At 43.1% G+C, this 117,613-nt stretch overlaps 5 protein-coding genes across 5 annotated transcripts; 3 read left to right on the top strand and 2 right to left on the bottom strand.

Annotated features, from left to right (window-relative positions):
* The first annotated feature begins 60 nt into the window (after positions 1 to 60).
* On the top strand, positions 61 to 2,923 carry LOC121849388 (collagen alpha-3(VI) chain-like). The gene is made up of 3 exons (XM_042336218.1): positions 61 to 816; positions 2,000 to 2,167; positions 2,748 to 2,923. The coding sequence occupies exons 1-3, from the start codon at positions 555 to 557 to the stop codon at positions 2,921 to 2,923; spliced, it is 606 nt and encodes a 201-aa protein (XP_042192152.1). The 5' UTR covers positions 61 to 554.
* A 70-nt stretch (positions 2,924 to 2,993) lies between these two features.
* LOC121849417 (collagen alpha-3(VI) chain-like) lies at positions 2,994 to 5,392 on the top strand. The gene is made up of 2 exons (XM_042336520.1): positions 2,994 to 3,329; positions 5,241 to 5,392. Exons 1-2 carry the CDS (start codon positions 3,020 to 3,022, stop codon positions 5,252 to 5,254), a joined length of 324 nt encoding a protein of 107 aa, XP_042192454.1. The 5' UTR covers positions 2,994 to 3,019; the 3' UTR covers positions 5,255 to 5,392.
* Positions 5,393 to 6,720: 1,328 nt separating this feature from the next.
* On the bottom strand, positions 6,721 to 11,785 carry LOC103186698 (collagen alpha-3(VI) chain-like). The gene is made up of 4 exons (XM_007905882.2): positions 11,674 to 11,785; positions 10,324 to 10,911; positions 9,156 to 9,740; positions 6,721 to 7,227 (listed from the first exon to the last, which is right to left on the bottom strand). The coding sequence occupies exons 1-4, from the start codon at positions 11,783 to 11,785 to the stop codon at positions 7,214 to 7,216; spliced, it is 1,299 nt and encodes a 432-aa protein (XP_007904073.2). The 3' UTR covers positions 6,721 to 7,213.
* On the bottom strand, positions 11,785 to 30,858 carry LOC103186707 (collagen alpha-3(VI) chain). The gene is made up of 10 exons (XM_042336217.1): positions 30,562 to 30,858; positions 27,735 to 28,364; positions 24,242 to 24,292; positions 23,068 to 23,718; positions 20,726 to 21,376; positions 18,995 to 19,597; positions 18,087 to 18,737; positions 15,745 to 16,395; positions 13,403 to 14,053; positions 11,785 to 12,275 (listed from the first exon to the last, which is right to left on the bottom strand). Exons 1-10 carry the CDS (start codon positions 30,620 to 30,622, stop codon positions 11,785 to 11,787), a joined length of 5,091 nt encoding a protein of 1,696 aa, XP_042192151.1. The 5' UTR covers positions 30,623 to 30,858.
* A 24,240-nt stretch (positions 30,859 to 55,098) lies between these two features.
* On the top strand, positions 55,099 to 114,473 carry LOC103186699 (melanophilin). Its single transcript, XM_007905884.1, has 17 exons — positions 55,099 to 55,157; positions 67,212 to 67,367; positions 79,064 to 79,285; positions 81,894 to 82,030; positions 87,646 to 87,699; positions 92,880 to 92,965; positions 93,463 to 93,591; positions 96,347 to 96,560; positions 98,550 to 98,785; positions 100,002 to 100,082; positions 102,819 to 103,052; positions 106,809 to 107,021; positions 109,311 to 109,481; positions 110,068 to 110,160; positions 112,279 to 112,330; positions 112,653 to 112,747; positions 114,337 to 114,473. Exons 2-17 carry the CDS (start codon positions 67,258 to 67,260, stop codon positions 114,400 to 114,402), a joined length of 2,193 nt encoding a protein of 730 aa, XP_007904075.1. The 5' UTR covers positions 55,099 to 55,157; positions 67,212 to 67,257; the 3' UTR covers positions 114,403 to 114,473.
* The last annotated feature ends 3,140 nt before the right edge of the window (positions 114,474 to 117,613 follow it).

Genomic DNA, 117,613 nt, shown 5'->3' with positions numbered 1-117,613 from the left:
CTCTTTGTATTTGATGAACGACAATTTTTTATCCCAGTATAATCCTCGTAAATCTCTATTCCTCTGTTCACTATGGTTGAAAAGTGTGTCACTGTTCCCTGGTTTTGTCCAATCATAAGAAAGCATGGTCAGCAGAAATATTCACTGAGCCTTTGTGAGTCCTGGTTATTTTCACAACTTAAAACTGCAAAACTAACAGTTGTTTCTTCATTAGATGTCATGAAAGCCCAGGGAAGAGACATTGTGTTCTTAATTGACGGTTCTACCAAAGTGGAAGCTTCATTTCCTTCCATACTGAAGTTTCTTCAGAGTATAACTCAGGAGCTCAACATCGGCAGGAACGCTGACCAGGTTGGAGTGGTGCAATACAGCGATGACCCCAAGGTTGAATTCTTCATGAATACGTACTCCAATAAGGAAGACATTTTGACTGCAGTTCAGAGGATGAGATTCATGGGTGGGAGAGCACTCAATACTGGTAAGGCTTTGGACTATGTCATGAGGCATATCTTCACTAAGCCGCTGGGAGCAGACTTGATGCAGGTGTTGCACAAATGCTGGTGCTTCTGACTTCCGGGAAGTCTAGAGATGATGTGAAGCAGGCGGGAGAGGCACTGAAGCGAGCTGCAATTGTGACATTTGTAATTGGAGGTATGGAGGCAGATGGCCATGAATTACAGGAGATCGCATATTCTCCCAACCTGATGTTTGCTGTGGAAGATTTCCAGTCCCTCCCTGACATCAAAAATCAGTTGCTGAGACCTTTGAAAACATTAACTGTCGAAATTGTTAAACTGCCCACCACTGTCACTGAAGGTTTGTATTTAAAACTTTTTAAAGTTCTTTTTAATATCACTACCACTCTTTATGCATGTGCTCATCTCTCAAATGAACAACACTTTCCACTCCATACTTGAAAAAGTTTAAACATTAGTGTAGGTTAACAGCCTCCCTCTCTTTCTGATGAGAGATCAGAGAGAGAGACTGTTAGTAGTAGTTAGCGTGAATACTTTGCAAGCTAGAGGACCTGGGTTCAATTCCCGGGCAGGTCGAAACCTCAGAAATTTCACTTCTGCACACACCTTTGCTGACTGAGCAGTAAGTAGGCACCTGGTTGTTAGATGATTGGTAGATTGCTTTCTGGGGATAATAATCCCCACCACCCCCCCGTCACTCCACGACTATTTGTGGGACACTGCCGTGTGAAATTGGCTGCCAAGTTTAGCCCACAAAATACACTTTACAATATATTCTGTGAAGCGCTTTGAGACATTTCAATGACGTGATAAGGCGCTATATCAAATGCAGGGATTATTATTATCATCATCACATTCCTGCCCTTTGGGACCCGTTCTATGCCCCAAATTCTAACTTCCTGTGTCTCCAGTCATCCCCTCCAAACATGAAGCGAATGACCAAATTTTTATCTGCAGGACTGTTGGGATCTCTAATGCCAACCTGAGCAGGCAGGACCTTTTCGGTTAAAACATTTTGCGCAAAGGATGCAAAACCTCTGACACTGCACTGCACTATTATTTATTAATTAAAACAATAGATTTCTACATTTTTTTACTGTAGGCAACAAGAGAGATGTTGTGTTTCTAATTGACGGCACTTCCAAGGTGGGGACAAATTTTTATCGAATCCGTGATTTTATTTACAATCTCATTCAAAATTTTGATGTTGGAGAGGACAAGGATCGGATTGGTGTGGTACAATACAGTGACGATGCAAGGGTTGAATTTCCATTGAATGCTTACTCAAATTTCATGACACTGCTGGATGCAGTGAGGAGGCTTGGACTCAAGGGCGGTAGAACGCTGAACACTGGCTCGGCCCTGGACTTTATTATGAAGAATGTCTTGACAAAATCTGCTGGGAGCAGGCGAGATTTGGGTATCACACAAATTCTGGTGCTGATCACAACTGGAAAGTCTCAAGATGAAGTCAGGTTGCCTTCAGAGATTCTAAAACGAGCTGGTGTTGTTACGTTCACAAGTTGGAATAAATGAAGCAGATAACAGTGAGCTCCATCAGATCGCATACTCCCCCAAACTAATTTTTCAAGTCAATGATTACTGGGATCTTTCGGATTTGGACTTGCAGCTCCTCACTGTTCCTAATCCACAGATGGGTGAAAGCGTTGAAATACCATCCGCCACAACAGGTAAACCAAGTATTGTCCTTCAACATTTAACCAATTAGTATGGCACCAAGGCAAACCTTGTTGTGTTTGGTTTCAGGTTCAATTAGACCAACACTCAACGGTATTTAATTGGATTGGATCTACAGTAGCGAGACTATTACCACATTAATTGAATACAAAATATATTTGTGGAGTTAGTGAGTGAGCGAGAGTGAGAGGAGAAATATATATAGAGAGAGAAGTAATATTTGTGTTACTTGTATGTGAACGAGTGACTGTGAGAAATGAGGAAATGGGTAAGGGAGAGAGTACGTCCAGCTCCCTTATTACCAATTAGTGGATCGCTTTCCGGGGGTAAAAATCCTCAAAAAAAATTTGGTCACTCAATACACAACTGTTTGTTGGTCACTACTTTGTGCAATTGGTTGCCGTGTTTCACCTGCAAAATAAGCAATCAATCCACTTTACAGTATATTATTGTATAGATTACTGTCCACCTGCTGTTACAAAGGAAATCTTCCTAGTAACCTGGTGAACTTCAGGAGAAACCACAAATGAATGTGAAATGATTTTTTGCCTAAATTTTTTCTAAATTTTACAGAAGTTGATAAAAGGGATATTGTTTTCCTAATCGATGGATCTGCCAACATTGGGAAAGGTTTTCCCATAGTTCGTGAATTTCTGTCCAGAATGATTGGAAACTTTGATGCTGGTGAGGAGAAGGTCCGATTTGGGGTGACCCAATTCAGTGAGAATCCGAGAACTGAGTTCTTCTGAAACTTATTCCACTAAGAATGAAATGCTGTCTGCCGTGAAGAAGCTTAAACTCAAGCGAGGAAGAAACTCAATATCGGTGCAGCCCTCGATCACGTGATGAAGAATGCCTTTGCTGCCTCTGCCGGAAGCAGGCTGAAGAGCAGTGTTCCGCAAATCCTACTGCTCCTCACTTCTGAAAAGTCAAGGGATGATATTTCACAGCAGGCAGCCAAGCTACGAGAAATGGGCATTGTGACATTTACGGTTGGGGTGAAGAAGGCTAATCAAGCACAACTGGAGCAGATAGCATATGCTCCCAAGTTGGCTTTCTCCATGAGCAGCATCCGGGGTTTGTTTGACATCGAACACCAGCTTCAGACCATCATGAAGTCAGTGGTCGTTGAAGTAGTTGAAATACCCTTGAAAGGTATTCCTTGATCTTTTCCAATTCCATTAGAATGTCTGTGCAATTACTTAGTTATAAATAATAATAATCCTTGCATTTGATATAATGCTTTTTCACGTCTTCTAGCCATCTCAAAGTGCTTCACAGAATAGACTGTAAAGTGAATTGACTGTATATTTGTGGGCAAAATGCGGCAGCCAATCGCACATAGTAGTGTCCCACAAACAGTCATGGGTTGAAGTGACCAATTTTTTTTTGAAGGATTATTATCAGGTGTGTGGAGTAAGGAATCTTGCCCAAGGTTTCGTCCTGCCAGGAATTGAACCCAGGTCTCTCGCTTGCGAGGCGACTACTCTGACCACTGAGCTACACTTGGACATAAGGGGCATGTCCCAGGAATTCTGGGTATTTAGCATTTTGGGGAAAAAATAAGGCAGAGCAAAAGATAGTCAAGATAATAATAATAATAATCTTGCATTTGATATAGCGCTTTTCACGTCTTCTAGACGTCCCAAAGTGCTTCACAGAATATACTGTAAAGTGAATTCACTGTATATTTGTGGGCGAACGCGGCAGCCAATTGCACACAGCAGTGTGCCACAACAGTCGTAGATTAAAAATGACCAATTTATTATTGTTTGTTTTTTTGGCGGGATTATTATTAGGCGTGTGGAGTAAGGAACCTTGCCCAAGGTTTCGCCCTGCCTGGAATTGAACCAGGTCTCTCGCTTGCAAAGCGAGTGCTCTAACCTTGAGCTACAGGACTCCAAGATAGTTAGGTGAGCTCGGATTTCATCTTAGTATGGATGTGGGAAGGAGGAAGAGGATGCAGGTTGCTGCACTAGAAGCTTCATAGGTAAGATAAGAGGAGAAATGACTATAGAAGTATTGATACAATGGAGAAAGATGAGTTAGGCTGTAAGCAAGAAAGAAAGAAAGATGGAGGCTTGAAGTAAGAGAAGTTTTGCTTACGAGACAAGAAGCTTTTTCAAATATCCTATCCCGTAGTGTGAAAGATAAGTTACTTAGAGTGTTCTTGAGGGGACCAAAATGTTTGGCACAAAAAAGGAAACAGCTTCTTTTGAAGCAGTCTTAGAAAAGGAAGAATGTGATTTGAGATCACAGAAGATAATGAGCCCAAGGACTTCAATATAATTGATGAAGATTAAATTATGCCAGAAATGCAACATGATCTTGGTAGCGTCCTAATGCTTATGGTTGGTGGTAAACATGAAACTCTAATTATATAATAACACTAGATGCTAATTAATGCCTGTGTAAGGCCCACATTGGAGTGACAGTGTTGTGGATGTGCTCCATTATTGGCATTGAGGTGCCATCCTTCAGATAAAACATTAACCGTGGTCCTGTCAAGCTTTTCAGGTATATTGGATACCCTTAAGAAATAAGGACCATTAACTAGCACCAATGAAAGGGGATCAGGAGTAGAAAAAGCAGGAAGCCAAGAAGAACTGACTAGGTAGTTTTGTTGGATTTGTAACTTGTGAGCTGAGAATAAAATAGTTTCTACACATTGAGTGTTGAGAGCATAACAAGGTAGACAGTAAAAATCCCATGGTACTATTTGAAAAAGAAAGATTTTTTCCTGCCAATCATAAGCCCCCAGATAAAATTGGTCATTCACATCATGGCTATTTGTGGCCATTGCTGCGTGCACATTATCAGCCAAGTTCACTTACAAATTACAATATAAATTTATATAGCACCTTTCACGTCAGGAGGATGTCCAAAAACTTGAACAGTCCAGGGTTTGAACCCAAACTGCGTGGGGGCAGGTAGGTAGGTTGTTGCTTTTATAGTAAATCCTATGAAACATTTTGAGATGTTTCAAGATCTTGATACTATATCAAATGTAAGGAGTATTATAATTTGTAAATGAGCTAAGTGTGCTTTACTTTCTTTTTTCTGCAGATCAGTCTCACTAAATAACATGCCAGACTACTGCAATGAAGATGCATGACATTCAGCCTCTTCACAATACGCCTTGGTGCCTACAAAGAATGAACAACTCACATTCCAAAGAAATTGCATTTCACCCACCAGCACTTACTTTTCCACTCACAATAATTTCTGCTAATATACTTTATCAATACAAGGCTGTCTTGTTTTCTGAAGTATTTTATTAAATACTGCAGCTTGTAGTTAATGAAGATACATACAAAGCATTTACATGGTAATGAAACTATACACTGCATTGGAGTGCTGGATTTGATAGTTTCATACTACAGTTTTATGTCAAACAAACTAACAAGGTAATTACAAGCTATACTCATGAATGTAGAAATAAAGTCTGAGGTACTCTGTTTGGAGGACTCACCACCAACTTATCTTCCTCTCGGAGCAAAGCTCACCACCAGCTTAGGTTGAGTCTCACACAAGGAGCTTTTATTAAAATCATTCATAAAGACAAAGGTTTGTATTTTGAATTTCTTTTTACATCTATTGTTTCCGAATACTCTGAATGTGTATTGCAGAGAATTGAAACTCACAGTGGCCAGGAGCAGATTTAAAATACATGGTTGGAAGTGACACAGTCCACTGAATACTGCCCTTACATTTCTGACATTCAGGCTTGAATCAATAATAATAATCCTAGCATTTGATACAGCACTTTATCACGTCATTGAGATGTCTCAAAAGTGCTTCACCGGAGTGTAGTGACTGTGTATTTTATGGGTGAAATGCGGCATTCAATTATACACAGCAATGTTGCACAACAGCCATGGAGTGAGTGACCAATTTTATTTGGGAATGGTTGGTCAGGACCACTGGGAGAGAAAAACTCTTTTGCTCTTTTTGATATGCCATGGATCTTAACATTCACCTGAACAGGCAGGCGGACTCGGTTTAACATCTCATTCATCTAGGTTGGATTCATAGTCTAAGGTGACATTCCAATGTGTGCTTGCATTGTTGGAGATGCCGTCCTGCGGATGAGATGTTAAACCGAGATCCCGCCTGCCTGTTCAGGTGAATGTTAAAGATTCCATGGCACTATTCAAAAAGAGCAAAAAGAGTTTTTCTCTCCCAGTGTCCTGACCAACCATTCCCCAAATAAAATTGGTCACTCACTCCATGGCTGTTTGTGCAACATTGCTGTGTATAATTGAATGCCGCATTTCACCCATAAAATACACAGTCACTACACTCCGGTGAAGCACTTTTGAGACATCTCAATGACGTGATAAAGTGCTGTATCAAATGCTAGGATTATTATTATTGATTCAAGCCTGAATGTCAGAAATGTAAGGGCAGTATTCAGTGGACTGTGTCACTTCCAACCATGTATTTTAAATCTGCTCCTGGCCACTGTGAGTTTCAATTCTCTGCAATACACAATTCAGAGTACTTCGGAAACAATAGATGTAAAAAGAAATTCAAAATACAAACCTTTGTCTTTATGAATGATTTTAATAAAAGCTCCTTGTGTTGAGACTCAACCTAAGCTGGTGGTGAGCTTTGCTCCGAGAGGAAGATAAGTCTGGTGGGAGTCCTCCAAACAGAGTACCTCAGACTTTATTTCTACATTCATGAGTATAGCTTGTAATTACCTTGTTAGTTTGTTGTGACATAAAACTGTAGTAATGAAACTATCAAATCCAGCACTCAATGCAGTGTATTAGTTTCATTACCATGTTAAATGCTTTGTATGTTATCTTCATTAACTACAAGCTGCAGGTATTTAATAAAATACTTCAGAAACACAGACAGCCTTGTATTGATAAAGTATATTAGCAGGAAATTATTGTGAGTGGAAAAGTAAGTGCTGGTGGGTGAAATGCAATTTCTTTGGAATGTGAGTTGTTCATTCTTTGTAGGCACCAAGGCGTATTGTGAAGAGGCTGAATGTCATGCATCTTCATTGCAGTAGTCTGGCATGTTATTTAGTGAGACTGATCTGCAGAAAAAAGAAAAGTAAAGCACACTTAGCTCATTTACAAATTATAATACTCCTTACATTTGATATAGTATCAAGATCTTGAAACATCTCAAAATGTTTCATAGGATTTACTATAAAAGGCAACAACCTACCTACCTGCCCCCACCGCAGTTTGGGTTCAAACCCTGGACTGTTCAAGTTTTTGGACATCCTCCTGACGTGAAAGGTGCTATATAAATTTATATTGTAATTTGTAAGTGAACTTGGCTGATAATGTGCACGCAGCAATGGCCCACAAATAGCCATGATGTGAATGACCAATTTTATCTGGGGGCTTATGATGGCAGGAAAAAATCTTTTCTTTTTCAAATAGTACCATGGGATTTTTACTGTCTACCTTGTTATGCTCTCAACACTCAATGTGTAGAAAACTATTTTATTCTCAGCTCACAAGTTACAAATCCAACAAAACTACCTAGTCAGTTCTTCTTGCTTCCTGCTTTTTCTACCTCCTGATCCCCTTTCATTGGTGCTAGTTAATTGGTCCTTATTTTCTTAAAGGGTATCCAATATACCTGAAAAGCTTGACAGGACCACGGTTAATGTTTTATCTGAAGGATGGCACCTCAATGCCAATAATGGAGCACATCCACAACACTGTCACTCCAATGTGGGCCTTACACAGGCATTAATTAGCATCTAGTGTTATTATAGTAATTAGAGTTTCATGTTTACCACCAACCATAAGCATTAAGGACGCTACCAAGATCATGTTGCATTTCCTGGCATAAATTTAATCTTCATCAATTATATTGAAGTCCTTGGGCTCATTATCTTCTGTGATCTCAAATCACATTCTTCCTTTTCTCAGACTGCTTCAAAAGAAGCTGTTTCCTTTTTTTGTGCCAAACATTTTGGTCCCCTCAAGAACACTCTAAGTAACTTATCTTTCACACTACGGGATAGGATATTTGAAAAAGCTTCTTGTCTCGTAAGCAAAACTTCTCTTACTTCAAGCCTCCATCTTTCTTTCTTTCTTGCTTACAGCCTAACTCATCTTTCTCCATTGTATCAATACTTCTATAGTCATTTCTCCTCTTATCTTACCTATGAAGCTTCTAGTGCAGCAACCTGCATCCTCTTCCTCCTTCCCACATCCATACTAAGATGAAATCCGAGCTCACCTAACTATCTTGGAGTCCTGTAGCTCAACGGTTAGAGCACTCGCTTTGCAAGCGAGAGACCTGAGTTCAATTCCAGGCAGGGCGAAACCTTGGGCAAGGTTCCTTACTCCACACGCCTAATAATAATCCCGCCAAAAAAACAAAACAATAATAAATTGGTCATTTTTAATCTACGACTGTTTGTGGCACACTGCTGTGTGCAATTGGCTGCCGCGTTCGCCCACAAATATACAGTGAATTCACTTTACAGTATATTCTGTGAAGCACTTTGGGACGTCTAGAAGACGTGAAAAGCGCTATATCAAATGCAAGGATTATTATTATTATTATCTTGACTATCTTTTGCTCTGCCTTATTTTTTCCCCAAAATGCTAAATACCCAGAATTCCTGGGACATGCCCCTTATGTCCAAGTGTAGCTCAGTGGTTAGAGTAGTCGCCTCGCAAGCGAGAGACCTGGGTTCAATTCCTGGCAGGACGAAACCTTGGGCAAGATTCCTTACTCCACACACCTGATAATAATCCTTCAAAAAAAAATTGGTCACTTCAACCCATGACTGTTTGTGGGACACTACTATGTGCGATTGGCTGCCGCATTTTGCCCACAAATATACAGTCAATTCACTTTACAGTCTATTCTGTGAAGCACTTTGAGATGGCTAGAAGACGTGAAAAAGCATTATATCAAATGCAAGGATTATTATTATTTATAACTAAGTAATTGCACAGACATTCTAATGGAATTGGAAAGATCAAGGAATACCTTTCAAGGGTATTTCAACTACTTCAACGACCACTGACTTCATGATGGTCTGAAGCTGGTGTTCGATGTCAAACAAACCCCGGATGCTGCTCATGGAGAAAGCCAACTTGGGAGCATATGCTATCTGCTCCAGTTGTGCTTGATTAGCCTTCTTCACCCCAACCGTAAATGTCACAATGCCCATTTCTCGTAGCTTGGCTGCCTGCTGTGAAATATCATCCCTTGACTTTTCAGAAGTGAGGAGCAGTAGGATTTGCGGAACACTGCTCTTCAGCCTGCTTCCGGCAGAGGCAGCAAAGGCATTCTTCATCACGTGATCGAGGGCTGCACCGATATTGAGTTTCTTCCCTCGCTTGAGTTTAAGCTTCTTCACGGCAGACAGCATTTCATTCTTAGTGGAATAAGTGTTCAGAAGGAACTCAGTTCTCGGATTCTCACTGAATTGGGTCACCCCAAATCGGACCTTCTCCTCACCAGCATCAAAGTTTCCAATCATTCTGGACAGAAATTCACGAACTATGGGAAAACCTTTCCCAATGTTGGCAGATCCATCGATTAGGAAAACAATATCCCTTTTATCAACTTCTGTAAAATTTAGAAAAAATTTAGGCAAAAAATCATTTCACATTCATTTGTGGTTTCTCCTGAAGTTCACCAGGTTACTAGGAAGATTTCCTTTGTAACAGCAGGTGGACAGTAATCTATACAATAATATACTGTAAAGTGGATTGATTGCTTATTTTGCAGGTGAAACACGGCAACCAATTGCACAAAGTAGTGACCAACAAACAGTTGTGTATTGAGTGACCAAATTTTTTTTGAGGAATTTTTACCCCCGGAAAGCGATCCACTAATTGGTAATAAGGGAGCTGGACGTACTCTCTCCCTTACCCATTTCCTCATTTCTCACAGTCACTCGTTCACATACAAGTAACACAAATATTACTTCTCTCTCTATATATATTTCTCCTCTCACTCTCGCTCACTCACTAACTCCACAAATATATTTTGTATTCAATTAATGTGGGTAATAGTCTCGCTACTGTAGATCCAATCCAATTAAATACCCGTTGAGTGTTGGTCTAATTGAACCTGAAACCAAACACAACAAGGTTTGCCTTGGTGCCATACTAATTGGTTAAATGTTGAAGGACAATACTTGGTTTACCTGTTGTGGCGGATGGTATTTCAACGCTTTCACCCATCTGTGGATTAGGAACAGTGAGGAGCTGCAAGTCCAAATCCGAAAGATCCCAGTAATCATTGACTTGAAAAATTAGTTTGGGGGAGTATGCGATCTGATGGAGCTCACTGTTATCTGCTTCATTTATTCCAACTGTGAACGTAACAACACCAGCTCGTTTTAGAATCTCTGAAGGCAACCTGACTTCATCTTGAGACTTTCCAGTTGTGATCAGCACCAGAATTTGTGTGATACCCAAATCTCGCCTGCTCCCAGCAGATTTTGTCAAGACATTCTTCATAATAAAGTCCAGGGCCGAGCCAGTGTTCAGCGTTCTACCGCCCTTGAGTCCAAGCCTCCTCACTGCATCCAGCAGTGTCATGAAATTTGAGTAAGCATTCAATGGAAATTCAACCCTTGCATCGTCACTGTATTGTACCACACCAATCCGATCCTTGTCCTCTCCAACATCAAAATTTTGAATGAGATTGTAAATAAAATCACGGATTCGATAAAAATTTGTCCCCACCTTGGAAGTGCCGTCAATTAGAAACACAACATCTCTCTTGTTGCCTACAGTAAAAAAATGTAGAAATCTATTGTTTTAATTAATAAATAATAGTGCAGTGCAGTGTCAGAGGTTTTGCATCCTTTGCGCAAAATGTTTTAACCGAAAAAGGTCCTGCCTGCTCAGGTTGGCATTAGAGATCCCAACAGTCCTGCAGATAAAAATTTGGTCATTCGCTTCATGTTTGGAGGGGATGACTGGAGACACAGGAAGTTAGAATTTGGGGCATAGAACGGGTCCCAAAGGGCAAGGAATGTGATGATGATAATAATAATCCCTGCATTTGATATAGCGCCTTATCACGTCATTGAAATGTCTCAAAGCGCTTCACAGAATATATTGTAAAGTGTATTTTGTGGGCTAAACTTGGCAGCCAATTTCACAGCAGTGTCCCACAAATAGTCGTGGAGTGACGGGGGGGTGGGGGGGATTATTATCCCCAGAAAGCAATCTACCAATCATCTAACAACCAGGTGCCTACTTACTGCTCAGTCAGCAAAGGTGTGTGCAGAAGTGAAATTTCTGAGGTTTCGACCTGCCCGGGAATTGAACCCAGGTCCTCCAGCTTGCAAGGTATTCACGCTAACTACTACTAACAGTCTCTCTCTCTGATCTCTCATCAGAAAGAGAGGGAGGCTGTTAACCTACACTAATGTTTAAACTTTTTCAAGTATGGAGTGGAAAGTGTTGTTCATTTGAGAGATGAGCACATGCATAAAGAGTGGTAGTGATATTAAAAAGAACTTTAAAAAGTTTTAAATACAAACCTTCAGTGACAGTGGTGGGCAGTTTAACAATTTCGACAGTTAATGTTTTCAAAGGTCTCAGCAACTGATTTTTGATGTCAGGGAGGGACTGGAAATCTTCCACAGCAAACATCAGGTTGGAGAATATGCGATCTCCTGTAATTCATGGCCATCTGCCTCCATACCTCCAATTACAAATGTCACAATTGCAGCTCGCTTCAGTGCCTCTCCCGCCTGCTTCACATCATCTCTAGACTTCCCGGAAGTCAGAAGCACCAGCATTTGTGCAACACCTGCATCAAGTCTGCTCCCAGCGGGCTTAGTGAAGATATGCCTCATGACATAGTCCAAAGCCTTACCAGTATTGAGTGCTCTCCCACCCATGAATCTCATCCTCTGAACTGCAGTCAAAATGTCTTCCTTATTGGAGTACGTATTCATGAAGAATTCAACCTTGGGGTCATCGCTGTATTGCACCACTCCAACCTGGTCAGCGTTCCTGCCGATGTTGAGCTCCTGAGTTATACTCTGAAGAAACTTCAGTATGGAAGGAAATGAAGCTTCCACTTTGGTAGAACCGTCAATTAAGAACACAATGTCTCTTCCCTGGGCTTTCATGACATCTAATGAAGAAACAACTGTTAGTTTTGCAGTTTTAAGTTGTGAAAATAACCAGGACTCACAAAGGCTCAGTGAATATTTCTGCTGACCATGCTTTCTTATGATTGGACAAAACCAGGGAACAGTGACACACTTTTCAACCATAGTGAACAGAGGAATAGAGATTTACGAGGATTATACTGGGATAAAAAATTGTCGTTCATCAAATACAAAGAGGTTAAGGTAAAAAAGACCCTTGAGCCAATTTACTCTCATTCTTCGAGAATACCCTCTGCCATTTTCCTACTACAATACCAAACTGCTTCTCAAATGAGTCCAGTGCCCTGGTTCAACCAGCCTTCTTTTCACTCCATTCCAATATTAGGTAAAAAAATATTTTCCTAGTGTGCTAAGATTTTTCTTTGAAACTCTAAATCTATGTCTTTTTGTTCTGTTGTCTTGGCAGGTCCAAAGTATTATTCTGTATTTGCAATCTCAATCCGTTTTAAAATCTTACACCTCTATAAATTCACCTCTGAGATATCTCTTCAAGGCTGAAAAATCAGCTTGTCAAATTGTTGCTCATAGCTCATTCCTCTAATGTTGGAAGCTTATCAGAATAAGGAATGCTTTACCATATATGATAGTTAAAGCTCAGTTCAGAATAGCATTTGAAAATGTATTGTGTAAATACTCAAACACAACTAATATCAAGGTTTTCAGTAAAGTTAAGGGAATGACTTTGGAGAAGGAATATTTCATGGGGTGTTGGGGGTTCAGGGGGTCAGGGGCTCCAAGATGATGCGCCTGGCAATAGATTATCAAAATTGAGTCAATCCTCTGCGGTCCGGTTGCTGAGTCAAGTAGGTCTGCGGTACTATTGATGACAGATCAGCCTGCTTGGCTCATCAGCAGAATCTGAAGGGGGAAGAACAGTCACTGGAGACAGGGATTGTAACAACTTGGATACTGGTAAGCCTTATCAGTGGCTCCTAGATGTTCTTGAGGTTCAATCTTCAATTCTAGATCAGGATTTAAGCCTGTAATTTTCTGGTATGTGTGGCTCAGTATTCACAGGGCATTGGAACAGCTCTCTTCACCTTGCATTATTTTGATAGCCAATGTCTTACCTTTGATTTTTGAGCATTACCTGTAAAGGCCTCCTCTCGGCTTGTTGGCACCATCTCTTTGATGCTGGGAACCGTTGGCAGCTCAGAAACAACTTTAAAACCAGTCAGAGTTGAGAGTGGTAGCAACACTTTTTGCACTATATCTGGTAAGGACCGGAACTCCTTCACATAGAAAACCAAACTAGGATCTAAAGCAATCTCTGAAAGCCTCTGTTGGTCTGCATTGCCGACTCCAACAGCTAAAGCCATCACACCAGTTCTGAGCAGTGCATCTGATGATTGTTTGGTATCATCTATCGAGCTGCCGCCAGCGACGTGTACTAAAAACTGGGGCACTCCTTCCTCTCTCCTGCCTCCTGCAGATTTGGTAAAAAGGTACCTGGAGACATAGTCCAGAGCTGCTCCAGTTTTCAGAGTTCTACCCCCTTTAGGCCTGAGTTGTTTCATTTTAGACAGAAGTTGAGCTTTCGTTGTGTAGGTTTTCAGATAGAACTCAGTTTTTGCATCGTCACTGTACTGTACCAGTCCTACTCGTACTCTATCGCTTCCAATGTCCTGTGCTCCAATTATTCTTGCGACAAAGCCACGGATGGCGGCAAAATTTTTATGGCTGAAGTTCAATGTTCCATCCACGAGGAACACAATGTCTCTCCTGTCTGCCTTGGTGGTACCTGGGAGGGAGGGAGGAGTTAGGTTGGTGGGAAGGGGAGAACAATGAAAGAAACACCAAGGCAGCAGACTGTACATAACACATAAGACTTTCCAAGTTCTAGAAAGGAGTCACACAATTTGCCTTTAACAATAGATTTGCTAAGTGGATGGATAATGCCCCAGACCATACCCTGTTGTTGAGAGTCTATCACAAAAATTGATTGCTGAAATCCTCACTATCTTCTTATTTTAAAACTTTACACCACTACAAGGTCGCCTCTGAGACTTGTCTTTTCAAGGCTGAAGAGCCCCACCTTGTCAACTTGTTACTCTTAGATTATTCCTCTAACATTGGAAAGTTAATAACAGTAATGATCCTTGCATCTGATATAATGCCTTATTACATCATCAAGATGTCTTAAAAGACTTCAAAGCGTATGCTATAAAGTGGATTGACTGTGTATTTTGCGGTGAAACGTTGTTAGAATACGCAATGTTTTACCACATATATAAGATAAACCTGAGTCCAGAGGAGCATTTAAATAGGAATTGTGTAAATATTCAAACCAAAATTATTTCAGAGGGTTTGGAGAAAAAACAAGAGATTGGCTTTTGGTGAGGGAGGGAAAGTAAACAGCGTCTCCTTCAGGCTGAATTGGCACCCAGGAGAGGTGTTTGGTGATTAAATATCAGAATTGAGTCAATCCAGTACAGTCCAGTTCCAGAGGCAGCCAGGTCTGCAGTCGTGGTGATGACAGACCCGCTTGTCTGCTCATCAGCAGAACATGGAGGGGGAGAACCGACACTGCGGACAATGGATTCTTCCAACTCAACTCCCATTAACCATTATCAATGGGCTCTAAATGTTCCTGAGGTTCAATCTGATGATACAGGCCAAACTATTTTTCTAAGGTAATAACAGTATCTTGCATCTAAATAGCACCCTGCACTCAGGAAAATATGTCAGATAAGATGTATATTACAATGATATAACATTGGTGGGTTCAGAAAAACCTCTGACCTTGTTGATTTAGCAAACCTGAACACAACAACAACAACAATAAAATTACATTCGTAAAGCGCCTTTCACATCAGGAGGACGTCCCAAGGTGCTAAACAGTCAGGAATCCGGACCTGAACGTGGAGCACAGAGGTGGGATGAGGGAGGGCAGAGGGGGTAGGAGGGCGGCTGAAGGCGCGGTCAAAGAGGAGGGTTTTGAGTCATGCCGTGTAGGAGGCGAGAGAGGGAGCAAGGCAAAGGGATTGATTGTGGGATGGAGTTCCAAAGAGTGGGGCATTAAAGCTGAAAGTTCGAACGCCGATGGTAAGTCGGGTCAAGCTGGAGTCTGCTGAGCGGAATGAGTGGACAGGTTGATAGAGGGTTAGCAGTACATAGTAGGCAAAGCCGTGGAGGGCCTTGAAAGTGAGTGTGAGGATTTTGAATTCTATCCTCTGAGTGTTGGGGAGACAGTGGAACCGGGCAAAATGTCTATGGACAGTTGTCAGCAACCGGAAACCTGGCTGATTTTCCTCTCTTTAACCATTCCCTAACTTATCACCGCTTCCTAACACAGGCCACTGGCATACCCGAACTCCTGTCTTGGGGGAGATCTGTTCTGCCTGGCTCAGCATCCACAGGGCATCAGGGCGGCTTTTTTCACTTTCTTTTATTTTGTTAACCCACATCTTACCTTTGATTTTTGAGCATTACCTGTAAAGACCTCCCCTCCTCTTGTTGGCACCATCTCTTTGATGCTGGGAACAGTTGGCAGCTCAGAAACAACTTTAAAACCAGTCAGCGTTGAGAGTTGTAGCAACACTTTCTGCTCTATATCTGGTAAGGACCGGAACTCCTTCACATAGAAACCCAAACTAGGATCTAAAGCAATCTCTGAAAGCCTCTGTTGGTCTGCATTGCCGACTCCAACAGCTAAAGTCATCACACCAGCTCTGAGCAGTGCATCTGATGATTGTTTGGTATCATCTATCGAGCTGTCACCAGCGACGTGTACTAAAAACTGGGGCACTCCTTCCTCTCTCCTGCCTCCTGCAGATTTGGTAAAAAGGTACCTGGAGACATAGTCCAGAGCTGCTCCAGTTTTCAGAGTCCTACCCCCTTTAGGCCTGAGTTGTTTTATTTTAGACAGAAGTTGAGCTTTCGTTGAGTTGGTGTTCAGGTAGAACTCAGTTTCTGCATCGTCACTGTACTGTACCAGTCCTATTCGCACTCTATCACTTCCAATGTCCTGTGCTCCAATTATTCTTGCGACAAAGCCACGGATAGAAGCAAAATTTTTATGGCCGAAGTTCAATGATCCATCCACGAGGAACACAATGTCTCTCCTGTCTGCCTTGGTGGTACCTGGGAGGGAGGGAGGAGTTAGGTTGGTGGGAGGGGGAGAGCAATGAAAGAAACACCAAGGCAGCAGACTGTACATAACACATAAGACATTCCAAGTTCTAGAAAGGAGTCACACAATTTGCCTTTAACAATAGATTTGCTAAGTGGATGGATAATGCCCCAGACCAAACCCTGTTCTTGAGAGTCTATCACAAAAATTGATTGCTGAAATCCTCACTATCTTCTTATTTTAAAATTTTACACCACTACAAGGCCGCCTCTGAGACTTGTCTTTTCAAGGCTGAAGAGCCCCACCTTGTCAACTTGTTACTCTTAGATTATTCCTCTAACATTGGAAAGTTAATAACAGTAATGATCCTTGCATCTGATATAATGCCTTATTACATCATCAAGATGTCTTAAAAGACTTCAAAGCGTATGCTATAAAGTGGATTGACTGTGTATTTTGCGGTGAAACGTTGTTAGAATACGCAATGTTTTACCAAATATATTAGATAAACCTGAGTCCAGAAGAGCATTTAAATAGGAATTGTGTAAATACTCAAACCAAAATTATTTTAGAGGGTTTGGAGAAAATACAAGGGATTGGCTTTTGGTGAGGGAGGGGAAAGTAAACGGGTTCTCCTTCAGGCTGAATTGGCACCCAGGAGAGGTGTTTGGTGATTAAATATCAGAATTGAGTCAATCCAGTACAGTCCAGTTCCAGAGGCAGCCAGGTCTGCAGTCGTGGTGATGACAGACCCGCTTGTCTGCTCATCAGCAGAACTTGGAGGGGGAGAACCGACACTGCGGACAAGGATTCTTCCAACTCAACTCCCATTAACCATTATCAATGGGCTCTAAATGTTCCTGAGGTTCAATCTGATGATACAGGCCAAACTATTTTTCTAAGGTTATAACAGTATCTTGCATCTAAATAGCACCCTGCACTCAGGAAAATATGTCAGATAAGATGTATGTTACAATGATATAACATTGGTGGGTTCAGAAAAACCTCTGACCTTGTTGATTTAGCAAACCTGAACACAACAACAACAACAATAAAATTACATTCGTAAAGCGCCTTTCACATCAGGAGGACGTCCCAAGGCGCTAAACAGTCAGGAATCCGGACCCGAACGTGGAGCACAGAGTTGGGATGAGGGAGGGCACAGGGGGTGGGAGGGCGGCTGAAGGCGCGGTCAAAGAGGAGAGATTTGAGTCGTGCCGTGTAGGAGGCGAGAGAGGGAGCAAGGCAAAGGGATTGATTGTGGGATGGAGTTCCAAAGAGTGGGGCATTAAAGCTGAAAGTTCGAACGCTGATGGTAAGTCGGGTCAAGCTGGAGTCTGCTGAGCGGAGTGAGTGGACAGGTTGATAGAGGGTTAGCAGTACAGAGTAGGCAAAGCCGTGGAGGGCCTTGAAAGTGAGGGTGAGGATTTTGAATTCTATCCTCTGAGTGTTGGGGAGCCAGTGGAACCGGGCAAAATGTCTATGGATAGTTGTCAGCAACCGGAAACCTGGCTGATTTTCCTCTCTTTAACCATTCCCTAACTTATCACCGCTTCCTAACACAGGCCACTGGCATACCCGAACTCCTGTCTTGGGGGAGATCTGATCTACCTGGCTCAGCATTCACAGGGCATCAGGGCGGCTTTTTTCACTTTCTTTTATTTTGTTAACCCACATCTTACCTTTGATTTTTGAGCATTACCTGTAAAGACCTCCCCTCCTCTTGTTGGCACTATCTCTTTGATGCTTGGAACAGTTGGCAGCTCAGAAACAACTTTAAAACCAGTCAGCGTTGAGAGTGGTAGCAACACTTTTTGCTCTATATCTGGTAAGGACTGGAACTCCTTCACATAGAAACCCAAACTAGGATCTGAAGCAATCTCTGAAAGCCTCTGTTGGTCTGCATTGCCGACTCCAACAGCTAAAGTCATCACACCAGCTCTGAGCAGTGCATCTGATGATTGTTTGGTATCATCTATCGAGCTGCCACCAGCGACGTGTACTAAAAACTGGGGCACTCCTTCCTCTCTCCTGCCTCCTGCAGATTTGGTAAAAAGGTACCTGGAGACATAGTCCAGAGCTGCTCCAGTTTTCAGAGTCCTACCCCCTTTTGGCCTGAGTTGTTTTATTTTAGACAGAAGTTGAGCTTTCGTTGAGTAGGTGTTCAGATAGAACTCAGCTTCTGCATCGTCACTGTACTGTACCAGTCCTACTCGCACTCTATCACTTCCAATGTCCTGTGCTCCAATTATTCTTGCGACAAAGCCACGGATGGAAGCAAAATTTTTATGGCCGAAGTTCAATGATCCATCCACGAGGAAAACAATGTCTCTCCTGTCTGCCTTGGTGGTACCTGGGAGGGAGGGGTTGGGTTGGAGGGAGGGGGAGAGCAATGAAAGAAACACTAGCTTGCAAGGTATTCATGCTAACTACTACTAATGGTCTCTCTCTCCTATCACTCATCAGAAAGAGAGGGAGGCTGTTAACCTACACTAATGTTTAAACTTTTTCAAGTATGGAGTGGAAAGTGTTGTTCATTTGAGAGATGAGCACATGCATAAAGAGTGGTAGTGATATTAAAAAGAACTTTAAAAAGTTTTAAATACAAACCTTCAGTGACAGTGGTGGGCAGTTTAACAATTTCGACAGTTAATGTTTTCAAAGGTCTCAGCAACTGATTTTTGATGTCAGGGAGGGACTGGAAATCTTCCACAGCAAACATCAGGTTGGAAGAATATGCGATCTCCTGTAATTCATGGCCATCTGCCTCCATACCTCCAATTACAAATGTCACAATTGCAGCTCGCTTCAGTGCCTCTCCCGCCTGCTTCACATCATCTCTAGACTTCCCGGAAGTCAGAAGCACCAGCATTTGTGCAACACCTGCATCAAGTCTGCTCCCAGCGGGCTTAGTGAAGATATGCCTCATGACATAGTCCAAAGCCTTACCAGTATTGAGTGCTCTCCCACCCATGAATCTCATCCTCTGAACTGCAGTCAAAATGTCTTCCTTATTGGAGTACGTATTCATGAAGAATTCAACCTTGGGGTCATCGCTGTATTGCACCACTCCAACCTGGTCAGCGTTCCTGCCGATGTTGAGCTCCTGAGTTATACTCTGAAGAAACTTCAGTATGGAAGGAAATGAAGCTTCCACTTTGGTAGAACCGTCAATTAAGAACACAATGTCTCTTCCCTGGGCTTTCATGACATCTAATGAAGAAACAACTGTTAGTTTTGCAGTTTTAAGTTGTGAAAATAACCAGGACTCACAAAGGCTCAGTGAATATTTCTGCTGACCATGCTTTCTTATGATTGGACAAAACCAGGGAACAGTGACACACTTTTCAACCATAGTGAACAGAGGAATAGAGATTTACGAGGATTATACTGGGATAAAAAATTGTCGTTCATCAAATACAAAGAGGTTAAGGTAAAAAAGACCCTTGAGCCAATTTACTCTCATTCTTCGAGAATACCCTCTGCCATTTTCCTACTACAATACCAAACTGCTTCTCAAATGAGTCCAGTGCCCTGGTTCAACCAGCCTTCTTTTCACTCCATTCCAATATTAGGTAAAAAAATATTTTCCTAGTGTGCTAAGATTTTTCTTTGAAACTCTAAATCTATGTCTTTTTGTTCTGTTGTCTTGGCAGGTCCAAAGTATTATTCTGTATTTGCAATCTCAATCCGTTTTAAAATCTTACACCTCTATAAATTCACCTCTGAGATATCTCTTCAAGGCTGAAAAATCAGCTTGTCAAATTGTTGCTCATAGCTCATTCCTCTAATGTTGGAAGCTTATCAGAATAAGGAATGCTTTACCATATATGATAGTTAAAGCTCAGTTCAGAATAGCATTTGAAAATGTATTGTGTAAATACTCAAACACAACTAATATCAAGGTTTTCAGTAAAGTTAAGGGAATGACTTTGGAGAAGGAATATTTCATGGGGTGTTGGGGGTTCAGGGGGGTCAGGGGCTCCAAGATGATGCGCCTGGCAATAGATTATCAAAATTGAGTCAATCCTCTGCGGTCCGGTTGCTGAGTCAAGTAGGTCTGCGGTACTATTGATGACAGATCAGCCTGCTTGGCTCATCAGCAGAATCTGAAGGGGGAAGAACAGTCACTGGAGACAGGGATTGTAACAACTTGGATACTGGTAAGCCTTATCAGTGGCTCCTAGATGTTCTTGAGGTTCAATCTTCAATTCTAGATCAGGATTTAAGCCTGTAATTTTCTGGTATGTGTGGCTCAGTATTCACAGGGCATTGGAACAGCTCTCTTCACCTTGCATTATTTTGATAGCCAATGTCTTACCTTTGATTTTTGAGCATTACCTGTAAAGGCCTCCTCTCGGCTTGTTGGCACCATCTCTTTGATGCTGGGAACCGTTGGCAGCTCAGAAACAACTTTAAAACCAGTCAGAGTTGAGAGTGGTAGCAACACTTTTTGCACTATATCTGGTAAGGACCGGAACTCCTTCACATAGAAAACCAAACTAGGATCTAAAGCAATCTCTGAAAGCCTCTGTTGGTCTGCATTGCCGACTCCAACAGCTAAAGCCATCACACCAGTTCTGAGCAGTGCATCTGATGATTGTTTGGTATCATCTATCGAGCTGCCGCCAGCGACGTGTACTAAAAACTGGGGCACTCCTTCCTCTCTCCTGCCTCCTGCAGATTTGGTAAAAAGGTACCTGGAGACATAGTCCAGAGCTGCTCCAGTTTTCAGAGTTCTACCCCCTTTAGGCCTGAGTTGTTTCATTTTAGACAGAAGTTGAGCTTTCGTTGTGTAGGTTTTCAGATAGAACTCAGTTTTTGCATCGTCACTGTACTGTACCAGTCCTACTCGTACTCTATCGCTTCCAATGTCCTGTGCTCCAATTATTCTTGCGACAAAGCCACGGATGGCGGCAAAATTTTTATGGCTGAAGTTCAATGTTCCATCCACGAGGAACACAATGTCTCTCCTGTCTGCCTTGGTGGTACCTGGGAGGGAGGGAGGAGTTAGGTTGGTGGGAAGGGGAGAACAATGAAAGAAACACCAAGGCAGCAGACTGTACATAACACATAAGACTTTCCAAGTTCTAGAAAGGAGTCACACAATTTGCCTTTAACAATAGATTTGCTAAGTGGATGGATAATGCCCCAGACCATACCCTGTTGTTGAGAGTCTATCACAAAAATTGATTGCTGAAATCCTCACTATCTTCTTATTTTAAAACTTTACACCACTACAAGGTCGCCTCTGAGACTTGTCTTTTCAAGGCTGAAGAGCCCCACCTTGTCAACTTGTTACTCTTAGATTATTCCTCTAACATTGGAAAGTTAATAACAGTAATGATCCTTGCATCTGATATAATGCCTTATTACATCATCAAGATGTCTTAAAAGACTTCAAAGCGTATGCTATAAAGTGGATTGACTGTGTATTTTGCGGTGAAACGTTGTTAGAATACGCAATGTTTTACCACATATATAAGATAAACCTGAGTCCAGAGGAGCATTTAAATAGGAATTGTGTAAATATTCAAACCAAAATTATTTCAGAGGGTTTGGAGAAAAAACAAGAGATTGGCTTTTGGTGAGGGAAGGGAAAGTAAACGGGTTCTCCTTCAGGCTGAATTGGCACCCAGGAGAGGTGTTTGGTGATTAAATATCAGAATTGAGTCAATCCAGTACAGTCCAGTTCCAGAGGCAGCCAGGTCTGCAGTCGTGGTGATGACAGACCCGCTTGTCTGCTCATCAGCAGAACTTGGAGGGGGAGAACCGACACTGCGGACAAGGATTCTTCCAACTCGACTCCTATTAACCATTATCAATGGGCTCTAAATGTTCCTGAGGTTCAATCTGATGATACAGGCCAAACTATTTTTCTAAAATTATAACAGTATCTTGCATCTAAATAGCACCCTGCACTCAGGAAAATATGTCAGATAAGATGTATATTACAATGATATAACATTGGTGGGTTCAGAAAAACCTCTGACCTTGTTGATTTAGCAAACCTGAACACAACAACAACAACAATAAAATTACATTCGTAAAGCGCCTTTCACATCAGGAGGACGTCCCAAGGTGCTAAACAGTCAGGAATCCGGACCTGAACGTGGAGCACAGAGGTGGGATGAGGGAGGGCAGAGGGGGTAGGAGGGCGGCTGAAGGCGCGGTCAAAGAGGAGGGTTTTGAGTCATGCCGTGTAGGAGGCGAGAGAGGGAGCAAGGCAAAGGGATTGATTGTGGGATGGAGTTCCAAAGAGTGGGGCATTAAAGCTGAAAGTTCGAACGCCGATGGTAAGTCGGGTCAAGCTGGAGTCTGCTGAGCGGAATGAGTGGACAGGTTGATAGAGGGTTAGCAGTACATAGTAGGCAAAGCCGTGGAGGGCCTTGAAAGTGAGTGTGAGGATTTTGAATTCTATCCTCTGAGTGTTGGGGAGACAGTGGAACCGGGCAAAATGTCTATGGACAGTTGTCAGCAACCGGAAACCTGGCTGATTTTCCTCTCTTTAACCATTCCCTAACTTATCACCGCTTCCTAACACAGGCCACTGGCATACCCGAACTCCTGTCTTGGGGGAGATCTGATCTACCTGGCTCAGCATCCACAGGGCATCAGGGCGGCTTTTTTCACTTTCTTTTATTTTGTTAACCCACATCTTACCTTTGATTTTTGAGCATTACCTGTAAAGACCTCCCCTCCTCTTGTTGGCACCATCTCTTTGATGCTGGGAACAGTTGGCAGCTCAGAAACAACTTTAAAACCAGTCAGCGTTGAGAGTTGTAGCAACACTTTCTGCTCTATATCTGGTAAGGACCGGAACTCCTTCACATAGAAACCCAAACTAGGATCTAAAGCAATCTCTGAAAGCCTCTGTTGGTCTGCATTGCCGACTCCAACAGCTAAAGTCATCACACCAGCTCTGAGCAGTGCATCTGATGATTGTTTGGTATCATCTATCGAGCTGCCACCAGCGACGTGTACTAAAAACTGGGGCACTCCTTCCTCTCTCCTGCCTCCTGCAGATTTGGTAAAAAGGTACCTGGAGACATTGTCCAGAGCTGCTCCAGTTTTCAGAGTCCTACCCCCTTTAGGCCTGAGTTGTTTTATTTTAGACAGAAGTTGAGCTTTCGTTGAGTAGGTGTTCAGGTAGAACTCAGCTTCTGCATCGTCACTGTACTGTACCAGTCCTACTCGCACTCTATCGCTTCCAATGTCCTGTGCTCCAATTATTCTTGCCACAAAGCCACGGATGGCGGCAAAATTTTTATGACCGAAGTTCAATGTTCCATCCACGAGGAACACAATGTCTCTCCTATCTGTCTTGGTGGTACCTGGGTGGGGGGGGGGGTTGTGGGGGTGTGGGGGCATGGGCAGGAGAGCATTCAAAGAAACACCAAAGCAGCAGACTGTACATAATGCTTAAGACATTTCAAATTCTAGAAAGGAGTCACACAATTTGCCTTTAACAATAGATTTGCTAAGTGCATGGATATTGTCCCAGACTATACCCTGTTCTTGGGAGTCTATCACAAAAAATAGTTGCTGTGCTCCTCACTATCTTCCTATTGGTTGGCATGAATTCCATCCTCTGGTATTGCTGAGTTTCAAGGTTTTAGCGTTTTCCTGTGTGTGCTCTCCTTATTCTGGTTAATGCCAATCAGGTCATTTGGGATTATATTTCAGGTTATAAAGTCGAAAGCAGACGCATCATATTTATCACCAAATAAGTACACATGGCTCAGAGGGTAGCAAGTCTTGAATGAAGACAAGAACTCATTTGTGCCCAACAACTGGACACCCAGCTTTCCAGTCAATCAGAGGATGTTTATTAGATGGTGTTTATCTGAGTTGTTCAACCACTCTTCCTGTGGACTTTATTCCAATTGTTCGGTAAATAAATAGTTCCTATTGTGATAAAAGTGCCCTTTGAAATCCTGAATTGGTGTCTTCTTGTTCTGCTGACTTGGTATATTCAAAACTATTATTTTATATTTATATTCTCAATCCCTTTTAAAACTTTACACTACTACAAGATCCCCTTTGAGACATCTCTTTTCAAGGTGGAAGAGTCCCAGCTTGTCAACATGTTTTTCATAGCCTGGGCCAATAGAAAAGTGCGGAAATATTTAGCCAAAATTGCGGGAAGGTTTGCAAATTTCTCGGGAAATTGCGAGGGGTTAGTTGGTGCTGTTGAGGTACATTTTGCTCTCAATCTACATTTTTTCATTCTCAGAGAGAGAAAAACACACACACACTATACAGACACAGACAGAGGAGAGACACACATACACCTTTATAGAAACACTCAGAAATGCACACACATATAGAAGAGATACATGGAGATACACTCACAAACTCTCCTTATTTAAGAAAGGATGTACTCGCCTTGGAGGGGATACAACATAGATTCACTAGGTTGGTACCAGGAATGAGGGGGATTAGTTAGGAGGAAAGGTTGAGCAATTTAGGCCTATATTCTCTAGAATATAGAAGAATGAGAGGTGATCTTATAGAAACCTATAACATTATTAAGGGGCACGACAAAATAGATAGTGGGAGACTTATTCCCCTGGTTGGAGAAACTATAACCAGGGGTCACAGTCTTAAAATTAGGGGTAAGCCCTTTCGCACTGAGTTGAGGAAAAACTTCTTCACTCAGAGGGTAGTGAATTTATGGAATTCTCTACCCCAAAGGGCTGTAGATGCTCAGTCCTTGAACATATTCAAGACTGAGATTGATAGATTCCTTGTGGATAAAAGGATTAAGGGATATGGGGATAAGGCAGGTAGGTGGAGTTAGAATAGATCAGCCATGATCTTATTGAATGGCGGGGCAGGCTGAAGGGGCCGAATGGCCTACTCTTGCTCCTAATTCTTATGTTCTTATGTATGTTCAAACATACATACAGAGGAAAGAAACTCACAGACATATTCACACAGAGACACTCATAAACAGACACACGTACAGAGAAGAGAGACACACTCACACAGACTCTCACAAACACAGAGACACACAGACAATCATAACAGTGGGGCATCCAAGTGAAGTCCATTTGCCTCTTGCGCCACATCATGCTTGCGCGTCCGGAGCTGCTCCGCCCACAGTGACGTCAGGTAACCAGTGAGCAGCCTGCGGTCGAGAAACTACATTTAAAGCAGGTTTGTAGCAAAGGAGGATGTTTATAGCGGATTCTGCGGTGGGTGGGGGAGCGCGGACGCACTTTTCTATTGGCTCAGCTCATAGCTCATTCTTCTAACATTGGAAAGTTAATAAAAATAGCAATAACGATCTTTGCATTTGATATAGCACTTTATTACATCATTGAGATGTCTCAAAGCACTTCAAAGCATATACTGTAAAGTGGATTGACTGTATATTTTGTGGATGAAACGTTGTTAGAATATGGAATGCTTTACCACAAATGATAGTTAAAGCTAAGTCCAGAAGAGCATTTAAAATGGTATTGTACTCAAATCAAAATAATATTAAAGGTTTTGGAGAAAAAGGCAAGGGATTGACTTTGGGGGAAGGAGAGGGAAGTAAACAGGGTCTCCTTGAGCCTGAATTGGCACCAAGGTGATGTGTTTGGTGATTAAATATTGGAATTGAGTCAATCCAGTATAGTCCAGCCCCTGAGTCAGGTAGGTCTGCAGGGATTCTTCAGATGTCAGATAAGATGTATATTACAATGATATAACATTAGTAGGTTCAGAAAAATCTCTGACCTTGTTGGATTAACAAACCTGAGTAAAGAACCATTCATAAACTTGGAGCATGCACTCTTGGCTTTTCCCACTGCAGTTATCCACTCAATATGTGCACAATTGAAAGATTTTTCACAGACCTGTTTTCATCTACAGATTTGCTAGTTTATTGTCTTCTAGAGTCATTGTACAGCTGGCACAGGACAGGAGGAGACCATTGAGGTCCATCAAGCCTGAACTGGTGTTCTAAGAGAGCTATTGATTCGGTCCTAATGCCCTGACCTTATCTCATATGATTTTATATTTCCTTTCAAAATCTTTGACTAATTCGGTTCTGAAAACCATCTCAAGGTGTAAAACTGGGGAAAACTGTGGTCTCAGTTGTCAGCTGGTTTCTGTATCCACAGCACCACACCATTGTACCTCATCAATGGTCCCCATGACTTATCTGAACCTTAATGATGAACCAAACACAAACCCAGACACTCAAGCACAGATGGCAGAAATCTGTCCTTATGATTCACCACCGGCTGCGGCTTGAGAACCTCCGCACCTACCACCTCTTCCTTTCACAGGCAAAACTGACTTTCACTCCAAAATTATCCAGGAGGCAAATAACAATGCAAAAATGCTGTTTTTAATCTTCTCCGTGCACCCCCTCAAGCCCCCTCTATCCTCACATCAAATGTCAAGTGTAAAGAAGTCCCAGACTTCTTCACCTCAAAGACTGAAACCATCCATTTGGCTGCATCGTCCTCCCTCCTCTCTGACCCCTTCCAACCCACCCAGTCCATCCACACTGACTTCTCCCTCCGCCACGGCTACTGCGCTGTGCCCCCTCCATTGCCTCCATTTCTTCCTCCTACCTCTCAACCACACTCACCCGAATGAAGTTCACCACCTCAAACCCCTCCCCACCCAGGTACTGGTCACTCAATTCCCCCTCCTCTTCCCCTTCTGGCTGACACAGTCAACCAGTCTCTCTTCTTAGGCTCTGTTCCACTCCCATGAAAACCGTTATTATCACACCCCTCTTCAAAAAATCCACCCTCAGTCCCTCTAATCTCTCACACTACCATCCCATCTCCAACCTACCCTTCCTTTGCCAAAGTCCTGGAATGCATTGTTGTAGGTCAACTTTGGTCACACCTCTCCCTCCATTCCCTCCTTGAGCCCCTGCAGTCTGGTTTTCGCCCTGCCCACGACACAGAAAGAGCACTTGTCCTCTCTATGACAAACTATGTCCTCTCTATCTGTGACCAAAGCTCCCTCTGCCTGCACATCCTCCTGGATCTCTCTGCCACATTCGGCACAGTCAGCCACGCCATCCTCCACCGCCTCTCTTCCCTCATCCACCTTAGTGGGACTGCACTCACATGGTTCGAGTCCTACTTAACCAACCGCCTCCACTTCATCTCGGCAAATGGTTTCTCCTCCAGCCCCCACCCAGTCACCCCAGGACTCCATCCTCGGCCCTCTTCTTTTCCTTATCTAAAGATGAGAGCGCTACCACTGAGCCCAACTGACACATCCAAGATGTTATGACTGTAATAATTATATGAATAATGACATATAAAATCATTCCTTGCCTTTGTACTCACAATTAGTAGTTTAAGACATTGAGAACAGTAAGATTAGATACCTTTTTTAACAGGAGGTGGAACATCTTTCAGTGGCGGTGTTGGTTGCTTCTCAACTCTGGTTACACCAGTCAATGCTGACAATGGTGTCATCACTGTCTCCAGCACATGTGGCAAAGATCGAAACTCCTTTACATTGAAGACCAGACTAGGATCAATAGCAATCTTTTGTAGCTCTGCCAGGTCTGCATTCCTGCCTCCAATAGCAAGGGTCATGATTGAAGCTTCCTTCAACGTATCTGCAGGCATTTTGACATCATCCTTTGACTTTCCAGCAGTGATAAGCACCAGAAGCTGGGGAATATCTTTGTCTTTCCTGCTTCCTGCGGAGCTGGTAAAATGCGTTTTAAAGACATAATCGAGGGCTGCGCCAGTATTGAGTGGTCTCCCCATCTTCAACCTGAGTCGTCTTATAAAACCCAGTACCTGAGCTTTGGTTGAGAAGGTGTTTAAGTAAAATTCAGTTTTGGCGTTGTTGCTGTACTGCACCAAACCAACCTGCACAGCGTCTGGGCCAACTTCAAATTTCTCAACTATGCTTAAGATGAAGTCACGAATTTGAAGAAAATTAACTCTTCCCAAACTGGCAGAGCCATCAATCAAGAACACAATGTCCCTCCTGTTGATGGGCACTGGAAAATAATAATTTGTGAAATAAGTCAAGTGGAGTACTAGATTTTACTCTGCTTTCTCAGCACTTCAGAGCATTTGGTAAATTGATGAATTCAGTCTTAATTTTTAAGCCTTTTCTTTTGCAATTCTTAAAAGTAACTTACAGAAAACCTGCTTCAAAATGAAGAATGTATCAAAAAATTGCTAAATGCTGTAGGCTCTTGAAATGCTAAGAAAAATAATTTGGCTTGGCCTAGTGTTATTGTGTCTATGATATAAAGCCCAAAGCATATGGTATAAAGCACTGCATCAAAGACGTCAACACACTAAACATTTAATGTAAAATGTTATGTTAGTTCAGGTTGCATACTTAGACAGGAGGAACCAGTTTGTTAAAAGTCGGACAGCCAGAAAGCTTTCAAACAACCAGTGGGGATTGTAGCCAACTCCATTGCATTTCATAAAAAATTACAGTGATGAACTAGGCAACTGTAGCCTGAAAACTGACTATTTCAATAGTATAATAATAATCCTTGCACTTGACATAGCGTCTTATCATGTCGTTGAGATGCATCAAAGAGCTGTGTATTTTGTGGATGAAACACAGCAGCCAATTGCGCATAGCGGTGTCCCACAAACAATCGTGAATTGACTGACCCAATTTTTTATTTTTTTCGTAGGGATTATTACTCCCCAGAAAGTGATCCGAAAACAACCGGGTTCCAACTTACTGCTAGGTAAACAGAGATGTGTGGAATAAGGACACCTGGCCAAAGCTTTACTTTACCCGGGAATTGAATCTGTGTCTTCGTACTTGTGAGGTGAGAGCGCTAACCACTATTCTATTGGATTCCAAATCAAATCCCATTGCCTTGCCCTATCCCCATAACCTGCAAGGCTTTATACTTGATATACCTGTCTGCTTCCCTCATCAAACCCACAATGCAGTTGCAGTGATTTTTGCTGCTCTTCAAACTACATTCTCCTCGACCACCTTTGGGAGCCAGGTACCAGCACGATTCCACCTGAACTCAATTCCCATTTACACTTGGTGCTGAATCATCATTCAAATCACAAAATGTAATAATTCATAATCATTGCGTTTAATGCAGCACCCATATCATTGAAATGTCTCAAATGGCTTTTCAGTCGTTTTTGTTAAGTGCTTAATTGTGCTAAGTGTTCAATACATAGCACACAAACTATTTATCTGGAGGATTGTTGGCCCGGACACCACAAGAAATGTTTTTCTCTTTGCACACAATGTCATGGGATCTTTATTATCCACTTGAACAAGCAACTGGGACCTCAGTTTATACTCTCAGTCAAAGGATGGGTGTAGCATAATGCATAAATTCCCAAATTAATTTCACGAAAAGTAACCAAATCTTGCCAGATTACTGAAGATTAAATGTGATGGACTTCCTTTAAAATTTTACATATAGTTTTTAACAATAGTAAATTTGATCATTTTAAGCAAGAGGACGATAATACATTTGATGAAGTGCCTCACCACGTTGTCGATGTTTCAAAGCACTTCACAGGATTTTACTATGAAGGGTAATGACAGTATTTGTAAGCGAGTACTGGCATGTGGCAAATTGTGCATAGCTTTGAAATAAATGATCAATGTTTATCTGAGGGATTGTTGGCCAGGACGCCAGGAGAAATGTCCTTCTTTTTTTGAAAAGTGCTATGGGATCTTTAAACTTCACCTGAATATCATGATTAATAATTGGGTGTTATATTAAACAGCAAATTCCTGTAGCATAGAGTTTAGCCACGGGACTCCACAATTTAATTAATAAAACGCACGCGAGAGGATCCATGTTCGATTCCTGGGTAGCGCGAAACCTTAGGCAAATTTCCTCACCCCACACGCTTCAGTTTACCTAGCAGTAAGTAGGAACCCGGTTGTTAGTCAATTGTTGGATTGCTTTCTGGGGGTAATAAACCCTCAAAAAATAATTTGACGGTTGATAATCTATGACTGTTTTTTGTGGGGCATTGCTATGTGAAATTGGCTGCTGCATCTTGACCTCAAAATACAGTCAATCTACTTTATAATACAGTATATTCTGTGAAGCACTTTGAGACGTCTCAACAATGTGATAAGGTGCTATATCAAATGCAAGGATTATTATTATTATAAATAGTGTGAATTTTAACTTCACAATGCAAACAGTGTAGAATGCAGAGCAATTTAAAACTGTATACCTTCAGGGCTCATTTCAACAGACTCTAGAACTATCACCCGGTTGGCTATCATCGAAAACATTTGCAGTAGCTTTTGCTGTGCAGCAGCGTTCACCTGGAAATTGGAAAATTCTGCCGTGAAAATGGGATCAGTCGCAATCAGCTTGACTTCAGCTCTGTCAGCTTGGCCCAGTCCAATGACAAACGTAAACACGTGGTTCCGTTTGATTTCCAGCACTCCCTGTCTAATGTTGTCGCTCGACTTCTTCGAAGTCAGGAGGAACACTGCCTGGGGCACCCCGTCCCCTGCCCTACTGCCGGCCGACTCAGTGAAATAGCTGTCGACCAGAAACTGCAGGGCGGCACCAGTCTTAAGCTCTTCCCCGCCTCTCAGCTGAAGGCCTTTGACAGCATCCAGGACTTGTGTTTTGGTGGAGTAAGTGTTGAGATAGAATTCGGCGCTGGGGTCATCGCTGTACTGAGCCACGCCGATTTGGATCGTGTCTGGCCCCACGTCCAGGTTTTCAATGAAATTTACCATAAAATCGCGTACGTGCGCAAAGTTGGCTCTGCCCACGTTGTTCGATCCATCAATTAAGAACACAAGGTCGGCTGTTTCTTGGGCTTTTAAGAGGGAAGAAAAAAGCAAAAAAAGAAAAACAAGGTGAACAGGTTAAAAAAACAGGTGATGTCCATGCAGGGATTAACCTGAGCATTAACAAGTGAAACTGCTGCAATTCAGTGAACATAACATGAACATAACATTTGCTAAAGCAGTGCCTACATTCTGCATTCTTTGATCATTAAATCTCGGTTACTTTGTTTCAAAAGACATCCTGGAAACCACGTTTCTTTTTAAAATTTACTCTTTTGTCTTTGCTATCTGTTCCTGACGTTCTGTCCAACTTTTTTACGTGGGGCGATCCTGTTTGGATGTCCACTTGGTTTGTTGAGGGAAGAAAAAAAGCAAAAAAACAAACAAGAAGTTAGGACATGGCATCCATTGTAGGGATTAACCTCTGAGCATTACCGCAATCAGCTGAACTGCTGTGGAAAATCAACATCAGACATAACTCAGTGAAATAAAGCTTGATATATAACCCTCACTATCTCAAAGTGCTTTACATAATGAGCTGGCTTGAACTGTAGCAACTGTTATGCTGAAATGTGTTGAGCTCACTGGGAGAAACTCCCTTCTGCAACCTCCTACTGTTCTAAGCGAGAATGGTCTACGTGACTGTTCAGCAATATTTACCGGAGCTTCTGCAGGGCACAGCTCCCAATAGTTTTGGTATCTGTGTATGTTTTGGTGTTCAATCTTTCATGTTTGCTTGTTACATGCAGAACACCATCACCAAATGAGAGAGGTAGAGTACATTCACAAACCCAGCTTTATTGACCACAACTCTTTCTTACCCTGTTTTTGGGTTTCAGTGATGTTGGAGAGCATCAGACCAAGCACGAGCAACAGCGGCATACACACATGCATCTTCATTGCTGCAACAGCACACTGGAGGTGCAACCTGGGACAAACGGGAACTGTATCAGTATTTCATTAATTTACCCCAACGCTGTCCGTTTAATTACCCCATTGTAGAGTGGGTTTTCCTTCCTAGTGAGAAACCTGGAGAAAGATTCTAAATATGGTATCTGCTAAATAGACTTTCCTTAAAATCCAAATCAGCACTAGAGGAGATGAAGACTCTCAAAGCTTTTTGTGCATATATTTTGTAGCTGTTCATCTACAAGTTAGTCATTATACTCTCACTGGTATTTAAAATGTGGGCCCATCTGCACCTACACGATAGTCATCACCTAAAAGATAGTCATTATACCTTGCAGTGTATCCTGTGAAAGCACTGTTTCAAATACAAGGATTATTATGTCATGTGCAAGAAATTAGAGTACTGGCTCAACTTGGGCTGAGTGTATATGTGCTTCTTGCATTTTACTTTGTGGTTTATGGAGAGATCAGGGCTTTTCACACCCTTGCCAGGTTGATTAGCCCTGAGCTAAGCAAAATTTGCAGCTAGCTTTACTGTAAATGGCCATGAGAAAAAAGAGAATGAGAGACAAAAGTTAAAAAGTGACAAGTTGATGTCAAGCTTGGGTTTTAAAAGCTTATAGATTGTAAGAGGAAGAAAACACTGTTGGAGGTAGGAGTTGTGCAAGGAGTGGAAGTCTGTCACGATGTAATGAATTTCTGTCGAACATGCGTCCCGTCCTTCGGATGAGATATTAAGATAAAGACCCATCTGCCTGTTCAGGAGGTCATTAAAGATCCCATGGCACTATTTGAAAAGAGAAGGGAGTTTCTCTCTCCCTGTGTCCTGGCCAACATATTCCCAAATAAAATTGGTCACTCATTTCATGGGTGTTTGTGGGACACTGCTGCTCGCAAAATTGGCTGCCACATTTCGTCCACAAAACACACAGTCAAAACCACTTTACTATGCTTTGAGACATCTCAATAACTTAATAAGGCGCTGAATCAAATGCAAGATTTATTATTATTACAATACATGGAGTAAGCTTTGACTGCAACACTATGCAAAGTGCACAGCTGGAGTTTGGCAGATGGAATGTGCAGATGGGCCCAGTATTTCCAATTATTGTAAAATGTTGCCTCAAGCATCTGTTATCTACCATAAATCACATTTTAAATACCAGTGATTCAGAGACCAAATATGATCCAGGTTTCAGCTGTTCCATAAGACAGGAAACCTCTTATTCTGACATCATCATCATAATAATAATAATAATCCTTGCATTTTGACATAGCGCTTTTCACGTCGGGAGGACGTCCCAAAGCGCTTCACAGAACACACTGTAAAGTGAATTGACTGTATATTTGTGGGCGAACGCAGCAGCCAATTGCGCACAGCAATGTCCCACAAACAGTCGTAGATTGAAAATGATCAATTTATTATTGTTTTTGGTTTTGGAGGGATTATTATTAGGCTCTGTGTGGAGTAAGGAAACTTGCCCAAGGTTTCGCCTGGAATTGAACTCAGGTCTCTCACTTGCAAAGCGAGTGCTCTAACCACTGAGCTATAGGATTCCACTCCATTATTTGTGAACAAACCTGCTAGCACAATTTGTGCAAAGTAATGTCCCACAAACAGCCATGGAGTGAGTGACCATTTTTATTTGGGGGATTGTGGCCAGGATAACGGGAGAGAGAAACTCCCTTCTCTTCTTGGATAGTGCCATGGGATTTTAATATGTCCCTCTTACTGAAGAAACGAGTAAAGATTGTTTTATTATGAACCGTTCTCTTTCAGTCAGCTTAGCTCAGTCTGAACTGACACTCCAATGCAGTGAAGGGGGATGTGTTGCATTGCAAGAGGTGCTGTCATTCACATGAGAGTTTAAACCTACAGCAGATACCATATTTACAATCTTTCTTCCAGTCTTCTCACCAGGTACTGCGATGGTTCTCACGCCTGTGTGTAAACCGCGTAGTGTACTAGATGTGACCTGCATAATGAATGTACTAAGCAGCCTCTGTGTGCTTTGGGACGTTCTTCCGACGTGAAAGGTGCTCTATAAATGTAATTTTGTTGTTGCTGTTGTTGTGGTTTTCAAGAAAACTCAATGGTAATTTTATACATTCTTAACAAACCTTATATAAACTGTATCTTAAATATAAAAACGGTTGCAGCATTGGAAATAGAAACCATAAAACACTACAACTATACAACTAGCAGCGTTATTTAACAATAATCATAGAATCATAGACACAAACAGCACAGAAAGAGTCCATTCGGCCCATCGCATCTGCGCCAGCTCCTAAAAGAGCAATCCAACTCAATCCCACTGGCCCACTTTCTCTCCATAGCCCTGCAATCCTGTCCTCCCCAAATACCCATCTACTTCTCTCTTAAAAGTTGTTATTGAATCAGCTTCCACTACCCTTTCAGGTAATGCATTCCAGATCCGAACACCTCACTGGATAAAAAAAAAAATCCTAACCTCCCCTCTGTTTCTTTTACAACTATCTTAAATCGGTATCCTCGGGTTACTGACCCACATGCCAGTGGAAACAGTTTTTCCGGGTTCAACCTGTCAAATCCTCATGATCTTGAAAACCTCTATTAAATCCCCTCTTAATCTTCTCTGCTCTAGGGAGAATAATCCTAGTTTCGCTAACCTCGCCTCATAACTAAGGTCCTTCATTCCTGGTACCATCCTCGTAAACCTCCTTTGCACCCTCTTCAATGCCCTAACATCTTTCCTAAAGTGCAGTGTCCAGAACTGAACACAGTACTCCAACCTTGGCCTAACCAGCATTTTATAAATAGTCAACATAACCTCCTGACTTTTGAATTCTATGCCCCTGTTTATAAAACCTAATATCCCATATGCTTTTTTAACAGCTTTATCTACCTGTCCTGCCACCTGCAGAGATTTGCTTATGTAGACCCCCAGGTCTCTCTGTTCATTTGCCCCCTTTAAGATTGTACCATCAACTTATACTGCCTCTCCTCATTCTTCCTACCAAAATGCAACACTTTGCATTTCTCCACATTACCTCATCTGCCATGTTTCTGCCCATTTTACCAATCTGTCTAAGTCCTTTTGGAGTCTGGTGCTCTCCTCCTCACCATAAACTACTTTTCCTAGCTTAGTATCGTCTGCAAATTTGGAAATTGTGCTCCCTATATCCAGGTCCGTATCATTAATACAGATCAGAAAAAGCAGTGGTTCCAATACCGACCCCTGAGGGACACCACTACACACATCCCTCCAGTCAGAAAAACAACTGTTTACTACCACTCTCTGCTTTCTGTCTCCTAGCCAGTTCTGGATCCATGTTGCCACAGTCCCTTAAATACCGTGGGATTCTATTTTGTTTATAAGTCTCTTATGTGGCACTTTGTCAAATGCCTTTGAAAATCTACATAAATGACATTACTGCACTACCTTCATCCACCCTCTCAGTCACTTCATCAAAAAACTCTATTAGGTTTGTCAGACACGATCTGCCTTTAACAAATCCATGTTGACTCTCCTTTATGAAACCATATTTTTGTAAGTGAGAATGTATATTGTCCAGGATTATAGTCTCCAGAAGTTTCCCTAGTGCTGATGTTAGGCTGATTGACCTGTAGTTCTTGGGTTTATCCTTCTGCTCCTTTTTGTACAGGGGAGTAACATTTGTAACCTTCAGCCATGCCCTCTGCCTCAACAAAAAGATTTCCACTTGGGTCTCTAATTGGACCCACCCTACCTCTTGATATGCTTATAAAATACCTTAGGGTTCCCTTTTATGTTTCCTTCTTATCTTTTCTCATACAATCTCTTCGCCCTTCTCATTTTCCTTTTCACTTCTCCTCTGTACTTCCTATATTCTATTTGATTATTCTGTGTGTTTCGGACCTGACATTTGTCGTAAGCCTCCTTTTTCTGTTTTATTTTAATCCCAATTTCCTTACATCCAGGGAGGATTGACTGTCCTACCTTTCCCCTTTGTGGGAATGAATTTGCTCTGTCCCCGAACTATCTCCTCCTTGAAGGCTTTCCATCGTTCATTTGCTGTCTTATCTGCCAATCTTTCTTTCCAATCTATCTTGGCCAGGTCCCTTTTTAGCTCACTGAAATTAGTCCACTTCCAGTTGACCTTTGATTGATTGTTGTTCTTTTCCATAACTATTCTAAACCTAATGATATTGAGATGACTGTTATCCAGAAGCTCTCCTACTGAAACCTGCTCCACTTGCCCCACTTCATTTCCCAGAACTAAACCCAGCACTGCTTCCTTTCTCGTTGGGCTGGAAACATGCTGATCCAGAAAGTTCTTCTGCACACATTTCAGGAATTCCTCCCCTTCTTTGCCCTTTACACTGTGTGTTTCCCAGTCTATGTTAGGATAATTGAAATCCCCCATTAGCACTATTCTATTGGTTTTACCTCTCTCCGAAATCTGCTTGCAGATTTGCTTGTCTATCTCCTTCCCACTATTTGGAGGTCTGTAGTAAATACCTAACAGAGTAACAGCTCCTTTTCTGCTCTGTAACTCTAACCAAATAGATTCAGTTTTTGGACCTTCTAACACATTGTCCTTTTCCAGGACTGTGACTGTGTCCCTAATGAGTATTGCCACCCCTCCTCCTTTTTTCCTTTCCCTATCCCTCCTGAATAGGTTGTAACCAGGAATATTCAGCTCCCATTCCTGTCCTTGCTTGAGCCAAGTCTCCGTAATTGCCACTACATCATAGCCCCATGTGGCAACTTGAGCCTGCAGCTCACCAAGCTTATTGGTAACGCTCCATGCATTTACACACATGCACTCCAATACCTGCTTAATCCGCTCTACATTTCTCCCCCGTCTCATTCCACTTTTTGCTGGACTACTCAAAATCAGTTTAAACACTTCCCCACAGCATCTGTTATCCTAGTTGCAATGACATTGGTCCCAGCCCTGCTCAGGTGTAACCCATCCCTCATGTACAGGACCCATCTGCCCCAGACCTACTCCCAGTGATTTAGAAACCTGAAGCCCTCCTTCCTGCACCATTTCTCCAGCCAGGCATTCATGTGTTTGATCCTCCCGGTTTGGTGTTCACTTGTATAAGGCATTGGGAGTGATTCCAAGATCACCACCATTGAGGTCCTGCTCTTTAGCTTCTTCCCAAGCTTCTGATATTTTTCCTGTAGGATCTCAGCCCTTTTATCACCTACATCATGGATCCCGACATGGACTACAACTTCTGGATTTTTCCCTTCCCCCTGTAGTATATTTTGCACATTCTCTGTGATGGCATGCTCCCTGGCCCCAGGGAGGCAGCATACCAGGCGCGAGTCCCGTCTTTTATGGCAGAAACGCCTTTCTATCCCTTTAACTGCTGTATCCCCAATAACAACAGCATTGGCATTTTTCCCCTCATCCCCCTGAACATCCATTGCCTTTTGAGGAAAAAACACAGGAAAAAACAATCATGACCTGGAGGACTCCTCCTCAAGTCAAGCAGTACTTCTTTTATGACAAAACAAGGTGAAGAGCAGCCATGAGTTAATCGAGCCCTCTCCTTTTAAGGACTTTAAGCCCAACGTCTTTTGGAAAGTATGTAATACTTTTCCCCGCCAAAAATGCAAGGTATCATTATGCCTTTTAACAGCCACAAATATGAAGAAGCTTTCAATAGCTACTGGCAAAGTAAACAAAATAATAGGATGTTGGGGGCAGTAATGTGTGCAATTGTACTAGCATGTTTGCCTGCAAATACAGTTTAGCAGCTCATCCTAATTCACTGACCAGAAGAAGTATTTTTTCCTGTTTACATTATCAACAACCCCTTTGACCGCACCCATCTTTTTTTTTAAAAGTCTCTCAATGTTTTTTCTATGGAATTTTTTTTCTTTTGAAAACATCTACAATTTCCTCCAGTCTGATACTTAATTATCAATTATAACCTGGGAGTCATCCAGTTAATCTGACGCCATTGCAGACTGTTTTATAATAACAACGATCCTTGCATTTGATATAGAGGTTTATCTCATCCTTGAGACGTCTCAAAGTGCTTCGCAGAATATACTGCAAAGTGAATTGACTATAATTTATTCGTGAAACACAGCAGCCAATTGTACGCAGCAGAGTCCCACAAACAGTCGTGGATTGAATAACTAAATTATTATTTATTTAAGGGATTATTACTCCCAGAAAGCAATCCGCAATTGACTAACAACTGGGTGCCGACTTATATTGCTAGGTAAACAGAGGCGTGTGGAATAAGGAAACTTGCCTAAGGTTTCACCCCGCCTGGGAATTGAACCCGGGTTCTCGTTCGTGACTTTTAAAACATGAATAGAAAAGCTTTAACATTTTTTACTGTTACAGAAGTCAAGCAATCTGTCACTCTGTAGCGCTGATCATCTCACAGTTTTAAAATTCGCGCAAGATCCAGTTTCTACCACTGTCTTATGTGAGATTAAAAAAAATAAAAGAGAGGTGGTTTGGTGGCAGCTTTGACTTCCTTCCCTTCTCCCATTCTTCTGCGCCCCACCCCACCAGATCAGGTGAGTACCAAATTAACTTGTCTTTGAAACCCCAAGAACCATCTTAAAGTCTCATTTAATCTTCCTTGTTATTTTACTTCTGATTTACTGCATCAGTCACTGAAGGGTTAAAATATACAGATAGAATAGGGTAACCTATTGAAATGACAGTCAAATCCCCAGAATATAGGGATGTTGGAGAAAGCGGTATCGAATCCCACAAGAGAAGCTGTCACTTACTTCTGCTGGGAGTTTCACTGCATAAAAAAAACGTATCTCCGGCTGTTACATTTGTAACTTACAGTCAAGCCAATTCCTGCGGAATCAAAATTTGCAAGATGTGTATTCTTCGGATCTCTTCTGCTAAACAATACGGTCTCCCTCAGTCCCTTCTTATTAATTGCAACTTTTTTTCTATTCATGTTACAACACTTAAAATGAGCCAATCAAAAGGGGATCAAACCCAGCCATTGGTGCATTTTTTGGGAATTAATGCAATACTTCTGAGGTTTTGGCTCTCAGTATTGTTACTGAGAGGCCTATCGTCTCCCCCTATCTTAGTCTATCTATGATTAGTCAAGTTTGGTATTAAGATTTGGCTAAAGACCTGTACTGAAGCGCAATGCAATAACATGGAAAATTATAAGTCTTCTCAGCTGTCATTATTCTTGCATTCAAACATCTGCAATAAACATATTACCTAGTTGTTAAGAAATGAACGCATTTCCTCTCTCTGTCTCTCATTCAATAATTTAGTTAGCAATAAAAATCTGGGTTCACATGGAAAATATTCTTGTTTCTCATATAGTGAGATCATGTCATGTTTGTAACTGAACGGTGTATTGAATTTTAAATGGGATTGAAAAGTATACCAGAACAATACTTTTTGGATGCACCAAAACAGTAAAAATAAGAGAACACAGGTTTAAAGTTGTAAGGGGCAATTTCAGGACAGATTCCAGGAAGATTTTCCTTACCCAGAGAGAAAGTAATGATTGAATCAGGTTGCCAGGAAGGATGGCTGAGACCAGGACACTGGACTCATTTAAAAAGTAGCTTGATGCTGTAATGGGGGGACAGAAGGTTGGATACTCTGGAAGGATGAGATCAAATGCATTGAAGGGCCTTCTTCAGCCAAACCAATTAACTAATATTGTGAGGCTGAACTATCCAAGATAAATCCGCTCTTACATCGCCTCGTACTCCGGGGATGCCTCCTCTCTCTGATCTACACAAATCCTCTCACCTCTTAATGTACCGAGTAGGTTCAGCAGTTTCCAAGGTTCCCAGATGCACGTTGAAGGCTTTGACCCTTGTCGTTTCTGGTTTCTGTGATCTTATACTGATTACAATAGCCCAGTCATAGAACAAAATGTTAATGTATCAACATTAACAATAATAATAATTGCATTTATTCTTTCATGTCGAGAGGAAGTCCGAAAGCACTTCAGAGAATATACAGTAAAGTGGAGCAGCTGTGTGTTTTTGTGAACGTGACAGCAAATATTCGTCCACAATGTCCCACAAACAGCCACATGAAGTGAATAACCCATTTTTGTTTTTGGGTAGGATTGTTGATCAGGACACCAGGAGAAACTCCCTTCTCTTTTTGAATTGTGCCATGACATCTTTAATGTCCACTTGAACAGGTGAATGGGGCCAAGGTTTAATGTTTCATTTGGAGGTCAACACATCTGTAAGAAAATAAAATCAGCCAAATCTGTAAGGAAATAACGCTAATTCCTTTAACCAGATATCAGACAGTTTTATTATTTATTATTCGTTCGTTATTCCCCAATATCCCGATGGGTCAGACCAATGGCCGGTACAATCAACAGATCTTATAACAGAACAATACCACCGTAGATATCTCGAGTTCAAGAGTTCAACACTGTGTCTTTACAGCACACAAGCTTGATTCTTCATGCTTTCAGTCTTCTTGCTTACAGCTTTCAATCTTCCATCTGATATCCTCAGTCTTAGTGTTTCCAGCTCTCAGTCTTCCATCTCCGTACCCTTGTCTCCGCAGCCCGGGAGGATGGCCCCATCTCCCGTATCCTTGTCTCCGCGACCCGGGGCGGCCCCATACACAAAGTTATTTGAACTCTTATACCGATGTTCGTCCAATCATGGTGCGGACATTAGATCACCCGGTCGAAATCATGCTGGGTTCACGTGAACACCTCATGGGGTGTACGTGCCTCAGTCCACATACACATTGTCCTTAAGACCCCTGTTATCTGATGCTTGTTATTTTGTAAGGTAGGATCATTAGTACATTCTTTTTAAGTGACTGGTTATTTCGTATCAGTATCCTGGGATGGTACCAAGGTCCTCTAGTTTAAGCAACTTGCTCGTTAGCTGCTATTCTTGAGGGTTGCTTTTTGTTGCTCTTGAGTGTTAATCATGAGTGTCAGTCCAGTTGCCCCCCACACTTAACTTAAAGTTAACCCGTTCGCAACATCTATTATGATTCTAACATTATACAAAAAGTCTAAATTCTAACACCTCCAAACAATGCAGACCTGCATTGGAGAATCAGCTTAGACTGTATGAGTTCCAAGACCCAACATGGGGCTTGGACCCACAACCTTCTGACTCAAAAGCGTTATCAACTAAGCCCGGCTGACACACAAGTCTCTAAAAGTGTAGAATGTGGAGAGCAACGTTTTCAAATCAAAATCATTAATTCTCTGTACATTAGCAGGAGAATAATCATTCCTTGCACTTGATATAGTTCTTACACTATAGAATATTTCAAGTTCTTTGCAAAGTCTCTGTAAAGTGTAATGACTATGTATTTTGTAAAGAAACCCGGCAGCCAATTTCCCCACAGCAATGTCCCCAAACCAGCAATGAAGTAAATTATAAATTTTACCTGAAGGATATTATGTATTAACAAAATTAAGTCTCTTCAAATCTGTTTTTAAAAGAGGATTCATTTTATTAATACACACTATCCTTCAGATAATACTAGTCATTTATTCTCTGCGATCTATTAAAACTTCACTAATTCAAAAAGGACAGATGCAAGAGTGATGAACTGTGGAGGTAGCCAACACATAAACTTTATTAACTTTTATGTACTATGTTGGCCTTTTGACTCTGTTCAGTGATCCTTTAATAGGAAATTTCCCCAACCTCTCCCCTGCACTCATTCCAATTTATCTTGTCTTCAACTTACAGCCAGTGTTCAGTTCATAGGCATGTCACAAAGTCCTGTTACCCCCTTGATTTGTTTCTACAGTGCACTGACCAAAAACTGAAACATGTCAACGAATAATAAGAATTGTATTGAGAAGTACTTAATTGTATTCAGTACAAGTGTTTAATTGTATTTAGACGTCCAGAGGATGGGTGTGAGCGTCATCATTTTCATGGCCTATAATGATCCGTCACCATGTATGGTGGCATATCTTCCTTAAAATGATGGACTGACAAGGCAAATGCATCTCTGACAGCTTGTTTCAGTTCCTCCGTAGAATCTTATTGTTGTTTTGTAATGGGGAGGTAAGAGGACTTTGTGAACACCCATTCAACTATTCAACTATTCAAACCAACTATTCAAACCTGACCCTGGATATTTTCTGCCTGTAGGCATTTTGGCTAATCGGTATCACCACCAAAGCCAAGACTGGCTGCAGTTGAAGACTGCTCTTCACACATATAAGAACATAAGAAACGTAGACAAAAAAAAACCCAAGGTCCATCTAGTTTGCTTTTCACCTTCCTGATGATCACATGCACAAATGTCCCAAACTATCCATGTACTATATCCCATAATATTATTTCCTAAAAGAAAACTACCTAATCTGTGTTTGAAGTGCACAAACTCCAGCCATCTTGGGCTGTAAGACTATCTTGTCTTAAAATTCAAGATGACGCAGATATGGAAAATTCTTACATTACGTCATAATGTGGAAGTCGGTTTTCTGCAGTTCATAAAAAGAGACAGCTTCCAAACTAGGACTGAATTTAAGAATGTACCACAATTCTGCACCATTTTAAATTATAAAACAATTTCATGGCTGCCCTGTTTCGCAGAAGCCACCAGATAATAATAATAACAATAATAATCCATAAATTTTCATCCAATGGAAGGTGAAAGTCAAAGGTCATGTTAAGGGAATGTTGGCAAGCTGTGCCGTTCCCCAGGGTTTGTTGATGGGCTCACAGCTGTTCTCAATGCACATTAATAATTGTAACTTGTTTATAGAGAGGGTGTATCTGCAAGTTTGCAGACAGCTCTAAGCTTGGAAGCATAAAGGAAGTGTAAAGCATAGTGCTGAAGATTACAAGCAGACATTGACAGATTAGATGAGTGGGCAGAAGTATTGGCAGATGCACTTTTGGCTATAAAAATAATGATTGAAGATGAGTATCAAATGGAGACATTGTAGGGCATTGCTGAAGAGTCTTGGTATTCCAGTGAATAAATCAATGACATTTAGTTCACAAGTGGAATAAACATTGAGCTAAGTTTCCCTGGTGGGATGGAGGAAATGAAGTTAAAGTATGACAGAGGCAAGGTTTATTCTGAAATGGTAACAATAATAATCTGCAGTGCTGGGGTGCTTTGCATTGTCGGAGGTGCTGTCCTTCGGATGACATGTTGAACCAAGTTCCGGCTGCCTGTTCAGATGGACGTTAAAGATCCCATAGCACTGTTAGAAAAGAGAAGGGCGTTTCTCCCAGTGTCCTGGCCAACAATCCCCAAAATTATTATTAAAATTGGAAATATCATGGCTGTTTTGGGGACATTGCTGTTCGCAAAACTGGCTGTTACCTTTCACTCACAAAATACATAGTCAATCCTCTTTACAACACTGAATATCCTGTGAAGAGCTTTGAGACGTCTTGATGGCATGATAAGGCGCTATATCAAATGCAAGGATTATTACTATTATTATTATTACATTTGATATAGAGCTTTGTCATACTGGCAAAACACCTCAAAATGCTTCACTGGATTGACTGTAGAATTTTATGATTGTGTATTTGCAAACATATTTTGCAAATGGTGAGGTTAAGAGAAACATTTTCACGCACAGAGTAGTTAGGATATGGAATGTCCTGCCAGAATCAAAATCCATATTGGCCTTCAGAGGGAGCTGCAGAGATACCTTAAAAAGAGTGTGGGGAATGGGCAAGTAAATGGAACTAAAGGATTGCTCAAGGGAGCTGGCACCGATACGATGGGCCAAATTACCTTCTTCTTTGCTGTTAATTTCTAAGGTTCTAGGGAATCTGTGTCAGATAAATGGATGACAAATAAATCCCCTGACAAATCTCCCAACTTTTACTTTAAATGGATTATATAACACGTAACTCATTTTCCACATGTTAAATTCCCAGTATTAATCAGGAGTTTCAGATGGAATGTCCTTGTTCCAGTATTCTGATGTTTTGCATTACTCCTGGGGATTCAAAAAGGATCTTTAATTATTTTCCTATTCACTTGAACTATGATGTTTTTCAAAAATGTTGGGGAGTAAAATCTTTCAACGTTACAACATTTTTGCTGCCACATTAGAGGATTTGCTCTCCTCTTAACAATGAGAAGGTTACAATAATAATAATCTATGGCTTTGATACAGTGTCTTTCACCTCAGGAGGACGCTTGGAAACATTTCACAAAATTTATGGTTAAGTGTATCCATCGTATATTTGTAGGTGAAAGCGGCAGCCAATTTGCACACAGCAATATCGCCCACATGGCCTTAGAGTGACTCATCAATTTTATCTGAGGGATTGTTGGTCAGGACTGGACCTTGGATTAACTTCTCATTCAAAGGACAGCACCGCTGACAATGCAGCACTCCCCCTGGCATTTCATTGGAGTGTCAGCCTAGAACTGTGAGTTCAAAATCTTCAGAGTGCTACCAACTGAGCCAGGGTGACAACTGCTGTGATGTGAGAGCACCATTTGATACACATCCTGTGTGGAGTCCTGTAGCTCAGTGGTTAGAGCACTCGCCTTGCAAGCAAGAGACTTCCTGGTTTGACTCCCGGCAGGGCGAAACCTTGGGCAGGTTTTCTTACTCCACATACTGATAATAACCCTCAAAAAAAAATTTGGTCACTCAATCCACAACTGTTTGTGGGACACTACTGTACATAATTGGCTGCCGCATTTCGCCTACAAAATATGGTCAATTCACTTTACAGTATATTCTGTGAAAAGCGCTATATCAAATGCAAGGATTATATTACATCCATTAAGCCTTGAAGCTCAATGGACTTTAGGTAAATACCTTCTTTGCATAAGCTAGCATTGCATCCTAGCCAGCACGCCTTGCAGAGCCCAGGTGTATTTTGCGCTGCACTTATGGTGCAGCAACAACAACACCAAATTGCATTTACACAGCGTTTTTCATGACAGGAGGATGTCCCAAGGCACTGGACAGTGAGGGGTTTGGACACAAGCTGTGGTTTAGGATCAGAGAGGAATGGAGGGCAATGGGGATAGAAGAAGAAAGATGACCGAAGATGCTGTCGGAAAGGTCTTGAGATCAGCTTTAAAGGAGGTAAGGGAGGGGGCGAGGTGGAGGAGTTGGAATTCCAGTGGCTGTGGGGCAGAAAGACTGAAGAACCAACTGCCGATAGTGGAGCAGGCAGGGTGGGGGATGTGGAGCAGGCCAGTCTCTGCAGACCAGAGGGAGCAGACAGGTTAGTGAAGTTTTAATAGGTTGCACAGGTAGGAAGGACGAAGCCATGTGGGGGGGGGGCTTTAAAGGTGAAGCGGTGCAAATCGGACTGCTTCCCGCTATTTAGTTGAATTTTGAAGCATTCATTTCAAAACGTGCAGCTTGACCAGACCATTCTATCTTTCCACATGATTTTATTTAAGGGGGCATCACAGACAGAATGTTAGTTCTATTTGTTAGTCCATACATAGTGCTTTGGGACATCCTCCCAATGTGAAATGCACTGTACAAATGTAATTTTGTATTTTATCATATTGTAAATATTCTGACCTTACAATTGACCCTCATTAATTATCCTCTGAGTGCCGCATAGGAAGCTAGGTTTTTTGTTTAGAAAAAGGGCACGTGGTATTAATGGCAAGATTCCAGCATGTATAGAGGATAGGAAATAGAGGATGGCCAGACAGGGTTGTTATTTGCAATGAAGAGAGGTAAATAGTGGTGACCACTGCATTTCTCCATTTATATAAATGATCTGGATTCTGGTATAAAGGGCACAATTTCTAAGTTTGCAGATGACACAAAGATAGGGAGTGTAGCTAATAGTGAAGAAAATCGTAAACAACTTCAGGGAGACACAGATTAGTTGATTTGCCAGAGAAATGTCAAATGAAATTAATGCAGATAAATGTGAGGCTATACATTTTGGAAAGAAATATAAGTAGAACAAGTATATGTTGGGTGATAAAATATTAAAGAATAATGGGAAAATGGGAAAATTTCTACTGTGGGTTCTGGCTTGAATTCCCTGCTCAACCAAATTCACTCCAAAAATTCAAATTAATTGGCTGCTCTTATTTTTCTAGGAGGGTGCTGACACAGATCAGCTACTGTGTATACCTCAATAACAAGGTTCACCTTATTTGTAATTAATCTTGTTCTTTAAAGGGCTTTGAGATGTTTTCCTTTACCCGAAGGGGAAAATGTGCAGTAATTGTACAAAGGTAGTTTCCATTCCAGTCTATTTATGCAGCACTTTAATTTGCATCAAACTGCAGAATACAACGTATTTACACAACCTTCAAGCAGGGTAGCATCTTGGAGCCTGACGCCGAGCTGGGTGTAGGGGGAAGGTGACCGTAGGCACAATCGAAGAGAAAGGCGTGATCTGAACATGGGGAAGGAGGAGGCAAGGCAGAAAGATTGAGGGAGAGATTTCCAGAGTTTTGGGGCATAGTAGCTGAAAGCACAACCACCGATGGTAGAATAGAGCAGTTGAGGGATATGCAGGAGGCCAGAGCTAGCCGAGCAGAGGTGGTGGTTGGTGGCTTGGGGAATAAGCAGGTCAGAGAGGTACCAGAGTGTGAAGGGATTTGTAGACTGCAGAATACTTAATGTAGGAGTACAAGATATTTACCCAAGTTATTTTGTCCAGTTCATTAAGTTTTCTTCCTTCCTCATCCTGCATCCCCTCCTCAATTGTGGCATGTCTCCTCTCAGATGGGGAGAAATTCCACCCGGATCTAGATTTACTCTTGTTTATGTAGCATTATGTAGCATTTTAGAGTATACGGAACTTGGTAAATTGTTGAATTTAACCGTAACTTTGAAGTCAAACTGCAGCTATTAAAGACATTTACAGAAACCCAGCTTCAAAGTAAGTCTGGGCATTCTAGAATGCTAAGAAAATAGAGAATAAATGTAGTCCCAGAATTTTTACTCTCATGAATCAGCCTGAATTGGACTCAAATCCAGATTTCAAAGGGGGTACAGACCAACTCCACTGGAAAATGGAAAATCCGTTCACTCAACACAAACTTCATACATTAACTTATCCTGATTTCCCCCACAAGTTGAATCTACCCTCCCTTTGGATTATTCATTTGGAAAACAATTGATTGCTCTAGTATACAAGTGTAAAGAATTGTTTGCAAAGTCAAAACCTTACTGTGGCAAGATTGCTGTGCAAAATTTACTGCCTCATTTTGCCCACAAAATATGTGGAATCCTGTAGCTCAGTGGTTTGAGCACTTGCCTCGCAAGCGAGAGACCTGAGTTCAATTCCAGGCAGGGCGAAACCTCGGGCAAGTTTCCTTATTCCACATGCCTAATAATAATCCCTCAAGAAAAAAAAATAATAAATTGGTCGCTTCAATCCACGACTGTTTGTGGGACACTGCTGTGCGCAATTGACAGCCGCGTTTCGCCTACAAATATACAGTCAATTCACTTTACAGTATATTCGGTGAAGCGCTTTGAGACGTCTAGAAGACATGGAAAGCGCTATATCAAATGCAAGGATTATTATACAGTTAATTTACTTTGCAGTATATCTTGTGAAGCGCTTTAAGGCGTCTCAACGATGTGATAAGGGGCTATATCAAATGCAAGGATTAATATTATTATTATCTATGTCCCGTTTGTTATCAAGGCACCAGAAACTAATCCCACAGCACCATTGTCCCAAAGAGCAGACCGTACAATCTTGTAAATTATTGGTTAGAGCACTCGCCTGGCAAGCGAGAGGATCCGGGTTTGGTTCCCCGGGCGGGGCAAAGCCTTAGGCAAGATTTCTTATTCTGCATGCCTCTGTTTACCTAGCAGTAAGTAGTTATTTGATTGGCGGATCACTAACCGGGGGTAATCAACTCTCAATAAAAAAAATTGTTCACTCAATCCACGTCTTATTGTGTACTATTGGCTGCCACGTTTTGACCACAAAATATACAGTCAATTCACTTTACATATATTCTGCAAAGTGCTTTGAGATGTCTTAACGACATGATAAGGCACTAGATCAAGTGCAAGGATTATTATAATCATAACTGCATCCAGTCTATTCTTCATTCCCTCCTCCAACAAGGTGTCACGTGCCCTTTTCACTCTACAGGTAATAATTCTATCCGGCCTGTCCGAAAACCTGATAGCACTCAATGATTGATTTCCACCACCTGAAGCAACACACCCAGTTAACAGCCAATCTGGTACAGAATATGCCTAATGTTTTATTTAACATCGCCTCCCAGGTAAAGTGATTTGTATATTACAAACGGATTTGGGACTTTACCCATCCACTCACAGACATCATAAACCTTTCGCTGTCCACTGGTACTGTTTCCACCCCATTAATGGCCATCATCACTCCTATCTTTAAAAAAACCCTCCTATCTTTAAAAAAAACTCTCCCATCACTGCTCTCAAACTACCGACCCATCTCCAACCTCCCTTTCCTCTCCAAGGTCCTGGAACAAGTTGTTGTTTCCCAGCTTCGCTCCTTCCTTATTATTTACGGATTACAAAAGACTGTAAGAATAGGGTAACCTTGACAACATGATATGGCACCCAACATTATCTCTCTGCTTCCACCCTTGACTCTAATACTACTGCTGTCCTGGTTGACTGCCTGTTGGACATCAGGTCCTGGATGAGACTTCTGTCAATGCCTTCTCACCACAGTCCCTAACAGCATCAAACTGCTTGGATGCACACTTCACCTCATGGAGCCAGTGTGGAACCTTGGTGCGTTGTGTTTTATTTTGTCCAGGAGAAGGGATGAACCCTATCACCGTTTGACTAAATCCAATTTAAATTGTGATGTTCAGTGAGACTCAGGAACAGAGAAAGTCAAGAAAATACAAATCAATTTAAAATTTTTATTCCTTCTTTATATATTTTGTAAGAATGCATACACATTAAGTATTAGCTTCTTTACGGAACTTCGTAAATATACGATCTGCCTCTTCCCTTCTTGACATCTTCCTGGGAAGGTGGTGAGATGGCGGACGCACAGATTAACTGTTTAGCATCAGAGGAGAGTCGGCAGGTGTCCGGCCTGATCATATGGCACACGGTTGCCTCTTCTTTGATAACTTTATCCCCTTTATGTTTGCTGCCATAATGTACTTTGGTCGTACATTTCATTGCCTTATTTTGTAATCATTTAACACAAACAAGAAAGCTGAGTAATAAATATTCATATTATCACAAGTTAATGTTTTGCCGCCTAGTGTGACGTCAAGGTGTCAATACCATCACATGATTTCGGTTCCTCACTTAATTTTAGACCAACAATAATTTTGCACACAACATTAGACTCAACAACAGCAGTTGCAATCATCACATTACCCAACTCATCAGAATGGTGAACAGCAGTGACGGGATTAATAATAATAATCCTTGCATTTGATATAGCACTTTATCACATTATTGAAATGTGATAAGGCGCTATATCAAAGATCTTCATGAGATATACTGTAAAGTGGATTGACTGTGTATTTTGTGAGCGAAACGCAGCAGCCAATTGTGCTCATCAATAATAATAATAATAGTAATAATAATAATAATAATAATCCTTGCATTGCACCACATAATTTGCCATTGATATTGCTGTCCACCGAGTAATAATAATAATAATAATAATAATAATAATAATAATAATAATAATAATCCTTGCATTTGATATAGCGCTTTTCACGTCGGGAGGACGTCCCAAAGCACTTCACAGAACACACTGTAAATTGAATTGACTGTATATTTGTGGGTGAACGCGCAGCCAATTGCACACAGCAATGTCCCACAAACAGTCGTAGATTGAAAATGACCAATTTATTATTGTTTTTGATTTTGGAGGGATTATTATTAGGCGTGTGGAGTAAGGAAACTTGCCCAAGGTTTCGCCCTCTGCCTGGAATTGAACTCAGGTCTCTCGCTTGCAAAGCGAGTGCTCTAACCACTGAGCTACAGGACTCCACAAGGGAGAAGTAGGTTAGGGAAAAGGGAGATGACCATAGATGTGGTTGTAAAAGTATGATTTTAGGCAGCAAAGTATTTCAAGATAGACAGAGAAGGAGAGAGAGACGGAGGGATAGAGGAAGAGAGTTCCAGAGGTTGGTTGAGATCTATCTGAATGTATGATAGCTGATCTAATCCATGTGGAAGTAATCTTTTAGAAATACCAATCAAAACTATGTTGACACTTTTACACTGATGATAATATTAATACTAATCTTTGCATTGGATATGGTGTCTCATCACATCTTCAAAACATCTTTAAGCAATTCACAGGATTTTATTGAAAAGTATCACCTCCATCCTCTCCGCAGCTCAGCATCAGGCTCCAATATTGTTAAGCGCTCATAGACGCTACCCTGTATGAAGGGTACAATATAAATGTAAGGCTTTGGAGACTGCAGAGTGAGTGTTGAGGTAACTGCTAGAGTCTAACCAGATAAAACCGCGTAGCTTGCCATTGAAAGCACTGCCTGGCAAGTTTTCCCACTGCTTGTAGGACCACCGTTAGGGCTTTGAGATCATCTTGGATGGGAAAGGCAAATGCCCTGGGGACGAGTACTTTAATGAATCAGCTCAGCTCAATCTCAGCTCTAAGTCAGAGGTTGTGGGTTGACAAAGTTTAAACTCATTATCTGGATTTGGATTTCCCGTCTCTCTGAGGATCAAATTCAAAATCCTTATTGTTCAGAAAGAAATCTCTCCATGCCTCAGCCCCTCCCTATCTCTGTGACCTTCTCCAACCACACTCTCCTGTTTGGTTTTGTCTGACACCTGCAAAATACTTTCACCTTCCTTCACCAGATTTTAAGTTTTTCTACATTCAGTGCCAATGAAGTCAAATAATATTTATTAGTAGAAATAATTTTAAGGATCCATTTGAAGAAAAAAATCTGTTTATCTAACAGCGCCAAATGCAATGAAGAAGTTGTATTTCATGGTGACATCCAAATGATTAATTAACTACAGTTTCAGCGCTGCACAGAGATTTGTGATTTTGAACTCCCCTCATTGCCAAGGAATGACTTTATGACATTGTGCAGCCGCTAGGAAGAGATCTACACTGAAACCTAGAATTAAAACCAGGTGCTTCTATATATGCTCGTTAAATGTTCTGCCAAAAAGCTCATAAATAAGCTTGAAATGTTCATTTCAAAGGCAAACTCATAGCTTTGCCAGTGAAAACACTGCCTGGCAAGATTCCAGCAGTTACCCCAACACACTTTCTGTGGTCCCCAAGCCGTGACTCTTGCCAACCTGCTCCTAATGCTCTCCAGGGAGTAAGCGCACATTCCATTCTAATAAATATCTCAGGAATTTCCACGTATAGATCAAACTGTGTTTGGTTTGGATACTCTTAAGAATGGTGATAGATTTCTGCCCATAAAATATACAGTCAACTCACGTAATAGTATATTCTATGAAGAGCTTTGAGATGTCTCGAAGACATGATGATGGACTATAACAAATGCAAGTATTATTATTAAGTGTCAGGCACCAGACTGACCATAAGGACCTGGAGGCCCAAGAGCCAGTGCCAAGGAGAGCAATGTGAATGGTCCATTCTTAGCGGGAGAGCTATGAGCTAGATTTTTGGGGGATCAGCCGGATCCCTGACACATGCGGAAATCCATTACCATACTTAAGAGTATCCACAGCAGAACTAGAGTTTCACATATGTATGTCATCTATGAAAATTTCCCAGGTTCTAAAATGGAATGCACGTTCTTAGACTGGAGAGATGCATCCGCTTACCTCATTCCCGAGAGTATTAGGTGCAGGTTAGTGAAAGCCAAAGCATTGCAGTACTCCTGGAGTTCAACCAGTTAAAATCACATTAGCTTGCTAAACTGACACCTGTGACATGATATGTAGCCCAGTGGAAAGTTGGATTACTCCCTCATAGTATTGCATCAATGCCACAAAGGGGTTGGAGCTTAAATCCTTGAACACTGCAGATTCTGAGACATTCCCTTGACCCTCTCCTCCTCCTTGGGAGTGATGATAAGACGGGATCCTTTGTTACTGAGGTTTAACAGGTTGCATGATCAGTTTATTCTGTATGTCGTTCTCAATATTGAACTCTTTGCAAACAAGTACTTCTTATCCTCATTTGCGAACCAGATATAATTCTGGAGTGGGGAGGGACATGTGTACAGACCCAGCATAGTCAATACTTAGCCCAGCTATCACACGATACTGAATAATGAGCACTTTGGAAATGTTTGTTGAGTTCCTTAGCATCGGCTTAATAATAAGTGTACATGGAGCATAAACTGCCCAGTGTCATTCACACAGCCTGTAAAAAATGCACCACAAAATGCGGAAAAAGTAGGGCATCTCACATTGTGATAGCCATTCTGATGATACCGCAAAGCAAAAGAGTATAAGATAAATTGAATGGAATGATTGTTCTGTGGTGTACACACTGTGAGATTGGACTTCCTGGCAGCTTAAACCATTCCTAACACATGAAAAGTCTATTTAAGAAACCCCAATGTGGTCTTGTTCTGAAAAGCCCCATGACTTCTAGAGACAGAAACATTACACATTTTATAATACTGGATCCTTCAGTGGTGAAGGAAGCCAGAACACTAACACCATAAAATTGAACTTGAAAGTTTTTAGATGTATCACATACGCCCAAAATACTCTTTTGTGCTGTGAATATCAACTCTTTTCTCACTTCAAAGAGAGATTGTGCATTGGGCATGCATGATGCATATCTTGCTCCTTGTGAAATCTAAGTAAATGTTTCTTCACATTTAACTCTCCATGTAACAGTTACAATTGCCAGTTTTGTTTCACGCTGTACAGATTAGGGGAATCATTTCCCGGTTCCTGCCTTCATCTGGCCTTGAGTACCATTTTTGGTACAGAGTAGTCTAGATGTCAGCTCCAATCTTTTCTTCCAAGAAGCACAACAACAACTTGCACTTATATAGTGCCCTCCATGCACGGTAGCGTCTCAGAGCACTTAACAGTGGCAGAGCATGACTCCGAGTCAGGAGGTGGGGAGGGGAGGTGACCGTAAGCAAAGCTGAAAAAGTAGGTTTTCAGGTGGGGCGTGAAAAAGGGAGAGGGAGGGCAACGCAGAGGGATTGAGGGACAGTGTTCCAGAGTTTTGGGGTGCAGTGGCTGAATGTGCGACCTCCAATGGTGGGGAAAATGAGTGTGAGGATCTTCAAGTCGATACGTTTGGTGATGGGGAGCCAGTGGAGCCTCGCCTGAACTAGTGAGATGTGGGTACGGAGTTTGGTCCGGGTAAGTATGTGGGCAGCAGATTTCTGAATGAGCTGGACTTTTTGAATAGTGGAGATCGGTAAGAAGTGCATTTGAGTAATCCAAGCAGAAGGTGACAAACGCGTGCACGAGGGTTTCGGCTGCATTTGGGGTAAGGTACGGTTGGAGGCGGACAATGTGGCGGAGGTGGAGGAAGGCGGTCCTGGTTAGGAACCAGATGTGGGGAAGTAAGAACAGCTGGGGGTCAAACCGGAAGACTAGATTGCGCACTGGTTCAGTGAGTCTGAGGGAAAGGTTGGGGAGGTTTAGGAGGTCAGATCTGCAGGAGTGGAGATGTTGACAGGAGCCAATAAGTATGGCTTCTGTCTTGTTCACATTCAGCTGCAGGAAGTTTGCACTCATGCAGGCCCTGACATCTGCTAGACAAACTGATACAACATCAGCGGACCTGGAGTCGCAGCTGGAGGAGGCAAAGTAGATTTGTGTGTCATCCACATACATGTGAAAATTTACCCCGTGTCTGCGGATGACACTGCCGAGAGGGAGCATGTAGATAAGGGAAAGAAGGTGGCCAAGGATGGAGCCCTGGGGTACCCCTCAGGTGACCAGGTGGGGGCGGAAGGAGAAACCATTTGTCAAGATGAAGTGGAGGTGGTAGGGTAGGAATAGGAGGGTTTTCACACTCTAGTTGTGCAATTGCTGACAGCATATTTCCAAATAACCCCACAGATACCAGATCACCCGATTTAAGTGTAAAATTATCTAATGGGTATTTGTTATATCATGCATGCATTGTGTTTGATATACATAAATATACACATGGTCATTGTGTGTGGCACATTGTGTCATCTGTGTTATCTGTGTGCAACACACTCACAGCTCTGTGTTATACTGTATTACACACTCTCAACTCTGTTATTCTATGTGTAACACACTCATAAATCTGTTATACTACAACAACTTGCATTTACATAGCACACTTCACGTGGGGTAGCGTTCCGGAGCACTTCACAGTGGTGGAGTCTGACAATGAGCCAGGGGCAAAGGAAGTTATACTGTAACATGCTCACAGCTCTGCGTTATCCGGTGTAACAAGTTCATGGCTCTGTGTTGTATTGTAATGCCATATCGGCCTGTCCGTTCCCTCCACTCAGCAGGCCTGCTCCACGTCCTCCACCCGGCTCGCCCCCACCATCGGCGGTTCGGCCATCAGCCTCTCTGCCCCAACCCTTTGGAACTCCATCCCACAGTCCCTTCACCTTGTTCCCTTCGTGCCTTCAAGGCACGTCTCAAGACCCTCCTCTTTGACCATGCTTTTGGTCACCCTTCTACCCCTACCGTCCCTGCCCTCCACACCTCCTGATCCCAATCCCCTGCTCGTGTCCAAATTTCCAATCCCCTGCTCGGGTCCAAATCCCTGACAGTCCAATACTGTAGTACATCCTTCCGAAGTGAAAGGATGTACAAATGTAATTTGTTGTTGTTGTTGTAATATGCTCTGTGTTATATTGTAGGTAACTGTTATTCTGTAGCTCTGTTTTATTCTGTATCTCGCTCACAGGTCAGTGTTATCCTCAATGCAAATACATGCTCCCAGGAAATAGTAGCTTGGCTGCTTCAATGTTCTTTCTAACATTTGCCTGCTGCACAATCACATTATCAGACGGCTCTCTGAGGCTTTTGTCTCTTTAAGAGCTCTGTCCAGTGCCCAGTTTAATCTTTCCTGGACAAAAAGACCAGTGAGACGCTCTGGCCTGGAGAGCTGCAGGCACGGTTGAGAGAGCAAAAGCTGTGACCAGATAGGGCATGTGATGTGTCCCTCTTGGCACACACAGCGCAAGTGATAGAAAAGCGAGAGGAGGCAGACACACGGCAGTGCACTGCTCTGTTTGCTGAGCTCCGAGGGAATCGGGAGGCCCTGGGAAGGAAACCTCCGCTCAGGTAAAGCCGGCTTCCCTTTGAGTCATTTTTCTTGTTTCCCGTATTGCGTTACCAACTTCTCAAATGCAAAGTTTATGATCACTTTGCTGTGTTGTTCCCCGTGTTGTGCTTTGAAGTTGCTGAAATGTAACAGGATTGAAATGCACTGTACTCACCTTGCAGCACGATCGCTTGTGGCATTTCATAAACGTTAGTACCATAAATCTGTTATTTAAAACTATTAATAGGCATCGTTAGTACATTGTTAGAAGTAGGATATAGTATTTAATGTGTAAAGATTGTTCAAATTTGGTGATATTAATACATGGCGTTGTTAATCTGTGCAGTAGTTATTGTTAATGTGTAGCTTCAGTGATCCTTGATATTAGTCAACTAAAATAATAATAATAATAATCCTTGCGTTTGATACAGCACCTTATCACGTCTTCGAGACGTCTCAAAGCATTTCACAGGATATACTGTAGAGTGTAGTGACTGTGCATTTTTGGGGCACAAAGCGGCAGATGATTGTGCACAGTAGTGTCCCACACACAATTGTGGATTGAGTGACCAAATTATTATTATTTTTGAAGGGATTATTATCCCCAGAAAGCAATCCGACAATCAACTAACAAGCGGGTTCCTACTTACTGCTAGGTAAACAGAGGCGTGTGTATGGAGTAAGGAAACTTGCCTAAGGTTTCACCCTGTCCTGCCTGGCAATTGAACCCGGATCCTCTTGTTTGCAAGGGGAGCGCACTAACTACTATGGGACTCCACAAATAGCCTCTCGCTCTCTCTCCATCGCTCTCCGTCCGTCTCTCACTCATTGTCTTTCTTTCACTGACGGTCTCTGTCTCTCACACACACTGTCTCCGTATCTCTTACACACTCTATGTTTCTCTTTCACATACACACACAGTCTCTTTCTGACACACAGACAGTCTCTCTTTCACATGTAATCTCTCTTCCCCACCCCACACACAGTCTCTCTCTCTTCCCCACCCCACACACAGTCTCTCTTCCCCACCCCACACACAGTCTCTCTTTCTCTCCCCCCACACACAGTCTCTCTTCCCCACCCCACACACAGTCTCTCTTCCCCACCCCACACACAGTCTCTCTTTCTCTCCCCCCACACACAGTATCTCTCTTGCTGTCTCTCTCCATCCCCACGCCCAGCACACACAGTTTCTCTCAAACACGCACACACACACACAGTCTTTTACTCCCACACAAACAAACACATACACACAGTCACTCTCTTTGTGACACACACACGCACACTCTTTCTCTCTCTCAATCTCTCAGTCTCTCTCTCACACACACAGTCTCTCTCTCTCTCTCCCCCCCCACACGCCCCGCCACTCTCTCTCTCCCCCCACACTCTCTCGCTGTCTCTCACCACACTCCTCAAAATGGTACCGTGGTAGTTAAATCTAGGAAGAAATTTTATTTTACGACGACAACAACAAGATTACATTTGAATAGCGCTTTTCACGTCGGGAGGACATCCCAAGGCGCTGGACAGAGTACAGCATTTCAGACTAAATAAATTACTCTTGCGTTTGATATAGTGATTTATCACATTGTCAAAGTATTTCATAGCGTTTTACAGGATTTTATTATAAAGTACATTTTTTTGTTTAGCCAGATGTTAAGAGTGCTTAAGAGTCTCACATACAGTAAACTCCTGCTAACACATCGCTCGAATGGAAAAGGACTCAGCAACGATTTATGCGGAGTGGCAAGTTAGGCATAAGTATAAAAGCATTTTTAAAATTCAGGTGGTATATTGACAGCATGATGATTTAAGTGGCAGTACACATTGTGGCCAAGTGGACAAGTTTTAGATATAGGTTGACAAGAGCCAAAGCTTTGGAACCTCATAGTGTGCTTTGGGATAACTGCTGGAGTTTAACCAGCTAAAACCACAAGGTTTGCCATTGATAGCATTGTCCTGCTGCTTGTCCAGCTCAGGCCACCTGACCCATTAGGGCTTTGGCTTGCAGAGTTAACAGGAGCAGAGTGGGAGGATTCCCAGTGACTGGTCTGCCCTTCCAGGTTATGCCAATGAGCCAGGCTGGCTGATCCGTCATCAGCAGTGCCCTGGAATACTGCAGACCCTCGTGACTCCAGAACTGGACTACCAGACCGCCACAGAGACTGCCTTGTTTTCGATATTCCGTAGAGTTTGTAAAGTGCAGTGACTATGTATTTGTAAATGAAAGTGTAGAAACCGTGGGAATGTTTACTTAACCTCAACAATAAACATGCACAGCGAACACAAAGTTATTATTTTGGGCAATAATAACTCACTGGTGTCAACCTGGACCAATAGAAAAGTGTGGATGCACTTTTTCGGTGGAATCCGCAACAAATGACCTCCTCTGCTACAAATACCACTACAAACCTGTACACACAGTGCACTCGGCCCAGGGACTCTTGCGCTGTTTTCTCAATGCTGTTACTGTGAGCGGGAAATTGGCTTTGTGCGGTGCCCGCGGTCCAAACTGAACTCCTGCAAAGAATTCCTGGTGAGTGATGTACTACTCAAATTAACAATTTTAGTATTTTAAACATAACTACATGTTCGGGAAATATATGCCTATAGTTTTAATCTGGGTTGTTTCACAAAATATATCTCTCAATAGCATCAATCAACCCTACATAAAGCGCTTCACGAGATATACAGTAAAGTGTAGTGACTGTGTATTTTGTGGGTGAAACCCAGCAGCCAATTTGTGCACAACGATGTCCCACAAGCAGCCATGAAGTGAGTGACTAATTTTATTTGAAGGAGATTGTTGGCCAGGACACCGGGAGAAATTCCCTTCTCTTTTCGAATAGTGCTATAGGACCTTTAATGTCCACCTGAACAGGCAAGTAGGACCTTGGTTTAACGTCTCATCTAAAGGACAGCATCTCCAATAGCGTAACACAACCCCAACACTGTATTGGAGTGTCAGCTTGGACAATGTGATTCCAAGTCCCGACATGGCGCTTGAACCCACAACCTTCTGACTGACAGGCAAGAATGCTACTATTGCAGCAAATTGACAGATTGGGCATCCACAACCAAACAACCCTCTGAGTAAAAAAAATTCTGCTAATCTTTGTTGGTTTGGTATTTAACCCCTTGTTACTGACACTGACAATTGGAAATAAGTTCTTTAAAGTTTACTTTATCAAAACACCCATAATTTTAAGAAAAGACTATCAGGTCTCTTATCATGTAATCTTGCTTGGCCTCAGTTTTATTGAAGGAAAAACAATAATTTACATTTATACAGATTGTTTCACAAGCTGAAAGGTCAGAGTTGAGTGGTGGGGAGTTGAGTAGGGGTATGAGAGAGGGGGCAAATATAAAAGTGGGGTTTCCTTAAGGCAAGGTGATGTGCTTGGCAACCAATGGAAAGGCAGAATCAAATCAACCTTTGGAGATGGAAGTAAGAATTGCCATCATTTGCTCCACGACATGCAGCTAGAAAGCAAAACTTTCATAATACATGTTAACATGTCTTGCAACAGGTAATTACTGTAAAGTGGATTATGCGTGGACTAAATAAAGAAACCAAATTTGGTAATGAAATTGCCTAGGATATTGGAAAATAAATCAAATCAGCAGAACATCTGATAAACATTAACAAATTTGTATAATGTTCCGGATTCAGGGGCTCCTACATTAATTCTGGGACACAACAACATGATGGGAATCCTACGTTTTAGTCCTCTGACCAGAGACGTCTGGCCTGCTGACTACCTTGAGTAGGCTGGCTCCCAGGGTGGCCTGACTGCATATGTACATATTTAACAGTATTATAGCTGAGATATGGGCTCACAAAAATAACAATAACAATAATCCTTGCATTTGATATTGCACCTTACCACAGCGTTGAGACGTGTCCCTCCCCACATTCGGTCCCTGACCAGGACCACCTCCCTCCAGCTCTGCCACATTGCCCGCATCCGATTGTACTTTACCCCAGATGTAGCTGAAACACTTGTGCTTGCGTTCATCACTTCCCAACTTGATTTTTCAAATGCCCTCTTCGCTGGTCTTCCCAGTTTCCCAAACTACAAGATTCAGCTGATCCAAAACTCCGCCCCCCGCATACTCATCCATACTAAACTCCATACACCCATCACACCAGTTCTAGCCAGGCTCCACTGGCTCCCTATGACCGAATGGATCGAAAATACACAGTCACTACACTTTACAGTATATTCAGTGAAGCACTTTAAGATATCTCAACAACGTGATAAGGTGCTATATCAAATGCAGGGCTTATTATTATTATTATTATTATTATTGTTTTAGGACAGACAACGAAAAGTACAGGGAACCACATTATGACACCCCATAACATAGCGTGCTGCCTTGTCTATAAGGCGATGGGTAGAAGTCGAAGCATAAAAATCCTGTTATGGCAAGAATAACATAAATAAGTTAGGTTGCACATTGCGAGAATAACACAAGTAAGGTTAGGTTGTGTATCAAGAGAATAACATGAGTAGGTGTTATTCACAGCAATGAAACAATAAACCAATTTCATTTGGCCAGAACACCAAGAGAAACTTACTTCTCTTTTCGAATAATGCCAGGGGGTCTTTATGTCCACCTAAACAGGCACATGAGGACTCGGTTTAACGTCTCATCCGAAGGATGGCACCTCTGACAATGGAGAGCTCCCCCAGCACTGCACTGGAGTGTCAGCCTGGACTATGAGTTCAGTGTTTCGATGTGGAGTCTAAACCCCCAACCTTCTGACTCAGAGGCGATTATTTAGCTGCAAAGGCTGTTTGCAAGAGCACACGAGCCCAAGTTGCAACAATATCTGGATTGTTTGATTGACGGGCAGTTAGTATCAGCCTGGAAAGTCACGTGGACACTCGTGCAGGAAAGAGCCTTCGCACTCGCGTCCTGCTGGACGGGGCCATGTGCCTATAAAAAGCAATGCTCGGTGTGCCTCGTGGTCACTGTCTAATGGTCGTTATCCGGTATGTGCTGACGTGTACAGGTTTACTGTGCAAGTCAGGTTGGTTTAAATTACTTTATACTTATGTAGTTTTGTGCTGATAGTTAATTAGCTAAGTTAATTAGTTGTGTGTGTTAGTTAAATTTGATGCCATTGTTGTTTATGTTAAATAGTTTTGTTTCTTATATGAGAAGTAGCCTTGGGTTACTAGGTCTTAATAAAGAGCTGTTGTATTGACCGATTGTACCCTCGAGTCTCTGTAAATTTCTAAGACAAGAAAAGGAGTAAATCACTTAAAGAGCAGCTGCTGACATCGTAGTTTCAGCAGTGCAGACAGACCCCGATTCGACATCCCTGTTACCGGGCATTGGAGTTAACCGGGAACACCTGTAATTGACTTGATTCTGACTCAGTTGAAGCACCTTTGAGCAGGGACACACACTGACAGCGTTAGAAAAGAACAGAGGCCACATAGTACGTAAGCGTTACTAAAATTCGCAAGTACAATAAGGAGTGAGAACCGTTGCAACTGGATGAGATCAAATGAGCCAAAGAGTCTTGATTATCCCAACTTTTCTTGTTATGTAAATCATATTCCTAGCAAAATACTGCAAAGTCAATATTGTAACTCTTTGCTTCACAATTATACTGTAGTTATACTAGAGATGGCCTTTATATCATCTGCTGTCTGCCTTCCTGTACAAAAAATGAAACAAAGGTGTTATTGTAGCAATGGAGAATCGAGATCAGAGTGTTGCTGACTTTTTTGGAAGGGTTAAACTACAGACTCTCAGTCAACTAAACGTCATCTGTTTTTGATCCATGGGTTTGAATACCAGATAAGACTGGTCTTTCTAGAGAAACGCCTCTCTGTGGAACGGCTGAGTTCTAGTTCCTATCTAAAAGGATCAAATCCAATGTGCAAAATGGCCCCTTGCTGCTAGCACACAGCTATGTTGCTATGTAATACCGCAATTTACATGCAAATCAGGTTTTTGCATCAGAGCTCTGTGTTTGGTTACTTTGTGGGCGTCCGAGAGCAGGAAATATTTTTTCTGGTTTTGAAATCTGAACTAATCCTTGACCATGTGGCAGACAATACATCACATCATACTTTTAGAAATGCAGAATGGGGGTGGGGTGAGGGAGGAGAGAGATTGTCTATCCTATTACAATCCGTTTTTTAAATCACCTCTTTTTATTGATCTTACCCTTCAGCTTCAGCTCTCAGTCACTTCGGTGAGGCACATTGAGACCTCCTCCCAGCGTAAAATGTTGTTGATCAGTAATAAATAGGTGTCAGCCTGGCTCTGTGAGTAGCCCTCTCGCCTTCGAAGGTTGTGGGTTCAACCTTTGGATTCACAGTCTACACCAATTACTCCAATTCAGTACATTGCGTGCGCTCAATTGCTGGAGGTGCTGTTCTTTGGATGAGTGTAAGTCATTTAAAACAAACTTTTTTTTCCTTTTTTGTTTCTTTCAGGCCAATAATCAAGAACAGGAACCCTGGCTGAAAATTCTGCCTCTTCCCCTGCTCAGCACCTGACCCCATCTCTGTAAAACTCTCTGAGACATGATCCTATGTGTTGGGTCTAATATAAATGCAAATTATTGTTGTACCTTCTCCTAACCCAAATGTGCTGAAAGTAGTTGTAGCATTGCATAGAGACAAACAAAGTAGAGGGATATGCGGGCAGGGGGAAAGTGTGATGGGGAAATAGGATTAGGATGGTTGGACTCATGTAACATCATACTTTTAGAAATGCAGAATGGCACAGATTAGTTGAGCTGAATGGCCAGTTTCGGTGTTGCAGATTGTATTTATGTAAATCATTGTCCTCACCCCCTCCCTTCTCTCTTTCACAGCTCGTCTCAAGTCCTTCCCTATCAACCACACCTTTGGTCATCTTTCCACCACAATTCCCCCGTGAACTCCATCCCTCATTATTGTTGAATACCTTGGGCGTCCCTCTGGCATGAAAGGCATTATATAAATGCAATGTTTTGTTGGATGTAATTCCAGGCTGAGTAAATATTGGCTGAGATTAGTGAGCTCCGCGTAAACCACCCATTGAACTGATTGAACTTCTATAGGTAGAAATTCCATTCAGCCTTGCACTCATCACATTTGGCGCTGTCGGGCGCTATTTTCCTTATACAGTCGTACACCCATCTTGGATGTAAATGAGTGGAATATTTCCAATTATCTCGCCAAAAGCACTGCGTGCAACAGTGAAATTTGTAACCGCTCCTGAAGGGCTCCAGGAAGTGAGCCATCAGTGAAAGCAAATACAGACCCGTCCACAATGCTCTGTCTGTTTCACAGTTTATTTGGATATGTTATTAACAAGAAATTCTAAGTAAATAAACTGCAGTTATACTTTCTCAAGTCCCGTTAACTCACGCTTGCTTTTGCCTGCAAGAATGCATGCAATCTATTCTGTAGTCTTAAAGGGCGGTTTGTATTTATCTACTGAATTCCATTCATTTACATCCAGTAAATAAACTCAGTAGAAGCCAGAACCAGAACTTTCTGATTGCAATCTGCATAGAAAGTTGTCCAAGTGGAGTCCTGTAGCTCAGTGGCTAGAGCACTCGCCTCACAAGCAAGAGACCTGGGTTCTATTCCTAACAGAGAGAAATGTTGGGCAAGTTTCCTTACTCCATACGCCTCTGTTTACCTAGCAGTCAGTAGGAATCCGGTTGTTAGTCAATTGATGGATTGCTTTTCTGGAGATAATAATCCCTAAACAAAATAATAATTTGGTCACTCAATCCACGACTGTTTGTGGAACATTGCTTTGTGCAATTGGCTGCCGCGTTTCGCCCACAAAGTATACAGCCAATTCACTTTATAATATATTCTGTGAAGCAATTTGAGAGATCTAGAAGACGTGAAAAGCGCTATATCAAATGCAAGTATTATTATCATTAACATTTTGAGTGAATGTGTATACGTCTTCAATTCTCAGATTTCAGGAGAGATACCAGGTTGCCAGGAAGTATGATTGAGGCCACGACACTGGGACTCATTTAAAAAGCAGCTTGATGTACTTCAACTCCATTTACCTGTTTTTGCTCCATATCCACTAATACCGTTGCATAACAAAAGTCTAGCGATATGGTACCTGGAATGGCTCCTTCTCACGATTGGTAATACAGTGGTAAGAAGGGAACGTAACCTTGCTTTGTTTCCCTCTTCCACCCTAGGCAGCAAGTTTCTGATCTTGGCCACACATTTATAAGCATGTGTTCCAACAAAACCAAGTCTGAAATTCCATCTGCTCTTAACCATTAAAAACCTTTTCATCTTAAAATTTAAGAACTCCCAGCATTGTGGGCAAATCCTAAATTATAAATTTTAATTTAGAATTTGGTTCTTCTTAAGAGAACTGGTTTCCTGCTGAGACTATATTGGAAGAAATTTGCACAATTCTGGGGGAATTTGAATTGTAAAACAAATACAGACTGAGGTTAGGTGAATGGCTGGACCAGTGCACATGCCACCCAACAATTAAAGAGATTGGATAGCTTTTCCCACTTGGATAACACCTACATTTGCATGTTGAGGTTAAATTAAATTCAGGAATGAGGAAGCCTTATCTGTGGGTAATAATATAATGTAACATTAGCTCATGAGATCGCAAGGTTGATTTTGATGAGGAAAGCGCTTTGGCCCATTTGATCTCATCCTTCCAGAATACCCATTTGACTATCTTATCACAGAATAAGCTGTTTTTAAAATAAATAGTGTCCTGGCCTTAACCACCCTTCCTGGCAACCTGAAGAAATACTTCCTGGTATTCTTTAAAACTCTAAACCCATGTCGACCTTTTCTACTGCCGTGGTGCCTCTGAAAAGTATTGTTCTGCCTTTACTTTTCAATAATATTTAAAATGTTATTCACCTCTAAAAGGTCTCCTTTGAGACTTCTCCTTTCAAGACTGAAGAGGTGTCTGATCGTTGTTCATCGTTCAGTCCTCGAATACTGTGGAGTCCTGTAGTGGTTAGAGAACTCGCCTCACAAGCGAGAGACCTGGGTTTGATTCTCTGCAGGGCGAAATGTTGGTCAAGTTTCTTTACTCCACACGCCTCTGTTTACCTAACAGTAAGTAGGAACCCAGTTGTTATTCAATTGGCGGATCGCTTTTCTGGGGTAATAATTACTTCAAAAATAATAATAACAATCATATTTTGGTCACTCAATCCACAACTGTTTGTGGGACATTGCTGTGCACAATTGGCTGCCGCATTTCACCCGGAAAATATAGTCATTTCACTTTACGGTTTATGATGCGAAGTACTTTGAGATGTCTTGAAGATATGATAAGATGCCATATCAAATGCAAGGATTATTATTACTATCATCCTTGTTGCTCTCCTCTGGACCATCTCTAGGATCTTATATTGCGGTGATCAGAACTGTATGCAGTACTCTAGGTGGGGCTTCACCACAGCATTTCATAGCTTAAGTAAGAGTTGTGGGGATCTGAACTAAGCTGTTTTCCTCATCATATAATAATAATAATAATAATAATCCTTGCATTTGATATAGCGCTTTTCACGTCGGGAGGACGTCCCAAAGCGCTTCACAGAACACACTGTAAAGTGAATTGACTGTATATTTGTGGGCGAACGCGGCAGCCAATTGCGCACAGCAATGTCCCACAAACAGTCGTAGATTGAAAATGACCAATTTATTATTGTTTTGGTATTGGAGGGATTATTATTAGGCGTGTGAAGTAAGGAAACTTGCCCAAGGTTTCGCCCTGCCTGGAATTGAACTCAGGTCTCCCGCTTGCAAAGCGAGTGCTCTAACCACTGAGCTACAGGACTCCACGTTTCTCCATATAAAGGGAGAAGGGTGTCACACATTCTTTTTTGGAATTAAATCCCCAAGATTTAATAACTAGAAAGTATATGTCCAGCTGTGATTGAGTTTTGGATGAAATAATTTTGATGCTGGTGGTAATCGGTTTCTCAGAACTCTGCAGCTTGTGTCCTCTTCCCCCACCAGATTCCGTGAACCAGTCAACCCTGTTCTTGCCTGACTTCACTGGCTCCCCATCTCTCAGAGAATCGAGTACAAAACCCTTGTTCTCCCCTACGAAGCCCTCTACGGTCTTGCTCCCCCATACCTCTCTGACCTCCTAACCCCATATCAGCTGTCCTAGCTCCCTCCACTAGGTGGACACCGGCCTGCTTCAGGTCTCCCGCACTTCCTGCCTCACGGCGGTTGGGCATTCAGCATCTGTGCCCCCACATTCTGGAACTCTATCCTGCAATCCCTCCGCCTCACCCCCTCTCTTGCCTCCTCCAAGTCCCGTCTAAAGACCGTCTTCTTCCGCCATACCTTCAGACACTCTCCTCCCCCTCCCCCACCTTCCACCCCTCCTGACCCCAATTCCCAGCTCAGATCCAAAAATCCTGACTGTCCAGCACCCTGGGATGTCTTTCCGACATTAAGGGCAGTATACAAGTGTCATTTGTTGCAGTTGTTGTGTCTGCCATCGGAGTATCTAGTGATTATCCCAAGTGTGGGATTATCCATTGAAGAGTGCTCCCTTCATTCCACTAGCATGAGTCCAGGCTTTCCCTCAGTGCAAGACTCCAGGCTTCTGCTCACAGTATTCTGCAACTAGGAGGTGGGTTTGTTACAAAGACATTTATCTCATTGCATCTCACCCTCATCTCTGTTTTGACTTATAATAATAATCTTTACATTTGAAATAGTGCCTTATCACGTCGTTGAAACATCTCAAAGCGCTTCACAGAATATAATATCAAGTGGGTTGATTGTATATTTTGCAGGAGAAACGTGGCAGCCAATTGCCCATAGCAGTGTCCCACAAACAGTTGTGGATTGAGTGACTAAATTATTATTTTTTTTTAATTTTGAAGGAATTATTACTCCTGGAAAGCGATCCGCCAAACGACTAACAACCAGGTTCCTACTTACTGCTGGGTAAACAAGGGCGTGTGGAGTAAGGAAGTTTGCCTAAGGTTTCGCCCTGCCTGAGAATCAAACACAGGTCATCTTGATCATAGATAAACCAATAGTCAACCTCTTCATCACGGGGTTGTGGGGGGGGTGGGTGGGGGGGGTAGAGAAATGAAAGCACATTTTACTAGAGGGAAGAGACTGGTAAGCTCCTTTGTGTTGTTGTTATAATTTGGAAAGTATGCTTCACTTCTGAGTCTGGGAACAGAGAGCTCAGTATTTTTTTTGCAGTCAGCTGCTAGTCATGTATTCTATTTTCATATTCAAAATAGAAAAAGGGTCCTCGCCATGATGACTGAACCCATTGTATATTTAGTAGAATTGTGGGAGCAGCCATAAAGATGTGGGCAGGCAGCCTCGTGGTGCCATGGTACGTTCTTTCTGATGCCTGTGTATTTGCAGTCGTGAAACATGAGAAAATGTGAAAATGCCCCATCATTTGACATAATGCACCAAAGTCTCCCCCCACCCCAACCCCAACCCCCCAGTGCACGTAGAGTAGAGTATTAGCAGAGAGCTAGTGTTTTTTGCCAATATGTGAATATATTGCCAAGAATGCCAAGATTTTCAATCACTCAAAGTACCTTATTCCAAAAGGATTCTTGTGTTGCATTGCGTAACTGGCCCAATGCTAGTAGTGTTTCCGTTAGGTTTTAATGACGGATCTCAGATGTGTGTGACAGCTCAACACCAGGAAAATGAGAGAGAAAACCCTTTGGCCTATTTGATCTCATCTTTCCAGAATACCCACCCTACCATATTCCCTTACAACATCGAGCCGTTTCTGAAATATGTCTCTGAGTCCTGACATTCCTTTTGACTGTCCTGAAATGCTCTTCACAATCCTGAATCTGTCATGTGCCTTGGGGTGTTCGTAAATATTACATTCCCAGCTTTACATTCATACAGTCCATGTAGCAACTTATTGGACCTCTATAAGGTCAGCTTTGGGCCATCTTTTTTCAACGCTGAAGAGAGGTTATAAATTCATATGTAATTGGGACCAGGGAATATACAAAGACTTGCTGTTCCAGTTCAAATTGTAAGCCTGGTTATGAATAGGTTATCAAGATGTGTTTTCATTTTTGTCCGCAGGTGATGTCAGTTTGTTCTTGTTAAGGTCCGGGAAATGCATTGAAACATGGGGAGGAAACTGGATCTGTCAAAACTAACCGAAGAAGAGGCCCAACATGTCCTGCAGGTTGTCCAGCGAGATCTTGATCTACGCAAGAAAGAAGAAGAAAGACTTGGGTAAGTTATTGCCATGAAACGCACTTCAGCTCAGACATACCCCACCGTATTCTTGGGATGTTGAGATGAATAAGTAGGAATGAAGGCTTCTCCTGTTGCTCTCTAGGGAGCATTCCACCCTCTTGCTGCAATACAGTAAAACTTGAATGAGTGTTATCTTTATAAATCGCATAATTCATACATCCTAAGTTGTATATCCACCCAGGTCCTGTTCAGTTTCCTATCAAAACTGCTTAGATTTATTTGCACTAGTCGTATTAATTACCTCCTAATGCCGCTCCCCTACCCTCCATTATTCCTGCACTTACCAGCTGCGTTGAATCATGGGAAATGACATCCTGACCTATCGCCGCATGCACACTCACTGGCCAGTTGCAATGAATTACGGGAAACATAGTCTTGATCTGTCGCTGCAGAAGAACTTCATTTTGCTTGATTCAATGCAATTCGAATGCTCGCCAATAAGTGCACATGCAACGACGAATCAAGACACATTGAATCGCTATGCTCCAATTGGCTTAATTGCCTCGAGTGACCAATGCAAAAACTAACAAAGGTTCACTCTCCCAATTCCTATCCAGTGACTCCTGCTGGAAAGAGCAGGTGTGTGGAGTTCAGGAGCAGACCAAGTTTTGTTAAGAGTATCAAATACAACTTTGGACCACAAGCAAATCATTTTATAAATGTATATTTGCCCAATCCCTCCACTCTACCAACTCAGACCTGCTCCAGTCTAGCCTCCAATCACCTAACTCTTGATTTTATTAATTTAGCCTCAGTGAATCTATATACTTTATATTTTATTGTCAGAGGTGTCTTCCTTCGGATGTCTCGGACATTGAACTGATGTCCTGTCTGCCTGTTCAGGTGGACTTTAAAGATGCCACGTTGTTATTCGAAAAGAGAAGGGAGTTTCTCTCTCTCAGTGTCTTGGCCAACAATCCCCTAAATGAAATTGGTCACTTTGGTCACTCACTTCACTTGACAGTGGTGGAGGATGACTCCGAGCCTGGGCAAGTGGGAGGTGACTGTAGGCTCGGTTGAATAGGAAGGTCTTCAGACCTGAAAATGGAAGGGGCAAGGTGGAGTGATAGAGGCAGAGTGTTCCAGACTTTCGGGGTGTAATGGCTGAAAACACGGCCACCAATGGTAGATTGGAGGGCATCGGGGACGTGCAGAAGATCAGAGCCAGTCGAGAGGTTGTAGGTTGGGGAGTAAGCTGGTTGGAGAGGTAGGGAGGTGCCAGGGCATGAAGGGATTTAAAAATGAGTGTGAGGATTTTGAAATCGACCCGTTCGATAATGAGGAGCCAGTGAAGCTTGGCTAGAATTGGTGTGATGGGGTTACAGAGTTTAGTACGGGTCAGTATGCAGGTGGCAGAGTTTTGGATCAGCTGGATCCTGTGCATGATGGAGGTAGGAAGTCTGGCAAAGAGGCATTTGAGAAGTCCAGTCGGGAGGTGACGCATGGACAAGTGTTTCGACTGCATCTGGGGTAAGGTACAGTCAGAGGTGGGCAATATGGTGTAATTGGAAAAAGGCGGTCCTGGTCAGGAACCGGATGTGGGGAAAGAAGGACAGCTGTGGGTCAAACTTAATGCCTAGGTTGGGCACTGGTTCAGTAAGGCTTGAGGGTAGGTTGAGGAGGTCAGAGCCACAGGATAGAAGATGTTGACTGGAGCCAATGAGTATGGCTTCCATCTTGTCAACATTGAGTTATAGGAAGTTTTCGTTCATCCAGGTCCTGATGTCCGCTAGACAAGCTGAGAGAACATCGGCAGACCTGGAATCGCAGCAGGAGGAGAAGTAGATTTGTGCATCATCCGTATACATGTGGAAATTTACCCCATGTCTGTGGATGACATTGCCAAGAGGAAGCATATAGATGAAGAGGAGGGGGCCAAGATGGAGCCTTAGGGTACACCACAGGTGACCGGTCGGAGGCGGGAGGAGAAACCATTTAAGGAGATAAAGTGAAGGCGGTTTGATAGGTAGGATTCGAACCAGGGCAGTGCGGTCCCACAGAGGTGGATGAGGGAGGAGAGGCAGTGGATGAGAATGGCGTGGTCAACTGTGTCTCACAGTTGAGTATGATACAATTTCCAATACAGTTTACTGTTATATACTGTGTAAGCAGTATATTTCTCAGCCCAATTAATTTAGTTATTTTTGCCACCAACTATTAAATGAGCACACATTTAATAAAGTGGGTGGGCAATATGCAATCACATGGTTGCTCAAAAATAAAGGGATATGACAAGTGCAGAAACCATGCTTACGAGTGTCAAACCAAACTGAGATTTCCATGCATCCCACCTACCCATGGAAATACAGAGATAGATTGTTGGTGGGACACTGCTGTGGCAATTGGCTGCCGCATTTTGCCCGCAAAATATACAATTAATTCACTTTACAGTATATTCTGTGAAGAGCTTTGAGATGTCGTGAAGACATGATAAGGCGCTATATCAAATGCAAGGAATATTATCATTATTATTATTTGTCGGGAACTAGTAAACTCCAAACTGTCTCGCAAACAAATGCATCCCTCTGCCCTGGAGTCGTATTTGGTGAGCTCTCTGCTTATCTCAACATTAAATATTCAAAATAGCCCGGATTCTGTGTTTTGTTCTGCTTTATTAAATCTGCTATTAATTTAATTGCCTGATGCAAACCAGCAGAAGCAGGTTAAAAGCATACTCTTTAGTCATTTGGTCACTCAATCCACAACTGTTTGTGGGAGACTGCTTGTGCACAATTGGCTGCCGTGTTTCGCCCACAAAATACACAGCCAATTCAGACTTTACAGTATATTGGTGAAGCGCTTTGAGACGTCTCAACAACTTGATAAGGTGCTATATCAAATGCAAGGATTATTATTATGAACATTCGATTATTCTTCTTATTATGAACATTTGTTTTGGCTGCATATTTTTCAGAGGCAAGGGAGCAGGGAAACTGCATACAAAAAATGTTTTGATACTTTGTTTCATGAAAGTGAAGGTGTAAGTTTGCCTCAGTCAGTTGCACTCTTTGCTACCAAGTCAGAAGGTTGCTGTTTCAAGCCCCACATCAGGATTTACTCACATAGTCCAGACTGACGCTCCATTGGGAGGATGCTGCATTGTTGGAGGTGTGGTCCTTTGGATGAGATGTTAAACTGATGGATGTCCTGTCTACCTGTTCAGATAATAAATCTCATGACACTGCTCAAAAAAGAGAAGCAAGTTTCTCTCTCCCGGTGTCCTGGTCAACAATCCCTCAGATAAAAATTGTCTATTCACTTCATGGCTGTTTATGGGACATTGTGTGCAAATTGACAACCTCCAGACATGAAAGATGCTTTATCTAATGTTAAATTTCTTTTTTGAACCCTGATATTAGATAATAATAATAATAAACCTTGCATTTATAAAGCATCTATAACATCGAAGTATCTCAAAGCGCTTTACAGGTAATGCTGTATTTGTAGGCAAATGCACCAGACAACTTGTACACAGCAATATCCCCAAAACAGCCATGAAGTAAGTGACCTATTTATCTGGAGGATTGTTGGCCAGGACGCTGGAAGAGAGAAACTCCCCTTTACAAATTATGCCATGGTTTTTTTAACGGCCTGGTCAGGAGATCGCAGAAATAGGATGGGGAGGGTGTAAGGGGGGGTAGGGGTGGGAGCTGAAGGACATAGGGGAGTTACTCACTGGGGAAAGAGGGAGCTTTCTGTGAGGAAATTGCATGGCACATCACTTGCTGTCTCTCCTTGGTCCCCCCCGCGGTGGCCAAGGGAGGCTCCAATCATCTGTCCTGACAGTAAACCACAAAACGCTGCCCTCAGGTCTCCTGCTTCTCTCTCTGCTCCCTTTCACTCGCCTTGTTTCTCTCTCCACCCTCTCCTTCATGCTCTCACACCCCGTCTCTCACACCCTCCCCCTCTCACACCTTCCCCCTCACTAGCCCCCTCTCACACCCCTCTCTCAAAATCCCCCACTCACATCCCACCCCTCACATCCCCCCTCACTCTCCCCTTCTCACTCCCCTCCTTCTCACTCCCACCCCCTCTCACTCCCCCCCTCTCACACCCCCCACTCACTCCCCCCCTCTTACTCCCCCCTCTCACATACATCCCCTCTCACACACCCCTCTCACACCCCCCCTCACACCCCGTCTCTCACATTCTCTCTCCCCGCTCACACTCCCTCTCAAGCACTCTCTCGCACACACTCTCTTGCCCTCATTGACACTCTTTCTCAATCACTCCTCCTCTCACACCCTCTTTCCCACACTCTCTTTCTCTCCTCTCTCACGCACTCTCTCCCCCTTCTCTCAAACACACTCCCCCCTCTCTCAATTGCTCTCTCTCTCCCCCTCTCCATTAATCACTCAGCCCGGCGGATGATTTCATCCGGTCCAAGACCATTTCGAACTACAGGCCGCCTGCTCCCTCTCTTCCTAGCAAACTGTCCAGTGGCAAGAGCCAGTGGTTGGGGAGGACGTGTTGGTAAGGAGACCCACTCAGAGTAAGGCTTCCTGTCAGACTGCGCTAACGGTCGGCATTATTTCCACTCCCTGCACTGCATCCTCCCAACTGTTGGCTCCTGAGCTGTCATGAGAGGAAGTTCGCTGGGGAAGAATGGAACAGACGGCCCAAAGTTTGAAATGGTCTTGGACTAGATGAAATCAGTCGCCGGCTGGGATGTGGCCCCGCAGGTTGCCTCTTGGACCACCCTGGCCTAGACCATGAGCTCCGTGCTTGTAATGTGGGGCTTGAATCTGCAACCTCTTAATCCAAAGGTGAGAGTAGATATCAGAGTGCTACTGAGTGAGACAGGCTGATTGCAGCTTCCCAATGGCTCTTCCCCTGCGTTTGTAATCTGGGCTGCTACGAATTTAATCAAAGAGCTCACTGTGTGTGAGCTCTGTTTCCAGAATGCAGCTCTCTGAAGTCCTGAAGCGACCAGCACAAGCAAAGAGCTGTCTTATGTAATATTTACTCTCTGGCCAGCGACCACATCCGGCACAAACTAGATACATAGTAAAGCTCCCTCTGTTTCATTCCTCACATTCCTCATGGTCAGAATGAAGTAGTCATCTTTCCCAACCCCCGAATCACCTGGCTGATTAACTGAGTGGCAGCCTTAACTTTGGCTGACACCCTACAGTGTGGTGTAGCGATGGTAAGGCATTACAGCAGCCAGTTTTATTATTATTATTAATAATAATCCTTGCATTTGATATAGCACCTTATCAGATCGTTGAAACATCTCAAGGCGCTGCACAGAATATATTGTAAAGTGAATTGACTGTGTATTTTGTGGGCAAAGCAGTGTCCCACAAACAGTCATGTTTAAGATCATTTAAGATCTTTGGAGTAGAGTGGACCTGATGGGGTGGGGGTTGGGAGGGATGTGAACTATGCTATAGGCATTGGATACACAGTGTTCTTGGGGGAAGGGTGCGGATTCAGCAGATCCCAGGGCATCTATAAATAAATGAAACGCAATTATGAAAGTGTAATTCAAATTGATATTAACAAATGTTCTCAACTTAGTGGGGGAACTTTTCAAAACAGTCCTTGGGTGCGACTTGGGTTTCTGCTTCTGTGACAGTCAGGAGCTGGGAGCTATTTGGGAGGGCTTTATCTCTGGGTTATAAATACATAATAACATCATCCTGGGCAGAGTGAAACATTGGCCAAGTTTCCTTACGCTACAGGATTATTATTATTATAATGTCTTATCTGAAGGACAATTCAACCCAGGTCCTCTCGCTTGCAAGGCGAGTGTGCTAACCACTCCGCCATGGGACCCCATAGAAATCAGAATGCAAAGGTGTATATTCTCTCTCTTACTCTGTGGCTGTGGTACCTGCTCTGTTACTCAGGGCTGCTCTGTTACTCCGGCCTGGGGCTCAAGTACCCGCTCTGTTACTCGGGGCTGGGGTACCCGCTCTGTTACTCGGGGCTGGGGTACCCGCTCTGTTACTCTGTCTATTTTCTCTGTTACACTGAGGTCATGGACATAACTATTTGCTTTTAAGATTATCTGTTCCAATTCAACTAATCCTCATCTATGGGGTCAAGGGCTGCTTTAAGCATAACATTGTACATTCATGAACTAGTCATAAACAGCAGCCAATGTCACATGCCTGTGAGTAGCTGTGATTTCAGCTCTTGTAATTTCTCTGCTTTGTGAACCAACTTTCACAAAGATGTCTTTGTCCATTAATGGTTTAACTGGCAGTTCAGACTGTCCACTTCATTAGTCCATTGCATGTCCTTCAAGAAAAGGAAATCTGACATCCTGACCAGGATCCACTCCACGTGACTCCAATATCACACTATGTGGTTGGCTCGCCGCTCTCTGAAATGGACAAGCAAGGCATTCAGTTCCACTGCAGTACTTGGAATCACATAGTCTAAGCTGACACTCTAACACAGTGCTGGGATGTGTTGCATTATCAGTTGTTGTCTTTTGGATGAGATATTAAGCTGAGGTCCCATCTGTCTGTTCAGGTGGACGTTAAAGATAATGATAAAAGTAATTCTTGTGTTTTATATCATGTCATTGAGACATTTCAAAGTGCTTTACAGGATATGCTGTAAAGTGGATTGTCTGTGTATTTTATGGGCAAAACACCGCAGCCCAATTGCACACAGAAATGTTCCATAAACAGCCATGGAGTGAGGAATCAATTTTTTATTTGACGGATTGTTGGGCAGGACACCAGGAGAAACTCCCTTCTCTTTTCGAATAATGCCATGGGATCTTTACCATCCACCTAAACAGGCAGACGGGACCTCAGTTTAACATCTCATCCAAAGAGTGGTAGAGTCTCCTTTTCCACCTCAGTGAGGCATCCAGGCCTCAAATATAACAAGACTATATTGTGGTACCAGCCATCCTGTGATCATCCCTTTGAGGGAGAGTGACGCATTGAAGACAGTTTGGGGACACGTATACAGACAGACTACACACACAAGTAGATTATGCAACAACAACAAAATTACATTTGTATAGCACCTTTCACATCGGGAGGACGTCCCAAGGCGCTGGACAGACAGGGTTTCGGACCCAAGCTGAGGGTCAGGATTGGGGAGGGTGGAGGGCAAGGGGAGGAAGCAGGGTGATCGAAAGCACGGTCGAAGAGCAGGATCTTGAGATGGGTCTTGAAGGAGGCAAGGGAGGGGGCGAGGCAGAGGAACTGCGGCATGGAGTTCCAGAGGATGGGCGCAGAGTGGCAGAAGGCCTGTCCGCCAATGGTGGGGGTGGTGAGGTGAGGGACATGAAACAGGCCGGACCCCACTGAGCGGAGGGAGCAGGCAGGATGGGAAGAGGTTAGGAGGTCACAGAAGTAGGGGGGGAACAAGATCTTGGAGGGCTTTGAAAGTGAAGAACAGAATCTTGAACAATATCCTCTGTGTTATGCACGCACATGTTCACACTGGTATGAACAACACGCACTCACAGAGATTCATACACGTATACATACAGACTCAATGCACATAAATACATACACGTACATGTATAACAACAACTCGGATTTATATAGCACTCCTCACGCATGGTAGCGTTCCAGAGCACTTGACAGTGGCGGAGCATGACACCGAGCGGGGGAGGAGGAGGTGACTGTAGGCATGGTCAAAGAGAAAGGTCTTCAGGTGTAATCTGAAGATGGGGAAGGAAGGGCAACGCAGAGGGATAGAGGAAGAGTGTTCCAGAGTTTGGCGGTGTAGTGGCTAAAAGCACAGTCATCAACGGTGTTAGGGAGGGCACGAAGGACATGCAGGAGGCCGGAGCCAGTCAAGCAGAGGCAGCAGGGCTTGGGGATTAAGCGAGTTGGAGAGGTAGAATGGTGCCAGGGCATGAAGGGATTTGAAAGCGAGTGTGAGAATCTTTAAATAATAATAATCCTACATTTGATATAGCGCCTTATCACGTTGAGATGTCGCTAAGCGCTTCGCAGAATATACTGTAAATTGTAGTGGCTGTGTATTTTCAATCCATTCTGCGATAGGAAACCAGTGGACCTGGCTATAACTGGTGTGATGCGGGTACAGAGTTTAGTAGGGTATGCGGGTGATGGACTTTTGGATTAGCTGGATCTTGTGGATGGGAGTTGGGAAGACCAGTGAAGAGGGAGTTTGAAAAATCGAGTTGGCAGGTGACGAACGCATGGACGAGTGTTTCGGCTGCGTCTGGGGTCAATACGGTGGGAGATGGGCAATGTGGCAGGAGTAAGGAAGGCGGTCCTGGTCAGGGACCGGATGTGGGGAAGGAAGGACAACTGCGTGTCGAACCTGACGCTTAGGTTGGTGCTTGTGAGTCTGAGGGATAGGCTGGGGAGGTTGAAGAGATCAGAGCCGCAGGATAGCAGACGTTGATGGGAGCCAATGAGTATGACTTCCGTCTTGTTGACATTTAGTTGCAAGAAGTTTGCACTTAGCCAGGCTCTGATGTCTGCCAGGCAAGCCGACAGAGCATCGGCAGACCTTGAGTCACAGCTGGCGGAGGAGAAATAGACAAATGTGTGTCACCTAGAGGGCGCATACAGATGAGGAAGAGAAGGGGGCCAAGGATGGAGCCCTGGGATACACCACAGGTGACTGGGCGGGGGCGGGAGGAGAAACCGTTTGAAGAGACAAACTTAAGGCGGTTTGTTAGGTAATAATAATAATCCTTGCATTTGATATAGCGCTTTTCACGTCGGGAGGACGTCCCAAAGCGCTTCACAGAACACACTGTAAAGTGAATTGACTGTATATCTGTGGGCGAACGCGGCAGCCAATTGCGCACAGCAATGTCCCACAAACAGTCGTAGATTGAAAATGACCAATTTATTATTATTTTTTGGTTTTGGAGGGATTATTATTAGGCTCTGTGTGGAGTAAGGAAACTTGCCCAAGGTTTCCCCCTCTGCCTGGAATTGAACTCAGGTCTCTCACTTGCAAAGTGAGTGCTCTAACCACTGAGCTACAGGACTCAAACCAGGTTAGTGAGGTCTCATTAAGGTGGATGAGGGAGGAGAGGCGGTGGATGAGGATGTCGTGGTTGACTGTGTCGAACGCAGCGGAGAGGTCCAGGAGGTTGAAGAGGGAGAGGGAGCCCTGGTTAAAGAGAGAGGATGTCATTTGTAACCTTGACAAGCACCATCTCTGTGCTGTGGGCAGAGTGGAAACCGGACTGGAGGAGCTCGAGGAGGGAGTGGAGGAAGAGCTAAGAGCAAAGCTGGTTAGCGACAACACATTCCAGAACTTTGGCAAGGAAGGGCAGGTTGGAAATGGGTCGATAATTTGTGAGGTTGGAGGAGTTAAATGTGCGTATTTTGAGGATGGGAGTGATGACAGTGGTTTTAATGGGGAGAGGAACAGAATCTGAGGAGAGTGACTGGTTGACTGTGTCAGCCAACAGTGAGAAGAGGGGGAGTTGGGTGATAAGCAACTGTGTGGGGATCGTCTAACCTTATTCCATTTACCCGCCTTATGCCCATATCCCTTAATCCCTTTAGTTTTTAAAAATCTATCGATCTAGGTCTTGAATATGTTCAATGACTGAGCATCCACAGCCTTCTGGGGTAAAGAATTCCATAAATTCACTATCCTCTAAGTGAAAAAATATTTTCTCAACTCAGTTCTAAAGGGCTTTAGTCCTGAGACTATGACCCCTAGTTTTAGATTCTCTAAGTAGGGGAAATAGTCTCACACTATCTACCCTGTCAAGACCCTTAAGACTCTTATAGGTTTCTATAAGATCACCTCTAGTTCTTCTATATTCTAGAGAATATAGGTCTAGTCTACTCAATCTCTCCTCGTAGGTCAACCTGCTCATCCCAGAAACCAACCTAGTGAACCGAGTATATCCTTTCTTAGATAAGAAGGCCAAAACTGCACACAATATTCCAGGTGCGGTCTCACCAAGGCCCTATACAATTGCAGCAAGACTTCCCTACTTTAACCTCTTTGCAATAAACGCTAACACGCTATTAGCCGTTCTAATTGCTTGCTGTACCTGCATACTAACTTTCTGTGATTGGTGTACAAGGACACTTAAATCCTGCTGAATAATAACCTCCCCTAATAGTCTCTCCCCCACTAGAAAAGAATCTGCTTTTCTATTTTTTCTGCCTAGGTGAATTCACACTTCCCCACATTATACTCCATCTGCCACCTTTTTGCCCACTCACTTAACCTGTCTATATCCTTTGCATCCTCCTTGTGTCCTCCTTACAGCTCACTTTCCCACTTAGCTTTGTATCGTCTGCAAATTTAGATACATTAAGCTCTATTTCCTCATCTAAGTCATTAATGTAGACTGTAACAGATGAGGCCCAAGCACTGATCCTTGCGGTACTCTACTAGTCACAACCTGCCAATCTGAGAAGGATTCATTTATCCCTACTCTCTGTTTTCTGCCTGTTAACCACTCTTCGATCCATGCTAATATATTACCCTTAATCCCAGGAGCCTTAATCTTATGTAACAACCTTTTATGTGACACCTTGTAGAATGCCTTCTGAAAATCCAAATACACGATATCCACTCGTTCCCCCCAATCCAACCTGCTAGTTGAGGCCATGGAGGGCTTTGTATGTAAGGACCAGGATCTTGAACTGGATCTTCTGAAGGATAGGGAGCCAATGGAGTCGGGCGAGAATGGGGGAGATGGGGTCCGGAGTTTGGTGTGGGAGAGGACACGGGCTGCAGAGGTCTGGATTATCTGCAGCCTGTGGAGGGAGGAGTTGGGAAGGCCGACAAGCAGAGCGTTTGCATAGTCTAATTATATTATGACTTTCTAAGTGCCCCACAATGACGTCCCTAATTATACTCTAGAATTTTCCCTACCACCGATGTCAGGCTAATTGGTCTATAGTTCCCCATTTTTTCTCTCCCACCCTTCCTAATTAGCAGTGTTACGTTTGCGACCTTCCAATCAACGGGAACTGTTCCAGAATCCAGGGAATTTTGGAAGGTCAAAAACAATGCATCCACTATCTCTGCAGCCACCTCTTTTCAAACCCCAGGATGCAGGCCATCCGGTCCAGGGGATTTATCAGTTTTTAGTCCCATCAATTTCTCTAGTACTATTACTTTACTGATATTAATTTATTTAAATTCCTCACTAACATAGTCTATTGATTCCCCACTATTTTTGCTAAGTTTTTTAGTATCTTCACCAACATGACGACAGAAGCAAAGTATTTGTTTAGTGACTCTGCCATTTCTTTATTCCCCATTATAATTTCTCCTGTCTGCCTGTAAGGGACCTACATTTACTTCTGATAATCTCTTCCTCTTTATATACTTGAAAAAGCTGTTACAATCTGTCTTTATATCTCTAGCTAGTTTACTCTCATATTCAATTTTCTCCCTCTTAATCCATTTCTTGGTTTTCCTTTGCTGATCTCTAAAGCCCTCCCAATCCTCAGGTTTACAGCTCTTCTTGGCAATATTATAGGCCTCTTCTTTTAATTTTATACTTTCTTTAACATTGTTCTGGAACATTGGTGCGTGGAAACTGACTGCTGCATTTCACCCACGAAATACAGTCAACATACTGTAAATGCACTTTACAGTATGTCCTATGAAGTTCTTTGAGACGTCTCGACAACATTATAGGGTGCTAAATCAAATGCAAGAGTCATTATTAACACCTGTTTTGCTTTCTTTCAATCTTCTCTTTCTCTCTGTCTCATCTTGTCCAGGAGCCTGAAGTGCAAGATTGAGGAAGAAGGCACCAAAAGAAAATTGCTGACAAAGCAAGCCAAGTTCAACAAAGGTCACTGCATTCACTGCCTGGAGCCCTTCAAGCTCCTAGTCAACAGCAAGCGGTGCTGCTTGGACTGCTGCCTCTTCACTTGCAAAAACTGCAGCAAGTTCCACAAGAAGGAGTACGGCTGGGTGTGTGACCCCTGCCGAGTGGCCAGGTCAGACACTGTATGGAACACAACAATAAATTACATTTATACAGCATCTTTCAGATTGGGAGGAAATCCTAAGGCACTGGATTGTCAGGGATGTGCCCACTAGCTGGTAGTTGGGATCAGGAGGGGTGGAGGGCAGGGAGAGTAGAGGTAGGAGGGCGACCGAAGGAGTGGTCGAAGAGTAAGTTCTTGAGAAGTGCCTTGAAGGAGGCAAAGGAGAGGCTGAGGCAAAGGGACAGTAGGATGGAGTTCCAAAGGGTGGGGGCAGAGAGCCTGAAGGCCCAACCGCCAATGATGGGGTGCCAAGGCGGGTGACATGGAGTAGGTCGTAGCCCGCTGACCATAGCGTAGACAGGAGCTGTGTGATGAGCAAGGCTGGCTCAGGCGGTGTGTGGTGAGGGTGGCTGTGCTGGGTGGTGTGTGGTGAGGGTGGCTGTGCTGGGTGGTGTGTGGTGAGGGTGCCTGGCTCGGGTGTTGGAAAGCAATTATTGCTTTCTATGTCCGAGGTGGAACAGGCTAGAAGAGGGACTTAGTATCTTTCTCCTGTTCTTGCTTTCCCATGTTATTTAATTTTTACAGAAGACAATTTCCTGAAAGAAATCTCAAACTGTACTCTGCAGGATTCTGAGGTTTGCCTTCTCACGATTTGAACATTTAGCAACTAGGAGGGAATGGTTTAGCCCATCGAACTCGCTCCTATTGCAACCATCTCCCAGGCTGGCCCACTGGTAGCGCTCTCACCTCTGACTCAGAAGGTTGTGGGTTCAAACCCCACATTGAGACGTGGAATCACATAGTGTATGCTGACATTCCAATGCTGAGGGTATGTTGTATTGTTGGAGGTGCCGTCCTTCAGATGAGCTGTAAAACCTCATAAGAACATAAGAAGGAGTCCTGTAGCTCAGTGGTTAGAGCACTTGCCTCGCAAGTGAGAGACCTGGGTTCAATTCCTGGCTGTGTGAAACCTTGGGCAAGTTTCCTTACTCCACTCGCCTGATAATAATCGCTTAAGAAAAAAATAATAATTTGGTCACTCAATCCATGACTGTTTGTGGGACATTGTGTGCAATTGGCTGCTGCGTTTTGCCCACAAATATACAGTCAATTCACTTTACAGTATTTTTGTGAAGCGCTTTGAGATGTCTAGAAGACGTGAAAAGCGCTATATCAAATGCAAGGATTATTATTATTATTATTAAGAACGTAAGAAATGCGAGATGAAAAAAGACCAAGGTCCATCTAGTTCGCCTTCCACCTTCCTGGTGGTCGCATGCATGTATGTACTGTCCCCTTCATGAATCTATACTGGCTATCAGGTGGATGTTAAAGATTCCATGGGACTATTCGAAAAGAGAAGGAAGTTCCTCTCTGCCGATGACCTGGTTGACAATCCCTCAAATAAAATTGGTCACTCACTCCATAGCTGTTTTTGTGGAACACGCCTTGTGGAAGCTGGTTGACAACTTTACCCACAAAAGGGGCAGTCAATCCAGTATATACAGAACATACTGTGAAGCGCTTTTGAATATGGTCCTGAAGAGAAAGGCAATGTACCTTTAAATAAAGGTATTAAATTATTCTTTAATACCTTACGCTCCTCAAATATTTATTGATCCCTCGTGGAGTCCTGTAGCTCAGTGGTTAGAGCACTCACTTTGCAAGCAAGAGACCTGAGTTCAATTCCAGGCAGAGGGCGAAACCTTGGGCAAGTTTCCTAACTCCACACACCTAATAATAATCCGTCCAAAAATAATAATAAATTGGTCATTTTCAATCTACGACTGTTTGTGGGACATTGCTGTGCGCAATTGGCTGCTGAGTTCGCCCACAAATATACAGTCAATTCACTTTACAGTGTGTTCTGTGAAGCACTTTGGGACGTCCTCCCGACGTGAAAAGCGCTATATCAAATGCAAGGATTATTATTATTATTATTAAATCCCTCAACTGATATCTCCTCTCTGACGTTGTGGGGCTGTGTGTCCCAGATTCTTATCACTCTCTGAGAAGAAATTTTGCCTTTTCTCAGTCCTGACCCATTCTGCCCTGATTTTAAGGATGTGTCCTTTTGCAACTGAGAAACCCATCAGGGCTCACGGTGGTTGCACAGAAATATGGAATGCTTTCCGACTCTCAACAAACCTTTTATCATGCAGGTTGGAGTTGAACAGAATTAACCAGAAGCCTCCCTCTCACAGACTAAAGGATTGTGCACTTTTCCCACAACTGGGGCTGCAATTGATCAGCATAGAGCCATTAGCACTGCATGATCGCCACCTTGTGGTTATTGGTTGTCAATGTATAGGTTGGAAATGTGGATCCTGATCTTCATACTGTTTCACACATTTGTGCTGGGGCTTCTCATGATATTTACTTGGCTGTATCGAGCGGCATTATCATATTTGTATTATGACACTGGTCACAACTTCCATATACTCAATATTCTAATCACCATGCAGCTCTTTGGTGCCTCAGAGTTTCTGCATTGAAAAGAAACTCACATAACTCACAGTTTAGCTTATAACTTTGCAATAGCTCACAGGATGTGTCTCAACTGTCAAGCTCTGTCCTTACTCTGCTCAGAAATCGAGGTTGTTGCTCTTTCCTGCAGGATTGTGAAGATTGGGTCACTCGAATGGTTCTACAGCCATGTGAAGTCTCGCTTCAAGCATTTTGGCAGCACCAAGGTCATGCGTTCCCTGCACAGGAGACGTCAGCCCGGAGAGAAGCCCTCCCCAGGACACTTCGGTAGGATAGTCATTTCTTACACTGCAGTCCTTAAGGCACTGCCTGATTTCCTGTGTACTCCACAATGCTGAGCTTTCACTTAAAATTTATTGGATTATTTAATATTGAGATGTAACTTAATTTCGAAAGAGTTTTTGTCAGAGCTTAAAACATGCCTCACACACAGCACAACCAAACTATTGGTTAATACTGTCTCTTACTCAACCCCTTCACTTTTTGAGGGCAGAATAGGTCAGGACTGAGAAAATTGGTCACTCACTCCATGACTGTTTGTTTGACATTGCTGTGGGCAATTGGCTGCCACGTTTTGCCCACAAAATGCACAGTCAGATCCACTTTACAGTGTATCATGTGAAGCGCTTTGAAACATCTCAACAATGTGATAAAGCATTATATCAAATTATATCAAATGCAAGGATTATTATTATCCACAAATACCTTCAATCGCCTCTCCTGAAGGTACTGCGGGAATGGTACCAGGGCAACCGGCAACCCTAGCTTAAATTACTGTTCACCAGTACTGAGACATGACTGTGCCACAGCTAGGATTCAATCCCATCTACAAGCACCGGCCAGGAGGGAGAAAATATAAAAGGATCCTGGAAAGAGAACTAGGATTTATAATAATCCTTGCATTTGATATAGGACCTTATTGTGTCTTTGAGACGTCTCAAAGCATTTATGGTTGGAGGATTGGATTTTTGGGAGTAGTGAATAAATGAGTTACTTGAGATGGATTGAGAATCATTACAGTGTGGGTTGGATTTGAACCTGGAAGATCAGTGTATTAACCCAGATTTCCTCCCCATCCTAGACACCATAGACACACAAGTTTATTGATGTTTTTACTCCAAATCCATGAGTTAACCAAATAATGTTCTATAACAGATTGTCTGTTACTGAACAGGGCCTGAACCAAATAGCAACAACAACAACTTGGATTTATATAGTGCCCTCCACGCCGGATGGCGTCTCAGAGCACTTCACAGTAAGGATCCCAGGGCCGAGCCAGGGGGAGCGGGAAGAAGGTGACCAAAGGCGGGGTCGAAAAAAAAGTTCTTCAGCCGAGACCTGGAAATAGGAAGAGAAGGGGCGAGGCGAAGGGAGTGAGGAAGGCAGTTCCAGAGCCTCGGGGCATAGTGGCTGAAGGTACGGCCACCGAGGGTGGAGCGGAGGAGTCAGGGGACAAGGAGGAGGCCAGACCTGGTGGAACGAACGCAATGGGCACTGTTTTGAGGAGAGAGGAGGTCAGAGAGGTAGGGGGTTACAGAGGAGTGGAGTGATTTGAAAACAAGGGTGAGGATCTTGAAGTCGATCCTCTCTGGGACAGTCAGCCAGTGCAGTCTGGCAAGGACTGGGGTGATCGGGGAGCGGAGTTTGGTGTGGGTAAGAATGCAGGCGGCAGAGTTTTGTATGACCTGGATTTTATGGATGGTAGTGGAGGGGAGACTGGCGAGGAGCGCATTTGAATAATAACAACAACTAGAATACTGGATTATCTGCAGAAGCTAGAATTATTCTCCTTGGAGCAGAGAAGGTTAAGAGGAGACTTAATAGGAGTTTTCAAAATTATGAGAGAATTCGATGGGGTGGTCAAGGAGAAACTTTTTCCACTGGCGGGTGGCTCGGTAATCCGAGGACACCAATTACAACCAATGTGGTGTGTGCATTTTTTCTGTACCTCTGTGAGGTGGGAAACAACAACCATTGCTCAGCATCAGCACCAATTAATTTTGTGTGTGAGTCAGTAGGTGGCGCTGCAGAGCATCAGTGATCATAGAATCATAGAATTATACTAAACAGATGTATTCGGCCCATCGTGTCTGTGCCGCTCTTTGAAAAGAGCTATCCAAATCAATCCCACTCCTCTGCTCTCTCCCCATAGCCCTACAAACTTGTCCTCCCCAGTCAATTATCTACTTCTTTCTTAAAAGTTTCTTTCTTAAACGTTGTTATCAAATTGGCTTCAATCACCCTTTTGAGGCAATGAATTCCAGATCCAAACAACTCGCTGTGTGAAAATATTTCTCCTCACCTCCCCTCTGTTTCTTTTAACAACTATTTTAAATTGGTGTCCTCGGGTTACCAAGCCACACACCATTGGAAATAGTTTCTCCTTGACCACCCCATCGAATCCTCTCATAATTTTGAAAACTTCTATTAAGTCTCCTTTTAACCTTCTCTGCTCCAAGGAGAATAATTCTAGCTTCTCTCGCCCCTCCTGATAACTAAATTCCCTCATTCTTAGTACCATCCTGGTAAATCTCCTTTGCACCCTCTCCTCCATCCACCTTCCCATGCCTCGCCCATCCTCTCCTCAAACTCCAACTGTGAGGAGATGCTAGACTTCCTCAAATCCAAAATCGATAGCTGAATACATTCAGCCACCTCTTCCCCGTCCACCACCACGCCCCCAACGCCTCTTTCTCATGACCCAACCCCCACCCATCCCCCTCTATACTCTTTCGACCTTATCTCTCCCTCCTCCCTCACCACAACTGTCCGCAAACTCAAACCCACCACCTGCTCCCTCAATCCCATCCCCACCTCTCTCCTCATCTCCCAGTTCTACCTTCTGGCCCCTCTCTTGTCCGATGTCATCAATCTCTCCCTGTCCACCGGTTCAGATCCCACCACCCTAAAAACAGCCGTCATATCCCCCATCTTGAAAAAAACATTCCTGGAACCATCCCTCCTCTCCAGCTACCGGCCCATCTCTAACCTCCCATTCCTCTCCAAGGTCCTGGAATGAGTCGTAGTGTCCCAGCTCCGCTCCTTTCTCTCTCGCCATTCCCTCTTTGAACCCCTCCAATCCGGCTTCCGCGCTGCCCACAGCATGGAAACAGCCCTGATCAAAGTCACTAATGCCCTTCTGAACATCTGTGATCAGGGCTCCCTCTGCCTCCTTGTCCTCCTCGACCTCTCTGCCACCTTAGACATTGTCGACCACTCCATCCTCATACACCGCCTCTCCGCTTTACTCAATCTTCGCGGACCTGCACTTGCCTGGTTCGATTCCTATCTCTCTCACCGTCTCCACTTCGTTGCCTCTAACGGTTTCTCCTCCAGCCCCCGCACTGTCACATCTGACGTCCTCCAGGGCTCTGTCTTTGGCCCTCTCCTCTTTAATATCTACATGCTCCCCCTTGGTGACATCATCCGCAGACATGGAGTCAACCTCCACATGTATGCGGATGACACCCAACTCTATCTTTCTGCCTCCACCCTCAACTCCAGGATCACTGCTGTCCTGACAGACTGCCTGTCGGACATCAAGTCCTGGATGAGGGCAAACTTCATCACCTCCAGGCTCGACGAGGCAAATGCCCTGCTTGTCGGCCTCCCCAACTCCTCTCTCCACAGGCTGCAGATAATCCAGAACTCTGCAGCCTGTGTCCTCTCCCGCACCAAACTCTGTGACCCCATTTCCCCCACTCTCACCCGACTCCATTGGCTCACTATCCTTCAGAGGATCCAATTCAAGATCCTGGTCCTCACATACAAAGCCCTCCATGGCCTCGCCCCACCCTACCTCTGTGACCTCCTAACCCCCTACCAACCTGCCTGTTCCCTCCGCTCAGCCGGCTCTGGCCTGCTCCATGTCCCCCGACCCACCCGCCCACCATTGGCAGGAGAGCCTTCAGCCACTCTGCCCCCAACCTCTGGAACTCCATCCCCCAATCACTCCACCTCACCCCCTCCTTAGCCTCCTTCAAATCCCTCAAGACCTTCCTCTTCAACCATGCCATCAGTCACCTCGCTTCCCCTCCCGACCCCAGTTCGGGTCTGAAATGCTGTACTCTGTCCAGCGCCTTGGGACGTCCTCCCAACGTGAAAGGCGCTATACAAATATAATCTTGTTGTTGTTGTTGCCTTGACATCCTTCCTAAAGTGTGGTGTCCAGAACTGAATACAGCACTCTAGCTGAGACCTAACCAGTGTTTTATAAAGGTTCATCATAACTTCCTGACTTCGCATTTTTCCACATTAAACTTCATTTGCCACATGTCTGCCCATTTCACCTGTCTGTCTATGTCCTCTTGCAATCTGCTGCTATGATTCTCAATGTTTACTACCTAGCTTAGTATCATCTGCAAACCTGGAAATTGTACTCCCTATACCCAAGTCCAGGACATTCATATAGATCAAAAAGAGTAGTTTAGACCATAAGACGTAGGAGCAGGAATAGGCCATTCTACCCCTCAAGTCTGCCCCACCATTTAATAAGATCATGGCTGATCTTCTAACCTAATTCCATTTACCCGTCCTATCCCCATATCCTTAATTTAATATTTTTTAAAATAAAATTATTTTTATTATAAAATATTATATAATAAAAATATTATAAAAAATATAAATTATATAAAATAAAGGAATATAATCCCTTTATCCTTTAGAAATCTATCAACCTCAGTCTTGAATATGTTCAAGGACCGAGCATTCACAGCCTTCTGGGGTAGAGAATTCCACAAATTCACTACTCTGAGTGAAGAAATGTTTCCTCAACTCAGTTCGAAAAGGCTGACCTTTAATCCCGAGTCTATGGATTAGATTCTCCAACCGGGGGAAACAGTCACATGCTATCTACCCTGTCCTTTAGATCTGTTCAAGGCACTCCATGTCAGGGCACAGATCCTATATATTTCTAGTTCAGAAGATTGAAAACACATTTGATTTTGTAATTTTACAGCCTGTTAAAGTTGATTTATACAGAAAGCTTGAGAAAACATTGTTAAGTTAGCTCAACAGAATTTTATTGTAGCTTCAATGAATGAAATCATTGTTAAAAAAAATCTTTAATCAGCTTCCATGTTTATTGCACCCTCACTCTTCTGAAAGCAATGACTCTTTCTGGTTCATGGTTCCATGAAGCCTATTTGTATTCCCTCTGCCAAGGGGACATTCTTCCTCACTCAGCATCTTCCACATCCTACAAAAGACAAAATACTGCAGATGCTGGAAATCTGAAATAAAAACAGAAGTCACTGGGAACACAAAGCAGGTCAGGCAGCATCTATGGAGAGAGGAAAGTGATTTAATGTTTTAGGTCGATGAAAGGTCATCCATAGAAACTCACTTTCATCTCTCCGTAGATGCTGCCTGGCATTCTGTGTGTTCCTAGCGACTTGTGTTTTTATTTCCTCCACATCCTGTTGGGTATTCTGCCAACAGGCCAGGGAGCAAGGAAAAAACCAAAAGGAGTATCGTACTGTGAAACTTTGGTGTTGGCAGGGTTTGGGGAGCATCACAGCCATGTCGTCACACACACCAAAGCACTTTTCCAACATGGGGGTGGTGGGGGGTGGGGAGTCTCTGGTTCGCTCTTTGGGGAGAAAACCCTTGTGACTTTCACCTCCCAGGGAAGCTGAGGCAAACTAACACACACCTCTGCCTCAGATGAGATCTGCTAACATAGCATTAGTCAGGGTTTCATGAATGGAGCTTGGACAAGACCAAGTGGCAGATGTCACCTGTGGATCGATACATTAGAGTGAGGAGAGCTTCAGGAGAGCAACAGGGAAAACTGAGGAGTTAAAAGGTTTCCTGATTATTATAATGAATAATAAAAATTCTGGTTTTAATATTGTTAACTTATAGTTTATTATCCTCTACAGGCTTGTCTGATGAACAAGGTGGATCTTACAGTGCCTATGAGAATTACACTCCCGGTGAGAGAACAACAGTTTCCTTTATGTTCAACAATTCCATCGTCACCTGCCTCTAATCATAGTAGAATCACAGAAGGTTTATAAACAGAAGGAAGCTATTTGTCTCCTTGTCCCGGTGCTGGCTCCAGCTCTCTCACTGCAGCTCTACTCTAACCCCATTCCCCTTCTCTCTCCCCATTGTGTCTGTGCTGGTGCTCGCTCCCCCAGTGGAGCTCTTTACTCTAACCTGTCTCTCCATAACCTTCAATTCCCCGGCTCCCCTGAAATCCAGGGTTGTTTCCAAACTCACCCACTCCCCCGGTACAACAATCATCTTTGCTCACTCAAAACACAAACCCCACTGCTCGAGTGCAGATGGCAGCAATCCAGTCTCACTGTTCACCGTCAGCTGTGGCTCAAGCATCTCCGCACCTACCAGCTCTCCCTTTCACAGGCCCAAACTGAATTTGACTCCAAAGTGATCCTGGAGACAAACAACAATCCAAAGGCGATGTTTTCCACCGTCCATCACCTCCTCCGTGCACCCCCTCAAGCCTCCTCTATCCTCACATCAAACTCAAAGTGTGAAGAGGTCCTAGACTTCTTTGTCTCAGAGATTGAAAACATTCGCTTGGCTGCATCGTTCTGCCCACCATGTCCTCTTCCAGCCTTCAAGACCATCAACACAGCCTTCTCCCTCTGCCACGGTTCCTGTCCTCCTTACACTCCTTTTCCCCATTTCTTCTCCTCCCTCTCAACAACAATCACCTGGATTAAGTTCACCACCTGCTGCCTCGACCCCTTCCCCACCCAGCTGCTGGTCACCCAACTCCCCCTCCTCTCCCCCCTGCTGGCCGACATAGTCAACCAGTCTCTCTCCTCAGGCCCTGTTCCACTCCCACTGAAAACCACTGTTATCACACCCCTCCTCAAAAAACCCACCCATGCCCACAGCTCCCTCTGCCTCCTCATCCTCCTGGATCTCTCTGCTGTGATCGACCCAATCGATCACACCATCCTCCACCACCGCCTCTCCTCCCTCATCTGCCTTAGTGGGACCGCCTCCATTTCATCTCGGCAAATGGTTTCTCCTTCCGTCCCCACCCGGTCACCCCAGGGCTCCATCTTTGGCCCTCTCCTTTTCCTATCTATATGCTCCCTCTGGGCGATGTCATCCGCAGACACGGGGTGAACTTCCACATGTATGCAGATGACACAAAAATCTACTTTGCCTCCTCCAGTACCAACTCCAGGTCTGCCGATATACTATCAGCTTGTCTGGCAGACACCAGAACCTGGTTGAGTGCAAACTTCCTGCAGCTGAATATGAACAACATACTCCTTGCACCTGTCAACTTCTTCACTCCTGTGGATCTGAACTCCTCAACCTCCCTGGACTCTCCCTCAGACTCACCGAACCAGTGCACATTCTAGGCATCCGGTCGACCCCCAGATATCCTTCCTCCCCCACATCCGGTCCCTGATCAGCACCACCTTCTTCCACCTCCACCACATTGCCGCCTCGGACCATACCTTACCCCAAAGTAACCCTCAAGTGTCACCTCCCGCCTAGATTACTCAAACTTACTACTCAACGATCTCCCCAGCTCCACTATTCAAAAGATCCAGCTCATTCAGTACTCTGCCGCCCACACACTTACCCGGAACAAACTCCGTACTCACATATCACCAGTTCTGGCCAGGCTCCATTGGCTCCCCATCACCGAATGGATCGACTTCAAGATCCTCACACTCATGTTCAGATCCCTTCACTCTCTGGCAACTCCCTACCTCTCTCACCTCCTCACTCCCCAGTCCACCACCCGGCGCCTCCACTCAACTGACACCGGCCTCCTGTTCGTCCCTCGCCCCACCATCAGAGGTTGCACTTTCAGCCACTACTTTCTCAACATCTGCCTGAAAACCTTCCTCTTCGACCGTGTTTACGGCTATCTCACCCACCTCGGAGTCAGGCGAGGGCGCTATATAAGGGCAAGTTGTTGTTGTTCCCCTCCACTCTTCCCATTGTGTCCGTACTGACTCCAGCTCCATACCTTCCCCTTAATCCCCTGTATTTTTTCCTTTAATATTTTTCCTCACATGTTTCTATCTAATACCCTCTGAACTGTGAGATGGAACTTGACTTCAACAACCATTGGTAGTATCACTCCTTTTTCTGCTTTATTTTAATCCCAATTTCCTTAGACATCCAGGGAGGTTTGGATGCCCTACCTTTGCCTTCTGTAGGAATGTATTTGTTCCGTCCCCAAACTATATCCTTCTTGAAGGCTTCCCATTGCTCGTTAGCTGTTTTATCTGCTAGTGGCCAAGGGACGCTTGATTGTCCTGACAGTGAACCACAAACAACAACTTGTACTTATATAGCGCCCTCCACACGGGGTAGCGACTCAGCACTTAAACACTGCCCTCACTTCTCTCTCTCTGTGGTGTCTATCAGTCCCTTTATTTCTCCCTCTCCTTCTCCCTCATGCTCTCTCTCTCTCTCTCTCTTTTAATCACACTGCCTCTCCCCGCCCTTCCTCTCATGCGCTCTCTCACATACATTCTCTCCATCTATCTCACACACTCTCACAATTATTCTCTCTCGCTCCCCTACTTACACCCTCTCTCCCACACACTCTCTCTCCTCTCATAATCCCTTAAAAAAATATAATAATTTGGTCATGTGGGACCCTGCTGTGCGCAATTGCCTGCCATGTTTCGCCTACAAAATATACAGTAAATTCACTTTACAGTATATTCTGTGAAGCGCTTTGAAACGTTTCAAAGACATGGTAAGGTATACATCAAATGCAACAATTATTATTATCTCTTTCACACTCTCTCTCTCAATCACACTCTCTACACCTCCGAATCAGTCTTTCTCTCCTCCCTTGCTCACACACTCTCTCCCACACACACTCTGTCACTCACACTCTCTCTATTTTTTCTTTCCCCCTCACTTTCTCTCTTTCCTGCTCTCTCAATCACTCCTTCTCCCCTCTTTCTCTCAGTCAGGTTGGCACACTGCAGCGGCAGGAGTCAGTGGTTGGTAAGGACGTGGTGGATAAGGAGAAGTGCTTAACTTCCTGACACACTGCAGTAACGGCAGGAATTATATCCACTCCCTTAGTCCTCCCAACCACCGGCTCCTGCCGCTGCCATGAGAAAACTATTCCTCGAGGAGGGAAGGAGCAGATGGCCCAAAGTTGGAAATGGTTTCGGGCCAGATGAAATCATCCCTGGGCCACCTGTTGGACCACTCTGGTTTGCTCAATTCAAACCATTCCCCAAATATCTCCAAAGGAACCTTCTTCCCCCAATCCTACCCAGCCAAAACCCCCCAAAACACACACACACTCTTAATTCAATACAGGGAAAATAACCCAGCCAACACAGTACCCAATGACCCCTGAAATTATTTCCCTCTCCCCCCCCACCCCCCATCCCCAACCAGTCAAAGAATGCTCACACTTCTGACAAGGTGTAACATCCCTGTAGTATATGCAGATGTCAGCTTCACTCAGTAGCATGCTTGCCTCTGGATCAGAAAGTTGTAGGTTCAAATCATCAGGACTTGGAGCTCATAGACTAGGCTGGCACTCCAGTGCAATACTGGAGCAGGGCCACATTGTCAGAGGTGCTGTCCTTCAGATGGGATATTAAACCGAGGTCTATCTGACAAAATCCCATGGCAGTGTTTGAAAAGAGGAAGGAGTTTATAATATTGCAGTATGATAAAATTGGCCATTAACTTCACGGCTTTTTTAAGAGGAGGAGACCAAAGACAAGCCCTGAGGAACACTGCACAAGAAGGTGTGGAGGCTAGAGGAGAAACCGTTTGAGGAGATGAAGTGGAGGCAGTGTGAACGGTATAATCTGAACCAGTCAAGGACAGAGCCATGAAGGTTGAGGTGAGAGGACAAGGCGGCAGATGAGGATAGAATTTTCTATGGTGTCAAAGACAGCAGAGAGGTCAACGAGGACAAGAAGGCAGAGGGGGCCCTGGTCGCAGATGGACAGAATGTCATTTGTCACTTTGACCAGGGCTGTTTCTGTGCTGTGGGCGGCATAGAAACCGAATTGGAGGAGATCATGAAGGGAGTGGCGGGAGTGGAAGGAGCAAAGCTGGGAAGCAACAATTCTTTCCAGGACCTTGGAGAGGAAAGGGAGGTTGGAGATGGGTCAGTAGTTTAAGAGCAGTGATGGATTCAGGGAGGGTTTTTTAAGGAAAGGAGTGATGACGGCCATTTTTAATGGGGTGGGAACAGTACCAGTGGACAGGGATAGGTTTATATCTGTGAGTGGAGGGGCAAGGAGGTGGAACTGGGAGGTAAGGAGAGGGGTAGGGATGGGTTCAAGGAAGCAGATGGTCGGTTTCATGCGGGTTAAAGTGGTGGAGAGAGGAGTGGGAGACGAGTTTGAAGGTGTGGAGGGAGGGATGGGTAGGGGCTGGGGGGAGATGGGGCAGGGGGTAGTAGATGTAAGGGCAGAGGCAGCTGAGCGGATCCCTTCAACTTTGGATCGAGAAAATCCAACATTGCCTCACAATTGACATTGGAGGTGAGGATGAATGAGGCGTGAGAGGGTGGTGGGGAAGGAGCCGGTTGGTGATGGAGAAGAGGAGCCTGGGGATGTCCTTGGCCTCCAAGATTGTCTTGGAGTAGAACAACGATTTAGTGGAGGCGAGGGCAGAGCGGTAGGATTTGATAAGATCCAGCCAGATCTGCTGATTGACCGTTAAGTTCGATTTAAGCCAGGTGAAGATAGCTGACATGTTGTCTGTGCCTTGGTATCCTGCCAGCTTCTGCAGTCTGATCTCCAGCACATGCTGTGACAAGCCCAAATGATCAATCACCTAACCTGATCTCTGCTAACTTAAAAATAAACATCATTGTCAATAACAGGAAGGAAAGGCTGCTTGGACTGCTCACACTGCCAATAAAATGGAACAGCTTAATATCTGTAAGTCCAGATAGAGCACAGTTATTTTCCATACCTGGTCAGAGTGTGTGCTTTTAGCATAATTTGTGTGCCGAGATGGAACAATGCACCATTAAATGGTAAGTGACATTAGTGTTGTCTATTTGTTTTGTGATCCTCATGCCTGTGATCCCATTAAAGCACTGCTGTGTTGAGAGTTGCACTGTCAGGTTCCATCCTCACTATTAATTCTGTGTTCTCTCCATTATTCCTTATAGGTGAATACAAGCATCAGGCAATGGCGGGGGTTCTTGAAGTGAATGAAGACACCTTAGATGACTCAGAGGCTCAGAGTTATAGCCTAGTAATGTTTTTTCCGAATGTCACATGTGTGTGAAATGAGAGCTGTGGTTTCTTTAAATTAAAATGATGTCTTCAATGGCATTGGGTGTAGGAGGTAACCGGTATAAAGAGTGATACAGTGCATTCAGTATTCATCACAGCAGATATGTGGGGGGGGCAATGACAATGTCTGCCGAGCTAGACAAGCATAGAACTTGCCAAATCAAGACCTTTGACTGCTGGTTAGTGAGACAACAGCTTTTTATTGCACAAAAGAAATATGCAGGATATGTAAAGTGGATCTTGCGTGTTCTAGGGAATGTTCGTCAATGGGGTAAGAGAAGTGGCAGAGAACTAGGGGAAGAGCTTGAGAGATTGGGTAGAGCAAGGGATAAATTGGGGGAATTAGGATCCTTTTAATTCAGGGGAAGGGGGTTCTGGAGAAGCCAGACTATTGGTCAGTGTGCTTTCATTTTTAGTGGTAAGTTATCAAGAGTTTTCATGTCCCAAACTCCTCAGGTACGGAGGAGCAAGCGACTCCTTTCAGTGCATCCTGTTGACTTTGACATAGAGTCTGAGTACTCAACACAGTCTCGCCGCCAGTCATTCCAACTTCCTTCACCGCTTTATGACAGGAATGGTTTACAGGTAACTCTACTGCTGCTATTCTTCACTAACTTTAGTACAATTTTTTTGTTCAGCCTGGTATCTGACACATGCAGAAAGCCATCATTATGCTTAAGCGTATCCAAACCAAGTTGAGAATTCCAAACATCCCATCTACACATGGAAATCCCAGAGGTAGATTGTTGGAATGGAATGCACACTCTCACCCTGGAGGGACACATCCTGCTTACTCAATTCCAGAAAGTATTGGGTGCAGGTTGGCAAAGACCCAGGCTTGGTGACTCCAGAGTGTGAATTGGGATGCTGCTCAAGTCTAATCAGCTAAAACCATATAACTTGCCATTGATAAATTTGCAGGTGTCTGGAGAAAGAACAGGGGTGTGGGACTGATTGGGTAGCTCTTCCAAAGAGCCGGCACAGGCACATTGGGCTGAATGGCCTCTTTCTGTGTTGTAGTATTTTATGATTCTATGATATTGCTGTCTGGGAAGCTTTCCCACTCCTTGTCCAGTTAGGATCACCCTGCCCATTAAGGCTTTGGCTTGCAGGGTTAACAGGAGCTGAGTGGGATGACTCCCTGCCCCCCCAATGACTGGTCTGCCCTTCCAGGTCCTGCAGATGAGCCACGTTGTCTGTGTTGTCATCAGCAGTGCAGTGGAATAATACAAACTTGTCTAGTTCAGGAACCATTCTACCAAGACGGCTACAGAGAGCTAGTTTGATTCCAACATTCTGTTGCAAGACATGTCACCTTGGAGCCAGTTCAGCTCCAAGGAGACCCCGCTTACTCCCACAAAGAAGGATAATCAATACTTGGTCACAAAGTACAATGGAGCTCTGCTTCATCTAGCTTGGCATTCACCAATTACTCAACACTGCATTAACTGGTGTCAACCCATTGAGAGATCAGGCAAGTCTGGTTCAATTCCTAGTCCCTTAGCTCATGGGGAAGCCCTGGGCTAGGGAGGGTGAGAAATATAATAATAATATTCACCATTGGACAGAGCTACAGTTCAATAGGAAAAGTGACCATTCTTCATGTGTTGAGTGTGAGCTGAGGCGGAATTATCACAGCAAAGCCGATCCACGTCTAATTTGCTATTCACGTAAATTTGCATAAGTTACCTCATTATAATTTGCATAATCGCCTAAATTATACATGCACCTGAATCCCTTTCATTTTCCTACTAAAATACACTTAGATTTCTTTATGTTAGTCGTATTTTGAAAGTCAAATAAACAGCTAAGTTGTAATGGTTTCTTGGTCCCAAATAATCCTAAATGCTAATGCAAATCATCTCCTAACTCGTAACACATTAATGCACTTACCAGTTGATGAAGTTCCACACTGTTGCTATGTTTGAAACACTAAAGCACGGGAAGCAAGGTTTTGACCCATCATCGTGGTGTTATTTTGTGTTGGAGGATGAGAGCTTTACATTGTAAGGGCCCAAAGCCAGGTCGAGGTACTGTACTTATTCCTTGCTTAAGAATATCAAGTGGACATCTGTGTCATAATGTAGAAATATGAATTGGTTTCTTATCAAAAGAAGTGCTGGCTCTGAAAATACTAATTGTCGTCACAAAAGACAAACTTATCCAATAACTTTGTGTTATGTTGTTTTAATTCAATTGATACGATTCATAAAAGTTTACCTGTATTTGCTGAAGGCGCATTTCAACCTCATGGGTTGGCCAGAGAGATCAGATTAGGGTCAATGATTTTTGAAAGCTACTGAAGTATAAATAACCTCCTAGTCCAGAAGATGGGTTTGGCATTTCCAACTCTACTCTCTAGTTTTTGCCACATTTTGACAGCTTTCTGAAACCAAATTCGCTCAGCTTTTTGTGAATTAAACCTCACAATGTTTCGCCCACAAAACACACAGCCACTACACTTTACAGTATATGCTGTGAAGCGCTTTGATATGTCTCAAAGATATGATAAGTACTATATCAAATGCAAGGATTATTATTATTATATATGAACACTAGCTTTACCTGTTGCAGCTACGCTTGCAACCAAAGGATCCAGTATGGAATGGAGCTTTCAGTATTAGTATACTTTATATTGTTATTATACTTTATAGAATACTTCATATTATTTTTACATTTTATGTTATTCCTTTATATTATTATTGTATATTATACAGAAGTTTATATTGTATTACTTTATATTATTATCTATACTAATAAAACGACAATGTTTGTGTGTGTGTATCAGCCAACATCGCAATAACCGATTCATGTAGAGACATGATTTATACCTCATCGGGAAGGACTTGGAAGCGCGAGTGTCATGGGCATATTTTTTTCCAGGGCTCTCCTATCCTTGATGAAAATGCTTTAGTTAAGCTCCAAAATATGAGGTATGCATGTAACAAAGTAGCAACACAGGGAATCACACACTGTTCTAGAGAGATACATCTGTACTAATATATTCTGCAACAAAGTAGCGACAGAGAAATCCATGGGTGTGGGGGGATGATCTATTATATAAAGTATAATCTAATATAAAGTATAATTTTTCTGTCGCTACTTTGTTGCAGAATATATTAGTACAGATGTATCACTGGAACAGTGTGTGATTTCCTCTGTGACTACCTTGTTGCATGTATAACTATATGTGTAGGTGGGATGCATGGAATTCTCAGTTTGGTTTGGATACACTAAGCAAGGTGATGGGTTTTGCATGTGTCAAATACCCAGCTGACCAAAAAAAAAGCCCTGTCATTCTTTTCAGCAACGATGGTTACTTCTCATATTGTACTTCCAGGAATCCTATTCAGAATTTTCCTTTACCGGCAGTGGCCCCACGGATGGAGGCTCCAGGAGAGGATCACTGTTTGCTGAGGCAGACCTGGCCTCGGTATTCCGAGACATCATCCAGGAGAAAGGACACAGCATTGCAATGCCGGAGCAGCAGTTCAGCACTGAAATCCGAATGGAAGTCAATGCCAGGAGGAAGAGCTTGGACAGGACCAAGAGCGGTCTGTTCTGTTAAATTAGGACATCAATTTTCTACAGGAAGGGGAAATGCATTGGGGAGAAAAACAACTGTGTTGTGATGGGGAAGTAAATTGGGGAGAGCAAGTGCATTGGGAGGGAACGTTTATGATGTGTTCTTATTCCTATTCAAAGAATCGAGGGAAGAGATAGCAGAGGCATTATTACAAATATATAACTCATTAGAAAAGGGAGTAGTGCCAGAGGACTGGAGGATAGCTAATGTTATACCTATATTTAAAAAAGGAGATAGAACAATTCCAGGGAACTATAGACCTGTCAGCTTACCATCGGTGGTAGGGAAGATAATGGAATCCTTACTGAAGGAGGTAATAGAAAAACAACTAGAAATAGAAAACATAATAAAAAAAGTCAACATGGATTTCAAAAAGGAAGGTCATGCTTGACCAATCTCATTGAATTATTTGAAGATGTAACAGAAAGAGTAGACAAGGGTAATGTGGTAGATGTAATATATTTAGATTTCCAAAAGGCATTCAATAAGGTGCCACATAATAGACTAATGAATAAGGTCAGAGCATGTGGAGTCAGGGGGAAAATAGCAGAATGTATAGCAAGCTGTCTGCAAAACAGGAAACAGAGAGTAGGGGTAAAGAGTAGCTACTCAGACTGGCAGGGAGTGGGCAGTGGTGTTCCACAAGGATCGGTCTTCGGACCACCGTTGTTCACAATATACATTAATGATTTAGACTCGGAAATCAGCAGTACAATTTCAAAATTTGCAGATGACACCAAATTGGGGGGAGTAGTTAATACAGAGGAGGACTGCAACAAATTACAACAAGACATCAATAAACTTGCTGCATGGGCATTTAAATAGCAAATGCATTTCAATGTAGAAAAGTGTGAGGTGGTACATTTTGGTAGAAGGAATAAGGAAGTCACATACATACTGGAAAATAAAAACCTAAATGGGGTAGAGGAGCAAAGGGATCTAGGGATACACATACATAATTCACTAAAAGTAGTAACGCAGGTTGATCCCAGAACTGAGAGGTTATACCTATCAGGAAAGGCTGAACATGCTTGGACTCTTCTCCTGAAAAGAGGAGGGTAAGGGTTGACCTGATAGAGGTCTCTAAAATGATGAAAGATTTTGATAGGGTCGACATAGGGAAGATGTTTCCACTTGTGGGGGAGACCCAAACCAGGGGCCAAGGGTATAAAATAGTCACAAATAGATCAGATAGGGACGTGAGAAGAAATTTCCTCACTCAGAGAGTAGTGGGAATGTGGAACATGCTGCTACAAGGAGTTATTGAGGCAAATAGAATAGATGTATTTAAAGGAAAGCTAGATAGTTACATGAGGGAGAAAGGAATAGAAGGAATATGCTTGCCGGCTTAGTTGAGGAAGGGCAGGAGGAGGCTCATTTGGAGCATAAACACTGGCATAGACCAGTTGGGCCAGATGCCTTTTTCTGTGCTGATATTCTAATGTATTCTAATGGATAACACACAAGCGTCATGTCCTTTCACAAAATATATTCAATGATGCCTTCAAACTTGATAATTCCCAAGTTGAAACCCATACATTTGACTCATGAAGAAGCTTTGAATATGCCATGTGATCTGTACATTGACTCCTACAACAGTGTGATGCTGTCCCCTTCTCCCCTCCCCATAAATAGGTTATACACTGTTACTTCTCAAACGTTCAATTAAAATGCATAGAAATGTTTAGCTTTGCATGAGGATCCAGCTTTGTCTGGAGGTATCCTATGTGTGGTGTGTATATGCAAGACCTGGCCTTACCATGTTAGTGCCACCTGTACAAAACAGCTAGGCTCCATCACCCATGGGCATTTTCTTGCATTGAAACCTTGTTCTTTCTGCTTCTGGCATTGCCTCTGCAGACTCGTGTTAAATTGCAGTGTGGATGCTAAATCTATAATAACATCTACCCTGTTTCTCATTCTCCACCTCCCCTCCCATTCCATCTATTGACACCAGAGGAGATCTTCCATCGTGAGCACAGGCTTCCCCGCACGCGCTCTGTCCCCAGAGTATGGAACTTGTCAGGAGACACGGATCTGCACCGCTTGCTTCCACAGGAGAAACACAGTGCCCAGTACTACGCTGATATGGAGAGCTCCGAGGATGAGCTAGCTCCTGAGTATCCTGTCTATCAACGCCATTTCATACGGCACAGGAACAGGAGTGGTTCCCAGGAGAACTCAGGCAGTCAGGTAACTCTCCAAAGCTCCAAAAGATCCACCCTGTTAATCATTACTATATAGAACCAGAATACGCAGAATAAGAGTACCAAAAGTAATCTGTACCCCCATTTCCACCTCTCCACAACAAGTTGGAAACATGAGTGCAGTAGTGGCCAATCTTCGTGGGCGGCCAACAAAATATTTTTTCTTGATTGAATATTTCTTGATTTATGAAAACTTATTGATTAATTGAACACAGACTTATCTAGACTGTGCGAATGTTTGAGTGGGTTGGCACTTCTTTATGGCCCCGTAGGCCACTTCCGACCCACTGGCCATGGGTTAGCCACTACTGCACTAGTGAATGGATCCCAACCAGTGTTCAATGCCCATTCTTCCTGTATGAGCAATCTCTGAAGGCCCATAATATTGTTCAGACCATTTTGTCTTGAAATTTAAGAAATGATTTTCTTAAAATCATTCTCAATTTGCAATTTGATTTTTTTTTAAATATCCACAGAAAATATCTTTCCGATTAAGACTGAATTTCAAGCATTTTCTACTTTTCAATGCAATCTTTAAATTTTGAGACAAAAGTCAGTGGAATTTGGGGTCATGAATATTGGCAGGTTTGACCTCCAAGTCTGACATCCATGTGTGAGCAGCCTCGCCAGTAATTCATGAGATTTTATGTGGCCACAATTCTTTTTCATTTTCTCTTTATTTTTCTGAATATTATGATTTCAAACTCTGAATGAGTGACTTCACTGAGAGATCTGGCTGGGAATAGTTACCAAGCACGATTTTGTGCAGGGTTTAAATTAACACAAAGCATCTTTTATTGCTATACTTCAGTGGAGAAGGATATTCTCTGTTACTGAAAGGATATAACAGAAAACTGTTTGAAAGTTGATAACATAATTACATTTTGACACAAATTTTTGAAAGAGTAACATTGCAGACTTAATGCCAATCTCTTTCTTTATATTCCTTTGTTGCTAAATTTCAATGCAGTTCACCTCTGCAAATCAATGTTAATGAATCTGTTGCTTTCCTCCTGTTTTAATGCTGCTCTGCATGCAATATCCTCTGGTGGTCGTTCTTTTTGTATAGGAATGGTCCCAAGGGCAGCTGTGCAAGAAGGACCAGATCCTAGGAATGATTGAGATTCTGATGCAATCTCTTTTGGGAGTGGGGGTGATCTTTTGGTCTTTTGGTGGTGGTTTAAACCTTTCCTTGCCTGCAGATTTCAGACCTGACCAAGCGAATGTCTTCTATAGAGAAAATGCTGAGTAGATTGGAGGAGATGACTCCTCATTCTGCAGAGGTAGGGATCATGTTTTAGTTCTTTACAAAACTCTGTAAAAGCTGCAAAGGACCTCAATAACCAGAGACTCCATTGGAGTGAATCAAAGCCATAGGTTTAACGTTTTACATGATGTTGTACATTGGTGTTGTGATAAGTAAGCACACAGAGCGAAGAGAGAAATTATGCCTAGGTCTAGATGTCCTTTTTGTATAAAGCAGAGAACATCGAGAATTTTACAAACTCCGAAATAAAGCTTTAATTTTGGAGCGGGTTTTCTGTAAGTTTTTTAGAAGCTACGTGAAACCGATTTCAAAGTTAAGTCTGAATTCAACAATTGGTCAAAATACTACATAAATAGAGTAATAATAATAATCATCATCCTTTCACATCAGGAGGATGTTTCAAAGAGCTTCACAGATTTACTGTAAAGTGTAGTGATGATGCATTTTGTAAGTGAATAATTCGAGACCCAGTTGGAATTTCTCTCCAGTAGTTCTTTAAGAATCAGGTAGTCAATATTCCTCATGGAACAGTATGTCTCAAAATTTACACAGAACACAACAACAACAAAATTACCTTTCACCTCAGGAGGACGTCCCATAATGCAACAAAAAAATGCAAAAATTGTTAAATTCAATCTTAATTTGGAAGGTGGTGCTTTTAAACAGCAGAAATCCAGCTTTTAGATTGACTGAATTTAAGAATTTTCCATTATTCTGCATAATCGTACATCTTAAGACGCATTGCTAAAACAATCTAAACTAGGTTGAATTCAGGCTATAAATGTCTCGAATGGAAATGATGCTGTTTTTGAGGGGTTCTGACAACCACACTGCTCTGTGCTGTTTGTATTGCGAGGACAGATTTAAAGTACAGAACTTCTGTGCAGAAAAAATTCTGTGAAAAAAAGTATCTGATAAATGTGCTTCTTCACTGAGGCCATTCTTGATGGGTGATGTATTTCTCTTTTGCAACAATTTGTAATATGCAGAACCTCAAAACTTATTGAAATAGATATTCAGATAAAGGTAGGTTTTGTTGATGTAATTCGGAAGCTCTGTTCTTTTAGAAAGCGAGATACTTCACTTTGGGCTTTCACACAAATATGCATGACTGAGTACAGTACCCTTTATGGACAAGTGTTTGTCTGCCTTGATTTTCTCACTGTGCCATTTGCTGATCTAAATAGGTACTTTTATCTAATTCATTATTACAGTTTCGGAAGAGGTTGTTTGTGTAATGGTGCTCACATCAGTACGCACTGCTAATGCAATCCTCAAGTTTTATTTTTTGAGCTTTAGGAGCAAAACACTGAACTTCTGATGACAAACGTCTGACATCCAACAAGGGCTTAAAGCAACTGAAATTTTTGCAGTCACTAAAGGGAGTGGGGAGTTCATAGTAATCTCCAATTCCCAATGTACATTTTAATAATAATAATCCTTGCATTTCTATTAGCACCTTATCACATCTTCAAGCATCTCAAAGCACTTTGCAGAATATAGAGTCATAGAATTATAGAATATTACAGCACAGAAACATTCGGCCCATCATGCCTGTGCCAGCTCTTTGGAAGAGCTGCCCAGTCAGTCCCACACCCCTGCTCTTTCCCCATATACTCGCAATTTTTTCCTATTCAAGTACCTATCCAAATCCCTTTAGAAAGTTATTATTGAATCTGGTTTCACCACCCTTTCAGCAGTGCATTCCAGACCATAACAAAACTCTGTGTAAAAATATTTCTTTATCTCCCCTCTGGTTATGTAGCCAGAGAACCTTTTGAGAACATTATTTTGATCTGTCTCAAAGTATTATTTTGGGTTGCCTTTGTCATTCCCGGATAGCAGTAATTCAGTGTATTAAAAACATAAGCATGGGTATTATCACTCCATGGGTTCTGATGAAGAGTCAATCCCCCTAAAGATGCTGTGCAAATAAAGTACATATACCGTAAACTGAATTGACTGTATATTTTGTAGGTGAACCGCAGCAGCTAATTGCGCACAACAGTGTCCCACAGACATTCGTGGATTGAGTGACCAAATTATTCTTTTTTTTTGAAGGGATTATTACCCCCAGAAAATGATGCGCCAATCAAATAACAACTGTGTTCCTATTTATTTCTATGTAAACAGAGATGTGTGGAGTAAGGAAACTTGCCTAACATTTTGCCCTGCCTGAGAACAAACCCAGGTCCTCTAGCTTGCGAGCTGAGTGCTCTAAACAATACACTCTAGGACTCCATGAGTCTGTAAGATTATTTTGCTTTAACATTGAAGATGGCACAGAATTGAGAAATATTATTAAATTCAGTCTTAATTTGGAAGCCAGTTTCTTTTCAAAGAACTGAGAGAAACTGGCTTCCCAAATAAGATTGAATTTAAGAATATCCGACAATTCTGCACCATTCGTAAATTGTAAAACAAAACAATCGCACAGGCTAGGTGAAACTATGGGACAGATGAGTAAAGTAACCAATCTTGGCCAGGTGCACTTATAATATAAATCCCAGTTACAGTCCTTCTAAAATCATATAAATATCTTCAAGTGAAGACCAAACCATGATGTGGCTCCTCTGAAATCAAAATCCTTTCAGACCTCCTTTCAGATCCTCACACTCGTTTGCAAATATTTTCTTGCCCTGGCACCTCCCTACCTTTCTGCTAATACCCCATTCCATTAACCACCACCTCTGCTCCTTTCAAACCAAATCATTACTGAAAGGATTAACGGTAGATCTTTATTGTTTTGCAGTCACCAAATCTCAAGGGCAGGCATACATCGGTATCTCCAGTTGGCTCTGAGGCATCAGGCGTCTTAACAGATGCAGACATAGAAGAAGAAAAGCTGAAGAAAAAATTGGGCGAGTTAGCTAACAACATCAGTGACAAAGGCCTCTCATCCGAAGAGGAGAATGGAAGGAGGAAAATAGAAAGACAACAAGAATTGAGTTCCTCCAGTGAAGAAATCCAGAATGATGCAGTAAAGGTATTTTGGAGCTTTGAGGGGAAGAAACATTGTCTGTTTTACTTGCAACACAGTAGTTTCAGGTTGACCATCTGTTATATGTGACATGTTGAATATAGTGTTTTTGCTCAATTGGTTTCAGGTCCTTCACTCTATCTGGACCTGTGACCAAAGGATGTCATTGAAATAACTCAATAACTTTCCAAAATCATAGGTTTGGTTCAGTCTCTAGAAATATGAAAACTGGTGCTTTTAGTTCTTCAATATCTATACCAGATTAATTAGATAAAGTTTTTTTTAAACGATTCATCACCTACCAAGTCCCTAGAAAAAGATATTGAAGGGAATAGGATTCAGGCCTTAAAACTGACAAGATCCATAGATGACGTAGATGCACAGAGACTGCCTGTGAGGGCAGCACCACAGGGTAAGACAATCAATTACCCTAAACTGAGACATAGCGATTAGAATAAAATATATTTTTCCAATAGAATACGTGGACCAGAGAACCAGCTGAATACTTAACACTGTGTGCATTAACTGCACCTCGATGAGAACAAGAATTAAGGTTAAAGAGATAAGAAACTGGTGATCAATAATAATCTTTGCATTTGCTATACCACCTTATCATGTTGCCAAAACATCTTAAATCGTTTCACTGCCATGTCCCACAAACAGCATGAAGTGAATGATAATTTTATCTGGGGGATTGTTGGCCAGGACAGCAGAAGAAACTCCCTTCTCTTTTTGAATATTGCGTGGGATGTGAGACACCACCTGAACAGGCAGATGGGGCCCTGGTTTAATATCTTATTCAAAGACAGCATCTCCGACAATCCAGTACTTCAATCCAGTGTTAGCCTCAATCTCAAACTCAAAATCGGAATGATGTAGAACCCACAACCTTTGGAATCAGAGATGAGAGTGCTACAGATGTATAATGGGGGAAGTAAGATGCATTTTAGAATGTAACAACTTAAGTTTGGATTAAGAACTTTCATTAAGTGGATAGTGAAGCAATATGCTGAGGTTGATTAAAATGTCCAGCTCTTGGTTGCTCTCTGATGTTGCTACTCCGTGTTGCCCACGCTTATTGAAGCCAAGCTTTTCTGATGCTCCATTAGTCCATTTCTAAGAGAACAAAGGAAAGTTGTCTCTTTAGCCCACTGATGTGAAATGCCTAGGTTATTTTGTTTCCTAATGCCTCTTTTGGCTCCTATACTCTTAAGCATATTTGATGATAAAGTACAGCATTAGGGAACGAGCATCTCGCTGAATGAATCTGTATGTCTGCTCCCTTTGTTTGCTTATTAAAGCAAGGGTTTGTTGATGCACAACCTTTACTGATCCCTATTCTGATAGTGATATTGCTCGAAGAGATCAGGAAAGGTGGTCGTCGTAAATGAGCAGCATCTCATCTAATGGTGCTAGATTTTGTTCCTCCCTGAAGCTTTCATTGCTAAGTGGCTTCACAAAGCTGAATGCAAAGAGGAAATAAAAGGCTTATTCATTGAAAGCAGCCATCCAAGCAAAAGAGGGAGGGGGAGCTCAACTAGGAGAGAAAAACAAACTGTGTACACCATGGGAAGAGTGAACAAATGTATCAGTCTATCAAAGTCAAAGCTGGAATTAAAATGAAAGGTAGCAGAAAGAGTGTTGCCATACGGTGGTGGAGCAGAAAGGGTCTTGCAGTTAGCACAGTACTTTGTATAACTGTGCCAAGTAGTCCAGTTAGATAGGGATCTACTGACCTCTTTATAATAATTGGCCAAGCTCAACCATTGGGGAGGGGAAGAAGCACTTTCCAGCAAGAAGAGGATTCACTCTTCAACACTTCCTGGTGGTCTAGTTCGGTGCACCATTTGGCCGGTCACTTGGGCAACCTCCAGGACCATAAGAATGGTGATTTGTCAAATATAAAAATGGGCAAGAATACTTCACGTTTAGGAATAACATCACTCAGTAATCCAGATGTGTAATCATTCTTTAACACAAATTGTTTTTTCAGTGGGGAACGGGGTTATTAAATTGTCATTGGTGAATATAAGAATGCCCAATTTGGAAAATGATTTACCTTTACACCCAGTGTCAATATCAAGTGATCTCAAATCAGCTATACCACTCACTGCATGCTAACAGCACAAGTTAGATACACAGTGAAGCTCCCATGACAATTGAGCCATCTTGAAATCCCACAACAACTACAACATAGGGTAATCCTAGCATTCCTGAGTAAACGTCCTCCATACTGTAAGATTCCCCTCCTGCTCACCAAGTCGCATGTGAAACCTTGATTACTGTAATGGTGATGGTTAGGAGCAGTAACAAGCAATGTAAACTGGCTGAAACTCAATCATGTAAGCTGCAAATGGTAAAGCTAAAGGAATTGGTCAGTTATAAAATCTGAACAACAGGCAGGAATTTAAGGTGATCATTTTATTGAGAAATCTAGTAGGACTAACTTGGTTTGAATCTCACTAAGGTGGCATGGAATTCAACTTGTAGAATGTAAGAGACAGGAGCAACCAAGAGATGGAAAGGATCTCTACAGTCTTGAGTCCTAAGAGAGAATGAATTTGATTTTGGGACAGTAGGATTTTGAATTTCAACATGGTGAGGATGAGGAGAGGAGGAAGAACGGGGAAATACAACATATTTATTCTACCCTCTAGGAAGGTGTTTATTACTTTACCTGAACCTTGATTCAACTCCTGCATGTAGCCCTCAGTCTATATAAGCATATTGATTGTGAAAGCAGAGGATAATATGGATGCAATACAATACAAAATTACATTTGTATAGCACTTTTCAAGTCGAGAGGACGTCCCAAGGTGCTACAGTCAGCGATTTGGATCTAAGTGGGTGGGGGTTGTTGGGTAAGGGAGGGTAGGAGGATGGCTGAAGGCATGGTTGAAGAGAAGGGTCTTGAGACATGCCTTGAAGGAGGTAAGGGAGGGAGCGAGGCAAAGAGAATGTAGGTTGACGTTCCAAAGGGTTGAGGCAGAGAGGCTGAAGGCCCGACACCCAGTGGTGGGGCAGGCCGGGCAGGGGACGTGGAGCAGGCCGGAGCCTGCTGAGTGGAGGGAGCGGACACGTTGATAAGGGGTTAGCAGGTCTCCGAGGTACAAAGGGGTAAGACCGAGGAGGGCCTTGAAGGCAAGGATGAGGATTTTGAACTCTATCCTCTGAAGGATAGGGAGCCTGTGGAGCTGTGCAAGGGTGATGGCTCATGGAGCCTGGTGCAGGAGAGGACACCAGTTGCAGAGTTCTGGATAATCTGCAGCTTGTGGAGGGAAGAGGCTCCGGGTAATCACTAAGTCAAGCGGATGGCTGTGGACGTGGGTGGCAGAGTGGAGGGAGAGGTTGCGAGAGGAGATGAGAGAGAAGTCAGTACATATAGAGCAAGAGTGGGTGAAGTGCAGGTTGAAGTCGCCAAAGGTGCCATGTACTCGGTCGGGACTGATGTAGTGGAGTTATTTAGACTCACTTTGAGCCTAACTAAAAGTGAGAGTAGGGCCTCGGAAAACACGCACAACCTAAATAAATCACATCAACGCTGAGTCTTACTGACCCCACCAGACTAATAGCAAGACTTAATTCTGCTGTGAAAGTGTTCATTAATACGAAGGCCACTGAGAGACTCCACTCTTACTACTGACTAATGGCTAATGCAGCCGTTTAAATTCAAGAGTCGTTCAACTCACTGGCTTTTTGTTACCTCTCTCTCAGTGTGCATCTTGCTAACTCTGGCTGTGTGTGTGTGCATGGCATTCACAGCGCTCCTCCGCAGTGGCTCTTTGCGACATCACCACGGAAGCTTTAAGGACCATTAACGTAACCGAGAAAGCGCTGTGTGACCTTGCTGGAGCAGATGGGCTGCGTTATGAAGCTTCCTCAAACCGCAGCTCACACCTTATACTTGGGGAGAAAGGTCCAAGTGCGAGTGAGGCTAAAGATACTGATGAAGCATACAGAAAACTTGAGGAAAATGTAAGAGCACTTCAGCATTCATTCCTATGGCAAGTCTCCTGTGCATGCGGAATTCTAACCTGTCCCATAAAGAGTGAGGGAAGGTCAGGACTGGGAGCCCCCTCTGACATAATGTGTTATGAAGAAGCTATTAAATGGCTAAAAACGCACAAGAAAAATCAGCCAAGGTCCCCTATCCTGGTCACATCCTTGTGATTCTGATAGAAATGAATGATACGGGAGATTGGATCAAATCCACAGATGGAATTAAAGTGAATGGTGGCAGTAAGAGTGTTGGTATCTGGGGGGGGGTTGTGGGGTTGTGGGTTATGAAGGGCTGATCCAGCCCCTCCGGCCCGAGACCATTTCCAACATTGCAACTTGCACTCCGTCCCTCCCTGTTGGACCTCTCCCCGGGGCGGCGGCAGGAGCCGAAGGGTTGGAAGACGCCGTGCGGAGAATAGAAATAACACCAACAGTTGCTGCAGTCTGTCAGGAAGGCAACCGCGTCCTTAGCAACCGCCGGCTCTTGTCACTGCAGATAGTGAACCACATGGCTGATAGGGAGACAGAGAGATTGAGGGGGGTGAGGAGGAGAGAGAAGGGAGGAGAGAGATAGGAGAGAATGTGTGTGTGAGAGAGAGAAAGAAAGGGGGAGTGAGAGAGAGACTATGTGAGACAGGGAGAGAGAATGATTGACAGAAAGGGGGAAAGAGAGAGTGATTGAGAAGGGGGTGGTGGGGGAGGGAGTGAATGAGAAGGAGTGGGGGAGGGAGTGATTGAGAAGGGGGGAGGGGGGAGTGATTGAGAAGGGGTGGGGGGGGAGGGAGTGATTGAGAGAGGGAGAGAGTAGAGACCGAGAGAGCCAGAGAGAGTGTGAGAGGGAGTGTAAGAGGTGTGAGAGAGGGAGTGTGTTTGTGTGAAAGTGAGAGATGAGGGAGAGAGGGGGGAAGATTGAGAGAGGGTGATTGACAGAGGGGCAGGGAAAGAGTGATTGAGAGAGGGAGAGAGTAGAGAATGTTAGAGGGGGGAGAGAGTGTGAATGTGAGTGAGATATGGGAGAGAGGAGAAATTGAGAGAGGGTGAATGATAGAGAGGGGCAATGGAGAGTGTTTGAGGGGGAGAGAAAGAGTGCTTGAGAGAGGGAGAGAGCAGAGAGAGAAATTGAGAGAGGGTGTGAGAGGGGGGAGAGAGTGAGTCAGAGATGAGAAAGAGGAGGAGATTGAGAGGGTGATTGACAAAGGGGGAGACTGAGAGTGACTGAGGGGGGGAGAGAGAGAACATGAGGAAGAAAGTGAGAGAGAACAAAGAGTGAGAGAGCAGAGAGAGGGAGAATTGTGGGCAGTGTTTTGTGGTTCACTGTCAGGACAGACAACCAGAACTTCTCTCGGCCGCCGCAGTGGGGGAACCGAGAACAGACACCGAGTGAAGTTCCGTGCAGTTTCCTCAAAGAAAGCTCCCTCTTTCCTATGTCCTTCATTCCACTCCAGCCCCCCACCCCCCTCCCCACCCTACATCTGCGACTTCCAGACCCAGCCATTCACAGCAAACACCAGCTTGCTTCATATCCCCCAGCCCATCTGCCCCGCTTTCTGGAATTCCATTCCTGGAGTCCCTCCGACTTCCTCCCTCCCCTCTTTCACAGCAAGCCCTAACTCTTTGACCGCTCTTTCGGTCATCTTTGCCCCTCCCCATCCCACCTCCCTCGGTTCTCACCCCCAGCTGAGGTGCTCAACCGGCAGTGTTGAGGTTTTGAGATATCCTTGTAACATGAAAAAGGTACTGTGTAAATGTTGTTTTGTTTCCAGAAAGGAACCAAAATATTGCTTATGCAGCCCGCTGTCCTTTCTCAAGTAGGGAATCCAGCCCACTGCAGCCAAAAGCTTGGACCATGTCTCCAAACTCCAAAAATATGTTAATTACATTCATGTTTTGCACAATACACTTCTGAACTTCCCCCCATAAACTCAGAACTCAGGGATGGTGGACTGTCCTGCCACTTTAGACCAGGAAAGGCACATGCGGACAGTACACCTGTCAAAAGAAAAGGGAGTTCCTTCAGGAGAGGAGGAGGAGGGAAGTAGAAAATCGGTGAAGATCCAAAAAAAAGTAAAATGGAAAGAAACTATGTACTGTAAAAGTCTAAATCTCCTGAAGCACAAAGCTTCCCAGCCATCTGTCCTTAAACTGCCTTTAGAAAGCAGGCCCTTTTGGGTCCATCAGCCAAGCTGGCCTACTGTTACTGTTGCTGTAAGTGGACATCATAAGAGACAGAAGCCCTCAGTGAAACCGAGTCTCGTGTTCCTATAGGTTTATATGGCAGCCGGCACAAATTACAACCTGGAACGACAGCTCCAGGAGCTGGAGGAACGTGCACGAAGCAGAGAAAGCCACACTACGAGTACCACCGACTCTGAGCTCTCGGAACTGGAAGACAAGGTGGCATCAGCGGCCGCACAGGTTCAGCACACAGAGAGCGAGGTACATTGTCTTAGAAATCATTAGAACATCTTCCTACTGTCTTTATGTTGACTTCCTCTCCTCCATCCTGTCGGGCCTCTTTCAATTCATACTTCGGTCCTATCTGTATCATGAACCTTATTCAGGCGTGGATGGACATGTCATCCAACAGTTCTTTTTGTTTTTCCAATTTGCAGTTTTTCAAATTTGCAGCTTATTGGAATTTTTAGTTCAAAAATTGTGAACAATTGAGGCTCTGTCAGGGTTCCAACCTTCAATGTTCCCCTCTTCTGCCCGACAATAAGTAGCATTGTTGCATACTGAAAAAGTGCTCCTACCAGGTATGGGGTATTGGCGGAAGTGTTACTGTTTCTTAAGGTCTGTCTGTGTACTTGTCTTAACATCTCAGGATCACTGGAAGATTGTGAGTTTGAATCCTATTGCATTAGTTCATTTTAGGGGTTATAAATAGATAATATGTAAAACAAATCCTGGGAGTGGGAGGGGGCAATGTGACATGACATAGTCAGTAATCCAAGGCAGTTACAGTGATCTTTAAAGTTAGTTCATTTGTTCTTTGAAACATCACTACGGTTTTGTGCTCCAGGTGTCTGACATTGAAAACCGAATTGCAGCTCTGAGAGCTGCCGGAGTGAGTGTTTCATCTGAGGAGAAGCCCAAAAGGAAACAAGATGGACAGGTCTGTGTGTGAGTTCATGTGAATGTGTGCATATACATCATTGCTGTTACTGAGTGGTGGATTTACCCAAAGCTTATATCTGTAGGTGTCTGCATATTAAAGATAAAGCTACAGTGGTAGTGGATGTGCTAGCATCTTGCCCTTTAATGTCCCAAATATGGTCTAGCATAGTTTGTAATTGCTCATGACTCATCCAGATATCTAAACCCATTATTTAATACACTGATCTCCAACAACCCTGTGCCAATACATGGCTGCAGTCCATCCCTGGGATCTGCAAATCATTTCTTTAAACCTTACCTAAGTAGCTTACTCCATGGGTCTGTGAGATGCTGTGCACCACTAGCAGCACTATTATGATCGGCTGCAAAGCAGTTCCCTGTGGACAACACATTAACCTGGAGTCCAACAACCCACTGAGATCAAAGAGATTATTCAGTATCCTCTGATCCTTCACCAATGATTTTGTCCAAGTGTTTGACATTCTCATGACATGTTGGCATATTAATGTTTCTGTTTTGAAGGTTGGTCTGTTTGTTGAAATGTATCTGGCCAATTAACTTTCCTCAGTTGGTAAGTGATTCCTTTACACCATTCACATACGGAAAGATCTAACCAACGTCAGTGATGCTGGAACAGTTAAACTTTCATTCCTAGACCACCTCAGAACATGGAATGCTGTGTCAAAAGTGGCTTATGAAGTAAAGATCAAAAGAACATTTGAATGGGAATTGTTTAAGTATTTGTAGAAAAGTTATAAAGACACTTCTAGGAAAAAATCAAGGAATTAGGATTACGGTCTATAGGCCATCAATTTTCTAATATTAGCATTTGTGTTCAAATTTAAGATTGTGGAAAGTTATGGAAAATTCCTAAATTCAGTCTTCAATTGGAAGCCAATTTTCCACAGTTCTTAAAACAAACTAGCTTCCAAATGAAAACTGAATTTAAGAATTGTCTACAACCCTGCATATTCTTAAACTTTTAGGACACAATGCTCTTGCAGACTAATAGTAGAACTTTGGACTTCATCTCCAAGCAAGCTTCCAAACAGAGGCTTGAAGGGCTAAATGACCTCCTTCTGTAGTGTATTTTTTATGAATCTGTACCTCTGGTGGTAATTGTAATTTAGGGGGTGCTGGCAAACTTCACCTTTATGTGTTATGACGTTAAGAGGCTATCTGCCAACTTTGTTATCTTTACTTCTCATAAATCAATACAGTTATAATAATCATCATTTGGCGAAGCATCTTTCTTGTCAGAAGGACATGGCAAAGTTCTTCAAACAATACACTGCAAAATGAAGTGACTGTGTATTTTGTGGGCGAACACGGCAGCCATATTGCACACAGTAATGACTCACAAACAGCCATTAAGTGAATGACCAATTTTATTTGGGAGATTGTTGGAAACCTCCCTTCTCTAAGGACGTTGTTAAGTTGGTACATTGCTAAACAGTACAAGTCTGTACTGTATTCAAAACAGACAAATTGTTCAATCTTATTATGTACTTAAAAATAATGGTCAGTATAATTTCACAGCAAATTCCTATGTCAAGATCTCATGCTGAACAGTTTCCAAAGGAAGGGTAGGAGAAAATAATTCTTTACACAGCAGCATCAGTAGATGGAAGAGGTTACAAGCAAGGGTGGTTGAGATTAAGACACTTGACTCGTTGAGGAAATTTTCTCTGTCCTGTGATGGGAAGAAGGTAGGATTAGTATGCCAGAAGGATGAGTTCAAACATAGAGCCGGAATTAATAGGGATGTTTAAGGTACTAAATATATTTAGGATATGGTGAAAGGATGGGACATTAGGATTAAAAGATTTGCCAAAATCTAATAAACTGGTCTAAGAGATTTGACAGACTGAATGCCTACTTTTTGTTTCTGCATTCCAATATTCCTAAATGGGCCGAATGGCCTTCTTTATCCACAACCTGACTTGATTTTAAATAGAGACATTTTTGATCTTATCTTAACCTTTGAAAATTGTGTTGCAGACAAAATCTATTATTTTGTGCAAAATTTGCCACAAAGGAACGATCCATCATCTTAGTGTTAAAGAACAATGTTTTTCCCAACAGTTTTTTCAAATAATGCTCCTTTCTATTGCAGGCAGCAGCATTGCAGCAGCCCATTCGAAGAAAGGTCTCAAATTCATCTGCAAGTAAGAATCATTTGAGATGAATGCTTTGTTTGGGATACGTAATGAAAGCTTCCCCGAGTTTATTTGGTAAACACACTATCCCGGGTGGACATGAACCAGTTTCTGTCTTTACTAAGTTGTGGGGTAGAAGCTGGCTCATATCCGTCTCCAGCAGGGGTAAATCAGCCAGGAATCCCACTCCCCGTTACTCCAAATCCAGGGCACTATGTTTTTGTTTATCTGAGAGGACTTGCCGAGGGGAAAGGGGGACAATTCTACAGCATTAATAAATCTATTTGATAAACTCACAGTTGCCATTTAATTAACATTTTTGTTCACACAGCCAACAATGATGCATTTGATCGAAATTCGCAGTACAAAGGATCGCTGACCCAGCGAAATCCCAGCAACAAAAGGAGGTTGGACCATGTTTTTGCGGTACGATGGCACTCTTTTTGCTGCTTTTTCCTCCTTTCTCAGACACTGACTCTCACTTGCGTACTGTTCTATAGACACCCTTACCAACCCAAGTGAACATTTTTCAGTGAGTGTGAGTATCTAGGGCCAATCCTGCCCTCATCTGATATCTAGAAGTGAATTTTTTCTCAGGTTTTTGGATACACTCTGCAGCGATCTGTGTGTTTTTAGCTGATCTCACCTGGGGCAGGAGAACTGACTTGGATATTTCTAAACCAGGAAGGGGGAAATGTCCCTGGGTTTCTGTTACCAATTACAATCCAGCAAACCTTGTGAAAGGAATCTTCTTCACCAAATGTGGATGGTGAAGCCAGAATAAGGCTCTGCTCCACTCCCTCGATCAAATAGCTTGCCAACACTTACTATCCAGGTTCACCAAAAAAGGATGGTCACTTGGGAAAGGTATTGGAGGCTGCTGGTGACCAAAGGACATACTCAACTTGAGATGACGATTTCTAGAAGAGAGGGAGAAAAAAGCTAGATAAATTGGATAAGTCCAAACCATAGAATTATACAGCACAGAAGGAGGCCATTCAGCTCATCATGTCTGCCGGCTCTTTGAAAAGAGCTATCCAAATCAATCCCACTCCCTTGCTCTTACCCCATAGCCCTGCAAATGTCCTCCCCAAATAATTACCTACTTCTCTCTTAAAAGTTGTTATCGAATCGGCTTCCACTACCCTTTTAGGCAATGCATTCTAGATCCAAACAACTCGCTGTGTGAAAAAATTTCTCCTCACCTCTGTTTCTTTTAATAACTATTTTAAATTGGTTGTCCTCGGGTTACCGACCCACCCGCCAGTGGAAATAGTTTCTCCTTCTTCACCCTATTGAATTCCCTCATAATTTTGAAAACCTCTGCTACGTCTCTTCTTAACCTCCTCTGCTCCAAGGAGCATAATCCTAGCTTCCCTAGTCTCTCCTGATACCACAGTTTCAAACCCAATGTGAAGGTATCTGAACAGAAGAGGACTGCATTATTCACAATAGTGCAGAATTCATCAAGGTTCAATCTGCTCTGTAGCTAGCATAAAAATAGCTAGCGGGAGAGGAAAAAGGCCACTTTAGCCTCTTGAGGCATTGTTTGTAGAAGTAATTCTTAAGTTTTACATAAGCAGAATGCAGATAGATAAGGGAGTGATTGAAACCAAGTCAGATCTGGCATTCGTGAGTATTAGAGTAATTAAAATTAGAATCAGAAATGCTGAATTGCACATAGGAGGATGTGCCTGGGAAGATAGGTATAGCGGCACTGGTGAATATTTGAACATTGAGAAAATTCAGAATTCAACTTATTCACAGATTGTCCCCATGTTATTGACAGTACTGTATGAAGAGTCACACAAAAACTCAAAATGTCTTTTATCTTGTGGAGGCTAATTGGCTTGTTGAGATTTCCAGCAGCTTTTGTTTACAGAATTCCTCTTTCATTTCTAATGACTCTATGTGTAATTGTCCAGCGCCTTGGGATGTCCTCCTGACATGAAAGGCGCTATACAAATGTAATTTTGTTGTTGTTCATAATACGCTTTTTCCTTTAAAATAAACAGAAACCGGTCATGTCCATGCGAACTATAGAGACAGAGAGAGAGAAGAAGAAGAAACCCGTCTTATAAAACTCGCCTCCTGAAATTGGAAAAAAGTTGCATTTCAGAAAAGCGCTCAGCTTGTTAAATCATATTAAAGAACGTCTTAAAAGCACCTTAAAGTTAATCCTTGTATTTGATATCTTGCCTTATCACATCTTCGAATGTCTCAAATCGCTTCACAGAATATACTATAAAGTAAATTGTCTGTATATTTGTGGGTGAAACACGGCAGCCAACAATTGTGCACAGCAGTGTCCCACAAACAGTCGTGGATTAAGTAGCCAAATTATTATTATTTTAAAAAATATTTAGCGTATTTATTCTGAATTTGGCTGTTTACTTTTTACAATTTACTCTCCCCACAACACAATTAAAACTTTCACCTCCAATTAAGCTCCCTTCTCCACCCCCACCCCCATCCCACAACTCCAAAGCCAATCCAATTTTGGTTGAAAGATACAATTTGCACAAAGAAGTAAAACTGCTCAAAAGGTTCCTCTTAAAAAAAAAAGTTTTATAACAGCAACATACACACAAACATGGTTTACTTAACTTGTGTTAAACATCTATTGTAGCTTGTGTGTGTATATATATAAAATATATTATTGGAGATAATCTTGGAGGCCAAGCACAATACCAGGCTCCTCTTCTTCACCACCAACCAACTCCTCTGCCCACCTTCTCACACCTCGCCCATCCTCTCCTCCAACTTCAACTGTGAGGAAATGCTGGACTTCCTCAAGACCAAAATCAAGGGGATTTCCTCAGCCTCCTCTGCCATTTCAACTGCCAACCCCTCCTCACCTCCCTCTCACATTCTAGCCCCTACCATCCATTCCTCCACACCTTCAAATATGTCTCCCCCCTCATCTCTCAACATATGAAAAACCACCACCTGCTCACTCGACCGCATGCCTACCCCACTCTTTAACTCCCAGCTCCACCTCCTTGCCCCTGTACTCACAGACATCATCAACCTGTACACTGGCACCATTCCCACTCCTTAAAAATAGCCATCATCACCCCTATTCTCAAAAAACTTTCCTTGGACCCATCACTGCTCTCAAATTACTGTCCCATCTCCAACTTTCCTTTCCAAGGTCCTGGAATGAGTCATTGTTTCCTAGCTATGCTCCATCCCCCAGAGGATGGAGTTCAAAATCCTTGTCCTCGCCTTCAAGGCCTCAATGGCCTTGCTCCTTCCTACTTCTGTGACCTGCTAACCCCATATCAATCTCTCTGCTCCCTCCGCTCAGCAGGTAGTGGCCTGCACCACCTCTCCTGTCTGACTCGCCCCATCATCGGCGGTCGGGCCTTCAGCCTCTCTTCCGCCCACCCTTTGGAACTCCATCCCACAGTCCCTCACCTTGCTCCCTCCCTTGCCTCCTTCAAGGCACGTCTCAAGATCCTCCCCTTCAACCGTGCCTTTGGGCACTCTCCTACCCTCCCTGCCCTCCATCCTCTCTGATCCCAAACCCCTTGCTCAGGTCCAAATCCCTGACTGCTGACATGAAAGGTGCTATACAAATGTAATTTTGTATTGTATTGTAATACATTTTTTAAAAAGGGTGAGACAGACCTCCAAACACTTGAACTTTAAATGACTTTTTCATCCCATTCCACTTTAAGTCCATTCCAGAACACAGCAGCGAGTTGCTTCAAAAAGTAGACACATGGGTTATTCCATCCACCACACACAACCCTTCAATGCCCCTTTCCATGCCACCTGTCCTGAGCACGTCAGCTAAATGGCCAATATTCCCATATGAGTCTTTGACTGGGTATTGGAAAGGCAGTCAAGCCAGCCCTGATTAGTGCTGATCAGATACTCACACAGAAGCATCTTACCTAATAGCCCCCCCACCACGTACACACACACAGATGCTCTGACCCCAATTTGAGTGGGAGAAGAAAGAAGAGAAAGATCTTCATTTTCAATGGACACAGATAGTTTTCAGTTAGATTTTTTAGAGAAAGCTATTTCAACCCCTTGGCCATCAATTTTTTTAAAAACAAAAGTAGGATCATTGATCTTTTATAATCAAAATACACGCACTTCTCTTACCATGTCCCATCAGCACCATGCACAAATCCAGAATCCAATCTTATGACAAAAGGTTTTAACTCAATTCCTAGAAAAGCTGGCTGATTACACTTTGACTGAATTGGTCACAACAGGTGGACCTGCATCACTGAGACTCTGGTTTAAATGCTATCTAAAGCATCTCAGCTGGAAGATACCTGGAGATTGTTTTTCATTTCTCATGAAGGGTTGCTGAAACAGCACAGACTCTGTCCCACAAACAACAACAACAAAATTACAGTTGTATAGCGCCTTTCACGTTGGGAGGACATCCCAAGACACTGGACAGACAGAGTTACAGACCCGAGCTGGGGGTCAGGGTTGGGTAAGGTGGGGAAGCGGGGAGATCAAAAGCACGGTCAAACAGGAGGGTCTTGAGATGGGTCTTGAAGTTGGCAAGGGAGGGGCTGAGGTGGAGGGACTGTGGGATGGAGAGTAGGGGCAGAGTGGCAGAATGTCCGCCCACCGATAGTGGGGTGAGTGAGGCGGGGGATGTGAAGCAGGCCGGAGCCCGCTGAGTGGAGTAAGCGACCAGGATGATAGGGAGGTCGCAGAGGTTAGGGGGAGCAAGACCATGGAGAGCTCTGAAGGTGAGGACCAGGATCTTGGTCTATCCTCTGTGTGATGGGAAACCAGTGGAGATGGGCAAGGATGGGGGTGATAGGGTCACAGAGCCTATGCGGGAGAGGACACGGACTGCAGAGTTCTGGAGATCTGCAGCCTGTGGAGGGAGGAGTTGGGGAGGCTGATAAGCAATGAGTTTGCATAGTCGAGCCTCGATGTAATGAAAGCATGTATGAGGGTTTTGGCAGCCTGCGGTGTGAGACAATGTCGGAGCCGGGTGACGTTGCGGAAGTGGGGGAAGGCAGAGCGGGTCATGGCGCAGATGTAGAGTAGAAAGAAAAATATGCCTTTATGTGGCTTTGATATCTGCAAGCACACTGCGAGAGTGAGGTAAGGATGTGGAAGGAAGAGTGGTGACCACCTCACTCTGTTATACCATCCAATACCCACATGAAAAATGAGCTTATGCAAACTGGAAAAAATATACCAACAGGAGGATAGAACCTGGAATTGGATGTTGTTAAGATCTTTTCAGTATAGAACCCAGCAGAGCTTGGCCATACCTAAGTGAGGATGGAACAGAGCGGGAAT

Source organism: Callorhinchus milii, unplaced genomic scaffold, assembly GCF_018977255.1.
Source record: "Callorhinchus milii isolate IMCB2004 unplaced genomic scaffold, IMCB_Cmil_1.0 Scaffold6, whole genome shotgun sequence".
NCBI lineage: Eukaryota > Metazoa > Chordata > Chondrichthyes > Chimaeriformes > Callorhinchidae > Callorhinchus > Callorhinchus milii.
The sequence above is the reverse complement of the archived record's forward strand: the minus strand, read 5'-3'. Positions and strand labels throughout refer to the sequence as shown.

What these genes read in the sequence shown, in the direction of transcription:
- LOC121849388 (XM_042336218.1), top strand. Translation starts at nt 555, where the DNA reads ATGCTGGTGCTTCTGACTTCCGGGAAGTCTAGAGATGATGTGAAGCAG. An exon ending in GCCCACCACTGTCACTGAAG is followed by an intron (nt 817 to 1,999) that starts GTTTGTATTTAA and finishes TACGTTCACAAG; the next exon opens with TTGGAATAAATGAAGCAGAT. An exon ending in AATACCATCCGCCACAACAG is followed by an intron (nt 2,168 to 2,747) that starts GTAAACCAAGTA and finishes TAAATTTTACAG; the next exon opens with AAGTTGATAAAAGGGATATT.
- LOC121849417 (XM_042336520.1), top strand. Translation starts at nt 3,020, where the DNA reads ATGAAGAATGCCTTTGCTGCCTCTGCCGGAAGCAGGCTGAAGAGCAGT.
- LOC103186698 (XM_007905882.2), bottom strand. Translation starts at nt 11,785, where the DNA reads ATGTTTGCTGTGGAAGATTTCCAGTCCCTCCCTGACATCAAAAATCAG. An exon ending in GCCCACCACTGTCACTGAAG is followed by an intron (nt 10,912 to 11,673) that starts GTTTGTATTTAA and finishes TTTTTACTGTAG; the next exon opens with GCAACAAGAGAGATGTTGTG. An exon ending in AATACCATCCGCCACAACAG is followed by an intron (nt 9,741 to 10,323) that starts GTAAACCAAGTA and finishes TAAATTTTACAG; the next exon opens with AAGTTGATAAAAGGGATATT.
- LOC103186707 (XM_042336217.1), bottom strand. Translation starts at nt 30,622, where the DNA reads ATGTTTTCGATGATAGCCAACCGGGTGATAGTTCTAGAGTCTGTTGAA. An exon ending in TGTTGAAATGAGCCCTGAAG is followed by an intron (nt 28,365 to 30,561) that starts GTATACAGTTTT and finishes ATTATTTTCCAG; the next exon opens with TGCCCATCAACAGGAGGGAC. An exon ending in AGGAGGGGAGGTCTTTACAG is followed by an intron (nt 14,054 to 15,744) that starts GTAATGCTCAAA and finishes CCTCCCTCCCAG; the next exon opens with GTACCACCAAGGCAGACAGG.
- LOC103186699 (XM_007905884.1), top strand. Translation starts at nt 67,258, where the DNA reads ATGGGGAGGAAACTGGATCTGTCAAAACTAACCGAAGAAGAGGCCCAA. An exon ending in GACCCCTGCCGAGTGGCCAG is followed by an intron (nt 79,286 to 81,893) that starts GTCAGACACTGT and finishes TCTTTCCTGCAG; the next exon opens with GATTGTGAAGATTGGGTCAC. An exon ending in GCCCTCCCCAGGACACTTCG is followed by an intron (nt 82,031 to 87,645) that starts GTAGGATAGTCA and finishes TATCCTCTACAG; the next exon opens with GCTTGTCTGATGAACAAGGT.